Source organism: Muscardinus avellanarius (assembly GCF_963383645.1).
Source record: "Muscardinus avellanarius genome assembly, chromosome: 11".
NCBI classification, from domain to species: domain Eukaryota; kingdom Metazoa; phylum Chordata; class Mammalia; order Rodentia; family Gliridae; genus Muscardinus; species Muscardinus avellanarius.
Window position 1 is genome coordinate 67,422,538 of NC_137797.1, and position 125,258 is coordinate 67,547,795.

At 44.6% G+C, this 125,258-nt stretch overlaps 3 protein-coding genes across 13 annotated transcripts; 2 read left to right on the forward strand and 1 right to left on the reverse strand.

Moving 5' to 3' along the window:
• Positions 1-1,112: 1,112 nt before the first annotated feature.
• On the forward strand, positions 1,113-84,901 carry LOC308270263 (cyclic AMP-dependent transcription factor ATF-7; the record flags this gene model as incomplete). Of its 4 annotated transcripts, none has more annotated exons than XM_080706063.1 (11): positions 1,120-1,167; positions 37,578-37,674; positions 49,743-49,891; positions 57,228-57,365; positions 64,708-64,865; positions 66,874-66,973; positions 67,446-67,559; positions 68,224-68,376; positions 73,170-73,367; positions 76,825-76,933; positions 84,684-84,901. In XM_080706063.1, 11 exons carry the CDS (start codon positions 1,120-1,122, stop codon positions 84,899-84,901), a joined length of 1,482 nt encoding a protein of 493 aa, XP_080562189.1. The 4 variants fall into 4 exon arrangements, with proteins under 4 accessions (XP_080562192.1, XP_080562189.1, XP_080562190.1 ...); XM_080706064.1 differs by having other exon boundaries at positions 49,743-49,861; XM_080706065.1 differs by having other exon boundaries at positions 49,743-49,861; positions 57,228-57,302.
• Positions 84,902-94,631: 9,730 nt separating this feature from the next.
• NPFF (neuropeptide FF-amide peptide precursor) lies at positions 94,632-95,265 on the forward strand (the record flags this gene model as incomplete). The annotated part of the gene is made up of 3 exons (XM_080706067.1): positions 94,632-94,736; positions 94,929-95,050; positions 95,163-95,265. The coding sequence occupies 3 exons, from the start codon at positions 94,632-94,634 to the stop codon at positions 95,263-95,265; spliced, it is 330 nt and encodes a 109-aa protein (XP_080562193.1).
• A 577-nt stretch (positions 95,266-95,842) lies between these two features.
• Positions 95,843-100,874, reverse strand: TARBP2 (TARBP2 subunit of RISC loading complex; the record flags this gene model as incomplete). Of its 8 annotated transcripts, none has more annotated exons than XM_080705427.1 (9): positions 95,843-96,000; positions 96,148-96,349; positions 96,747-96,874; positions 97,159-97,273; positions 97,499-97,571; positions 98,581-98,676; positions 99,238-99,340; positions 100,050-100,219; positions 100,765-100,817. In XM_080705427.1, 9 exons carry the CDS (start codon positions 100,815-100,817, stop codon positions 95,843-95,845), a joined length of 1,098 nt encoding a protein of 365 aa, XP_080561553.1. The 8 variants fall into 8 exon arrangements, with proteins under 8 accessions (XP_080561553.1, XP_080561554.1, XP_080561552.1 ...); XM_080705428.1 differs by having other exon boundaries at positions 96,196-96,349; positions 97,159-97,276; XM_080705426.1 differs by having other exon boundaries at positions 97,159-97,276.
• Positions 100,875-125,258: the final 24,384 nt, after the last annotated feature.

Below are 125,258 nucleotides of genomic sequence, written 5' to 3' on the forward strand. Positions count from 1 at the left end.
ACCCCAGTACCACCAAAAAAAAAATAATAAAAAAAATATTTTAGGAATATTTTTACTATGATTTACATTTCTAATCCTTATCTTCATCTCTTATTTTTATTCCTACTTAGAATATGATAAATTTCTCCAGCATGTTCAGCTTGGAATTGTTCTTTGACAAAGAATTTCGATCAACATTTTGAGAGTTTAGCTTCAGTAATTAAAAAAAAAAAAGTACAAATTCTGTTAAATTCTTCAGAGAAATAGAGGGGATGGATGGTGATGCCTTTTAGTGCCATTTCTTTTATCCCCTGCAGCAGCACACATCTGTTGGCTGCAACAGAGCAGCCTAAGAACTCTGGCCGAGAGCAGCACAAACAGCCGGAACATATTCACCCAGTAAACCCCCAAAGAGTCGACATTTGTTTTATTGCTGCTTTTAAAAACCTAGCCATAAATAGAATCAGAGGGGGAAGGGCACCGATATTTCTCCATTTGCCACAGACGATTGGTGGGGGAGGAAGAGGCTCCCAGTGGGGAGCGAAGATTTTTATTTTTATTTTTTTATTAATGAAAATCATTTCCCATGTAGCCCAATAGGATGGGTGCTTTGTTTTCTTTGGCAATAATCTGGGATAAACGACCCTTGCCAACAGTCTCGTAGTTTATACACCAGGGAGCCAGATTATAGCCCTGTAAAATGGAGCACCCCTCCTATAATCCCTTAATTAATTAAATGACAAATTTTGGTCTTCTCTAGTTCAGAAATATGGTTTCCACATCGAATGTTCAGTGGATTTATTGACATAGGGAACTGCACTGGTTGTAATTCAGCAGACTGAAGAAGTATGTTATAGACTATAGCAGAAAGAAGAAAAATCTAGCAAAGGTTTGGAATTCCTTGACTATTTAAGTCTGAATTTTTCTAATTAAAAGTTTCAGTTACAGCACAGTAGATCACATGCCACCTGTCTAATGGGTCTCTCCAAAGTAGCCTGTGTTTACAGCCTTGATAGATGGCATTCTTGGAACACCTGTTTCTGGGCTTGATATTTTTGAAGCACATTTTTTTGCTCCAGCGTATTTAACATAACTTTTCCCCTACCTCCCCCTCCTCAGCTCCGCTCAGCTATATGAAATATGGGAGACGACAGACCGTTTGTGTGCAATGCCCCGGGCTGTGGACAGGTACGTTTACAATATACTTTATTGTGAATGTCTCGTTGTGAATCAAAGTGGCTGTTTTATCACTGAGGCAAAGAGTTTAAAGCCGGTATTTTACGTGATCACTGGAGGTAATCAGATCAGAGGATTTGCAGTGTGTAAATCCAAGTTATGAGGAAGTGTAGGCACTCTACCGTAATGAAATCTGCCTTGCTCTCTTCCATATTGTTATTCTACCGGTGTTTGTTTTCCTACACACACTGCTGAAGAATACATGTTGCTCTCTCCTCCGTTGTAAACATATCCATCTAAATACAAAGCAAGTTTAGAAATATCTTTGTAAATATAAAAGTCTGCTTAATATATTTGGAGAGGCAGGTGAGAATGTACCCTTCATTGTGAACCCCAATTTGAGGGTCTGGATTTTTTTAAAGAAGAAAAAATATATGGTTTTTTTTTTTTTTTTTTTTTTTTTTTACTGTTATTCCAGAAAAATGTTTAACAGCTAAGGAAGATATTTAGGAAAGAAAAATCCAACATTAGAACCTGAGATCGCACCACACTATATATAAACATCTTCTGTCTCATGCTATGAAATATATTATTCTGTGTATCATCTGCCATGTAATTACTTACATATGTGTACATTATACATCAGATATTTTTCATAATATGCCTTTATGCCTTTTTAATAAAAATAATTTTGTTGAAATTGACTAAAATTTTTTTTTTGGTACCAGGGATAGAACCCGGGGGGCATTCTACCTCCGAGCTATACCTCAAGCCCTACTTTTTCTATTCTTTATTTGAAACAGAGTCTCATAAGTTGCACAAGGCCTCACTAAGTGGATGAGGCTGGCCGTGAACCGCGATCCTCCTATCTCAGCCTCCCAAAAGCTGGAATTACAAGCATGTGTCACCATGCCTGGCTAAAATATATATATATATATATATATATTTGGGTCTAGGGATGGGACCCAAGGGCATTTGACCTCCAAGCCACACCTCCTGCCCTATATTTATTCTTTATTTTGAAACAGGGTTTCACTGAGTTGTGGAGGGCCTCACTAAGTAGCTGAGGCTGTCCGCGAACTGCGAACCTCCGGTTTCCACCTCCCAAATGCTGGGATTACAAGCGTGTGCCACCACGCCCGGCTTTTTGAACCTTCTTAACTCTTTCCTAGACTAAATACCATGCTCCACAAAGAATGAAAAAAGAATTATAAGAAAAGTTTTATCTGATTTTATTAATTAATTTTATAGAACCTGAAGAGTGCCTTTCTGTTCATGTTTATAACTGAACATGACATGTCACTGTCCAGTGACACTTACTGGTGATATGTGAGATTGCAGGCTTGTTTTATTCAACACTAAATATTTGGACAAAAAGGAACTTCGTTCTAGAGATTTTTTTTTTTTTTTTTTTTCAGAACCAGGGATGGAACCCAGGGGCATTCTACCTCCAAGCTACATCTCCAGCCCCATTTTTTATTCTTTATTTTGAAGCAGAGTCTCACTGAGTTGCAAAGGCCTCACTAAGTAGCTGAGGCTGTCTGCGAACCATGATCCTCCGGTCTCAGCCTCCCCAATACTGGGTATCCCTGGTACCAAAAAAAAAAATTTTAGTCAATTTCAACAAAATTATTTTTATTAAAAAGGCATAAAGGAGCCGGGCATGGTGGCGCACGCTTGTAATCCCAGCATTCGGGAGGCTGAGACCTGGAGGATCGTGGTTTACTGATAGCCTCAGCTACTTAGTGAGGCCCTCTGCAACTCATTGAGACCCGGTTTCAAAATAAAGAATAAAAAATAGGGCAGGGGGTGTAACTCGGAGGTAGAATGCCCCTAGGTTCCATCCCCAGACCCGCAAAAAAAAAAAAAAAAAAAGGCATAAAGGCATATAATGAAAAACAAGCGTGCGCCACCACGCCTGGCTTAGAGGTTTTTAAGAATTGGGATTTGAGATGTAAATGAGATGGCAATAGTGGCAAGGAATGGACAGAGAGAAAATTCCAAATTTTGGTAAATGCTGAAAAATTCAGATAAGATATTAACAAAGCTATTGTATGCTGCATTATTCTGCATCCTAGTGTGTATTTCCTTTTCCTTGTCAGGATTTCCACTTTATTGTTGACTGCTTGTTTCCCTGTGTGGTTTATATCTTTTCTTTTGCTTCTTAATGGAAGGTAGTTGGAAAAATTGGGCAAATTTGTTTCATTTTTCAAATAGCTTTACTAAAGTACATAATTAAAAATGATCTCTCCAACTTCTTGTGTGTGATTTTGAAATACTGTTTAATTTGACTCCTATAACTGATAACCTGGTAACCTTTTCATTTTTCTACTTGAAAGTATACATTTTTGGTGAGAGGGTTTATTTTTCTTATACTTATTATTTTTCTTCATTTATTGTTTAAACTACTCATATTCTATGCCCCTCTTATATTTTGTATGCTTAAAATTACCCAGACAATGACTTCTCAAAGAAACAAAAAAAATGCATGATAAAAATAAGGAATATAAGCTGGGCATGGTGGCGCATGCTTGGGGGGGCTGAGATAGGAGGATCACAGTTCGAAACCAGCCTCAGCTACTTAGTGAGGCCCTATGCAACTCATTGAGACCTTGTTTCAAAATAAAGAATAAAAAGTTGGGCTGAAGGTGTAGCTCAGCTGCTTAGTGAGGCCCTTTGCAAATCAGTGAGAACCTGTTTCAAAATAAAGAATAAATAGGGCTGGGGGTGTACCTTGGCAATAGAATGCCCCTGGGTTCCATCCCCAGTACCACAAAAGAAAAGAAAAGAAAACATTTCTTGGTATAAGTAAAAAAATATAAACAGCATCTCTTTAGTCTGTCTTGTCAGAAGAGTAGTATTCACGGAAATTTCACAAATTTGTGAAATGCGTGCCTATTTTCTTGTTTTTCTTGTTTTTGTTTTGTCTTTTTTTTAAAAAAGTGTTTTATGTCATTTGGGGACTATGGGGACTAGAGGGAGGCAAACAGGGGGGACGTGTTTCTTTGGTTCCTCCCTGTATTGCTGGGTTTTGTTTTACCGTAAGCCTTTCCTTTCTCCTACATTTCTTTCTCATTTATGGATTGTCTGTTGATATTTTGGCTACTAGGATTCAGTATTACCTGTGCTTTAGGTGCTGAAAGTTTTTTTTCCCCTCAGTGGGAAAGTGAGTGCAGAATTTAGGAGAATTGATACTTTCTTGAGAATACAAGTTTGCTTGTTTCATAGGAAAAGGGTAGAAAGTTACAGCTTAAGACTATGTGTGTATGTGGGGGCACTGGGGTTTGAACCCAGGGACATTCTACCTCAGAGCTACACCCCTAGCCCTATTTTTTACTTTTTTTTTTTTTTTTTTTTTTTTTTGCAGTACTGGGAATGGAACCCAGAGGCATTCTACCTTTGAGCTACACCCCCAGTCTTATTTTTTATTCTTTATTTTGAAACTAGGTCTCACTAAGTTGCAGAGGGCCTAAGTAGTAGCTCAGGCTGGCCTCAAACCTGAATCCTCCTGTCTCAACTTCCCAAATGCTAGTATTACAAGCAAGCGCTACCATGCCTGGCTTTCTCTTATTTTTGAAACGGTCTCACTAAGTTGTGGAAGGCCTCACGAAGTAGCTGAGGCTGGCTACAAACTTGTGATCCTCCTGTCTCAGCCTCCCAAGAACTGGAATTACAAGCACATGCCACCAGCCCTGGCTTCGGTTTCAGAATTTGAAGGCAGCATGGTTCATCCCTTTCCCTCCTTTTCATATCAAAACTGTGTTCAGATTAAATTATAGTTCTGCACTTTTATTTACTCTCTGTCCAAGTCTCCTCCGATTTCTGATAACAAATAACTCAAGTGGAATCTCTACAAGATATACTGTAATTGCTGTACGTTATATAAAATAGTGAAAATCTGGCAGAGAAGATAAATTTGGTAAAGTTAATTACTTTGACCGGGCGTGGTGGTGCACACTTGTAATCCCAGCATTTGGGAAGCTGAGACAGGAGGATCACAGTTTGTGGACAGCCTCATCTATTTAGTGGGGCCCTTTGCAACTCAATGAGACACTGTTTCAAAATAAAGAATAAAAAATAGGACTGGAGTTGTAGTTCAGAGGTAGAATGCCCCTGGGTCCCATCCCCAGCACTGCAAAAAAAAAAAAAAAAAAAAAAAAAAAAAAAGTTAACTACCATGACCTATTATCCAACTTCCCATGTCCCTTGAGAATGGTTTCATTCTGAAACCAACTTGAGACTTCTGAAACCAACTTGAGACTTCTAAGTTTATATGTATTATACTTGTCATTGGCTCAGTTATTTGTCCTGGAAATGGTAGAATACTAAAAATGTTAAGTCCCAGGAGGGGTAATAATTTTTGGATGGCATGGTTTAGAACCTCGCAGCCTGGGGTGGTGGCACACTGTTGTAATTCCTATCATTTGGAAGGCTGAGACAGGAGGATCACAGTTCGCCGGCAGCCTCAGCTACTTAGTCAGGCTCTTTACAGCTCAGTGAAACCCTGTTTCAAAATAGAGTAAAAAATAGGGTTGGTGGTATAGCTTGAACATAGAAAGCCCTTGGTTCCATCCCCAGTACTGGAAAAAAAAAAAAAAAAAACTTGCCAGGTATGGTGGTGCATGCTTATATATAATTCCAGTACTTGGGAGGCTGAGACAGGAGGATCACAGGCTTGCAACCAGCCTCATCTACTTAGTAAGGCCCTCTGTAACTTAGTGAGACCCTGTTTCAAATAAAGAATAAAATAGGGCTAGGGGTATAGCTTTGAGGTAGAATGCCCTAGAATTCAATGTTCTATCCCCAGTACTACAAAAAAAAAAAAAGTCTCAAAAAGCAGTTTTCTCTGCCAGGCATGGTAGTGCACGACTATAATCCCAGTACTTGAGAGTCTGAGACAAGAGGATCACAGACTTGAGGATAGCCTAAGCAAGACTCTCATAAATCTAGTGAGACCCTGTTTCAAAATAAAAATGAAATAGGGCTGGGGTAAAGTTCAGAGGTAGAATGCCCTAGAGTTCAATTCCCAGAACTAAAAAAACAAAAAAAGGCAGTAGTTTCTACCAGGTAGAGAAAGAAGGAATGAAAGCAAATTATAATTCAGGAAAATGATTCTTAAAAAGAAAGAAGACGCCAGGCGTTGTGATGCACGCTTGTAATCCCAGCGCTTGGGAGGCAGAGACAGGAGGATCGCGCAGGTTCGAAACCAGCCTCAGTTAATGAGTGAGGCTCTCAGCAACTTAGAGAGACCTTGTTTCCAAATAGGTATGAAATAGGTCTGGGAGTATAGCCCAGAGATAGAAAAGCCCCTGGGTTCCACCCCCAGTACCAAAAAAAAAAAAAAAAAAAAGAAGACAAATAAAACTATAGGAGTCTTGCATTATTTCTATATTTGTTCCCTGCCCAGACTTTACCCTTTGTACCCCTAAACTCAGAAATCATCCTACACTTTTATATTATGGGAAGGTGAAAGGAAAATTCGCCTAAAATAGACTGGTGGATTATGTTCTCCACTATATAATCAAAGCCACCATGTTTTCAATAGATACGTAAACATGTTTTGGTTGCTAGGTCCTTAATGACTGTTATTTTTGGATTCTGTTCACGATTCCACTTCCCAACAGTAAGTCTGATGTGACACAGCTGAGTTCTAAATATGCTGCATGTGCTTTTTAAAAAAGGAAGATGGCTGCTGAAGTTGTGTTCTCTGCATTCTTATCTGAAAAGACAGGTGATAGGGTTTTTTTTAGCATTCTTACTCCTTTTCTCCAGGTGAGACTCTGTTTCTCTTAAAGCCTTATTACCATCAGACAAGCAATATTCCTGCTAAAACCCCTCCGTGGAATGTGGTAGCAGGACTTGTTAATATAACGAGCTGCCCCTTGAGAATGAGTTAGTGTTGTTAAGGCAACAGTGCCCCAGATACCCTGTTGGCAGAGAACTGGCTGAATTGAGTTGTATGGTTTTTTTTAAATGTTTATAAGATAGCATCTATTTAAACAACATTGCGACATAGCCGGGCGTGGTGGCGCACACTTGTAATCCCCGCGCTTGGGAGGCGGAGACAGGAGGATCGTGCAGGTTGGAAGCCAGCCGCGCGCGCTGGCTTAGGAGACCCTGTTTCCAAATAAAAAAGTGTAAAATAGGTCTGGGAGCGTAGCCCGGAAGTAGAAGGGTTTCCAGGAACCCCAGTACTACAAAAATAAATAAATAAATAAATAAATAAATAAATAAATAAATAAATATAAAAAAATAAAAGCATTGTGACTATGAAATGGCTTTGCCCCTGTATTATTGCTAAAATAATGGGAATATAGTCTCTCTGTGATTCTAGGAAGTCTTATAAAAGTTAATTCATGGTGTGTGTGTGTGTGTGTGTGTGTGTAAGAGAAAGAGATAAGTAATTGACACTTGCTATGTTGCCCAGGTTGGCCTCGAACTCCTAGTTCAAGTGATCCTCCTTCCTCAGCCCCCAAGTAGCTGGGACCACCACTGCGCCTAGCTTAGTCTTGTAAGTTTGATAATTTTGGGGATACTTTTGCTTAAGCTGGATTATAAAGCTATTTTATTTATTTACTTATTTATTTACTTATTTATTTATTTTTGGTGTTACCAGGAATGGAACCCAGGGACTTTCTACCTCTGGGCTATACTCCCTTACCTATTTTATATTTTATTTGGAAACAGGGTCTCACTAAGTTGCTGAGAGCCTCACTAAGTAGCTGAGGCTGGCTTCGAACCTGTGAAATCCTCCTGTCTCAGCCTCCCAAGTGCTGGGATTACAAGCGTGAGCCTTAATGCCCAGCTTATAAAGCTATTTTATTGTGTGTGGAAGGAGGTATAAATACTATGTCTCTGTCAGTAATCTTGAATTAGAGATAATCTTTCATGTGCATGCAGTTAGATAGCCTTTTGTTTACTTTTTCCTATTTTTTATCACCAGAAGTCAATAAATTTCATACTTATATCCTCCCTCTCAGACATACAGTACTGGTTGCAGTACATTTTATGCATTTTTTTTTTTTTGTAGGACTGGGAATTGAACTCAGGGGCATTCTACCTCTGAGCTACTCCCCATCCCTATTTTATTATTTATGTATTTATATTTATTTTTAATTTTTTGTGGTACTGGGGATAAAACCCAGGGAATTCTACCTCTGAGATACACCCCAGCTCTATTTTGCATTTTTTAATTTGAAACAGGGTCTCACTGAGTTGTGAAGGGCCTAAGTAGCTGAGGATATCCGTGAACCAGGATCTTTCTGTCTCAGCCTCCCAAATGCTAGGATTACAAGAGTGTGCCACCATACCTGGCACTTTATTCTTTTATTTTGAAACAAAGTCTCGCTAAATTGCAGAGGGCCTCACTAAGCAGCTGTCTGCGAACCAGAATTCTCCTGTCTCAGCTTCCCAAATTACTGGGATTACAAGCATGTGCCACCATTCCTGACTTTATTTTTTATTTTGAAATAGGGTTCAATAAATTGCAGAGGCCTCCATCCTCCTGTCTCAGTCTCCCCAATTACTTGGACCACACCCAACTAAACTATGCAAATTTAAGTAGACTTTCTCAGCTGGATATGGCGGTGCAGGCTTGTAATCCTATTAGTTGGGAGGCTAAGAAAGGAGGCTAGCAGGTTTGGGACCAGCCTTAGCAATTTAACAAGACATGTCTCAAAATAAAATGTTAAATTGGGATGGGGATGTAACTCAGAGGTAAACACTCCTGAGTTTAATCCTCAGTACCACAAAAATAAATTGATAGAAAAATGAAGAAACAGATCCAGGCATGGTGGCACATGCTTGTAATCCTAGCATTTGGGAGGCTGAGACAGGAGGATCACAGTTCGTGGACAGCCTCAGATACTTAGTAAGGTCCTCTGCTACTCAGTGAGACCCTGTTTCAAAATAAAGAATAAAAAATAGGACTGGAAGTGCAGCTTAGAGGTAGAATGCCCCCCTGGGTTCAATCTTTAGTACTGAAAAAAAAAAAAAAAGAAAGAAAAGAAAAGGCAAGACAGAAACAAATAGCCTGGGCATGGTGGCACACGCTTGTAATCCCTGCGCTTGGGAGGCTGAGACAAGAGGATCGTGTAGGTTCGAGGCCAGCCTTAGCTGGTTTAAGAGACCCTGTTTCCAAATAAAATATAAAATAGGTCTGGGAGTGTAGCCTAGAGGTAGAAGGCCCCTGGGTTCCATTCTCAGTACCAAAAAAAAAAAAAAAAAGAAAAAAAGAAAAGAAAAAGAAAAAAAAAAGAAAAGAAAGAAAGAGAGACCTTCTGGATACCATCATCAAATCTTTTTGTAGAACTAGTGGTCATATTGGCTTATTACATAAATGACTATTTCCTGAAACACCTTGCCTCTGAGGAAATACTACTCATGGACTATTAATATTGCCCCTTTACCAGCTATTAAGAAATGTTTCTGTCAAAGCAACTTTGTATCAACTCTGTTCTTCTAAGAGGAAATTATTTGATTATTTATCTGTCCAGCATGGCCATGAGGGGCTGATGACGTCTACTCTCAGATCTGATCTTATCCCAGAGGACCTCTAGGTACAGCTTGAAATTCTCTTCATATCCTTCTGAGACAAGAAGCATACAACTAACTCATTCATATCTAAGCTCTCTTCTTTCCAGAGGCCAAGAGTAGTAGTGGAGCCCTGGGCATGGGGGGTTTGAGGGCAGCTTCTTGCGCCTCCTCAACTTGTCACAGTAGGAATAATGTTTATGGTGCTGTGGTCCTGGCTTCACTTGGCATTTAACCAACCTCCAAAGCTGTTTATTGCTTCATATCCTCTGCCTCCATGAACATTATACCTTAAATCTCTATTTCTCTGTAATATATGAGGCAACAAATAGCTTCTAAGATTGGTTAAATGCTGGCATGCTGCAAAGGTGTATGTTTTATTGCCTATATAACACAAATCTATAGAGATTATTCCTATTACCCCACTGTTCCCACAAAAAGGGCCATACTGGTACTGTGGAATTCTGGATCTTTCATTGTATCCCTTTGGCAAGTTTCCCTGTTACCTGGCATGAGCGCACGGCGCGCACACACACACACACACACACACACACACACACACAAAACCCAAGGAAAAATGAGTTGCTGCTGATTACTAATTCTTTATGTTAGGGGAGCATCTTGAATTGGAAAATAATAAGGGAAGAAATGGCTCTGGTAGGTAAATGCCAGTTATAGTGGTATATTCTATGTTATGTTTACATGCTACGACAGGTGAAAGCAATTTCAGGCAAACAAATAAGCCTTTCTTCCTCACCCCCTGCCAAGAGCTTAAAAAATCAAATTTTTATTTAATAATTCATATTTCATTCAATAATTCATCCAGTTCCCATCTGGTAAGAGTGCTTGCATGCTGTCAGGCAGTCGGAAATACACTGCATTATACACAATTAGGCCAAATGCTAACCTTACTTTTTGTAATATGTTGATTTTGCAATGACTTTCAGTGCACTCTGAGTATGTTGCAATTTTATGTAACCCTGTGATGGAAGTGGACCACTGTTAATGCATCATATAGACAAAATTGGAACTGGAAATTGTAAAATGTAGAGGTGTTTAGAACAAGGGATTAAATTCAAGTCTCTTAATATCAGATCTGGCATTCTTGACACTTGCCTTTAGAAACATGTGGCTGGTTATTTCTTAAGTCATATTTATTATGACATTACAGAGAGCAGAGTATATTAAAAGCATCCTTGCTCCAGTCTTCTTCCAAAAGAAAAGCTGTGTGAACCCAATTGGAGTTACACCTAAGAAATTAAGGTGAACATTTCCAGTTAGTCATTCTTGTTTTCCTTGGATACAGCTTAAAATTTAAAGCGAAAGCCCAGAAACTGTTCTAAGAGCACTCCTGGATTGGGAGCAGGAGTGGGTGGGAATCTTACATTTTTGTGTCTCAGTTCCTCCCAAGTCAGGTGTGGGGCTCTTTCTTAGTCCCCTCTTTTCCAAACTGCTGATTTTATAAAATGCTTTCTGGATCTAAGAGCCTGTCCTTCATTTATCCCTCTTTTGCCACCCTTGCAGAATCACATATAGTCAGGTTTTTGACTTACAGAATATTGTCATTATATAGAATTCTTCATTTTTTTCCAGCTAGTACAGCAGATTAAAAAACAGCCAGTGTACTCCGTTTCTCTGCTTAGCGTTATTTCTTTAATGCAGATTGACTTGCTCAGCAATCGCTTTGTGAAGTCCTTGTTAGAGCCTCTCTGTATGTGGATTCATAACACATCTGTGTGTACATCTACAGTGCTGTATAAATAATAATAAGTAATCACCAGATGGCCTATAACTGCTCCTCTGGACCCTGTGGGTCTCTTGAAGCTGTTAGTAAAGTCTTCTGGCGTTTTGCTGGGGAAAACTTGTCATAGATTTATTTCTAAAAAAATTCAAACTCACAACTGGGTGTTTAGGACTAGATATTGCTGTCTGTGTTGTAAATATTTAACAGGCTTTATACAATGACAAGTAAAAGCGTCATTACTAACCACACACAGTGGCTCTGGAGCTCTTCTTCCCTCCTGGCCATTTACAAAGGAAAAGAAATGCTGATAAATTGTGCATTATGAACAAGGTATGAGAGATTCTCTCTGGAAGATCTCTCTGAGCAGAAGAAAAAGAACAACATTTTGCTAAAGGATTATAATTGGGCAAAGTTAAGCTTTTTAACCGTATGCCAATGACTTAAATTACACACAGTGCCCCCTTTAAATTGAACTTTATAATCCTTTAAAAAGAAGAGCTCTTTCAGCTAGTTTGGTCAGATCCAGGTTTTGATCTTAATTGAGTCTTTATAATCAAATGATAAGCTCTGTTGAAAGGGTTACAGTTGTGTTGGTAGACATTTGGCTAAATATTAGGCTTTCAATGATGTCTAAAAATCTGACATGTATTATTTTGTCATTATTTAGAGAAGAAAACAACTTTATTTTTGTCTTTTAATTTTTATGGAAACAGTTATATATTTTATGTAAAGAAAAATATCATATTTCAATTTTTTGTGCTGTGTTTTCTATTAATAATCCCTTTGCCTCAGTACTTATTCCAGAGTACTTGCTCAGTATATAAGGACATTAAAAAAAAAATTTGAAGTAGAACTCCTTACCACTTTAAGTGGGGTTTTCTCCCTTTGTTTGCCATAAGATATAACCAAAATGTTTCAAACAGAAATTGAGTATCTCATCTCTCAAGACTAGATTTTTTTTTCCTGTTGAGTGTTGATTCTGTTTAACCACAGAGGGACTGTTCTTTGAATTGTTGCACATGGCTGTTACTGATGTATAGAAAGCTTTTCTCTTTCAAAATCTCTTCGTGAAGAGATGATGTACAAATGATGGCGAGGAAGAAATGCAATCAACAATTCATTACAGGGAGGTTTTCCTTTTTAAATTTTTTCTCAAAAAATTGTTAAGGATAGGATTTTAAGAAAGAAAGCATCATGGAGAAAAGATGAAAAGTCTGTGGTATGTCTCTTTATAACAGTGTCTTGGCATTTTAATTTATTTCTTTGTACAGTGAAATGTGCTACCTAGGACTGTGCTTGGGTTAGAATCTGGACGATTTGCAATGGTCATGTGACACTACAGAGGGAATGAGAAAGAATTTTGTGAAATTAGCTCGTTCCCATTCTGGCATACCATGTGCTACGTGTGGCTGCTAATTTTGCCAGCAGATTGAAGTGCTGAAGCAACTTCTGCTCCAACAGATAAAATTGCCAGCCATCATTCCAGCTTTTACATCTTGCTGTTCATATCACTGATGCCAGATTTTGGGCAAACATAGTTCTGTCTTTAGATCCCAGGTGGAATTTGCAATTCCCTGAATTGGAAAGAATTCTTTCTTTTTTGTCTTTGAAAAACTTGAGTAATTCTGCAGAGAAAGTCAGCAGAATAAATTTGTAGCCTTGCTTTGTCCTTTGAGTCTTTTTGGAAAGCTGAGTGTTCTGTTTGCAGTCAGCAGATTGGCTGTCAAAGTTGCAGCTCTGCTTATCAAAGACATGGTCTCTGGAAGAGCCATTTATGTTATTCTATAGAGAATCATCCTGTAGCAAAAGAACACCTTCCTTCCAAGGGTCAGATCATATTTTTTTTTCTTTCTTTTTTTGCAGTACTGAAGATAGAACCCAGGAGCATATTACCTCTGAGCTACATTCTTAGCCCAATTTTATTCCTTATTTTAAAAAATTTCTCATGCCAGGCGTGGTGGCGCACCCTGTCATCCCCGTGCTTGGGAGGCAGAGACAGGAGGATTGCGCAGGTTCGAAGCCAGCCTTAGCTGGTTTAAGAGATCCTGTTTCCAAATAAAAAATAAATATATTTTAAAAATTAGGTCTGGGAGTGTAGCCTGGAGGTAGAAGGGCTTCCAGGAACCCCAATACCACCCAAAACAAAACAAAACATTTCTCACTAAGCTGCGAAGGGCCTAAGTAGCTGAGGCTGACTGCGAGCCTGGATCCTCCTGTCTCAGCCTCCCAAGTACTGGAATTACAAGCGTGGGCCACCACACCTGGCTCAGATCATCTTTTGATACTAAGTAATTATCCCTTGATTTTCCTGAAAAATAGCTCAATCTACCATAAATATTGCACCAGAACAGGTTGCAGACTTGGTTCCAATCATAAGCTCTGATTTCTTTAGCCATAGAGAGAAGCATCAGGATGACATAAGTATGCCACAGGTATAATGGTGGTGATCTTTCTGCCAAGAATCCCAATGTCCTTTATAAGCCTCCTGGCTTCTCTTTCTCTGAAGGAAATAAAGTTGTTTTTGTTGTTTGCACACCAGTCACTATAAAATACCATCGTTGCTGGGCATGGTGGTGCATGCCTGTAATCCCAGTACTGGAGAGGCTAAGACAGGAGGATCACAGGTTCAAGGACAGCCTCAGGAAGTAGTGAGAATCTCACCAGCCTAGTGAGACTTTGTTTCCAAATAAGAAATAAAATCAGGCTAAAAGGTAGAATGCCTCTGGGTTCAGTATATATGTACGTGTGTGTGTGTGTGTGTGTGTGTGTGTGTGTGTGTATAATAGAGTATATTTATACTCTATTATGTATATCTAGAGAGTATATATACATATATATAATAGAGTACATATATATATATATATATATATACACACACATACACACACTACATCTCACACACACACACCATAGTTAGAGTTGTCTTTCTGTCCTTCCTTCTCTTCCTCAAGCTTCTTTCCTTGTCTTTGGTTGACTGTCCTTTCCAGATTGAGCTCAAACCCTGCAGTTTAAGTTTTTATTTTTTGCCTTCCTCTTCTACATCTTGTCTTGGTTAGCCCTTGTATCTGATGGGTATTATTAACCAGCATTTCCTCTTTTGTGTGTGTGTGTGGTAGTGGGGATGGAACCCAGGGGCATTCTGCCTCCGAGCCACACTCCCAGCCCTAATTTTTAGTCTTTATTTTCTTGAAACAGGGTCTCACAGTTGCGAAGGGCCTCACTAAGTAGCTGAGGCTGTCTGCGAACCACGATCCTCCAGTGTCAGCCTACCGAATGCTGGGATTACAAGTGTGCACCACCATGCCTGGCTCCTCTGTTTTTAAATAACTAATAGACTTTCTTTTTAGAGCAATTGTACATTTACAGGAAAATTAAGTGAAAGAGAACTCCCCTACATGCTCTCATTCAACCTCACAGTCTCCTCTATTATTATTATCAGTGGCAGTAGTAGTAGTAGTGATAGGGGTATAGGGATTTAATCCAGAATCATTTTGCCACTGAGCTATATATACTCAGCCGTTTAAAATTATTTATTTTAGCCAGGCGTGGTGGCGCACACTTACAATCCCAGCATTAGGGAGACCGAGACAGGAGGATTGCGGTTTGCGGACAGCCTCAGCTACTTAGGCCCTTTGCAACTCAGTGAGACCTTGTTTCAAAATAAAGAATAAGCTGAGCGTGGTGGCGCACATTTGTAATCCCCGCGCTTGGGAGGCTGAGACAGGAGGATCGCGCAGGTTCGAAGCCAGCCTCAGCTACTTAGTGAGCCTCTCAGCAACTTAGTGAGACCCTGTTTCCAAATAAAATATAAAATAGGTCTGGGAGTATAGTCTGGAGGTAGAAAGCCTCTGGGTTCCACCCCTAGTATCACACACACACAAAATAAAGAAGAATAAAAAATATGCCAGGCATGGTGGTGCATGCTTGAATCCCAGCATTTGGGAGGCTGAGATAGGAGGATCATGGTTTGCGGACAGCCTCAGCTACTTAGACCCTTTGCAACCCAGTGAGACCCTGTTTCAAAATAAAGAATTAAAAAATAGGGCTGGGGTTTTAGCTCAGAGGTAGAATGCCCCTGGGTTCTATCCCTAGTACCGCAATAAATAAATAAATAAATAAATAAACAAACAAACAAATATTTTTGTGGTACTGGGAATTGAATCTAGGAGTGTTCTACCTCTAAGCTTTATCCCCAGTCCTATTATTTATTTACTTACTTATTTTTTCCTTTTTATTTTGAGACACAGTGTCTCTAAGCTACCCAAGTAAGCCTTGAACTTGTGATTCTCCTGCCTCAGCCTCCCACATAGCTGATACTGTAGAGCCTCACCGTTGCCCCCAGCTTAAGGCACTCTCTACTCTCTAGATTTGACTACTTTTGAGAATTTTCAGCCTTATCCTCAATACTGATTACCTTACTTGTTAAGTTTAATTAACTCCGGTAAAGCCTTTTTTTTTTTTTTTTTGTATTGAGTATTGAACCCAGGAGAAATTTTCTCCTAGCTATATCCTCAGCCCTTTTTGTTTCCTTATTTATTTATACTTATTTGCAGTACTGGTGATTCAACCCAGGAGCTGTCTACTCCCAAGCTTACCTCCAGCCCTATTTTTTATTCTTCTTTTTTTTTTTTTTTTTTTTTTTTTGAAACAAGGTCTCACTAAGTTGCAGAGGGCCTAAGTAGCTGAAGGTGGCCAAGAACCTGCAATCCTACTATCGCAGCCTCCCAAGTACTGGGATTAGAAGCATGCACCACCACACCTGGCACTTTTTTTTTCTCTTGTGGTACTGGAGATGGAACCCAGGGACATTCTACCTCCAAGCTACACCCCCAGCCTCACTAAGTAGCTGAGGCTGTTTGTGAACCACAATCCTCCTGTCTCAGCCTTCTGAATGCTGAGATTATAAGCATGTGCTACCACGCCTGGCTTTATTTATTTGTTTGTTTGTTTATTTATTTATTTATTTTGCTTTACTGAGGGTGGAACCCAGGGGCATTCTACCTCCAAGCTACACCCCCAACCAGAAATGTAGACATAACTAGAAAACTGGCATCTGAAAGCCATAGATTCCGGACTGTACTTTCAAGGCTTGTTTCTATCGTTAGTGACTATAGAAGTTTCTCTGACCGTGTAGAGTACCTGAAAGTCATGGATTCAGCATCTCCCACTAATAAGCCCAAAGAAGCATTATGGTGTCGTCTTTGTGAATTCTGGATTGTATTACTTCCATATTTATATTCCCTTCTTTCTCATCTTAGATTCAAGCCCATGTGCTTCCAAATAAAAGGATAGCGTATGGGTATCTTCCCTTGTGTAATGCCATATAGAGGCGGGGTTTTTGTTGGAATGGCTGGCATACTGATTATGATTACAGTATGTTTGTTTGTTTTAGTGTGGGGGGTGGGACTGAACCAAGAGCCATTCTACCTCTGAGCTATATATTGTTTTGAAACAGAATATTTATTTATTTATTTATTTATTTATTTGGTCCTGGGCATTGAACCTAGAGGCACTCTACCTCTAAGCTACATCTCCAGCTCTATTTTATGTTTTATTTTGAAACAAAGTGTAAGTTACAAAAGGCCTCACTAAGTAGGGAGGCTAGCCTTGAACCTGCGATCCTCATGTCTCAGCCTCCCAGGTACTGGAATTACAGACATGCACCACCACACCTGGCTTTACTTTTGGTTTTGAACAGGGTCTCATTAAGTTACTGAGAGTCTCACTAAGTTGCTGAGACTGGCCTTGAACCTGCGATCTTTCTATCTCAGCCTCCCAGGTACTGCTATTACAGGCATGTGTCATCATGCTTGGCCAGAAGTATGTTAACAGTATATTATGAGATGTATGATCTCCCCAGAATAACTTGCTTATTCAACGATATTTTTGGCATATGATTACCTGGAGGATCTTACTTATTGGATAATAATCTCTATGTGTATGTGCATGTGCATGTATGTGTGTGAAAGCGACAGAGACAGACTCCCGAGACAGAGAGATATGCCAGGAGTTCCTATAAAACTAAGTGCAATGATAGGCAATTCAGGAAAGCCACTATAGAACAAAGCTACAAGCTTAGCTCTTGATAGGTTATCAGACAGACCATGATTGTTTAATAGAGTCATTGATCCTCTTTCAAAGTAAAAAATAAAAAAGAACTGGGGTGTAGCTGTAGAGATTCCCAGAACCACAAAACAAAACAAAAAAAGTACATCTTTAAAAATTAATTTTGGTGCATTTTAATTATATAGTGAGAGTCATTGTGACATATTTGTACATGCACAAAACAAGAGGAGACTTCATTCTTTCACTGTATGCATCTGAAACTCACCTAGACAAGGCCTTCTGGAGGCTGGTACTTTTTGTTATACATATTTGACTGCCCAGAAGAGAGGAAGCTGCATACAGCATACCCAGGTAGCTCTTGGCAGAGTGGTAGTAAAGGTTTGAACATGCTGTACCTTGTTGGCAGTTCCTTTAGTCCCCAGGGAGGCATTTTGCTCCTCCACAGACAGTAATCGGTTTGTCAGAGTGAAAAGATTTTTGTTTTTTCCTTTATTTAGTAAAATGCAGTGGGCTAAGCCTTTCAGAGAAGCAATTTCTTCCTCCATTGTATGAACAGGTCGTGGAGGCTGTCTCTAAAACAAAGGGGCAGTGGTTATAGGAAAATTAGTGGCTAGGCGATAATTGGATCGGAGCTCTGTCAAGAAGACCACAGTCCATGTTTGGAAACGGGACTTGCTGCCATGCTATGCTTTTTTGCCTTAACATCAAAATAATGAGCAATAGGTGCTCTCCTTCAGACATAATTTTTCAGGCTCTTTTCTGAGCACTCTATAAGAATATATATACAATACGCTATTCATTTTTACTTAGTAGTTTTGATCTTTCATTTCTGTGCTTCCTTTGCTTTTTTAAAATTAATGAGCTATCAGAGCAATTTTAGGTTAACAGCAAAATTAAGTGGGAAAATACATATTTCTCATACATCCCATCCCCACACATATACAATGCCCCCCACTATCAACATACTGAACCAGAGTTGTATTTGTTATACTTGATGAACCTGTACTAATACATTATCACTTAAAGCCCATACTTTACACTAGGGTTCTCTCTTAATACTATTGTACATCCTATGGGTTTTAACAAATGTATAATGGTAAGTATCCACCACTGTAGTATTGTACAATATTTTGTTAGATTTAAACAGTGTGTGTGTGTGTGTGTGTGTGTGCGTGTGTGTGTGTGCGTGTGTGTGTGTTTGCAGTCCTGAGAATCGAGCCCAGGTCATGCATGCTAGGCAAGCTCTTACCACTGAGCTATACCTTTTGACCCTAAATATTTCTTTCTTCAGAGTGCTAATAAATACTGTGTGTGTGTGTGTGTGTGTGTGTGTGTGTGTGTGTCCCTGAGGATGGAACCCAGGGGCATTCTACCTCCGAGCTATAACCCCAGCCCTATTTTATATTCTTTATTTTGAAACAGGGTCTCACTGAGTTGCAAAGGGTCTCACTAAGTAGCTGAGGCTGTCCTCAAACCCTGATCCTCCTGTCTCAGCCTCCCAAATGCTGGGATTACAAGCATGCACCACCATACCTGGCTGCTAATGTGTTTTTAATTTCACTTTCTATTTGTTCATTGCTGGTATGTGGGAAAGCCATTGACTTTTTTATATACTAATCTTGTATCCTGAAACCAGTGTATTACCTCTTCCTAGGTTTTTGTTGTTGAATCTTTGAATTTTCTACATAATCATGTTAATTCTGAACAGAGACAGCTTTACTTCTTTCTTCCCAATATATGTACCTTTTAACTTCTTTTTGTTGCAGTAGCTAGGAATTTTAGGTATGATGTTGAAAAGCAGTGATAAGAGAGGACATCTTGCCTTATTCTTTTTTTTTATTTTTGCGGTACTATACCTTCAACCTATTTCCCTTCTCTCTCTCTCTCTCTCTCTCTCTCTCTCTCTCTCTCTCTCTCTCTCTCTCTCTCTCTCTCATGTTAGTGGAGATGGAACCCAGGGGCATTATACCTCCAAGTTACACCCCCAGCCCTATTTATTCATTTATTTATTTATTTATGAAACAGGGTCTCACTGAGTTGCAAAGGGACTTACTAAGAAGCTAAGGCTGTCCATGAACTGTGATCCTCCTGTCTCAGCCTCTCAAATGCTGCAGTTACAAGTATGTGCTACCACACCCTGGCTAGGTTTATGTTCTTAATCTTTTTGGTTTCTTTGGTTTGTTTGTTTTTTTGTTTGTTTGTTTCTTTTTTTTTTTTTTTGGATAGTTCTGGGAGTGGAACCCAGAGGCTTTCTACCTCCTGGCTATACTCCCAGACCTATTTTATATTTTATTTGGAAACAGGGTTTCACTAAGTTGCTGAGAGCCTCACTAAGTAGCTGAGGCTGGCTAAAAACCTGTGCGTCCTGTCTCAACCTCCCAAGCCCTGGGATTACAAGTATGTGCCACCACACCCAGCTAATCATTTTGGTTTCTGAAACAAAGTAAGAAATATATTTTATGTCAGGTACAGTGGTACATGCCTATAGTCCCACTTATTTGGGAGGCTTAGGCAGGAAGATCAATTTAGCTCACAAGATCAGCCTGAGCAACATAGCAAAACCTGATCTCAAGGGGGGGAAAAATGCCAGGTGTGGTAATGCACACCTGTAATCCCAGTACTGGAGAGGCTGAAACTGAAGGGTGTCATGTTCAGGGCCAGCCTCAGGAACTTAATCAGATCCTGTTTAAAAATTTAAAAAACTGGGCGTGGCGGCTCAGGTTTGTAATCCCAGTACTTGGGGTGCTGAGACAGGAAGATGACAGGTTCAAGTCCTACCTCAGCAATTTAGTGAGGCCCTCCACAATTTCGTGAGACCATGTTTCAAAATAAAAATAGTTCAAGCCGGGCATGGCAGCACGTACTTGTAATCCCAGTACTTGGGAGGCTTGAAACAGGAGGATTGCTGGTTCACAGCCAGCCTCAGCATCTTGTGAGGCCCTCCATAACTTAGTAAGACCCTGTTTCAAGTAAAAGAATAAAAAATAGGGCTGGAGGTGTAGCTCAGAGGTAGAATGCCCCTGAGTTCAATACCTAGTACTGCAAAAATAAAAAATAAATAACAGTTCTTGGGGGGTAGTGTAGCTCAGAGATACAAAATGCCCCTGGGTTCAATTCCCAGTACTACAAAAATAAATTAATTAATTAAATAAAATAAATAGATATAAAGCCAGGCATCAGGGCACACTCTTGCAGTCTCAATGTTTGAGGGGCTGAGACAGGAAGATTGCAGGTTTGAGGCCAGTTTTAGCAACTTAGCGAGACCTGTTCCAAAGTTTAAAAAATGTCACTTAGTGGTAGAATGCCCCTGGGTTCAATCTCTAGTACTGCAAATTAAATAAATATGAAAAATAAAAAGATTTCCTTATTTTGTTAAGAACCAAAGTTTTCTCTTTGGAGACTTTAATGGGACTCAACTAAGTGGAAAGTAGAATACTAAAAAGCCTACTGTTAGACAAAAGCTGTAGAGAAAGCAATTAGCCATGTAACTGACACAGGACCAGGATCAGATGAATTGCTACTGGGATTCCTCTGCTCCGAGGCACTAGTCCTTGAAAGTTTGTTGAGCATTTAATTCATCCACATAAGTAGATATCATCTAAGGAAAGATAATGGATCTGTCCTTGTTAATTTTTATGCATAGTTCCCAAGAGTGAGTACCCTGGAATTTAATAAAGGGCCAAACATTAGATTTTAAGAAAGAGGGACAGCCAAGGATAAGAACAGATGTGTCTCCAAACTAAAACACCACTTTTAGTGAAGAGCAATCTTTAACTGCCCCGGTGTCGAGAACTCTTCCCAATTCACCAAACAGTGCATAGTCATTGTTTCTAAGGAAGCATGGGCAACAGGTATTAATGAGAGAGAGAGTGACTTATTTTGGTATACTATGTGAAAGTGGAAATCGAATTCTCCATTAGTGTGCAATTTATAAATATTTATGAAGACGTAAAATAAGATACTTTATTGCAAATTGCATTTCCAAGTTCTTCAGATAGAAAATGAAGAAAAATCTAGATTCTAAAAATCATACACTGGTTAGGAATGGTTTCAGCCACAAACAGTTACTAGTAGTTTACAACTATGTGAACACTTGTAACATTAAGTCCAGAATTAGGAATATTTTGGCAGCTAAGCAAGTTAAGGCTCTACATTCTTTCAGCCAGTCTGTTGTAACATTTTTAAATAAAATTAAGGGCTGAGGATGTAGCTCAGAGGTAGAATTTACAGTGCCACAAAAAGGGCCTGGGGTGGGGTGTGTGGATGTAGCTTAGTGGTAGAGCCTAGCAGCTTAGCAGTATAAGGAAAACCCTGGGTTCAAGCTCCAATACCTGGGGGGGGGGGGATACACAAACACACAGAATACTGTTAAAAAGAGAAAACTATATTACTATTTTACTATCATACTTGGGAATCACAGAGCAGAAGTCAAGATGACCAGGAATAGCTGGGCATGGTGGTGCATGCCGATAATCCCACTACCTGGGAGGCTTTGACAAGATGATCACAGGTTCAAGTACAGCCGCAGCAGTGAGACTCTTATCAACCTAGTGAGATCCTATTTCAAAATAAAAATAAAAGATAGGACTGGGAGTGTAGCTCAGAGGTAGAATGCCCTTGGGTTCAATCTCTAGTACCACCAAAAAAAAAAAAAAAAAATGACCAGGAATTTGACTGAGTATATTTTTTATTTTCATTTATATTTTGGTGGTACTGGGGATTGAACCCAGAGGCATTCTACCTTTGAGCTATATCCACATCCTGATTTTATTTCTTATTTGGAAAGAGGGTCTCACCGGGTTAATGAGTCATACTATTTGCTGAGGCTTTCTTCCTGTCTTGACCTCGCAAGTACAGGTATTACAAGCATGTGCCACCATGCTCAACTCGGCTGGCTAAGTACGTTTAAATCTGCAAGAATATATTTCTTGTTCATGTTAAGCATGGGGTTGATCCAGTGTGTGTGTGTGTGTGTGTGTGTGTGTGTGTGTGTGTGTGTGTGTACTGGGGATTGAATCCAGAGGATTTCTACCTCCAAGCTACACCCCCAGCCTGATTTTGTTTCCTATTTGGAAACAGGGTCTCACTAGGTTGCTGAGAGCCTTGCTAAATTGCCAAGGCCAGCTATGAACCTATCTTCCTCCTGTCTCAGCCTCCTAACTATTGGGATTATAAGTTTGTGCCACCATGCCTGGTTAATAAAAATTTAAAAAATAAAGACAAGCCGGGTGTGGTGGCGCACACTTGTAATTCCAGTACTTGGGAGGCTGAGACAGGAGGATCGTGCAGGTTCAAAGCCAGCCTCAGCTACTTAGTGAGGCTCTCAGCAGCTTAGTGAGACCATTTCCAAATAAAATATAAAATAGGTCTGGGAGTGTAGCCTGGAGGTAGAAAACCCTTGGGTTCCATCTCTAGTACCACAAAATAAATTAAATAAATAAATAAATGTTCGATCTTTCCTACCTGAAAATATTTAAATGAGTTTTTTTGTTTTGTTTTGTTTTGTTTGCGGGGGTTGGGGGGGTAGGTACTGGAATTGAATTGAGGGGCATTCTAACTTTGTGCTATAGTCCCAGCTGTTTTTAGTTTTTATTTTGAAACTGGTTCTCCCTACATTGCTGAGGCTGTCCTTAAACCTGAGATCGTTCTGTCTCAGCTTCCCAAATACTGGGATTATAGGTGTGCATCATCTCGCCCAGCTAAAGTCTCTTATTATCTGAGGAAAATATGTTTCAAGATCCCTAGTAGATGCCTGAAACTGTGAATAATACCACACACACACACACACACACACACACACACACACACACACACACACACATATACATACATATACACTCTGTTTTTCCTATGCATATATATCTCCTATGATAAAGTTTAACTGATATATTGATCACAGTAAGAGACTGACAATAATTAATGAGAAAGTGAAACAGTTATAACAAAATAAAAGTTATGGAAAGCTGAGCTTGGTGGCACACACCTGTAATCCCAGTACTTGGAGGGCAGAGACTGGCGGATCACAGGTTCAAGGCCAGCTGTAGCAATTTAGTAAGGCCCTCAGCAACTTAGACCTGTTTCAAAGGAAAAAAATAATAATAAGGCTGGGATGTAGCTCAAGGTAGAAAGCCCTTGGATTTAATCCCCAGTACCACAAAAATATAAAAGAATTAAAGTTTTGCAAATGTGGTTTCTATCAAAATGTTTTATTGTACTTTAGAACCTTAACGACCTCAACATACAGTTATATTTCTTTTCCTTAGCTCAAGAACTCTTCTCTTTTTAACTTAAAGGGAGTACTTTACAGCTTCTGATCAGCATACCCAGATTGCCAGTATCACTACCCTGTGCTTTAGGCCATATTAAATAAAATAAGGGTTACTTAGCTGTAATACCAGTACTTGGGAGGGTAAGAGAGGAGGATTGCAGGTTCGAGGTCAGTCTTAGCAATTAGTGAGGTCCTCTGCAACACAGTGAGACCCTGTTTTTTTTTTTTTTTTTTTTTTTTTTTTGGTGGTACTGGAAGCCCTTCTACCTCTGGGCTACACTCCCAGACCTATTTTCTGTATTTTTGAAACAGGGTCTCTTAAGCCAGCACGGCTGGCCTCGATCCTCCTGCCTCTGCCTCTCAAGCGCAGGGATTACAAGCATGCGCCACCACACCCGGCCATGAGACCCTGTTTTGAAATAAAAAGTAAAATAGGGCTGGGGCGTAGTTCAGAGGTGAATGCCTCTGGGTTCAATTCTCAGTACCACCAAAAATAAACATTAACTTGAATAAGAGCATGATGCTGCCTTGAGAGTTGACCTGATAACTGATGATTGAGATAGCTACCGAGTGGCTAACAGTTGGGTAGTATAGATGCTGAACAAACTGGTGATTCACACTCAGGCTGGGACAGAGCAGGACAGCCTGGTACTTCATAACACTATTCAGAATAGTGTGCACTTTAATACTTATGAGGGTTGAGCATGTAGCTTAGTGGTAGAGTGCTTGGCTAACACAAGGCCTTGGGTTTAGTCTCCAGGATTGCCAAATAAGTAAATAAAAATAAGATGGGCATGCTGGTACATATCTGTACTCTCAGTTATTGTGAAGGCCAAGACAGGATGATCTCAAGTTTGAGGCCAGTTTGGGCATCTTAGCGAGATCCTGCCTCAAAATAAAAAAATTAAAAGGGCTGGTAGAACACCCCTGGATTCAGTCCCCAGTACTACAGAAATTAATGAATTAATAAAAATAAAACTTACAAATTGTGAGCCAGGCGTGGTGGCGCACACTTGTAATCCCAGCATTCAGGAGGCTGAGACTGGAGGATCGCGGTTCGCGGACAGCCTCAGCTACTTAGTGAGGCTCTCTGTAACTTAGTGAGACCCTCTTTCAAAATATAGAATAAAAAACAGGGCAGGGGGTGTAGCTCAGAGGTCGAATGCCTCTGGGTTTCATCCCCAGACCCACAAAAAAAACCAAATTTACAAATTGTTTATTTCTGGGATTTTCTACGTAACAGTTATCTTCAGACTGAGTTGACCACTGGTAACTGAGGCTGAGGAAAGTGAAGCCGTGGATAAAGGGAACTTACTCTTGTCACCCTTTTCTTACACTCTTCAGTTCTTAGAGCAGTCGGCTTATATGAACTTCTGAGCTCAGCTTTCTTCCTGCTGTGATTTATTGGCCATCTGCAACTTACTTGGCACAGGATACCATCCAGGAGGCTCATGAATTCTCACATTTGTCATGAACAGGAGGAAACAAGAACCAAAACAGAAAGAAATGAACAATGAGATATAGCCCAGTGCTTACAACTTATGCTACTTAGAGGAATAGTTATACCATTGGCCTATATGACACAGAGTAATGCACTGACATCAATCCCATATCCGAATGATGGAAGACCAACAATTCAATGTTGACCATGGTTTTTAGTATTCTTTTTTTTTTCTTTTTCTTTTTTCCCTTTTTTCTTTTTTGTGAGTTTGGGGATGGAACCCAGGGGCATTCGACCTCCAAGCTACACCCCCTGCCCTATTTTTTAGTCTTTATTTTTTATTTTATTTTATTTTATTTTTGCGGGTCAGGGGATGGAACCCAGGGGCATTTGACCTCTGAGCTACACCCCCTGCCCTATTTTTTTATTTTTCATTTTGAAACAGGGTCTCACTGCGTTGCAGAGGGCCTCACTAAGTAGCTGAGGCTGTCCGTGAACCGCGATCCTCTGGTCTCAGCCTCCCTAATGCTGGGATTACAAGCGTGCGCCACCACGCCTGGCTTTTTAGTATTCTTTTTCTGTTCACTTCTTACTGGTTTGCTGACCTGACTGTAACATACCTTTAGGTACTCCACAGTATGCTTTACTTTTATTATCATTTTTATTTCTGGTATTGGAAGTAGAACCCAGGGGCATTCTACCTCTGAACTATACCTCCAGCCCTATTTTATTTATTTATTTATTTATTTATTTATTTATTTATTATTTATTGCAGTATTGGGGATGGAACCCAGGGGCATTCTACATCCAAGATACACCCCCAGCCCTATATGCCCTATTTTTATTCTTTATCTTGAAACAAGGTCTCACTGAGTTGCAAAGGGCCTCACTAAGTAGTAGCTGAGGCTGTCCTCGAACCGCAATCCTCCTGTCTCAGCCTCCCAAATGCTGGGATTACAAGCATGTGCCACCACGCCTGGCTTTTTTTTTTTTTAAATTTTGAAACTGGGTCTCACTAAGTTATGGAGGGCCTCACTAAGTAGCTGAGGCTGGCTGTGAACCTGCAATCCTCCTGTCTTAGCCTCCCAAGTACTGGGATTACAAGCATGCACCACCACACGCAGTTTATAGTATGTTCTATAAAAGGATGAATCCACCAGGCATGGTAGCACATGTCTGTAATCTCAAGGCCCTATTTCAAAATAAAAAATAAAATGAATAAGTTGGAAGTAAATGCCACTGGGTTCAGTGCCCAGAACAACAATAACAAAAAAGATGAATGAATCCAGTTCTCTTTCGTGTGTATAGCATACAAAAATTCAGTAATATTTGTTGAATTAATACAGAATAGGAGATCCAGGCATGATAGCATGTACCTGTAATCCCAGTACGTGGGAGGCTGAGGCAGGAAGATGACAGGTTTGAGGCCAGCCTCAGCAATTTAGTGAGACTCTGTTTCAAAATAAAAATACAAAAGGCTGAAGTATAGCTTGAAATTAGAATAGCTTTGAGTTCAATCCCCAGTACCCCCGCCCCAATGACCAGTAAAGAACTGAGAAGTTTGGGACACAATGGCGCATGCTATAATGCTAGTTTTTAAGAGGCTGAGAGAGAAGGATCACAAGTTCACAGTCATCCTCAGCTACTTAGTGAGGCTCTTTGCAACTCAGTGAGACCCTGTTTCAAAACAGTTATTAAAATAGGGCCGGGGGTGTCTCTCAGAGGAAGAATGCCCCTGGGTTTTATCCCCAGTACTGAAAAAAAAAAGGAATTAAAAAATAGGGCTGGGGGTGTAGGTCAGAGTTAGATGGCCCCTAGGTCCAGTCCTCAGTACCGAATTTAAAAAAATAAACAAATAAGGAAAGGAAAAGCAAAGCAAAAGAAAGGAAGGAATTAGGAAGTGAAAAAACTTAAGAGGAGAAATCTGGGCCTGGTGCCTCATGCTTTTAGTCCCCGCGCTTGCGAGGCTGAGACAGGAGGATCGCACGGGTTCAAAGCCAGCCTCAGCTACTTAGTGAGCCTCTCGGCAACTTAGTGAGACCCTGTTTCCAAATAAAATATAAAATAGGTCTGGGAGTATAGCCCGGAGGTAGAAAAGACCCTGGGTTCCACCCCCAGTACCACCAAAAAAAAAAAAAAAAAAAAAAAACGCACAAAGGAAAAAAAAATTAGGAGGGATTGTTTTTAAATTGGCATTTTGTTGTGTCTTTTTTTTTTTTTTTTTTTGCAGTACTGGGAAGGGAACTCAGGCATTCTACCTCTGAGCTACACACTCAGACCTATTTTTTATCCTTTATTTTGAAACAGGGCCTCACTGAGTTGCAAAGGGCTTCGCTAAGTAGCTGAGGCTGTCTGTGAACCACCATCTTCCAGTCTCAGCCTCCCGAAGGCTGGGATTACAAGCGTGCGCCACTACACTTAGCTTGTGTCTTTTTTTTTTAATTGACTTTTTTTGCATACGACACTTCAGTTGATAGTTAAATAAAAGTCGGTGATGAAACAGCAGCACCTTGAAGGAGAGAGTAGGAGCTTAGAATTGAAGTAGAAGTGAAAGTAAATTGGTCCACGGAGACTTGGCACCAACGTCCTTTCATTGGAACAGCAGTATAACTCTTGCGTACTGAAATTCTCATAGGTACCTTTCTGTAATAAAGGGAATCTGGTGTCAGATAAAGTAGGAGAGGATGCATTAACACTCACTTGAACAATATTCTCACAAATACAGTAGGGCTGGAAGCCAGGCACTTGGCGGCGTGTATTTGTAATTTCAATGCTTGGGAAGCGGAGACAGGGGGATGGCAGGTTTGAGGGCAGCCTCAGCAGTGTAGGGAGACTTTCAGCCACCCTGTTTCAAAACAAAAAATAAAAAGAGCTGGGAGTATAACCAGAGATAGAATACTCCTAGATTTCATCCCAGTAAAATATATAACCAAATAATGAATGAATGAATGAATAATAAAATTTAAAAAATAAGACTGAGGGTGTAACTCCGAGATAGAAGTCCTCTTGGTTCAATCCCCAGTACCACAAAAAAAAAGAAAGAAAGAAAGAAAGAAAGAAAGAAAGAAAGAAAGAAAAGAAAAGAAACTTATAAGCCTTTCCAAACAGAAAATCCCTCACCCCATAGACAACTAAATTTCAATTTACCTTAGGTACAGTTTGGTGGGGGAAATTTTTCTTCCTGTGGCCTTTTTCATTCCCTGACAACACTTTCTTTTGGAGTATTTTGGGTAGAAGTTTCCCGTTCTTATTTTTCCTCTATAAATTACCTTGCTCACACATGTAGCGTATGAGCTGCTACTGCTGTGGTTGTACTTATTTGCTGAACAATCCTGTACTTTGAAATGATTCATTCAAGAGCCACGAAGCGTTCCAAGCAGGATGTGACTCACTCGGTAAGCAGCAGTATCTTGACGGAGAGAGCAGGAACCTCGGGCTGAGGTAGAAATGAGAGTCATGTTGGCTTCGAGGTGTGTGTGTTCACTCCCTTCCCTTCTTTCTGATCCCTGCTTTCCAAACAAGTGATACCATCCATTGGGAATATAACGGTGTGTTTAGGTTAAGAAGCCTTGTCAAGACTCTTAGAGATCTCGTAGTTTTTTTCTTTCAGAATATGTGATAAATTGAAGTGACTAAATAGTGTTCACAAAAGACCAGCTATGCAAGGCCTGGCGGGACACACCTGTAATCCCAGTACTGGGGAGACAGGAGACCCGCCTCATCAATTAGTAAGACCCTTAGCAACTTGGCCAGGCCTTCCTCCCTCCTTCCCTTCCTCTGTGGTACTGAGGGATTGAACCCATGGGCATTCTACCTCTAAGCTATACCCCAACCCTTTTATTTAGTTTTGAAACAGGGTTAAAAAAATAAAACAGGCCGGGCATGGTGGCACGCGCTTGTAATCCCCACGCTTGGGAGGCTGAGACGGGAGGATCGCACAGGTTCGATGTCAGCCTCAGCTATTTAGTGAGGCTCTCAGCAACTTAGTGAGACCCTGTTTCCAAATAAAATAGAAAATAGGTCTGGGAGTATAGCCCGGAGGTAGAAAGCCTCTGGGTTCCACCCCAGTACCACCAAAAAATAAAATAAATAAAACAGCCACGAGATAATCTTTCTTACTAAGTTCCTGAGGCTGGTCTCAAACCTGGGATCCTTCTGTCTCAGCCTCCCAAGTTACAGTCATGCGCTAAGATGCCTAACTTAGACCCTGTTTCAAAATAAGAAATAAAATAGGGTTGGGGGTGTGAGTTGGAGGTAAAATTCACCTGGGTTCAATCACAAGTACAAAATAAATAAACATCTATGTTCTCTACTACCTGCTCAACACCAATATCACTGTGTTCGGAACTTATTCTCCATAGTTTCTCAGATTTTCTATGGCTCTCTCATTCTCATTTTCTTTTCTTTTCTTTTTTGTACTGGGGATTGAACCCAGAGGCATTCTATGTATGATCTACACCCCCAGTCCTACTTATTTATTTTTAAAACAAAGTCATGCTAAATTACTGAGGGTCTCTGTAATTTCAGAGGCTGGCCTCAAACCTGGAATATTGTTTCAGACTTCTAAGTATTGGCATTATAGGCATAGCCACCATACTCAACTGTGTGTTTATGTGTGTGTGTGTGTGTGTGTGTGTGTGTGTGTGTGTGTGTGTGTGTGTGTGGTACTAGGGATGGAACCCAGGGGCATTCTACTTCTGAGCTACACTCCCAGCCGTATTTTTTATTCTTTATTTTGAAACAGGGTCTCACTGAGTTGGAAAGGGCCTCACTAAGTAGGCGAAGCTTGCTGCAAACTTGCAGTCCTCCTGTCTCAGCCTCCCAAGTACTGGGATTACAAGCGTGTGCTAACATGCCCAGCACTTCTTACTATTTTCTTTCAAAGTATCTCCCAAGCTGAGCATCCAGTATTCGGGAGGTGAGACAGTAGCACTGCAGGTTTGAAGTTCTCAGCAACTTAGTGAGGCTTTCATCAACTTCAAGACCCTGTTTCAAAATAAAAAATAAAATATGGCTGGGGGTGTAGCTTGGAGGTAGAATGCCCCTAAATTCAATCCCCAGTGACACACACACACACACACACACACACACACACACACAGTCCCAAGTGTAGATACTATATTAAAAGAAAGCTGCTCTATTCATTAAATACCACCAAACCCAGAAACTGGAGAAAGGAGTAGTTAGGTTTCAGCATAAATAATTTTTCAGCCTATCACAAAAGTAAATTCTATTTCTTGTATTGTTCCCTGAATTCAGGGCCCTTTTCTTAATAATTAAAGAGTTCTGAATGTCTCTTTCTCCCAGTCTACACTCTGTGTGTGTGTGTGTGTGTGTGTGTGTGTGTGTGTATGTGTGTGTGTATGTGTGTGTGTATGTGTGTGTGTGTATGTTACCGGGGATTGAACCCATGGTCATTCTACCTCCAACCTACACTCACTGCCCTATTCTGTTTTTATTTTGAAAGAGTGCCTTGCCAGGTTGATGAGAGTCTCACTACTTGCTGAGGCTGTCCTGGGACCTGTGATCCTCCTATCTCAGCCTCCCAAGCAATAGGATTACAGGTGTGCACACCTGGCTCCCAATCTACTCCTTTAAAACAAGGAAAGAGACTTAAATTTATCATAGGTCAGCATATAAGAACATTTTAAAATGTGAGGCAAATTCACATAAAAACTCAAGCTGTAGTAGCCAAAAACAACATTTCAGGAATGAATCTGGCTAGGAGTTGATGCATATTGCATAAAAATTTCATTGGTCACAGTGCTTTACCAAGGATTTAGCTCGAAACTATTAGATTGCTAATGCCCATATGCTTGTGCCTGGCTAAGAATCAAAAGGCAAAAATTTAGTTTTAGTTTGGCTTGAGCTCTCATTTGTCCTGAGCCTTCCTTTTAGTTATATTCATTGCTACTGTTTAAAAATACTTACAAAAGAGTAGACTAAATGGAATTAGGAAAATAACTATTTCTAAACACCGACTTATTTAGATTTATTCTAAATAAAATAACATACTGGCAGTTTGGCAAAACATACTTTTTTAGTATATTATCTGTTTACTTTGAAATTTAAAAAAGGGTCAGGCATGGTGGCACACACCTGAAATCCCAGTACATGGGAAGTTGGAGGTTGAAATAGGAGGATCACAGGTTCGAGGACAGCCTCAGCAATTTAGGAAGCTCCTCAGCAAGTTAGCCAAACCCTGTCTCAAAATAAGATAGCTCAGAGGCAGAACCCCCATTGGCTCAATCCCCATTGCCCCCCCAAGAAAAAGAAAAAGTAAGCAAAATTGTTTTGATTGGATTCTTCCATAGTATCTTTGTTACTGACAAGGCAATTCATGAGAATTCCATTTAATCTCTTCTCCCAATTAGAGTGCCTTCTGTCTCTTATCATCCTGGTTTCCCTGAGTATTTGCAGATCTGTAGTACATCAGCCATTTTATAAAATGAGTTTGGGAGTTTTCTTCTGCCTGTGTGTTTTTCCTTCCAAGTTGAGGTCCAAAAGCATGTGTTGGCAGTTTTGCAAGAGAAACTAAAAAATAGCCTTTTTTTTTTTTCTTCCCTATTTCCTTCTTTCTCTGTTACTCTGTAGAAAGATTTCTCAACAGAGACACAACCATCATTTTGAGTTAGATAGTGCTTTGTTTTGGAGGCTGTCCTGTACATTATGTAGTATTTATCAACATCCCAGTCTACCCTCTAGAGGCCAATAGTATCCCCTCCACTTTTTTTTTTTCTTGTGGTACTAGGGATGGAACCCAGCAGCATTCTACCTCCAATCTACTCCCCCCACCACCACCCAGCCCAGTTTTATTCTTTTATTTTAGAACAGGATCTCACTAAGTTGCAGAGGGCCTCACTAAGTTGCTGAGCTGGCCCGAACCTGTGATCCTCCTATCTCATCCTCCCAAGGGATTACAAACCAGCCCAGCTTTATCCCTCCACTTCTGAGGAGCAAGAATGTTTCTAAACATTGCCAAATGTTTCCTGGGAAACAGAGTTGCCCCTGGTTGAGAACCACAGCCATATATTATAAACTGCATTTACAGAAAGTGGATTTGAGGGGAAAGACTCAAGATTGGCATATGATTGTAGTTCCCATTTTCTTTTTGTTTTGGTTTGAGATGAGGGCCTTGCTGAGGTTTTTTAGTTCCAGCTGGCCTTGAATTGTAGATTCAAGTGATCCTCCTAACTAAGCCTCCACAATAGCTGCAACTACGGGCACACTTGCCCAGCTCCCATGGTCTCACTGACCATTGAGCCTTTTTATTTTTGTTTTTATTTTAGGTACTGGAAATTGAATCCAGAGTGCTCTGCCATGGTGCTACATCCCCCACCCTTTTTTATTTTTCATTTTGAGACAGGGTCTTGCTAAATTAAGCCTAGGCTTGAATTTGAGATATTCCTGCCTCAGCCTCCTGAGTTCCTCAAACTACAGGTGTGCCCCACTGTACCCGGCTCTTTAAGTATGTTATCTAGTTAAGAAAAGTCCAAAAGAAATACAGTGCAAGCCACAGTTGGGTGAACCATATATGTAATTTAAAAATTTCTAGAGCTGGGAGAGGTGGTGTACACTTGTAATCCCAGTATTTGGGAGGCTGAGACAGGAGAATTAACAAGTTTGAGGTCACCCTCAGCAATTTAGTGAGATTCTGTCTCAAAAAAATAAAGAATAAGACCGGGCGCGGTTGGGAGGCATGCTTATAATCCCTGGGCTTGGGAGGCTGAGACAGGAGCCTCAGCTACTTAGTGAGGCTCTCAGCAAGTTAGTAAGACCCTATTTCAAATAAAATATAAATAGGTTGGGGGCGTAGCCCGGAGGTAGAGGCCCCTGGGTTCCACCCCAGAACCACAAAAAATTTAAAAAAAATAAAAATAAAAAAAGAAGAAGAAAGGTCTGGGAGTATAGCTTGTAGGAAGAATGCCCCTTGGTTCATTCTCTAGTACTACAAAATAAATACATATGTATGTACATACATACATATATACATACATAGAATAAAAATAAATTTTTGAGCCAGGTGTGGTGGCACACACTTGTAATCCCAGCATTTGGGATCCTGAGACAGGAGGATCGAGGCCTCAGCTACTTAGCGAGGCCCTTTGCAACTCAGTGAGACCCTGTTTTAAAATAAAAAATAGAAAATAGGCCTGGGGATGTAGCTCAGAGGTAGAGGCCCCTGAGTTTCATCCCCAGTACCACAAAAATAAATAAATAAATAAATAAATAAATAAATAAATAAAATTTCTAGTAGCCATATTAGAAAGTAAAAGAAAGCTGGGTGTGGTGGCGTATGCTTGTAATCCCAGCATTTGGGAGGCTGAGACCAGAGGATCGTGGTTCTCAGACAGCCTCAGCTACTTAGTGAGGCCCTTCCCAACTCAGACACTGTTTAAAAAAAAAAAGACTAAAAAGGAAGGCTCGGGGTATAGCTTGGAGGTACAGTGCCTCTGGGTTCCATCTCCAGTACTGCAAAAAATAATAAATAAATAAATAAATAAATAAATAAATAAATAAATGTAAACTGGGCATGGTGGCGCACAGCTGTAATCCCAGTAATTGAGAACTGAGACAGGAGGATCATGGGGTCGAAGCCAGCTTCAGCAATTTAGGCCCAGAGCAGCTTAGTAAGACCTTATCTCAAAATAAAAAATAAAATAGGGCTCACTTGTAGATAGAATGCCCCTGGGTATTTTATTTATTTATTTATTTTTGGTGGTACTGAGGTTCCTGGAAGCCCTTCTACCTCTGGGCTACATTCCCAGACCTATTTTTATATTTTTATTTGTAAACAGGGTCTCTTAAGCCAGCAAGGCTGACTTCAAACCTGCATGATCCTCCTGTCTCTGCCTCCCAAGCGCAGGGATTACAAGTGTGCGCCACCACGCCCGTCCTTTTTATTATTTTTGAAACAGAGTCTCACTGAGTTGCAGGGCCTCGCTAAGTAGCTGAGGCTGTCTGTTAACTATGATCCTCCTCCTGAAATCTGGGATTATAAGTGTGGGCCACCACGCCTGGCTCAGCGTCAGCCTCAGCAATTTAGTGAGACCTTATTTAAAAAAAAAAAAAAAAAAAAGAGCCAGAGCCGGGCATGCTAATGCATGCTTGTAATCCCAGTATTTGGGAAGCCGAGACAGGATGATTGCGCAGGTTCGAAGCCAGCCTCAGCTACTTAGTGAGGCTCTCAGCAACTTAGACCCTGTTTCCAAATAAAATATAAAATAGGTCTGGAAGTGTAGCCCAGAGGTAGAAGGCTCCAGGGCTTCATCACCAGTACCACAAATAAAAAAAAAGTACTGGAGATGTAGCTCAGTGGTAGAGCACCTCTGAGTTCAATCCCCAGTACACCCCCCAGAAATTTTTTTTCTGGTGACTGGGAATTATGGCTCAGTGGTAGAAAGTACATGCTTAGCATGCAAAAAAGCCTTAAGTACAGTTGAAGGGGAGCCATTTTGCCATATCTTGTAAAAACTATAAAGTGATATGAACAAACATGTAATTTCTGTTATGAATTAGGAATGCTAAATTTCAGCTACAGTGTAGTGAAAATAAAGATGCAATTTTTTTCCTGTGTTTATATTTCCTATCTCTATTAACATGTATCAAACCCGAGATGCTGATAGGTAAGAGAGCCTTTCTGTCATCTATAGTTCTCTTCAGACCTGAGCTTTTTGATTTGGAAAAATAAATAACTCATGGGTGGCTTGGAAAGGGATGAAGTAGCGTTAGGCAGCAAGGAAGAACAGAAAGTAAACAAGTCAGGTCTATGCAGAGAGTTGTAGCCAAAGGAGTTGCCCTCCCCCCCCCCCCGCCCCTGCTGCTAGGGATTCAACCCAGGGGCTACCTCTGGAGATACACACCCACCCCAGTTATATTTTATTATTATTATTATTTTTTTTGTTACTGAAAATTGAACCAAGAGTTTTTACCTTCGAGCTACACCCCCAGCCCTATTTTTTATTTTTTGGAAACAGAGTTTTGCTAGGTTGATGAGTCTCACTACTTGCTGAGGCTGTCCTGGAACCTGTGATCTCCTGTCTCACCCTCTAAGTACTAGGATTATAAGTGTGAGCCAGCACGCACAGCTAGGAATTGCCTTTTAAGACAAACATGGAGGTGCAGGCCCATAATCCCAGTACTTGGGAGACTGAGACAGGAGTCAAAGCCAATGCTGTCCTAATTTAGCAAGATCCTGTTTCAAAATAAAAAAGGCTGGGGACCTAGCTCAATAGTAGGGCAGCCTTAGGTTCAATCCCCACTATTATTCTTTTTTTTTTTTTTTTTTTTTTTGTGTGTGTGTGTGGGGGGGTACTGGGGTTCCTGGAAACCCTTCTACCTCCGGGCTACACTCCCAGATCTATTTTTATACTTTTTAAATTTGGAAACAGGGTCTCTTAAGCCAGCGTGGCTGGCTTCGAACCTGCGCGATCCTCCTGTCTCCACCTCCCAAGCGCGGGGATTACAAGCGTGCGCCACCACACCTGGCCCCTTTTTATTTTTTATTTTGTTTGTTTGTTGTTGTTTTGGTCCTGGAGATTGAACCCAGGGTTATTCTACCTCTGAGCTAGACCCCCTCCCTATTTAATTTTTATTTTGATAAAGGGTCTCATCAGGTTGATGAGAGTCTTACTACTTGCTAAGACTAGTCTTGAACCTGTCGTCGTCTTGTCTCATCCTCCACGTACTGAAATTACAAGCATGCACCACCACATTTGGCTAGGATTGCAGATTTGAAGACAGCCTCAGCAATGTAGTGAGATTCTCAGCAACCTAGTAAAAGCCTATTTCAAAACAAAAAAATAAAAAAGGAAGCCATGAATGGTGGCACACACTTGTAATCCCAGTATTTAGGAGGCTGAGACAGGAGGATTGTGGGTGCACAGCCAGCCACAGCTACTTAGTGAGGCTCTTTGCAACTTAACGAGACCCTATTTCAAAATAAAGAATAAAAAATAGAGCTGGGAGCATAGCTCGGAGGTAGAATGTCCCCTGGGTTCAATCCTCAGAATAAATAAATAAAATAAATAAATAAGTAAACAAATAAATAAATAAAGCTGAGGCTGTAGCTTGGAGGTAGAATGTTCTTGGGTTCAGTTCCCCATGTCTCCCCACAAAAAATAAATAAATAGTGAAAACAGGGGACTAAGCAGGCACTAATTTTCGAAACAAAAAGACAAATAGAACTATGTTTCAGAACCTCCCTTGAAGGAACTGCAAAACTGCAGCGTCCAGGCAGTTATGGTATCACAGGCATGTTTAATGAAGGAACACGACCAGCAAGCAGCCTCAAAGGGACTTTTGAGGGCACTATTCTTTTGAATTACTGCGGTTCATCTGTTTCTTTCACCTCTGCCTTTTAAAGGGGCGGGAGTATAAATTATTGCCCAGTAACCCTGTCTTACTTAGTCATAAACTGGGGTAGACTTCACCTCACCTCTTCATTGATCTTTTACCCAAATCTCTAAACAAAATCTCTGTACTATCTCCTTTCCTTCATCCTCCACACAAGCTCCTCCCTACCCTTAAAAAGATTTTTTAGAATTTTGCTTGCATTTTTATTCTGCCATCATCTAGCTAGCAGCATTGTACCAGCCCCTTTATGGCTGATAGAGCCCAGGCAGGCTGCCTGATGAGGGGAGACAGCATTTGGCCGACGGGGCTGGTGTATGCCGTTATTGCTGGCCATTGGGCCTTGGTCCTCTACAGCTCCGTCCTGGCTCATTAAAACCCAGAGCCAAATAGCCTCGAAGGCGCCTGCTGTAGCACTGTGGGGGCCAGGAAGTTAAATGGTTCTCCTAATCTTGCATAATTTATCTCCCTGTTAGCCCCCTCATAAAATAGTCCAATTCAGCCCCACCATGGAGAGCTTCATTTTGAAATCTCTTATTTTTGCGATGACTGAGTGCCTAGCCTTTCTCTTTTTCTCTCTTTATTATTATTATTATTAGTAGTAGTAGTAGTAGTAGTAGTAGTAGTAGTATTAAAACTTGTTTTCCCTTGTTCACTACAAGTTTGCCTTAATGTTTTTCATTTGGAGCCTCCTCCTGGAACCCACTTCACCAACAATCTGTCCATTTCTATTGTTTGGACCTGATCTTACAGAACAGTTGGTGCTACGGTCTTCTCCCTTTCCTCTCCTCCCTACCTTCTAGCGCCCCCCCCCATCTCTTCGTCTTTTGCATCACTTTCAATTTTTTCTCTTTTCCATTCTCTCTTTCCAGGCACAAATGTAACTGCAGCATCTTTGGGAGGATATTTTTACAGGGCACTGAATTGGTGGGGGATTTTGTTGGTGGTGATGGTATTTCTTTTTCTTTCCTTTTTTTTTTTAAATCTTTGTTCACACCTCCATTTCTGTTTCATTTCAGAGATTTACAAACGAGGACCACCTGGCAGTTCATAAACACAAACATGAGATGACATTGAAATTTGGCCCAGCCCGAACTGACTCAGTCATCATTGCAGGTATTTGCTGCCCCCAAAATCATGTGCCTTGCTATCACCAGACAGTTAAGATTAATACCAGGGACCAGATGTACTGGGAGCTGTACTTCCCTTTTCCCATCAAGAGCCCTTATGTGATCTGCATTCAATCAGGAAATAGGAACACTAAAAGCTCCCAAGTTTCTATTGTGCCCTCCACTCTCTGTTTTAATAATGAAATTGTGTTCAGTGGTTTTTGAGGATAGGTGTGTTGAGACTTTGTTTTAGCTTTTTTCAGTCTGTTCCCTGCTTGCTTTCTATTTATTAAGACTTTAGAAGATTTATAGACAAAAAGATGGCATTGACATGTCCCCTTGCCCCACAGTGAAGGGGTGAACAAAAGAAAGCAAAAAGCCAGCCCAGCCTGCTGCTTCTCTTCCACTGGTGTCAGTTTTCCTCCAGCAGGCAGATTATCAGTTCGTAAATTCAGCTTCCCCCGTGAACCCAGACATCATTGAGGGCACATTTCCAAAACTCAAACAAGACATTTAGTCAGTGGGACTTTTCTAAGCCAAATTGGGCGACCTGGAACCTCTCAATAGTTGTTTTAGAGACTATCTCGCTTCCATGCGCCATTCTCAAGGGAGCCTCTTAGCAACTGCTCGTAAACTGTACAGCGGTTCACAGACAAAAGTGGACTTTTTCTTTTGATAATGTAAGAAGTTCAGATTTAACTGAAGCTAAGCAAGCTTAACTTAATATTTACTCAGTAGTGTAGTTGGCAGTTACTACATCAGTTAAGGCACAAGTCCTCTAAATATTCCTAGCTAAAATTCTGAGACATGGAGAAGGAGGGATAGAATCCCTTCTTTATATTAATATATGTGATGAAGAAATTTTTTTTTTTACAAATCTCCTATTCCTATTTATTTAATTTTTTTTCGGGTCTGGGGATGTAACCCAGGGGCATTTTACCTCTGAACTACAGCCCCTGCCCTGTTTTTTATTCTTGATTTTGAAACAGGGTCTCACTAAGTTTCAGAGGGCCTCACTAAGTAGCTGAGGCTGTCCCCAAACTGCAATCCTCTGGTCTCAGCCTCATGAATCCTGGGATTACAAGTGTATGCCACCACTCCAGCCCCCAGCCTTATTTTTACTCTCTCTTTTTTTTTTTTTTTTTTTTTTTTTTTTTTTTTGCAGGTCTGGGGATGGAACCTGGGGCATTTGACCTCTGAGCTACACCCCCTGCCCTATTTTTTATTCTTTATTCTGAAACAGGGTCTCACTAAATTGCAGATGGCCTCACTAAGTAGCTGAGGCTGTCTGAGAACTGCGATCCTCGGGTCTCAGCCTCCCAAATGTTGGGATTACAAGCATGTGCCACCACGCCTGGCTTTACTCTTTATTTTGAAACAGGGTCTCACTAAATTGCCAAGGGCCTCACTAAGTGTCAGGCTAGCCGCAAACCTTCAGTCTTCCTTTCTCAGCCTCCCAAGTACTGCACAAGCATGAGCCACCATGCCCGCCTCCTATTCCTAATTATTTATGTATATATGTATGTATGTGTGTAGTATGTAGTGTGTGTGTGTGTGTGTGTGTGTGTGTGTGTGTGCATGCGCGTGCGTGTGTGATTGAGTCACTGAGGAAACAGGGTCTCACTGAGTTTCAAAGGGCCTCACTAAGTGGCTGAGGCTGGCCGTAAACCGTGATTTTTACAAGTGTGTGCTACCACGCCTGGTTTTTAATCTTTATTTTGAAACAGGGTCTCACTAAGTTACAGAGGGAGGGCCTCACTAAGTAGCTGAGGCTGGCTGTGAACCTGCAATTTTTATTTTTTCTTAGTACCAGGGATTGAACCCAGGTGCATTCAAACTCCAAGCCACACCCCCAGCCCCTTTTTATTTTTATCTTGAAACAAGGTCTCCTTTAACTTGCCAAGAATCTCTCTAAATTGCTGAAACTGGCCTCAAACTATAGTCGCCTTGTCTTAGCCTACCAAGTACTCTGAATACAGGTATGTGCCATGACACCCAGGTCTCTTATTCCTTATTAATTCAACCAATATTTATTGAATATTTGGTGTTGCTCCAGGCTCTTAACCAAGAGCCTGTGGATCTAGACATCCATGGTAAATTAATATGAGTAGGGACAGTGGACAGTATCATCAATATATATATATATATATATATATTTATTTTATTTTATTTTTGGCAGTACTGGGGATGGAACCCAGGGGCCTTCTACCTCCAAGCTACACCCCCAGCCCTATTTTTTATTCTTTATTTTGAAACAGGGTCTCACTGATTTGCAAAGGGCCTCACTAAGTAGTAGCTGAGGCTGTCCTCGAACGACAATCCTCCCATCTCAGCCTCCCAAATGCTGGGATTACAAGCATATGCTACCATGCCCAGCTTCAGTGTCATCAATAATTTTTAAAATCTGGGAGAGATTTTAGGGAAGAGTGAGCAGGGTGTAAGAATGTATGTAGGTAAACCATAACTAAATCAGGACATATATACATGAAAAACTTAGTATTTGTGCTGGTTGTGGTGGTGCATACCTGTAATCCCAGTACTAGCATGCTAAGACATGAGAATTGCAAGTTCAAGGCCAGGTGAGGTAATTTAACAAGACTCTCAGCAACTTAGACCCTGTTTCCAAATAAAATAAATAAAATAGGGCCAGGGGTGTAGGTCAGAAGTACAGTGCCCCTGGGTTCAGTCCCAGTACTACAACAGACACACACACACACACACACACACACACACACACACACACACACACACACTTAGTATTGCAGACAAATGCAGTGTTCCTATACTAGTAATATGAATGCTAAGAATATTAATGGAATTAGAGAAAGTTTGTGGAAGAGGTAAATTTAGGACAATGTTATCAAGTAGGAGGGGTCATCCTAAACGGGTGGAAGGGCAAGTTCAAGTCTGCAGGAATGATGATAGAAGGTACTACAGGACAGTTCCAAAAATAATTGTTTGAGGTTGGGGACATAAACTGCTTGCTTAGCATGGAGGAGGCCCTGGTTTCAATCCCCAGAAAAGTAAGGGGGGCGGCAGGTTGTGTGTGTTTTTACTCTTTTCATTTGACTCTGGAGTGCTCATCCCATTGCACATGACTTTCTATTTGGTCTAGTAATTTTCATAGTTTATATTTCTAATTAAGACATGGTATGTTGAGCCAGGCATGTTGGCGCACATTTGTAATCCCAGCATTCGGGAGGCTGAGACAGGAGGATTGTGGCTCACAGACAGCCTCAGCTACTTAGTGAGGCTCTTTGCAACTCAGTGAGACCCTGTTTCAAAAAAAATAGGGCTAGGAATATAACTTGGAGGTAGAATGCCCCTGGGTCCTATCCCCAGTACCACACACACACACACACACACACACAAAAAAAAAAAAAAAAAAAAAAAAAAAAAAACATAGTATGGCATATGTCATAGCATTTTCATTTTTTCAGCAATCTTCATTATGCTTGAATTCCTGCAAGATGTCTTAGCTGGCCTCAACTAGTGTCCTAATCCACTTCATATAATGAGAAGCCAGTCTTTTTTTTGGAACTGAGGGGCTTTTCTACCTCCAGACTATCCTCCCAGACCTATTTTCTATTTTATTTGGAAACAGGGTCTCACTAAGTTGCTGAGAGCCTCACTAAGTAGCTGAGGCTGGCTTTGAACCTGTGTGATCCTCCTGTCTCAGCCTCCCAAGTGCTGGGATTACAAGCATGCGCCACCACGCCCTGCCAAAAGCCAGTCGTGTGTGTGTGTGTGTGTGTGTGTGTGTGTGTGTGTGTGTGCCACTAGGGATTGAACCCAGGAACATTCTACCTTCCAGTTATACCCCTAGCCCTCCTTTATTTTTATATTGAAACAGAGTTTTGCTAGGTTACTAAGAGTCTCAGTACTAGCCAGGCATGCTGACACATACTTGTAATCCCAGCATTTGGGAGGCTGAGACAGGAGGATCTCGGATTGTGGACAGCCTCAGCTAGTTAGGGAGGCCTTTTGCAACTCAGTGAGACGTTGTTTCAAAATAAAGAATACATAATAGGGTTGGGGGTATAGCTCAGAGGTAGAAAGCCCCTGGGTTCCATCCCCAGTACAGGGGGAAAAGAAAAAAAAGAGTCTCACTACTTGTTGAGACTGTTCTCGAACTTGTGTTCCTCCTGTCTTAGCCTCCCAAGTACGGAGATTACAGGAATGCACCACCATATCCAGCTGAGAAGCCAGTCTTTAGGCTGGGAGCACATTTACAATCCCAGTACTTGAGAAACTGAGGAGGATCTTAGGTTTGAAGTCAGCCTCAGCAACTTAGTGTGGCTCTTAGTAACTTAGTAAGACCCTGATTCCAAATAAAAAATAAAATAAGGCTGAGGGTATAGCCCAGAGATAGAAGTCCCCTGGGTTCCACCCCCAGTAAAACACACACACACACCACCCCCACCTGCATCCCCAAATTTGGAGGATCACAGTTTTGAAGCCAGCTTCAGCAATTTAGTGAGACCCTGTTTCAGAATAAAAATTTTAAAATAGTGAAGGTTTAGGGATATAGCTCAGAGGTAGAATTCTTCTGGGTTCATTCCCAGTACTCAAAAAAAAAAAAAAAAAAAGAAAGAAAGAAAGAAAGAAAGCCAGTCTTTTTTTTTTTTTTTTTTTTTTTTTGCAGTGCTGGGAATGGAACCCAAGGGCATTCTATCTCTGAGCTACACCCCCAGCCCTATTTTTTTTTTTTTTAGTCTTTTTTATTTTATGTTATTTTATTTTTGTGGTACTGGGCATGGAACCAGGGGCTTTCTACCTCCAGGCTAAACCCCCAGCTTTATTTTATATTTTATTTGGAAACAAGGTCTCACTAAGTTGCTGAGAGAGCTTCACTAAGTAGTTGAGGCTGGTTTTGAACCTACATGATCCTCCTGTCTCAGCCTCCTAATTACTGGGATTACAAGTGTGCACCACCACACCCAGCTATTTTTATTTTTTAAATTATTTTTATCTTTTATTTTATTTTTTATTTTTTTGGTGGTACTGGGGTTCCTGGAAACCCTTCTGCCTCGGGTTACACTCCCAGACCTATTTTTTATACTTTTTTATTTGGAAACAGGGTCTCATAAGCCAGTGCGGCTGGCTTCGAACCTGCGCGATCCTCCTGTCTCCGCCTCCCAAGTGCAGGGATTACAAGCGTGCGCCACCATGCCCGGCTCCCAGACCTATTTTTATATTTTTATTTGGAAACAGGGTCTCTTAAGCCAGCAAGGCTGGTTTCGAACCTGCGCAATCCACCTGTCTCCACCTCCCAAGCTCCGGGATTACAAGTGTGCGCCACCATGCCCAGTCTTTCTTTCTTTCTTTCTTTCTTTCTTTCTTTCTTTCTTTCTTTCTTTCTTTCTTTCTTTCTTTCTTTCCAATTTCTTTCTTTCTTTCTTTCTTTCTTTCTTTCTTTCTTTCTTTTTTTCTTTCTTTCTTTCTTTTGTGGTACTGGGAGTGGAACCCAGAGGCTTTCTACCTCTGGGCTATACTCCCAGACCTATTTTGCATTTTATTTGGAAACAGGGTCTCACTAAGTTGCTGAGAGCCTCACTAAGTAGCTGAGGCTGGCTTCGAACCTGCGTGATCCTCCTGTTTCAGCCTCCCAAGCGCAGGGATTACAAGCGTGCACCACCACGCCCGGCTCACTTAATTTATTTTTGAAACAGGGTCTCACTGTGTTGTGAAGTGCCTTGCTAAGTTGAGTTGTGAAAGGCCTCGCTAAGTAGCTGAGGCTGTCTGTGAACCATGATCCTTCTGTCTCTACCTCCTGAATGCTGGGATTACAAGCATGTTCCACCATGCCCAGCTGAAAGCCAGTCTTTAAATTCTACTCTTGTGGTCAAAATCTGTTGTTACCCTACTTTAACCCTTTTTTGTCTCATCCCAAATACCATATTTACATGATGTCTTATTTGTAGTATGGCTTATATATGAAAAAGATAGTGTATTGTTCTATGGTCCTATTATAGGACAATCTGTATTTTTGTTCTTTTTGTGCGGGGGGGGGGGGGCAGGGATTGAACCCAGGGGCATTCTACCTTCAATCTACACCCCCAGCCCTATTTTATTTTCATTTTGAAAAAGAGTCTCACTAGGTTGATGAGAGTCTTACTACTTGCTGAGACTATCCTTGAACATGGTATCCTGTCTCAGCCTCCCAAACACTGAGATTATAGGCATGTGGGGATTGAACCCTGGAGCATTCTATCTCTGAGCTACACCCTCAGCACTATTTTTTATTTATTTTGAAACGGGGTCTCAGTTGCAGAAGACCTCACTAAGTACTGAGGCTGGCTGCAAACCTAGGATCCTCCTGTCGCAGCCTCCTATATACTGGGATGTATTTTGTTCTTACTGGTAATAAATATAAAAATTGGGCATGCTGTCGCACTTCTATTATCCCTGCTACTCTGAAGCAGGACGATTGCAAATTCAAGGCTGGCCTAAGCCATATAGTGAGACCCTATCTCAAAAAATAAAAAGGAGCCGGGCATGGTGGCATACGCTTGTAATCTCACTACTTGGGAAGCTGAGACAGGAGGATCACAGGTTCTCCGCAAACCTCAAGTTATAGTGAGACCCTGTTTCAAAATAAAGAATAAAAAAAATAGGGCTAGGGATGAAACTTGGAGATAGACTGTCCCTGGGTTCAATCCCTAGCACTCCAAAAATAAATTAAATAAATAAATAAATAAAAAGAAGCCAGGTGTGATGGTACACACCTATAATCTTAGTACTTAGGAAGCTGAGTGAGGAGGATTGCAAGTTTAAGGCCAGCTTTAGCAACGTAGTGAGACTCTGTTTCACACTTGTAAGTGGCACACACTTGTAATCCCAGCATTTGGGAGGCTGAGACAGGAGGATTGTGGTTCGAGGATAGCCTCAGCTACTTAGTGAGGCCCTTTGCAACTCAGTGAGACCCTGTTTCAAAATAAAGAATAAAAAATTGGGCTGGGGGGTGTAACTCAAGGGTAGAATGCCCCTGGGTTCTATCCCCAGGACCAAAAATAAATTAAATAAATAAATAAATAAATAAATAAATAAATAATCAGGTTGGGAATATAGCTTGGGAGTAGAATACTCCTGGGTTCAATCCCCAGTACCAAAAATAGTAAATAAATAAATAAGTGAGCCAGGAATGGTGGTGCACACCTGTAATCCCAGTAGTTGGGAGACTGAGACAGGAGGATCACAAGTTTGAGGCCTACAATATAGCCTCACCAACAAAGCAAAAATTTTAGCAATTTAGCCAGATTCTGTGTCAAAGTAAAAATCTAAAATGACTAGGAGTGTAGATCAGAGTTAGAATGCCCCTGGGTTCAATTCCCAGTACCAAGATAAATAAATAAATAATAAAGGGCCACATATGCATTATCAGTGATAGAGCTTGGAGCACATCTATATTCAATCTTGTTACTACATACAAAAAACAAGAAAACGTAAGCTCTAGATTATGGTTTCAAACCTATTTTACTTGTTTACTTATTTTTGGTGGGACTCGGGATTGAATGCAGGGGCTCCAAGTTACATAGCTTGCCCTATTTTATTTTATTTTTATTTATTGTGGTAGTGGGGATTGAACCCACGGGCATCCTACCATTAAGCTACACCTCTAGCTCTATGTTATTTACTTTCTTTTCTTTTTTTTTTTTTTTTTTGTGGTACTGGGGATGGAACCCAGGGGCATTCTACCATTGAACTACATCCTCAGTTCTTTTACTTTTTTATTTTTTATTTTTTATTTTTTATTTTTTTATTTTTTATTTTTTATTTTTTTGGTGGTACTGGGGTTCCTGGAAGCCCTTCTACCTCGGGGCTACACTCCCAGACCTATTTTTACATTTTCATTTTTGAAACAGGGTCTCCTAAGCCAGCGCGCGGCTGGCTTCGAACCTGCGCGATCCTCCTGTCTCCGCCTCCCAAGCGCGGGGATTACAAGCGTGCACCACCACGCCCGGCATTTTTAATTTTTTTAATTAATTAATTTATTTATTTTGAGGATCTGGGGATGGAACCCAGGGGCACTCGACCTCCAGGCTATACCCCCTGACTATTTTTTATTCTTTATTTTTGAAACAGGGTCTCACTAAGTTGCAGAGGGTCTCAGTAAGTAGCTGAAGCTGTCCACGAACCGTGATCCTCTGGTCTCAGTCTCCCAAATGCTGGGATTGCAAGCGTGCACCACCACGCCCAGCTCTTACTTTTTTATTTTGAGAAAGAGTTCATGGCCAGGACTCTGAGCCTCAAATTTGCAGTCTTCTTGCTTCAGCCTCCTGAGTAGCTGGGATTACAGGCACCTGTTACCACCCCCAGAACTATTTCTGTTTGGTAGCTTTAGCAAGGAAACTCAACTGATTTTGTTTCTTTCTCTTCATTAGATTTTTTTTCCAAGGTTGATGCATCCATTTTATTGTTTTGTTTTTCATTTAATTTTTTTTTCAGTACTGTGAATTGAACCCAAGGGGCATTCTACCTCTGAGCTATACTGCAGCACTATTCTCTTTTTTGAAACATGGTCTCACTAAGTTGCAGAGGGCCTTACTGAGTAGTTGAGGTTGGCCATGAGCCTGCGATCCTCCTGTCTCAGACTCCCAAGTACTGGGATTACAAGCGAGCACCACCATGCCCAGGGTGCATTTAAATTTTTATCTTAGGAGGCCGGGCGTGGTGGCGCACGCTTGTAATCCCCGCGCTTGGGAGGCGGAGACAGGAGGATCGTGCAGGTTCGAAGCCAGCCGTGCTGGCGTAAGAGACCCTGTTTCAAAAAAATATATAAAATAGGTCTGGGAGTGTAGCCCGGAGGAAGAAGGGCTTCCAGGAACCCCAGTACCACCAAAAAAAAAAAAAAAAAAAAAAAAAAAAAATTTATCTTAGCAATACAGCATAGTTTATAAATTCAAGTAATACCAAAAGGATTATATACAACAACAAATAGAAATACTGTGGCTCTTTTTACATATGCATTCATTTGTAAAATTTTGCCATTTCTTTTAATATTAAATACTAAAAGATTTACCCTCTATAATTTGCCCTCTATAATATAATTTACCCTCTGTAATACCCTCTGTAGTTCTTGATAATATGTGTATAGTAATAACACACATTGATCCATCATCGTTCTGACCACAAATTACTTTACCAAAAATCTATAAAGCCCGTATTTCACCTACTCAGTCAGTGTCCCAACCCAAATCCTGAGAAAAGAATCAGATTGGCCCAAGTTATGTTTTCTCACCAGATCATGGGCTGTTGGCTCACCTTTGAATGGGCTGCCCCTAAGTCAAGTCTCTACCCTGAATTGTTGTCAGGGCAGGAGCAAGATGGGTAGATACACCATGCTGGCTCATACTTTGGCATCTAGCCAGGCGTGGTGGCACATGCTTTTAATCCCAACATTCGGGAGACTGAAACCAGAGGATCATGGTTCACAGACAGCCTCAGCTATTTAGCGAGCCCCCCTACAACTTAGTGAGACCCTGTTTCAAAATAAAGAATAAAAAATAGGGCAAGGGGTGTAGCTTGGAGGTAGAATGCCCCTGGGTTCCATCCCCAAACCTGCAAAAATAAAATAATTTCGTATCTGATTGTAACAGATTTCACAGATTGACACATTTAATTCAACCACAACTCCCTACAAGCAGGTCCTACTCTTTGAAGCTAGAAACCTGAGCCTCAAACTTTCAGTCTTCCTGCTTCAGCCTCCTAAGTAGCTGGGATTATAGGCATGTGCCACCACCTCCAGCACTATTTCTATTTGGTAGCTTTAGCAAGCAAACTCAACCATCTAATTCTCTGTTTATTTTTTATTTTTTATTTATTTATTTTTTTTTTGGTGGTACTGGAGGTGGAACCCAGGGGCTTTCTAGGCTTTCTACCTCCAGGCTATACTCCCAGACCTATTTTCTATTTTATTTGGAAACAGGGTCTCACTAAGTTGCTGAGAGCCTCACTAAGTAGCTGAGGCTGGCTTCGAACCTGTGCAATCCTCCTGTCTCAGTCTCCCAAGCGCTGGGATTACAAGTGTGCGCCACCACGCCTGGCTTTCAGTTTATTCTCTTCATCAGATTTTTTTTTTTAGTATACCTCCCAGCCCGATTTTATTTTTATTATGAAACAATCTCATTAAGTTGCCAAGAGCCTCATTAAGTTTCTGGAGCTGACCTGAAACCTGTGATCCTCTTTGTCTCAGCCTCCCAGGTACTGGAATTATAGTCATATACCACCACACCTGGCTTTTTCATCGTATTTTAACATCCATCTACTTATACCTACTTGCTTTAGGCCTAACAGGGAAGGCAGGTGTAGTGGTGCAAGCCTATAGTCCCAGCTACTTGGGAGGCCAAGACAAAAAGGATCACTTGTAATCATGAGTTTTAGACCAGAGTGGGCAACATAGTGAGACCCCATTTCAAAAGCAAAACAGACCAGCTGGGCATAGTGGTGCCTGCCTGTAATCCCAGTACTTGGAGGCCGAGACAGGAAGATTGCAGGTTTTCAAGGACAGCCTCAGTTGCATAGGAAAATTCTCAGCAACCTAAACAAAACATAAAAAGGGCTTGGAGGTGTAGCTAGAGTGTAGAATGCCTTTGAGTTTCAATCCCCAGTAAAACACACACACACACACACACACACACACACACACACACACACACTCAGATCTAACAGGGGAGTAAGCTTAAAAAGAAAACATGTGCAGGGCATGGTGGTGTACACTTATAATCCCCAGTACTTGGGAGGCTAGGACAGGAGGATCACGGTTGGTGGACAGTCTCAGCTACTTAGTGAGGCCCTTTGCAACTCAGTGAGACCCTGTTTCAAAATAAAGAATAAAAAATAGGGCTGGGGGTGTCACTTGGAGGTAGAATGCCCCTGGGTCCATTCCCAGTACCACCACACACTGTGTGTGTGTGTGTGTGTGTGTGTGTGTGTGTGTGTGTGAGAGGGGGGGGGAATGAAATAGAGCCGGGGGTGTATCTCAGAGGCATAATGCCCCTGGGGTTCAATCCCTAGTACCATAAAAAATAAATAACATTACTGAGCCAGGCAAGGTTGTTCATACCTTTAATTGCAGTACTTGTGAAGGTGAGACAGGAGGATCATAGGTTTGAAGCCAGCCTCAATAATTTAGTGAGGCTCCTGTCAATTTATTGAGACCCTGCTCCCAAATTAAAAAATAGGCCGGGCATGGTGGAGCATGCGTGTAATCCCAGTATTTGGGAGACTGAGACAGGAGGATTACAGTTCACAGATAGCCTTAGCTACTTAGTGAGGCTCTTTGCAATTCAGTGAGACTCTGTTTCAAAATAAAAAGTAAAAAATAGGGCTGGGAGTGTAGCTTGGAGGTAGAATGCCCCTGGGTTCCATCCCCAGGGCAGAAGGAAGGAAGGAAGGAAGGAAGGAAGGAAGGAAGGAAGGAAGGAAGGAAGGAGGGAGGGAGGGAGGAAGGGAGGGGGCTAGGGGTATAGCCCTTGGGTTCAATTCCCAGTACAAAAAAAAAAAAACAAAACCTGGAGATTTCACAAAACTATTATATAGGTGGTTTTAAATATTTTTTTGTGGTATTGGTAATTGAGCCAAGAAATATTCTACCTCGGAACTGCTGCACCCTGTTTTGTTTTGAAACAGGGTCTTTAATTAGATTGCCAAGAGTCTTGCTATCTTGCTGAGGCTGTCCTTGAACCTGCAGTCCTTCTATCTTAGCCTCTCAAGTACTAGGATTTTAGACATATGCGACCATACCTAGAATGTGTAATTTCATTTTATCTTGTTTTACTTAGGGGTTAGAAGGTGTGGGGGTGGCAAAACAGCACTGTGAGAAAGGTAGGTACATTAACAGTTGACAAAATAAAACATGCCCTGTCTTCCCCCTGTTGGCCTTGAGACAGAACAACACAGACACCCTCTGGTGGCCTAATACCAATCTTCACTTACTAGAGCTCAATAAAAGCAAATTTGTTCTAACACACACCCTCTATCTCCAAATAGAAGAGTAAAAATATATTCTTTGTGTACTCTCAAGTTTTAATTTGGGTCAAAAATAAAAGTTTCCTTTTCTTCTCGTGTCTACAGATCAGACTCCTACTCCGACTAGATTCCTGAAGAATTGTGAGGAAGTGGGGCTCTTCAATGAACTAGCTAGCTCCTTTGAACATGAATTCAAGAAAGCTGCAGATGAGGATGAGAAAAAGGCAAGAGGCGGAACTTTAATAAAACTGATTGTGTTCAGACATAGGCTGCTATCATTGTGCCTTGAGATAATTTGCTTAATTGGTTAAAACACAAAATTATGGGATTGGTTCTGCAGACCCAAATAATGCTCACTAATCCTAATCAGCCATCCAGTTCTCTAGGGTACCAGATAATTTCATCAAAAATCAATCTTCAGCCGCGTGGTGGTGCACGTTTGTAATCCCAGCATTCGGGAGGCTGAGACCAGAGGATCGCGGTTCGGACAGCCTCAGCTACTTAGTGAGGCTCTCTGCAACTCAGTGAGACCCGGTTTCAGAATAAAGAATAAAAATAGAACTGGGAGTATAGTTTGGAGGTAGAATGCCCTTGGGTTTCATCCCTGGTACTGCAAAAATAAAAAAATAAAAAGATAAAAAAATCTGAGTGGTGGTGCAAGCTTGTCATCCCAGTACTTGGGAGGCAGTGTAGGTTCACAGCCAGCCTCAGCTACTAAGTAAGGCCCTTTGCAACTCAGTGAGACCCTATTTCAAAATAAAAAATTTAAAAAAAGTAAGACTGAGGGTGTAGCTCAGAGGTAGAATGCCCCCAGGTCCCATTTCTTGTACCTAAATAAATAAATAAATAAATAGCCGGGCGTGGTGGCGCACGCTCATAATCCCAGCATTCGGGAGGCTGAGACAGGAGGATCGCGGTTTGCGGACAGCCTCAGCTACTTAGTGAGGCCCTCCACAACTCAGCAAGTCCCTGTTTCAAAATAAAGAATAAAAAATAGGGCGGGGGGTGTAACTCAGAGGTCAAATGCCCCTGGGTTCCATTCCCAGACCCACAGAAAAAAATTAAAAATAGGAACCAGGCATGGCAGCACATGCCTGTAATTCCAGTATTTAGGAGGCTTAGGTTCAAAGACGGCTCAGGTTCAAAACAGTGAGACTCTCAGTAACCCAGCAATACCTTGTTTCAAAAACAAAACAAAATATAGGCCTGATGCATGCTATCCAGTACTTGAGAGGCTGAGACAGGAGGATCACAGGTTTGCAGCCAGCCTAAGCTACTTAGTGAGGTCCTCTACAACTCAGTGAAACTCTGTTTCAAAATAAAGAATAAAGCCAGGCATGGTGGCACACGCTTGGGAGGCGGAGAGAGGAGGATCATGCTGGTTCGAAGCCAGCCTCACTGGCTTAAGAGACCCTGTTTCCAAATAAAATATATATATAAAATAGACCTGGGAGTGTAGCCCGGAGGTAGAAGAGTTTCCAGAAACCCCAGTAACACCAAACAAAAAGAAGGAAGGTAGGTAGGTAGGTTAGGGCTGGGGATGTAGTCCTTTTTTTTTTTTTTTTTTTTGCTGGTCTGAGGATGGAATCCAGGGGCATTCGATCACTGAGCTACACCCCCTGCCCTATTTCTTTATTCTTTATTTTGAAACAGGGTCTCACTAAGTTGCAGAGGGCCTCACTAAGTAGCAGAGGCTGTCCACGAACCATGATCCTCTGGTCTCAGCCTCCCAAATGCTGGGATTACAAGCATGTACCACCACACCCGGCTCTATTTTTTATTCATAAAATGTCCCTGGGTTCAATCCCTAATACCTCAAAAAAAAAAACCACTGAACTACATCCATAGCCCTATTTTGTTTTTATTTTGAAACAGGGTCTCATTAGGTTGATGAGAATCTCACTACTTACTGAGGCGGTCCTCAAACCTGCGATCCTTCTACCTTAGCCTCCCGAGTTACTGGGATTGCAAGCGTGCACTACCATATTTCACTTTTCTTATTTATAGCATTCCTACCACACCTCCCCTGCCATTTCTTCTTTTCCAAAACAAAGAAAATAGTTATATTGTTCTACCAGGATATGAAGGATTGTTTGTTTGTTTGTTTATTTATTTATTTATTTATTTATTTATTTATTTTATTATGGTACTGGGGATGGAACCCAGAGGCATTCTGTGTCTGTGCCACACCCCCACCCCTATTTTTTCTTTTATTTTGAAACAGTATTTCACTGAATTGGTAAGGCCTCATAAGTAGCTGAGGCTGTCCTCAAACCAAGATCTTCCTGTCTTAGCCTCCTCAATGCTGGGATTACAAGCATGTGCTGCCACACCCAGCTTTCAAGAAGTATTTTTATGCCAAACTCTTTATAGTCAAATTCCAGAAAAATTGCCATCGTTAGGCTTCAAGTCTTCTCCACCGTGATTTCAGTTCAGTTCACATGAGGGAGGCCAGTTCATGGTTGGCCAGTCTTCCCTAGTATCCCTGGTAGTTTTCCTGCCCATCGAGGCGTGATGAGGAAGCACACCATTGACGTGTGCTTCCATTTGATGAGAAGCACAGACAGTGGAAGGTTGTCTCCAGGAGTGTTTAATGAGCCTTAAACTTTCCTGAACCAGCAGTTTTCCAGGAGGTCTCTGAGGATTTTAAACCCCTGCCCGGTTCTATTTGCTTAGTGTCTGTACTTTCCCATCAATCTCTGATTTCAAAGCTAAATTGGGCTCAATATCTTAGCATTGTAGAAAAAAATGAGCCAAGTGTGGTGGCGCATGTTTGTAATCCCCGCGCTTGGGAGACTGAGACAGGAGGCTTGCGCAGGTTCGAACACAGCCTCAGCTACTTAGGCTCTATAGGCCTGGGAGTGTAGCCCGGAGGTAGAAAAGCCCCTGGGTTCCACCTCTAGTACTACAAAAAACAGAAAAGGAAAAAATGAAGCAGAAACAAAACTATTTTTGCTTTTGCTCACCCTCACCGGGTTGGGAAAAAAGAACCATTACTATCTTCTTTAATGTTAAACAGCAGAGTTATCTTTAGTATACTCAAGTAGCCACCTAGAAGGCTTCTAGGATTAAAGTACAAGGGAAGAGGAAGAAATAAATTCCTCTTTCACCAAGAAGCCTAGGATATGGGATGATAGAACAAAGGATCCCCTTTTTCATGAAAGTGAACTGCAGTGCCAACTTTCTTGTCGTGATGCAGTGTCAGGGCCGTTATCTCAAATGGTTTACGGTTCCCTGCAAAGACGCTTACAGCTCCACAGTTCTGTGAGGTGATCATATCACTGCCAGGAAAGTACTCTCTTTACTTTCTGTTCATCCAGTCCTGCTCCTAAGACCAAGATTTCTTTTTCTTTTTTTCTTTTTTATTCTTTCTTTCTTTCTTTCTTTCTTTCTTTCTTTCTTTTTTTTTTTTTTTTTTGTAGTACTGGGGATTGAACTCAGGGGCATTCTACCTCCAACCAATACCACCAGCCCTATTTTTTTAAACAGGGTCTCAGTGAGTTTCAAGGGGCCTCACTAAGTAGCTGAGGATGGCTCCGAACCTGTGCAATCCTCCTGTCTCAGCCTACCGAATGCTGGGATTACAAGGGTGCACCACCACGCCCAGCTCAATCAAGATTTCTTTCACTGGTTATATGACCAGATTTTCCTTTCTTTGTTATCTCCATACCATATATGCCTGAAATACCTAGCCTTCAACCCCTGAGATCAACATACACCATCAAACATGATGAGTTTCTCGAAAAAGATCTTGCTTTATTTTTTGTGGTACTGGGGATGGAACCCAGGGGCCTTCTACCTCTTGGCTACACTCCCAGACCTATTTTATATTTTATTTGGAAACAGGGTCTCACTAAGCTTCAGAGGGCCTCACTAAGTTGCTGAGGCTGGCTTTGAACCTGCGCGATCCTCCTGTTTTAGCCTCCCAAGTACTGGCATTACAAGCTTGCGCCACCATACCCGGCTTCCTATTTTCATTTTTTATTTTGAACAGGGTCTCACTGAATTGCTTGAGGGTCTTGCTGAGACTGGCCTTGAACCCATAATCCTCCTGTCTCAGCCTCCCAAGTTCAAGTATTACAGGCATGTGCTACTGCACCTGGCTTGTTTGAAGAATTATAAGCAGTTTGTCTTCATTTGCTGTTGATACTTGGGTAATCTGGTCATTCTGGTTGGTAGTGAAAGTACTCACAGCTCTCCAGTGTTAGGTAGAGTTGGTTGAAAATAGGCAGGCACTTGATCCAGGAATCATTTTTTTTTTCTTTCTCTTTTTTTCCTCTTCCTCATCTGTTCTTCTTCCTCCTCCTCCTCCTCCTCCTCCTCCTCCTCCTCCTCCTCCTCCTCCTCCTCTTCCTCCTCCTTTTCTTCCTCCACTACTACTACTACTACTACTTCTTCTTCTTCTTCTTCTTCTTCTTCTTCTTCTTCTTCTTCTTCTTCTTCTTCTTCTTCTTCTTCTCTTCTTCCTTCTCCTTCTTCCTCCTCCTTCTGCTCCTCCTCCTATCTCTCTCTCTCACTCTTGCTCTGTGTGTGTGTGTGTGCATGCGTGTGTGCACACACTGAGAATAGAACACAAGGACATTCTACCTCCAAGATACACCACCAGCCCAATTTTATTTTTTTATTTAGAAACAGGGTCTCATGGTGTATTCATTCGCATCACCCCTCCATGCCAGTCTGGTATGGAGCTGTACCTATCCTCTGTATCTCTATCTTTTAATAAACTTCTTTAAATCTTCAAAAAAAAAAGAAAGAAAGAAAGAAAGAAAGAAAGAAAGAAAGAAAGAAAGAAAGAAAGAAAGAAACAGGGTCTCAGCTGGATATAGTGGCACACACTTGTAATCCCAGCTTTGGGGAGGCTGAGACTGAGGATCGCAGTTTACAGACAGCCTCAGCTACTTAATGAGGTCCTCCGCAACTCAGTGAGACCCTGTTTCAAAATAAAGAATAAGCTGGGTGTGGTGGTGCACTCTTGTAATCCCAGCATTTGGGAGGCTGAGACAGGAGGATCTGAGTTTGCAGACAGCCTCAGGTACTACTTAGGCCACTCAGTAAAACCCTGTTTCAGAATAAAGAATAAAAAATAGGGCTGGGTGTGTAGCTTGGAGGTAGAATACCCCTGAGTTCCATCCCCAGTACTGCAAAAATAAATAAATGAATAAATAAATAAATAAGTAAATAATAGGGCTGGAGATGTAGCTTGGACGTAGAATGCCCCTGGGTTCCATCCCCAGACCCCCCCAAAAAAAAGAAAAAGAAAAAAGAGGTCTCACTAAGTTTTTGAGAGCCTTACTAAATTGAGGCTGGCCTCAAACCAGTGATCTTCATGTCTCAGCCTCCCAAGTTCTAGGATTACAGACATGTGCCACTGTACCCAACTTAATTTTATTTTTTTGATAAAGATTATAATTATAATATTTGCATAAATTCTGTGTGTGTGTATGTGTGTTTCTAGGGATTGAACTCAGGGGTCTTCTACTTCTGGGCTACACTCCCAGCTATGTATTATTATTTTTTGTTTTTTATTTTTTATTTTGGCAGTAACGGGATGGAACCAAGAGGCATTCTATCTCCGAACTACAGCCCCAGTCCTATTTTTTATTCTTTATTTTGAAACAGGGTCTCACTGAGTTGTGAAGGATCTTGCAAAGTAGCTGACCCATGATCCTCTGGTTTACCTCCCAAATGCTGGGATTACAAGCATGCCACTACTGCTGGCTTTTATTCTTATTTTGAAATAAAGTCTCACTAGGTTAATGAGAGTCTTACTACTTGCTGAAGCTGTCCTCAAACCTTCGATCCCCCTGTCTCAGCCTCCCAAGTTTTTTTTTTTTTTTTTTTTTTTTTTTTTGGTACCTGGGATGGAACCCAGGGGCATTCTACCTCTGAGCTTCCTCCCTCCCCCACCCTATTTTTTATTCTTTATTTTGAAACAGGGTCTCACTGAGTTGCAGAGGACCTCATTATGTACCTGAGGCTGTCCACGAACCTTGATCCTCCTGTCTCAGACTCCCAAATGCTGGGATTACAAGCATTTGCCACCACACCCGGCTGCATGAATGGAATGGGGATGGAACCCAGGGACATTCTACCTCTGAGCTACACCCCATTTTTATTCTTTATTTTGAAACAAGGTCTCACTGAGTTGCAAAGGCCCTCACTAAGTTGCTAAGGCTGTCCACGAACCTCCTGTCTCAGGCAGCTGTATGATTTTTTTTTTTTTTTTTTTTTTTTTTGGTGGTACTGGGGGTGGAACCCAGGAGCTTTCTACCTCCGGGCTATACTCCCAGACCTTTTTTTTTTCCCCTGTGTTTTTGTTTTGTTTATTTTATTTTATTTTCCAGACCTATTTTATATTTTATTTGGAAACAGGGTTTCACTAAGTTGCTGAGAGCCACACTAAGTTGAACCTGCGTGGTCCTCCTGTCTCAGCCTCCCAAGTGCAGGGATTACAAGCGTGTGCCACCACGGCAAGCTAGCTGTATGATTTTATTTATTTATTTATGTATTTATTTATGTATTTATTTATTTTGTGTGGGTCTGGGGATGGAACCCAGGGGCATTCAACCTCCGAGCTATACCCCCTGCCCTATTTTTTATTCTTTATTTTGAAACCAGGTCTCACTGAGTTGCAGAGTATCTCACTAAGTAGCTGAGGCTTTCCTCGAACCGCGATCCTCTGGTCTCAGCCTCCTGAATGCTGGGCTTGCAAGCATGAGCCACCATGCCCGGCTTAGCTGTATGATTTTAATTTTTAATTTTTTAATTTTATTATTTTTTTGTGTGTGTACTGGGGTTGGAACCCAACCCCAGTACTGGGGCTTTCTAGGCTTTCTACCTCCGGGCTATACTCCCAGCCCTATTTTATATTTTATTTTGAAACAGGGTCTCATTAAGTTGCTGAGAGCCTCACTAAGTAGCTGAGGCTGGCTTCGAACCTGAGTGATCCTCCTGTCTCAGCCTTACAAACTCAGGGATTACAAGCATGCTCCACTATGCCCGGCTAGCTGTATGATTTTAAATGGCATCTTTTTGTTTGTTTTCAGATCTTTATAAGTATTTACTTAATCACTGGTGTTATTTTCATTTTATAGTTAGGGAAACAGAATTCTTAAAAAAAGAAAATTATTTGGCCAGGATTATACAGAAAGCTTAAGACCCACATTTCTATGACTTACAATTCTGTGCTTTAACAGAGGCCTGAACTTTTTTTTTTTTCTTTTTTGGCACTACTAGGGATGGAACCCAGGGGCATTCTACCTCCAAGCTACACCCCTAGCCCAATTTTTTATTCTTTATTTTGAAACAGGGTCTCACTGGGTTGTAAAGGGCTCACTAAGTAGCTGAGGCTGTTCTTGAGCCACAATCCTCCTGTCTCAGCCTCCCAAATGTGCCACCACACCCAGATCCTAGCCCTATTTGTTATTCTTTATTTTGAAACAGGGTCTCACTGAGTTGCAAAGGTTCTTGCAAAGTAGCTGAGGCTGTCTATGACCCATGATCCTCTGCTCTCCGCCTCCCAAATGCTGGGATTACAAGCTTGCGCCACAACGCCCGGCTTACCATTCTTTTATTCTCTTTCATAAACAGGGTGCAGCTGGGCCCCTTGACATGTCTCTGCCTTCCACACCAGACATCAAAATAAAAGAAGAAGAGCCAGTGGAGGTTGACTCATCTCCACCTGACAGTCCTGCCTCTAGCCCCTGCTCTCCACCACTGAAAGAGAAGGTAAAATTTTTTGTCAGAATTTTTTATCCCAAAATATTTTTTGTGTGTGTGTGTGGTACTGGGGTTCCTGGAAGCCCTTCTACCTTCGGGCTACTCTCCCAGACCTATTTTTTTTTTAATATGCTTTTTGTTTGGAAACAGGGTCTCTTAAGCCAGCAGGGCTGGCTTCGAACCTGCACGATCCTCCTGCCTCTGCCTCCCAATCGTGGGGATTACAAGTGTGCGCCACCACGCCAGCCCCAAATCTTAATCAATGAAGTAAGCTTTAATTTTTAAATAGTATAAGGTATAGATGGATTTGCTATATTTAAAGGATTGGCGTGGGCTTGGTGGTGCACACCTGTAATCCTAGTACTTGAGAGTCCAAGGCCAGCTCCACCAAGTTAGGGAGGTCCCTCAGCAACTCAGCAAGACTCTGTTTCTAAATAAAAATAAAATATAGCTGGGAATAAGGCTCAGAGGTAGAATGCCTCTGGGTTTAACCACCTGTACCAAAAAGAAAAGAAAAAAAACAACCAAAAAAAAGAATGAACTGGGCCGGAGTATTTACATGAGGTTCAAGAAGAGGCAAAATTATTTGATGAGCTGGGTGAGGTGACACGCACCTGTAATCTCAATACTTGGAAGGATGAATCAGAAAGATCCCAGGTTTGAGGCCAGCCTTAGCAGCCTTAACAGGGAGACCCTGTTGCAAAGCAAAAAATAAAAGGGGGCTATAGGTATAGCTCAGAGGTAGAATGCCTTTGGGATCAATCCCCAGGACCCCCAAAATTTTTTTTAATTTTTTTTTTTTTTTTTTGGTGGTACTGGGGTTCCTGGAAGCCCTTCTACCTCCGGGCTACACTCCCAGACCTATTTTTTATTTTTGGAAACAGGGTCTCTTAAGCCAGCGTGGCTGACTTTGAACCTGCGCGATCCTCCTGTCTCCGCCTCCCAAGCGCGGGAATTACAAGCGTGCGCCACCACGCCCGGCTTTTTTAATATTTTTGATGATAGAACCCAGAATAGTACATACTAAGGCAGGCATGGGGATACACACCTATAATACTTGGAATGCTGAGGTAGGAGGATCACTAGAGACCAGGAGTTTGAGAGCAGCGTGGGAAACAGAACAAGACCCCGTTTCATGAAAACAAAAATAAAATAGTGTGCCGGGCCTGGTGGCGCACGCTTGTAATCCCCGCGCTTGGGAAGCTGAGACAGGAGGATCGCACAGGTTCAAAGCCAGCCTCAGCTACTTAGAGAGGCTCTCAGCAACTTAGTGAGACCCTGTTTCCAAATAAATGAGAAAATAGGTCTGGGGATATAGCCTGAAGGTAGAAAGCCTCTGGGTTCCACCCCCAGTACCACACACACACACACACACACACACACACACACACACACACACACAAATAGAATAGAATAGTATGTACCCCTCATAAAAGAAGTACGTGGATTAGGAAGAATCACAAGAGAACCCTCTAAGGTGCTAGACATGGTCTCTGTCCTTATTTACACATATAAAAAGCTATTGTATTATAATCATGTTAGCTTAATGCACTTTATGCTTTATATATCATACTTTGATAAATAAGCAAAAAGAAAAAAATGATATAATTCATAAATTAGGCATGAAATAATTTAGAAAAAATGCTTCCCAAGGGGAAGTAACTCAAAGGGAGTATTCACTAAAGTAGCTACCAGGACTGAGTTCATGCTTTCTCCTTTAAAAATAAATAAATAGCTGGGCATGGTGGTGCATGCTTGTAACCCCAGTACTTGGGAGGCCGAGACAGGAGGATCACATATTCAAATCCAGCCTCAGCAATGTAATGAGGCTCTTCGAGACCCAGGAAGACACTGTTTTCAAATAAGAAATAAAATTTAAAAATTGGACTGGGGGTATAGCTAACAGGTAGAATGCCTCTAGGTACGATCTCCAGTAACAAAACAAAACAAAACAAAAATTAAATAAATAATCCAGGTGTGGTGGCATATGCTTGTAATCCCAGTACTTGGGATGCTGAGACAGAGGATCATAGGTTCAAAGTTAGTCTGAACAAATTAGACCCTCTGCAATTTAGTGAGATCCTGTTACAAAATATGAAATAAAAAATCAGGTTGGGACCAGGTGTGGTGATGCACACTTGTAATCCCAGTACTTGGGAGGCTGAGACAAGAGGATCACAGGTTCCTGGCCAGCCTCAGCTGCTCAGTGAGGCCCTCTGAAACTTAGTGAGACCCTTTCAAAATAAAGAATAAAAAATAGGGCTGAGGGTATAGCTAGAGGTAGAATGTCCCAGTACTGCAAAAAACAAAACAAAACAAAAAAACATCCAGTGCCTCTGGGTTCAATCCCCAGTATCTAAATAAATAAATATGATTTTTTTCTTTGTTGTTATTGGGTTTTTTAAAGGAGGGGTGTGTGTGTGTGTGTGTGTGTGTGTGTGTGTGTGTGTGTGTGAATCAAACCAGGAGCATTCTACATCACAGCCCTTTTTTTTTTTTTTTTTTTTTTTTTGCGGGTCTGGGGATGGAACCCAGGGGCATTCAACCTCCGAGCTACACCCCCTACCCTATTTTTCTTTCTTTCTTTCTTTCTTTCTTTCTTTCTTTCTTTCTTTCTTTCTTTCTTTCTTTCTTTCTTTCTTATTTATTTATTTATTGGTGGTACTGGGGTTCCTGGAAGCCCTTCTACCTCTGGGCTACACTCCCAGACCTATTTTTACATTTTTATTTGGAAACGGTCTTCTAAGCCAGCGCACGCGGCTGGCTTCGAATCTGCGTGATCCTCCTGTCTCTGCCTCCTAAGCGCGGGGATTACAAGCGTGCGCCACCACGCCCGGCTTTATTTTTTATTCTTTATTTGAAACAGGGTCTCACTGAGTTGCAAAGGGCCTCACTAAATAGCTGAGGCTGTCCACGAACCACGATCCTCCAGTCTCAGCCTCCTGAATGCTGGGATTACAAGTGTGCGCCACCACGCCTGGCTTTTTAAAAAAATTTTATCTTTTTATTTTTGTGTGTGGTTCTAGGGGTTAAGCCCAGGGGTATTCTACCGCTAAGCGACACTTCAGCCCTGTTTTATTTTGAAACAGGGTCTCACTAGTTTGATGAGAATCTCACTACTTGCTGAGGCTGTCCTCAAACTTGTAATACTTTTGTCTCAGCCTCTCAAATACTGGGATTACAAGTGTGTGCCACTATGCCCAGCTCTAGTCTTTTACTTACTTTTTTTTTTTTTGGTACTGGGGATTGAACCCCAGAAGCATTTTACCTCCAATATATTACCTCCACCTTGCTGGATTTTCTTTCTTTCTTTATCTCTTTCTTTCTTTCTTTCTTTCTTTTTTTAGTGGTACTAGAGATGGAACCTAGGGGCATTCTACCTCCGAGCTACACCCCCAGTCCTTTTTTGTGTGTGTGGTACTGGGGACGGAACCAAGGGGCATTCTCCCTCCAAGCTATACCTGCAACCCTATTTTTTATTCCTTATTTTGAAACAGGGTCTCACTGAGTTGCAAAGGGCCTCACTAAGTAGCTGAGACTGTCCTCGAACCACAATCCTCCTGTCTCAGCCTCCCAAATGCTGGGATTACAAGCATGCGCCACCACGCCTGGCTCCAATTTAAAATCTTATTTGGAAATAGGATCTCATTGTGTTGCTGTGAGTCTCGCAAAGTTGCCAAGGCTGGCTTTGAACCTGCAGTCCTCCTGTCCCAGCCTCCCAAGTATCTATTCTTTTATTTTGAAACAGGGTCACTAAGTTGCGGAAGGCCTCACCAAGTTGCTGAGGCTGCCCTTGAACCTGGAATCCTCCTGTTTCAGCCTCCCAAGTACTAGGATTATAGGTATGTACCACCATGCCTAGCTATGTACTTTTTTGTAGGTATACTATACTTTAAAAAATTAATAAGGCCGGGCGTGGTTGCACACGCTTGTAATCCCTGCGCTTGGGAGGCGGAGACAGGAGGATCACGCAGATTCAAAGCCAGCCTCTCTGGCTTAAGAGACCCTGTTTCCAAATAAAAAAATATAAAATAGGTCTGGGAGTGTAGAAGGGTTTCCAGGAACTCCAGTACCACCAAAAAAAAAAAAATAATAATAATAATAATACTCTATATAAGTATTCTTTAAAAATAATAATAGAGCCAGGCATGGTGGTGTACTTTTGTAATCCCTGCACTTGGGAGGCTGAGACAGGAGGATCGCACAGGATTCGAAGCCAGCCTCAGCTACTTAATGAGGCTCTCAGCAACTTAGTGAGACTCTGTTTCCAAATAAAATATAAAATAGGTCTTGGAGTATAGCCCGGAGGTAGAAAGCCTCTGGGTTCCACTCCCAGTACAATAAATAAATAAATAAATAAATAAATAAATAAATAAATAAATAAATAATAGAGCTGCACATGGTGCGTGGTGGCGCACGCTTGTAATCACAGCATTTGGGAGGCTGAGACAGGAGGATCATGGTTCGCAGACAGCCTCAGCTACTTAATAAGGCCCCTTGCAACTCAGTGAGACCCTTTTTCAAAATAGAGAATAAAAAATAAGGCTGGGAGTGTAGCTCAGAGGTAGAATGCCACTGGGTTCTATCCCCAGTACCGCAATAAGTAAATAAATAAATATAACAATAGAAGCCGGGCATGGTGGCGCTTGTAATCTCAGCATTTTGGAGGCTTGGGACAAGAGGATTGCGGTTCACAGACAGCCTCAGCTACTATTTAGACCCTTTGCAAGTCAGTGAGACCCTGTTTCCAAATAAAGCATAAAAAAATAGGGCTGGGGGTATAGTTCAGAGGTAGAATGCCCCTGGGTTCCATCCCCAGGATTACAAAAAAATTTTATATTGAAACAGGGTCACCAGGCATGGTGGTGCACGCTTATAATTCCAGCATTTGGGAAACTGAGACAAGAGAATGAATCATGGTCCAAGGATAGCCTCAGCTACTTAATGAAGTCCTTTGCAACTCAGTGAGACCCTGTTTCAAAATAAAGAATAAACAAAAAAATAGGGCTGGGAGTGTAGCTCAGAAGTAGAATACCCTTGGATTCCATTCCTAGTACCACAAAAAGAAAAAAGAAACAGGGTCTTACTAAGTTGATGAAAGTCTTACTATTTGCTGAGGCTGTCTTCCAACCTGCAATCCTCCTGTCTCAGCCTCCCAAATACTAGAAATATAAGCATGTACTGCCATGTCCTGCTTAGTAGATAATTTTTAAAATGGACTCGGGGAGCTGGGCATGGTGGCGCACGCTTGTAATCCCAGTACTTGGGAGGCTGAGACTAGAGGATCGCAGGCTCGCAGCCAGCCTCAGCTACTTAGTGAGGCCTTCTGCAACTTAGTGAGACCCTGTTTCAAAATAAAGAGTAAAAATTAGAGATAAGGGTGTAGCTCAGAGGTAGAATGTCCCTCCTGGGCTCAATCCCCAGGACTGCAAATGATGATGATGATGATGATGATGATGATAACAACAACTTTCTCCATAAACATTACAACCATCTCGCCCCTATCTTTTTCACCAGCAACCAAGTCCTAGAAACTGTCTAGAGATGCTTTAGAGGCCAATATGATGATCACCAGCATTCCAAGATCCTAATAAGTATTTACTTATTTAGGTACTGGGGATTGAGGCCAGGGACATTCTACCTCTGAACTATACCCTCAGTCCTACTTTTTATTCTTTATTTTTAAACAGGGTCTCCCTAAATTGCAGAGGGCTTCATAAGTTGCTGAGGCTGGCTGCAAATTTATGCTCTTCCTTTCTCAGCCTCCCAAGTGCTAGGATTACGAGCCTGGACCACCACACCCAGCCTAGACCCTATTATAAAATAAAAAATAAGCCGGGCGTGGTGGCACACACTTGTAATCCCAGCACTTGGGAGACTGAGACAGGAGGATCACACAGGTTCGAAGCCAGCCTCAGCTACTTAGTGAGGCTTTCAGCAACTTAGTGAGACCCTGTTTCCAAATAAAGATAAATAGGTCTGGGAGTATAGCCCAGAGGTAGAAAGCCTCTGGGTTCCACCCCCAGTACCACAAAAATAAACAAATAAATAAATAAAATGGAGCTGGGTGGGGTGGCACACGCCTGTAATCGCAGCATTTGGGAGGCTGAGACAGGAGGATCCCGGTTCGCGGACAGCCTCAGCTACTCAGCGTGGCCCTCCGCAATTTAGTGAGACTCTGTTTCAAAATAAAGAATAAATAATAGGGCCGGGGTATAGCTCAGAGGTCAAATGTCCCTGGGTTCCATCTCTAAACCCGCAAAAATAATTAATTAATTAGTTAATTAATTAAAATAAAATAAATGGGACTGGAGGTATATCTCAGAGGTAGAATGCCCCTGGGTTCAATCTCAAAGTTAGTTCCAAACCAGCCTGGGCAATTTAGTAAGATTATATCTCAAAATAAACTGCAAAAAAGAAGGGCTGGAGAGGTAGCTCAGTGGTAGAGTACCCTTATTTTCCATCTCCAGTATTGCAAAAAAAAAAAGTGTGAAACAATTTTTCTTTTATCGCAATATGATCATTGTTCAAGCTTCCATAGTCCTTTGGTTGTTTTGGGGTTTTTGTTTTTTGTTTTTTGTTTTTTTTAGAATGTGTATGTGATACTGGGGATTGAACCCAAGGAACATTCTACCTGTGGGCTACACCCCCAGCTGTTTGTATTTTTGTTTTGAAAGAGGGTCTTGCTATGTTAGCGACTGTCCTAGAACCTATGCTCCTCCTGTCTCAGCCTCCCAAGTACTGGGAGGTTCATAGGGATATGCCACTGTGCCCAGCCCATTGCCCCCACGCCCCTTTTTGGTACTGGGGATTGAATCCAGGGGCACTGTACCTACATTGCTGAAAGTCTCACCAAGTTGCTCAGACTGGCCTCAAATTTGCAATCCTCCTGTCTCAGTCTCCCAAGTACTGGTATTAGAGGCATGTACCACCACACCTGGCCCACTGACCTTTTGTTAAGGGTTTTATAGGAAATACTGGGTTGCTTTATCACTGGTATACCTGCCTTTCCCCTTTGGAGATCAAAGGACCCTTGATTGATAATATATAGATTATCAAAAATTAGAACAGTTTTTTCAATTTATGGTACAGTTTTGCATCTCCAGAGATTTCAAGTGACTTTCCAATTGTCATCTCATTTAGTCATCATCCCTGAAAAAGAGAGAGCTAAAAGATCTTAACTCAGTATTCCTACCAAATGAGTTAGTGAAATAGAGGTCTGTGATCATGATAGCATCAGATCACGATTTACTTAAGTGTCTAATGTTCATTCCAGTAAATTTGTACTACATTGTACTAGGTATGTATTTCCCTGTAAGCATTTTGTTCTTTGTTGGTCTCTTCTCCCCAGGAAGTTGCCCCAAAGCCTGTTGTGATCTCTGCTCCCACGCCCACCATCGTGCGCCCTGGCTCCCTGCCTCTGCACTTGGGCTATGACCCACTCCATCCAACCCTTCCCTCCCCGACCTCAGTCATCACCCAGGCTCCACCTTCCAACAGACAAATGGGGTAAGTAGAGAGCAGGAAGAAATCATGAAGCTGGATCTCTTTCTGCCCTGTGAAATAATTTGATAAAGCAGGAACTGTTATTGAATACAAAAGGAAAAACAGTCACTAAGGTGGTTTCTCAAAATAAATTTTTAGCATTGGGACATAGCTCATTGGTAGAGTACTTGCCTACCATGTGTGATGCACTCCAAACTAAATTTGGAGGAAAAATGAAGTATAGATGTTCTATCCAGAGTGAATTTTAAAAATTAACCACTGGCTACAATAGGACTTTTTTGTGTGTGTGGTGCTGGGGATTAAACCCAGGGGTATTCTACCTCCGAGCTATACCGCTAGCCTGATTTTATTCTGTATTTTGAAACAGGGTCTCAGTAAGTTGAGGAGGGCCTCACAAGTTACTGAGGCTGGCCACAAACCTGTGATCCTCCGGTCTCAGCCTCCCAAGTACTGAGATTACAAGCGTGTGCCACCACACCCAACTTTACAATAGAATTTTTAACTTTGATAACCTACACTGTAAAAAAATAAATTCAAAAAGTTTTAAGTAACATGGGCATGGTGGCACATGCTTGTAATCCCAGTACTTGGGAGTCTGAGACAAAGGGATCAAGGGGGTTTGAAGCCCGCCTCAGCTACTTAGTGAAGCTCTCAGCAACTTAGACCCTGTTTTCAAATAAAATATAAAATAGGTCTGAGAGTATAATCCAGAGGTAGAAGGGCACTGGGTTCCATTCCCAGCACCACAAAAAAAAAGTTTTAAATAAGGCTTTCCCCCACAAGCAGAATCTTCCTTTACCTTTTTTTTTTTTTTTAACTAGATAAGCAAATATTTAGTTGGGGATAATGCATCCATAATTTGGGGGTTTAATAATTCTTTAACATAGAAGAATGAAGCCAACCATGGTGGCTCATGCTTGTAATCCTAGTACTTGGGAGGCTGAGACAGGAAAATTGCAGGTTTGAGGACAGCCTCAGCAAGTAGGGAGTCTCTCATCAACCTAAAGAGACCCTGGGGCTGTAGCTCAAAGATAAAATGCCTCTGGGTTCAATCTTTCGTAACACACACACACACACACACACACACACACACACACACACACACACAAGGTATCACAAGCCATGATAGCGCATGCCTATAATCCAGTACTTGGGAGACATGGGCTATGAACATAGGTTCACAGCCAGCCTCAGCCACTTAGTGAGACCCTGTTTCAAAATAAAGAATAAAAAATAGGGCTGGGGGTATACCTTGGAGGTAGAATGCTCCTGGGCTCAATCCTCAGTATTATAAAAGAAAGAGAAGGAGAGGAAGGAAAGAAGGAAGATAAAATCATGCTAAGTTGAGCCATTAAGTGAGGGAGTAGGTTTTTAGGTATTAATATCTGAAGAAATGACTATGAGTGCCTTGTAACACTGTGGGAAAGCCCCTCATTATGTTCCCTGACTTCATTTTCTCTTTGTAACTCTTGTGGAAGTGATAAATGAGAATAAAGACCTAGGACTGAGGGTACAACTTGGAGGTAGAATGTCTGTGGGTTCAGTCGCCAGTACAAAAAAAAAATTTAAATTAAAAAATAAAATAGAGCCGGGCGTGGTGGCACACACTTGTAATCCCAGCATTGGGAGGTTGAGACTGGAGGATCGTGGTTTGAGGACAGCCTCAGCTACTTAGTGAGGCCCTCTGCAACTTAGTAAGACTGTTTCAAAATAAAGCATAAAAAATAGGGTTGGGGGTGCCACTCAGAGGTAGAATGCCCCTGGGTTCAATCTCTAGTACCACCAAAAAAAAAAAAAAAAAGAAGAAGAAGAAGAAAAAAAGATAGGACGAGAGGTTTTAGCTCAGAAATAGAATGCCCCTGGGGTCAATCACCAATAACCACAGAAAAAATTAAAAACAAGAAGGTGTCAGCAGTCCCCAGTGCTGCTCTGTACCTTCTCTAACAGGAAGAACTGGAAAGCTCTGCTCTCATAGGCAGGTCATAAGCATTTCACTTCGTGCCTCCTGCAGGTCTCCCACTGGTTCCCTCCCTCTCGTCATGCACCTTGCTAATGGACAGACCATGCCTGTGATGCCAGGGCCTCCAGTACAGATGCCATCTGTTATATCGGTGAGCTCTGTAGTTGGGGTCGCCAGCCCTACCAACACACTAATCCCTCCCTTCCACCTGAATGCTCATAATCACAGATAGGCCCCAGGGAAATGCAGGCTCCAGTCTGTATTATTCGAGCATGGCAGCCTACCCAAACTCTTCACTAACCTCTGCCAGTCCAGCGCTCATCTGGATAACTGGCTCCTGGTCTTAGGACTTGATCTTGCCAGCCCACTGATTGGTTTAAAATCACCCACTTTCTTCAAGGTACAGCCCCAGCCTTTGCCCCAGAAATTGTCCCAGCACTGAAGGATTAGATTCTCTAACTTGTGGTGCTCCATGGGGAAGGTATTTTCCAAACTGTTCCTGCATTCCCATGGGCAGGTAGCACAGAATAGGCCCTCACATGCCAACCTCAAAAGCACTTCATTTTGGGGGAAACCAGTTATTATATCTCCTTCTGGTTTTCCTTGTTCTTGTCTTGATCCAGCTGGCCAGACCTGTGTCCATGGTGCCCAACATTCCTGGTATCCCTGGCCCACCAGTTAATAGCAGTGGTTCCATTTCTCCCTCTGGCCACCCTATACCATCAGAAGCCAAGATGGTGAGTACATCCTAGCCTGGGGTAATGTTGGTCATTCTGAAAAGAGTGGTATCAGCCTAGATTTTTTTTATTAATTTTTTTTTTTATTGGTGCACTGTATTCATACAGCCTAGATTTTTTAAGCGAGCTGAGCAAAGGAACCTTCTGGGGCTTGCAAAGCTAAGGACACCCTGCTGTGGGGTTTGGAAAAGAAAAGACCCTGATTCATGACTCTCATCTCCTCTCACCACCTTTAGAGCCTGGTACATAGACCATGGCAGTGAAGAGAAGCAGCACAGATTGTTTGGAATGGAACACTTGCCGCTTCAGTTCCAGGGTGACAGATGGAGGGCGGGTGATGGGCAGGGGAGCTGGCCAAGAGGTGAATAGCTGCATCACCAGCATCTGGCAGGCTTCCAGGAGAGCGCTTTCATCTGGACTCTACTGCTTCAGCAGCCCCAGCCCCAACTGTGCCCAGGATGACAGCCAGAAACAGAGTAGGCATTTTAGGGATCCAGGTGCACATTTCTCTCCCTGTCATTTTCTTTTAATTCCTCTGTTAAAGGGAAAGTTGGAGTGGGGATTTTAACTCTGTAAAGTCAGTGATAAAGTCTAAGCCCGTCCTTCTCATCTTTCACAGAATCTCACCCTTGATAAGCAATCTTTTTCTTATCTTTTCCCACAGAGACTAAAAGCCACCCTAACCCACCAAGTCTCCTCAATCAATGGTGGTTGTGGAATGGTGGTGGGTACTGCCAGCACCATGGTGACGGCCCGTCCAGAGCAGAGCCAGATCCTCATTCAGCACCCTGACGCCCCATCCCCTGCCCAGCCACAGGTCAGCTGGGCCTTGGAAGGGGGGAAACCAGCTGTATCACCCTTATTCTTTATGTCAAGGAGTAGAAAATCAGAAGAGAATGAATTTCAGCTTTTTTTTTTTTTTTTTTTTTTTGCAGCTTTTTATGGCAGTAGGGGTTGAACCCTGGGGCATTCTACCTTCAAGCTTCACCCCCAGCCGTAGTTTTTATTCTTTTTTTCGGAACAGGGTCTCACTAAGTTGTGGAGGCCTCACTAAGAAGCTGTGGCTGGCCTCGACCTGCAATCCTCCTATTTCAGCTTCCCAAGTGCTGATATTATAAGCGTGCGCCACCCTGCCCAGCTCCCTCAGCTTTTTTATTATAAGACAGGGCCTCACTAAATTGCCCAGACTAGCCTCAAACTTGCAATCCTCCTGCTTCAGGCTCATGAGTTACTGAGACTACAGCTATGAGCCACCATACCTGGCAAAACACATCATTCTATATCCACCCTTGTATTAAATGCACATGCAAACAGACTGAATAACGTAGAGCTATTGCAAAGGCACAGGTTCGAAGCCAGCCTCAGCTACTTAGTGAGGCTCTCAGCAACTTAGTGAGACGCTGTTTCCAAAATAAAATATAAAATAGGGCTGGGAGTATAGCCCAGAGGTAGAAAAGCCCCTGGGTTCCACCCTCAGTACCACAAAAAAAAAAAAAATAAAAAAATAAATGCAAGCTCCCAGATGGGTGTGTTGGTACACACCTGTAATCCCAGTACAGGGGAGGCCAAGACAGGAGGATTGCGAGTTTGTGGCCAGCCACAGCAACTTGTTGAGGCCCTCCACAACTTAGTTAGACACTGTTTCAAAATAAAGAATAAAATCAGGCCGGGGGTATAGCTTGGAGGTAGAATGCCCCTGGGTTCCATCCCCAGCACCAAAAAATAAAAAATAAAAAAGAAGCTGCCCAGTCTGTTTCTTATATATTAGGTCCTACCAAAAAGCTATTAAATTACCTGATTAGGTTTTATAACAAACATATATTAATATAATGTGATATTATAGTATTAAAATGGCCAAGTAAAAAAATAAAACACAAAACCAAGCATAGTGGCGTACACTTATAATCCCAGCATTCCGAGGCTGGAACAGAGGATCGCGGTTCGTGGACAGCCTCAGCTACTTAGTGAGGCTCTTTGCAACTCAGTGAGACCCTCTTTTGAATAAAGCCGGGCGCGGTGGTGCACGCTTGTAATCCCAGTATTTGGGAGGCTGAGACAGGAGGATCGCAGGTTCACAGCCAGCCTCAGCTACTTAGTGAGTCCCTTTGCAGCTCAGTGAGACCCTGTTTCAAAAGAAAGAATAAAAAAATAGGACTGGGGGTATAGCTCAGAGGTAGAATGCCCCTGGGTTCCATCCCCAGTACCACAAAAAAAAAAAACTAAAAAAAAAAACACAAAAGATACTTCCTCATTACCAAGTCAATCTTTTTTGTTTTTTAATCAAAGAGAAATAAAAAAATTTTAAATAGCCAGAGGGGTCCTATTTAGCTGCCTGATTCTCTTCTCAAGGAGGTCTCAGTTTTAATAAGATTCTTTAGAAAACAAATAGTGCTCAGCTTTCATACTTATCTGCAGTGGACAGGTGACAATGACCTGAGATTGGTTTCTAGAGTTCCATTCTTTGCCTAATCCCTCTTTTCCTGATGTCACCACCTGCTTCATCAGCTACCACCACATGTCCAGACATTTCATGGCCATATGTTGCCTTAAAGCTTGGCCAACACGACAAGCTTTCATTTGAGTTTTCTTGTTGGAAGCCCACCCTCCTGCACCCCTCTGGCCCCAAAGCCAGCCGGTCCTGGAGGTGACAGAGCAGGAGCACCCTGCCCAGACAGCCCTGCTTTCCAGAAACTCTGGGGAAAAGGACAGAGCTTCCTTCTTAGTAAACACTGATTACTTTCTTCTCACTTTTATTTTATTGTTTTTAATACTGGGAATTGAACCCAGTGGCATTCTACCTCTGATCTATACAGAATACACCCACAGCCCTTTTTGTTTGTTATTTTATTTTTTTTAATTTATTTATTTTTTTTTTTTTTTGGTGGTACTGGGGTTCCTGGAAGCCCTTCTACCTCCAGGCTACACTCCCAGACCTATTTTTACATTTTCATTTTTGGAAACAGGGTCTCCTAAGCCAGCGCACGCGGCTGGCTTCGAACCTGAGCGATCCTCCTGTCTCCGCCTCCCAAGCGCGGGGATTACAAGCGTGCGCCACCACGCCCGGCTTTGTTTGTTATTTTAAAACAGGGTCTCTGTAAGTTGCTGAAGGTCTTGCTAAGTTGCTGAGGCTGTTCTCAAACCTGTGGTCCTTCTCTCCCAAGTGCTGAGATTACAAGCTTGTGCCACCACGCCTGGCTGCCTGGCCTTTTTTATGTGCCCTAATGAACTTCGGGCAAAGAGTTGAAATTCTCTGATTTTTTTTGTGTTAATTTCTTTTTTCTTTCTTTCTTTCTTCTCCTCCCCCATCCTCCTTTTTGGTACTAGATTGCACTCAGGTATATTCTGCCTCTAAGCTGCATTCTAGCTTCATTTTATTTTTGTGTGTGTTTATGTGTGGTATGTATATGTGTGTGTGCGTGCACATTTGTGTTTGTGTATATGAAGCACTGGGGATTGAACCCAGGGCATTCTACCTCCCAGCTACACCCCCATCCCTATTTTATTCTTTATTTCAAAACAGGGTCTCACTAAGTTGCAGAGTGCCTCACTAAGTAGCTGAGGCTGGCCAAAAACCTGCAATCCTTCTCTCTCAGCCTCCCAAGTACTGGGATTACAACCATGCACCACTATGCCTGGCTCCAGTTTTATTTCTTATATGAAAACAGGGTCTTGCTAGGTTGTTGAGAACCTCATTAAGTTGCTGAAGCTGGCTTTGAACCTGCAATCCTTCTGTCTCAGCTTCCTAAGTACCACCATGCCCAGAATTTTTTTTATTTTTTGTGTGGTACTGGGGACTGGGGTGAGGACTTAACGAGACCCTGTTTCAAAATAAAAGAATAAAACAGGGCTGGAGGCATAGCTCAGAGGTAGAGTGTCCCCAGGTTCCATCTCCAGTACCACACACACACACACACACACACACACACAAAGTCAGGCATGGTCGTGTGCACTTGTAATCCCAGCATTTGGGAGGCTGAGATGAGGATCACAGATTCATGGCCCACCTCAGCTATTTATTTATTTATTATTATATATATATATTTTTTTTTGGTGGTACTGGGGTTCCTGGAAGCCCTTCTACCTCCGGGCTACACTCCCAGACCTATATTTACATTTTTATTTGGAAACAGGGTCTCCTAAGCCAGCGCACGTGGCTGGATTCGAACCTGCGCGATCCTCCTGTCTCTGCCTCCCAAGCGCGGGGATTACAAGCGTGTGCCACCACGCCTGGCAGATCCTCCGCCGCAGCTATTTAGTGAGGTCCTTTGCAACTCAGTTAGACCCTGTTTCAAAATAAAGAGTTAAAAAAAAAAAAAAGGGCTGGGGGTGTAACTCAAAGGTAGAATTCTCTTGGGTTCAATCCTGAGTTCCACAAAAAATTTTTTAAAAAGGATGAAAGGAAGGAGAAAAATAATATACCGAATCATATCCCCTCCCAATATCCCTTATCTCACTGGTAATGAGATGAATAAAAACATTTATTTTTCTCCTATTCTGAAACCAATTAGAGCATGCGATTGTTTGTACATATTGATTGTCCAAATCAATAATACTCAAACTTTACTTTGTAGTCTCCTTAAAAGTTTCCCTGACACCTTCTCTGCCTACAGTATATCCTATTTATTTTTTCTGGGCCCAGTAGCCCACACCTGTGATTCCAGCTACACAGGAGGCTGAGGCAGGAAGATTACAAGTTTAAGGCCAGCCTACACAATTTAGTGAGACCTTGTCAAAACATAAAATTTACAAAAGGGATGGGGATGTAGGTCATTGGGCATGAGGCCCTGGGCACAACCCACAATACCACCAAAAATTAATCAATAATAAATAAATACCCAGCCAGGCGTGGAGGCGCATGCTTGTAATCCCAGCATTCGGGAGGCTGAGACCAAGGATCGCGGTTCGCAGACAGCCTCAGCTACTTAGTGAGGCCCTCTGCAACTCAGTGAGACCTGGTTTCAAAATAAAGAATAAAAAATAGGACAGGGGGTGTAGCTCAGAGGTCAAATGCCCCTGGATTCTATCCCCACACCTGCAAAAAATAAATACATACATACATACATACATACATACATACATACATACATACATACTGTATTGTTAAGAAACAGAAAGTGATTCTAGTTTCTTTTTTTTTCTTTTTTTTTTTTTTTGTGGTACTGAGGGTGGAACCCAGGGGCTTTTTACCTCCGGGCTATATTCCCAGACCTATTTTATACTTTATTTGGAAACAGGGTCTTATTAAGTTGCTGAGAGCCTCACTAAGCAGCTGAGGCTGGCTTCGAACCCGTGCGATCCTCCTGTCTCAGCCTCCCAAGCGTGGGGATTACAAGCGTGCGCCACCACGCCCGGCTGAACAGTCAGTTTTTGAACTGGTTGTTTGTCTCAGTATGGTACTGAGAGGCTGGAAGGAATGGGCGACAGAATGAGGAGCAACTGACTACAAAGAGAAGCCAAGGGACGGTGATGAGACTTGCTGTGGTTGTCAGACTGATGCATCCCTCTCCCAGGTCTTCACCAGACTTTGCTGTCTACATAACCTCATGTCAGGTTGGTTTGGAAAGGATGGCTCTTCCCATTCAATAATGCCTCTTCCTTCTTGGACTTCAGGTTTCTCCAGCCCAGCCCACCCCTAGTACCGGGGGACGTAGGAGGCGCACAGTGGATGAGGATCCAGATGAGCGGCGGCAGCGCTTTCTGGAGCGCAACCGGGCCGCAGCCTCCCGCTGCCGCCAAAAACGCAAGCTATGGGTGTCCTCCCTGGAGAAGAAAGCGGAGGAGCTCACGTCTCAGAACATTCAGCTGAGTGTGAGTGGGTGGGATTGTCAAATCTGGAAAATGGGACTGAGTCAGAAAAAAATTGGGACAATATAATAGAAGATGGTAAATTTTTTAAAATTAAGGCAGAGCCAGAGGCTGTGCCAGGAAGAATGAATCCCTTAACAATCAGAATTGAGATTTCTTCTCTAGCAATTTGGAAAGACTCTGTCTACTACCAGATACTAGAACCAATAGTTCACAGACCCCTGGAGTGGAGGAAATTAGATTACGCACTCCAGGGTGCGCATGTCAGTACTCTCCATTAGTAGAATGTGACTGGGGTCACTGAATTTCCACCGGGAAATGTTTTTGCCCCAGATAATGCAGCTTAATAAAAGAAAGAGAGATTCACAAGCTCAAATGGAACAATTTTAACCCATTCTCAAAAAATATATCTATATATAAGTATATATATATCCCATTTTCTTACCTATTATTTTCCCTTATTCTGATTATTATAATATTTAATTACAAAGGTAACATATGAATTCCCTTCTGTTATAACATATACACAGAGAAATAGAAACTGAAAACAAGGTTACCAGGCATGGTGGCACTTGCTTATAATCCTAGTACTTTGGAGGCTTGAGACAGGAGGATCATGGGTTCAAGGACAGCCTCAGAAATTAGTAAGACACTCATCAGCCTAGCAAAACCCTGTTTCAAAATAAAAATAAAGTAGGGCTCGGGGTGTACCTTGGAAATAGAATGCCCCTGAGTTTTATCAGTACCAAAAAACAAAAAAAGGAAAAAAGCCAGGCACGGTGGGGCACACTTGTAATCCCAGTACTTAGGAGGCTGAGACTGGAGGATCACAGATTCGAGGCCAGCCTCAGGTACTTAATGAGGCCCTTCACAACTTAGTGAGACCCTGTTTCAAATTATTTTTTATTTTTGGTGGTACTGGGGATAGAACCCAGAAGCTTTCTACCTCCAGGCTACACTCCCAGGCCTATTGTATACCTTATTTGGAAACAGAGTCTCACTAAGTAGCTGAGAGCCTCACTAAGTAGTTGAGGCTGGCTTCGAACCTGTGCAATCCTCCTGTCTCAGCCTCCCAAGCGCAGGGATTACAAGTGTGCGCCACCACACCCCGCTTGACCCTGTTTCAAATTAAAGAAAAAAGCCGGGCATGGTGGCACACACTTGTAATCCCAGCATTCAGGAGGCTAAGCCTGGAGTATCACGATTTGCGGACAGCCTCAGCTATTTTGTGAGGCCCTTTTCAACTCAGCGAGATCCTGTTCCAAAAATAAGGCTGGGGGTGTAGCTCAGAGGTACATACAATGCCCCTGGGTTCTATCCCCAGTACTGCAAAATAAATAAATAAATAAATAAATAAATAAATAAATAAATAAATAAATAAATAAATAAATAAGAATTTAAAAATAGCCAGGTGTGGTGGTGCACACTTGTAATCCCAGCATTTGGGAGGCAGGGACCAGAAGATCGCAGTTCACGGACAGCCTCAGCTACTTAGCAAGACCCTTCGCAACTCAGTGAGACCCTGTTTCAAGTAAAATGACTAAAAAATAGGACTGAGGGGTGTAGCTCAGATGTAGAATGCCCCTGGGTTCCATCCCTGGTAACACATACACACACACACACACACACACACACACACACACACACACACCAAAAAAAAAAAAAAAAAGAATAAAATAGGGCTGTGGGTGTAGCTCAGAGATAGCTCTTGGGTTTAATTCCCAGTACTGCAATTAATAAAATAAAAAATGAAGGAAGGAATGAAAGAAGAAAAAGCAAGGCCCTTTTTATTAGTTTACCTTTCCCAGTCTCATTCATGATTCTTTTTTTGGTGCAGGAGGTTGAACCCAGGGGCATTCTAACATTGAGCTGCACCCCCAGCCCTATTCTACTTCTTATTTGGAAACAGGGTCCCACGAAGTTGTAAAGGGCCTCACTAAGTAGTTGAGGCTGGCCATGAACCTGCAATCCTCCTGTCTCAGCCTCCCAAGTACTAGGATTGCAAGAGTTCACCATCACACCCAGCTAAATATTTTTTCATTTGTAGTTTTTCTGTGAGAGTTGGAGAGATTGTGAGTTGGTTCATAACATAAATGAGTTAACAGTATTTCGTGGAGACCTAGCCATCAATATGGAGGATCTATTTCATTCTTTTAAATAGTACTGCCTGTATTATGATTATATTATAGGGTATGGATATTGTTATTGTTCCAATTGTGTGTGTATGTGTGTGTAAATGTGCACTACTCAGAGCTACACCCCCAGACCTATTTCTTTTTCTTTTTTGTGTGTGTGTGTACACAAGCGTGCGCTTGCACACTGCTTCTAGAGATTAAACCCAGTAGCATTTTACCACTGAGCTACACCTCCAGCTCTGTTTTTTATTTTGAAACAGGGTCTCTTTAGGTTGATGAGAGTTTCACAGTTTGCTAAGGCTGCCCTCAAATCTCCCAAGTCCTGAGATCACAAGCATGCGCCATCATGCCCAGCTAGCCCTATTTAATTTTGAAACAGGGTCTCACTACCCTAGCACACACTGACCTCCAACCTGGGATACTCCTTTCTCAGCTTTCAAGTACTGGGGATTACAGGCATACTCTGCCTGCCACACCTGGCTTCGTTTTTTGTTTTTGTTTTTGTTTTTGTTTTATGAGAAAATAATCCTGAAGCTGGGTATGTAATCTCAGTACTTAGTATGCTGAAACAGGAGGCTCACACAGGTTCAAAGCCAGCCTCAGCTACTTAGTGAGGGTCTCAGCAACTTAGTGAGACTCTGTTTTCAAATAAAATAGAAAAAGCCGGGCGTGGTGGCGCACGCTTGTAATCCCCGCGCTCGGGAGGCTGAGACAGGAGGATCACGCAGGTTCGAAGCCAGCCTCAGCTACTTACTTAGTGAGGCTCTCAGCAACTTAGTGAGATCCTGTTTCCAAATAAAATAGAAAATAGGTCTGGGGTATATAGCCCGGAGGTAGAAAGCCTCTGGGTTCCACCCCCAGTACCACACACACACACACACACACACACACACACACACACAAATAAATAAAAAATAAATAAATAAAATAGAAAATAGATCTGGGAGTGTAGCCCGAAGGTAGAAGGTCCCTGGGTTTCATCCCCGGTACCACAAAAAAAAAAAAAAAAGAGGTAGAATGCCCCTGGCTTCAATCTCTAGTACCCAAAAAAAAAAAAAAAAAAAAAAGGAAAGAAAGGAAGGAAGTCATATTTACCTCAAGTAGTAGTTACTGTGTTGACTCCCCACTTTTTACTGTAAGCAACTCCAGTCATGAATTCATGACTAGTCTAGCCATGGGTTATCTGAAGTCTTGCTAGATCAGGATTTGTGTCCAATTTGGGGAGAAAATTCCAGGCGGCATTCTGCCCTTGCTTCAGGAACAGTCACTGGGAGTCTCCGTGCAGGGTGAATTTTCTTGATACTCTTTTCTTCCCTCCCCCTCAGAATGAAGTCACGTTACTACGCAATGAGGTGGCTCAGTTGAAACAGCTCCTGTTAGCTCATAAAGACTGCCCGGTCACTGCACTCCAGAAAAAGACCCAAGGCTACCTAGGTGAGTGCATCACAACCCAAGCAAAATCAGCGGGGAAAAAGCATCAACTGAGTGTCCCAACTGTTTACACCCCCATCCTGAATGTGCTAGCAGTTCTTCAGAGTGATGAGTGAGGAGCCCTTGTGGAGCAACCAGTCCTACAAAAAGTTTTGACAACTTACCCTAATTATCTAAAATAGGGATAAAGGTAGCAATATTTATCGGATGTCTTTTGTGTGTGTGTGTGTGGTACCAGCAATGGAACTCAGGGGCCTTCTACCTCCAGGCTACACCCGCAGGCCTATTTTTTTTTTTTTAATTTGGAAACAAGGTTCCATCCCCAGTACCAAAACAAAACAAACAAACAAACAAAAAACCCAGGGTCTCACTAAGTTGTGGAGGGCCTCACTAAGTAGCTGCAGCTAGCCATCAACCTGCGCTCCTTCTGTCTCAGCCTCTCACATGTTGGAATCACAAGGGTGCGGCAGCACACTCGGCTCTTGACTCGTTATTTTGAGGTACTGGGGATTAAGCCCAGGGACAGCCTACCTGCAAGCTACATCACTAGTCCTGTTTTATTTTTAATTTGAAACAGGGTCTTGCTAGGTTGATGAGAGTCTCACTACTTTCTGAGGCTGTCCTCAAACCTGCAATCTTCCTGTCTCAGTCTCCCAAGGGCCGGCGGTTACAGGCTTGCGCCACCACGCCTGGGTATTTATTTTGTTGTTTTCTTTTTTTCCTCTCCCAGAGCCTGAATTGCTCAGGCTGACCTTGAACTTTCAATCCTCCTGCCTTAGGCCTCCCAGATAGCTGGGACTACAGGCGCTACTCCTATGCCCTGCTGGGTGCCTGTTTTGTTTAGGCAATCTACCATCTTCCAAGTTTTCTCATGAAACAGATATTACCTCCATTTGTAGATAAAATGACTTCACTAAAATAAGAAAACTACCAGAGGTTACACAGCTAGTCAAGTGGTGGAACCAAGATATACATCCCGGTGTTTCTTATTCCAAAGACATTGCCTTGGCCTAGAGAAGAGATCAATATTAACGATACATTGGGACTTGTGGTTGTTTTTCTTTTGTTTTTTTATGGTGCTAGAAATGGAACCCAGGAGCATTCTATCTCCGAGCTACACCCCCAGCCCTATTTTTTTTTTTAATTCTTTATTTTGAAACAGGGTCTCAGTGAGTTGTAAAGGGCCTCACCAAGCAGCTGAGGCTGTCCTCAAACTGCAATCCTTCTGTCTCAACCTCCTAAATTCTGGGATTACAAGAGTGCGCCACCACGCCCGGCTGTATTTTATTTTTCTAATTATAGGCCAATTTGGTTTCCATTTATGAACTATGAACACAAGGGCTGAGGCTATAGCTCAGTGGTGGAGCAGTTGCCTAACATTCATGAGACCATGAATGCACTGCAAAAGTTTTGTTGTTGTTTTGCGGTACTGAGGATAGAGCCCAGAGGCATTCTACCTCTTAGCTATACCCTCGCCAGCCCTATTTTTTATCCTTTATTTTTGTTTTTTTGTTTTTGGTGGTACTCGGGGTGGAACCCAGAGGCTTTCTACCTCTGGGCTATACTCCCAGACCTATTTTATATTTTATTTGGAAACAGGGTCTCACTAAGTTACTGAGAGCCTCACTAAGCAGCTGAGGCTGACTTCGAACCTGTGTGATCCTCCTGTCTCAGCCTCCCAAGCACAGGGATTACAAGCGTGCGCCACCATGCCCGGCTCCTATTCTTTATTTTTGAAACAGGGTCTCACTCAGTTATGGAGGGCCTCACTAAGTAGCTGAGGCTGTCCACAAACCGCTATCCTCCTGTCTCTGCCTCCTGAATGCTGGGATTATAAGCGTGCGCCACCATGCCCAGTCAGACTGCAAAAATTAAATAAAATTTATCTTTTTGTGTGTGTGTGTGTGGTACTGGAGTTCCTGGAAGCCCTTCTACCTCTGAGCTACACTCCTAGACCTTTTTTTTTTTTTTTTTTTTTTTTTTAATTTGGAAACAGGGTCTCCTAAGCCAGCGCGGCTGGGCTGGCTTCAAACCTGCGCGATCCTCCTGTCTCCGCCTCCCAAGCGAGGAGATTACAAGCGTGTGCCACCATGCCCGGCTATCTTTTTTTCTTGTGGTACTAAGTTCTGAGGTCCTTGCTAAATTGCTGAGGCCGCCTGAGAACCTGCAGTTCTTCCCTCTCAGCTTCCCCAAAAGCTGGGATTATAAGCATGTACCACCACACCCAACCAAAATTTATTGTCTATGAGCGCAAATAAAATAGTGCTAGAAAAAGATGGCCACAGAGTTCTGCTCAGCATAAACATAATTCTGAAGTTGATATTATTGTGAATAATTTGTTTATAGATAGTAAAAGCTAATAAATGCCAGTTTTATTACAAATTAAATTCATAAAAATATTGGCTCTTCCATTTTGATATATTGAATTATTTTTCCACTACCCACATTTATCATTTCAGAGATGTGTTCCCATAGAAAAAGAGTAACCACATCACCAATTTTAAACATCTCTATTTAAATTTTAATAAGTACTTCAGGGTATATTCATTTATTAAGCAAATATTGATTGAGCACCTATTCTGTGCCAGGCACTATTTTATATGCTGGGGATATAATAGAGAACCAAATACATTAGATTAAATCCCTGCCCTTGAGGAGCTTATATTTAGTAGGAGAGACAGGTAATAAATAAGATAAATAGGTAACTTGGTAACATATATGGTATATTAGATAATAGTAAGTGCTAGGGAAAAATGATACCGGAAGAGTAATATGAAATATTGGCAGCAGGATTGAAATTTTATTTTATTTTTTTAATTATTTTTATCTTTATTTTTTATTGGTACGTTGTAGTCATATGTCTTTTTTTTTTTTTTTTTTTTTTTTTTTTGGTGGTGGTGGTACTGGGGTTCCTGGAAACCCTTCTACCTCCAGGCTACACTCCCAGACACCTATTTTTTTTAATTTTTATTTGGAAACAGGGTCTCTTAAGCCAGCTGAGGCTGACTTTGAGTCTGCACGATCTTCCTGTCTCCGCCTCCCAAGCACTGTGATTACAAGCGTCCACCACACCCGGCAGGATTGAATTTTAAAAGAGGTGCTTTTATTCTGAATAAAGACCTAAAGGAAATGAGGGAGCTGGCCATGTGTTTATATGGAAGAGAAGTACTTCAGGTAGGGTGGTCAGCAATTGTACAGACCCAAGGACAGGTGGCATGCCTGGTATATTCCAGGCACATAAAGGAGGCTAGCCTGGAGAGGATGGGGGGAGACCTGTTGGAGATGAGGGAGGGGAGGTCTTCGGAGCATTTCACAGAGGGTCTTGTCAAAGCAAAGGTCTTGACTACCAAGGATCGAACCCAGAGGTATTCTACTGCTGAGCTACACCCAAACCAAACTATTTTACATTATTTTTGTGGTGCTAGTACTTGGGAGGCTGAGACAGGAGGATCACAGGTTCCAGGAGAACCTCTGCAAGTAGTGAGACTCTCATCAACCTAGAGAGACCCTGTTTCCAAATAAAAATAAAATGGGGCTGGGGGTATAGCTCAGAGGTAGAATGCTACTGGGCTCAATCCCCAGTACCAAAAAAAAAAAAAAAATAGGGTTGGGTGTGTTTGGTTCAATTCCCAGGACTGCAGAAAAATTTTAAAAATAAATAAAAATAAAAGCTCACCAGCAATCCCATCTCAGCCTCCTAAGTACTGGAATTATAGGCATGTGCCATCACACCTGGCTTTATTTTTTATTTTGAAACAGGTCTTGCCGGGCGTGGTGGCGCATGCTTGTAATCCTTGCACTTGGGAGGCTGAGACAGGAGGATTGCACAGGTTCAAAGCCAGCCTCAGCTACTTAGTGAGGCTCTCAACAACTTAGTGAGATCCTGTTTCCAAATAAAATAGAAAATAGGTCTGGGAGGATAGTCTGGAGGTAGAAAGCCTCTGGGTTCCACCCCTAGTACCACCAAAAAAAAAAAAAAAAAAATGAAACAGGTCTTGCTAAGTTACCAGGCACTGGCCCCATTCTGCAATCCTCCTGTCTCAGCTTCCCGAGTACTGGCATTATGGGCATGACTACCACACCCCGCTTGGCTGTACTCTACTCTGGGGCCATTGAAGGGTTTCCAGCAGAGGAGCAAGGTGACTGGCATGACTTCTATTTGGACACAACTGCTGTTACAAACCCCAGGGTACTTGGGCAGAAGCAGGCCATTGGGGAAATAGGAGCAGGAGATAATGGAGTCCTGACCAGGATGTTAGCAGTAACACTGGAGAGAAGGGGTTAAATTCAGGATACATTTTTGCAGCTAAAGCGACAGAGTTTGATGACAGGCCAGGTGGGGTAGTAGATATATAACACAGAAGAGTCAAAAACTGTTCCAATAAGCTGGGTGTGGTGGTACACGCTTGTAATCCCAGTACTTGCAAGACAGGAGGATCATGGGTTCATGGCCAGCCTCAGCAGCTTAGTGAGGCCTCTGGGACTTAGTGAGACCTTATTTCAAATAAAAAAATAAAAAATAGGGCTGGTGATATAGCTCAGAGGTAGAATGTCCCTGGGTTCAATCCCCAGTTTAAAAAAAAAAAAAATTGTATCAAGGTTTTTGTCCTGAGCAACTGCAGGAATAAAGTTGTCATTAATTAAGATAGAGAAAAGCCTCCCTGGCTTTTCTCTATAAAAATAAACTTGGGATGCTGAGACAGGAGTATCACAGATTGATAGCCAGCCTTGATAACTTAGTGAGACCCTCCACAACTTACTGAGACTCTGTTTCAAAATAAAAATAAAATATGGCTGAGAGTATGGCACAGAGGTAGTATATCTCTCAGTTCCACACCCAGTACCACCAAAAAAAAAGAAAAATTAAGATAGAGGAAAGTCTAGAAGAAAGCCATTTGGGAGGTGATCAGGAGCTGTTTTAGACAAGCTGAGATAAAGCCTATTAGACTTACAGATAGAGATGTCAAACAGGCAGTCACATGGATCCGCATTTCAGAGCAAAGGCCAAAGATACCAGTCTAGGAGTCAGCATCATCTCAGTTTTGAAAGCCATGAGACTGGATGAAGTCCCCAAGGAAAAGAACATAACTATAAAAAGAACTAAGCCTGGCACGCTTGTAATCCCAGTACTTGGGAGGCTGAAACAAGAGGATCGGGCTTCGCGGACAGCCTCAGCTACTTAGTGAGGCCCCCTGCAACTTAGTGAAACCCTGTTTCAAAATAAAGAATAAAAAAAAAGTCGGGCATGGTGGTGCACATTTGTAATCCCAGCATTTGGGAGGCTGAGACAGAAGGATCACAGTTCCTGTACAGCCTCAGCTACTACCTAGTGAGACACTGTTTCAAAATAAATAATAAAAAATAGGGCTAGGGGTGGAATGCCCCAGGGTTCCATCCCCAGTACCACCAAAAAATGGTAACTAAAATTAAGAATAAAAAAATAGGCCTGGCAGTGTTGCTCAGAGGAGAATGTCCCTGGGTTTAATCCCCAGTACCACACACACACACACAAAAAAAAAACCTGAGCCCGGGTACCTCAGCATCCAAAGGTTAAAGAGTTAAGAAGGAGCCCACACGACACTGAGAAGACGCAGCCTGGAAATGGGAGGACAACCAGCCAAGTAACTAAATATGTTGCTTTGTAAATCAAGATAAGAAAGCTGAGCCCAGTGGCGCACGCTTGTAATCCCCGCGCTTGGGAGGCTAAGACAGGAGGATCGCACAGGTTCGAAGCCAGCTTCAGCAACGTAGTGAGACCCTGTTTCCAAATAAAATATAAAATAGGTCTGGGAGTATAGCCCGAGGGTAGAAAGCCTCTGGGTTCCATCCTCAGTACCACAAAAAAAAAGAAAAAAAAATGTTTAGTGATTGACCATTTCAAATCCTGTTGCTGAGCTTAAGGAGACAAGGACTGCGTATTTTTCAGAATGTGTCTATGTACATTAAGTTTTCTACTCGTTCTCTGAAAGAACTCGGACAGGTAATCAGTCCATTAAACTACATTTTTGTTACAGCAGGGATGTTTAGTTCTTGCTGTGTGGTATTGACATTATGGTGGGTACTTGGCACAAGAGACTCACGGGATCATTGCATCCTGTGAATGAGGTAAAGACAGGTGCCTCAGTCAAGGAGCTCCTACACTAGGAGCTTCCTCAGGATGGGATTCTCACTTTATTCTCTGTATATTGCAGGGCCCTGGCACATGAACAATGCTCAGTAAATGTTTGGTGAATAAATAAATATAAGCTTACCCCAATATGATGTAAAATTATAATGTACCAGATCTTAAAAAATGAATGTAAGCTCTGAAAACATAAAACATGAAACACTTAATTTTCTGAGGGTTAACAAAGAAGGCTTCACGAGGCTATTTGAACCCTAAAAGATGACTCCAGCCGGGCATGGTAGCACATGCTTATAATCTTAGTACTTTGGAGGCTGAGATAGGAGGATCACAGGTTCGAGGACAACCTCAACAACCTAAGTGAGACCCTGTTTCAAAATAAAAATAAAAAGGGTATAGCTTGGAGGTAGAATGCCCCTGGGTTCAATCCCTAGTAACACACACACACACACACACACACACACACACACACACACACACACACACACAGACTGCAGAGGTCAAGAGGTCACAAATATAACCACCTATTAGAAGTTTGCCCTAATTCTGCACATCTCTGTCTAAGCAGTTATAGGATCGCGATTCGCGGACAGCCTCAGCTACTTAGTGAGGCCCTCTGCAATTCAGTGAGACCCTGTTTCAAAATAAAGAATAAAAAATTGGGCAGGGGGTGTAGCTCGGAGGTCAAATACCTCTGGGTTTCATCTCCAGACCCGCAAAAAATAATAATAATAAATAAGTAAATATAATATAATATAATATAGGGCTGGGGGTGTACTCAAAGGTAGAATACCCCTGGGTTCAAATCCCCAGTACTGCAAAAATAAATAAATCTTTAATGCCTAGTTAATTGATAGTCAGAAAGATATAATAGACTTCTTTGTAGTTCTACATGTCAGTTGAACTTTAGCCAAGGACTAGCCATTCATAATATCATTTGAATATAACTGATATTTATCAGACTTAATTGTACAAACTCCCTGCTAAAGGAACATAAAAACAATGGAATGATTCAGTTCCTTTGGGAATTAATCAGAGAGGATAGCTAAAAAGAGATCTATTTTAAATCACCTTTAATGATAGGAATAAGAGGAAGAGTGTTCCAAAATAGGGTAACGAACTACAGTGTCATTTACATGTTAGGGATTCACTTTATTGGGATAGACAGGTTAATTTTGGCCTGGTTCTTGTTTTCCTTCTCACAGCTCCACATTATTCCTAACCCATTTATGACTTTGAAGCCAGAATTCTGGGGAATTTTTTCCCCTGAAAAAAAGATAAACTTTAGCTGGGTGTGGCGGCGCACGCTTGTAATCCCAGCATTCCGGAAGCTGAAGGCTGTGACTGGAGGATCACAGTTCACGGACAGCCTCCGCTACTTAGTGAGGCCCTCCACAACTTAGTGAGACCCTGTCTCAAAATAAAAGAATAAAAAATAGGGCAGGAGGTGTAGCTCAGAGGTCGAATGCCCCTGGGTTCCATCCCTAGACCCACAAAAAAAAAAAAAAAAAAAAAAAAATGAACTTCATTTTCCTTTAGACTCCTCTGGAATTATGGCAAAAGGTAGACCTGCCTATTTGTCTATTTTCTAACCACTTGTTCTCTGCTCTTTGCCCTTCTTCCTGGCAGAAAGCCCCAAGGAAAGCTCAGAGCCAACGGGTTCTCCAGCCCCTGTGATTCAGCACAGCTCAGCAACAGCCCCTAGCAATGGCCTCAGCGTTCGCTCTGCTGCTGAAGCTGTGGCCACTTCGGTCCTCACTCAGATGGCCAGCCAAAGGACAGAACTGAGCATGCCGATACAGTCGCATGTGATCATGACCCCACAGTCCCAGTCGGCGGGCAGATGATGCCTCCCCTGGTGGAGAGGTCCCCAGCCAGAGCTCGCCCGCCCAAGAGCCAAGAGAGACGTCATCTTATCCTCTCCCGTCTGCCTTGGATGTGGCAACATGGGGTGGGGGATTGTGTGTTGTGAGTACGGACAGACATGAGGCTTTTCTCTTTAGCCCCATGGTCATGTACATTTAACACCTGTACTAGAGGCTTGTTAGCCCTAGAGCCACATAGATCACCCCAAGGGTGGGGTTTCTGATGAACCCATAGCCAAAGGCCTTTCCAAATGGTCCGAGCAAGCACCCCAGCTCCATGCATGTGTCCCTGTCTCTTTGAACACTAACCCTTGCACTTCTAGGTTTGGGTTTTCTCGGTTTCCTCTCTACCCACTAAGCTGTGGCTGTTACCTTCTTGTTCTTACCAGCATGCCACTTTCTGCTAGATAGAGGGAGACTAGATTTGATGGCATACCCCCTCCTGTCCCATCCCCAGCCACACCATGGACTCAGGACTTTGTCTCCCAGTAGCTGCTTATCTACCCTTCCCCCTTCCAAAATTCTAGTTAAAACATTCACTTACAGCAAATGTAGGGTTCCCTTTGACATACGAGGTAGCAGTATTTTCCAGCTCTTCTGTAAGCTGTATTCCTTTTCCCTATCTGCCACCAAAAAAAGAAAAAAGAAAGAAAAAAGAAACAGGCAAAGCTCTAAGAATTCTGGTCCTTTTTCATCTTTTCCAGAGCTGTTTGGGTACCTCATTTGGTCTCTTGACTTTTCCTAGATAGTGATGAGGTCTTTCCCACTGTTCGCAATAAGCCCTGGCAAACTCATCTTGTGGCTTTGACTGTTAGATATGCTTGGCAGTGAAAAGGGAGAGAGCCCGCATCTGACTGGCGATTCCCTCTCATCCTCCATCCTCCTGCAGTTCTAATCAGGGTAGACAGGAACAATGTAATTTACAGCTTGTTCCATCAGGTTACTGGATTCACTGATTCTTGTGTTTTACAAGTTTACTGGCCAAACTATGCATATCGTCCTTTGGCCATCTTTATGCCCCTGCGTCTCTTTGTTCCTCTGTCCACATTACTGCTGCTGTCCCTCTGCTATAACCAGTCCAGGTTAGCCCTCCTGGAGTCTGTCATGTAGGAAACTCTTGTGTTCCCTTGCCCTTCCTCCAGCGCAGCCTCACAGATCTTCTCCAAGCTGTCTTGTATCCTCCAGTGCCCATTACACTCTGGTCTACCTTCTCTCTCCTGCCAGTTTCCCCCCCAGCCACTAGGTCTCCATGGTACAAGTTCCAGGGCTCCGAGGCGCCATGGCGAATGCCCTAAGTGGCTTTTCTAGAGTATAAAACGGGGGAGAAAGAGGGAAGGAGGGAAGATACAGTAGTAGTCTCAGCAGAGGGGCCCAGGCTGGGCCTGCCTAGGAAATTGATGGTTGTGGCTCTCAGCCATGCTTACTTTGAAGAGTTGGGTTTTACAAGGAAATAAATTCACCCCAACCCTTTTTTTTCTTTACCTTTTCTTTTTCTTTTTTACGGTACTGGGGATTAACCCCAGGGGTACTCTACACACTGAACTACATTGCCCAGCCTTTTTAATATTTTATTTTAAAACAGAATCTTGCTAAGTTGCCATGGTTGGCCTCAAACCTGCAATCCTCCTGTCTCGACCTTCCAAGTACTAGGATTATAGGTGTGTGCCACTTTGCTGGGTGAGAAATTCATCCCTCTTGATCTTTTTTTGTGTGTGTGATGTTGGATGTTGTGGATGGAACCCAGGGGCATCCTACCTTCAGACTACACCCCCAGCCCTATCTTTTTTTTTTTGGAAACAGGGTCTTACAAAATTGCTGAGAGCCTCACCAAATTGCCTAGCTAGCTTCAAGCCTGTGATCCATCTATCTCAGCCTCCCAAGTACTGGGGTTACAGTGGTGAGTTACCACACCCGAACCTCTTGGTCCTCTTTCTTCCCAGTTAGGACTTCTCATCTCCCTTGGCTCTTGAACAATGCACATTTTACCAGGGCCATAGGAAGTAGACCAGAGCCAGAGGCCTGCTGCTAGATAGGTCAGCTTTAATAGCCTTGCAGTAGGAAACCCTTCCAGTTGTCCCAGAGCCATATTCTGCCATCTGCCAAAGCCAAGAATGTCCTTCTCTCCATCTCTCCTGCTTCCATCTTAAACATACATACAAAAGAACTGCCAATTTCCTTTCTTATTTTGTCTTCCAAACTTGGCTGCCAGGGGAGAAAGAGGGAGAGAGAAAGAGACAGACAGACAGATAATGTTCTAAACTACAAGGTTCCCATTTCCTCAGAGTGTTATACTGGTGGACCAGTCAGGTGATTTGTTCTGCTGCATTTGCTTTAAATTTCCCCTCCTGCTTTTCAAAGTCAGTGCTCAACAAGCCATACTTGGTGAAGACAAAGGAGAGAAAACATGGTTTTCTCATTTTCTCCCACCAGGGACCCAACAGGAACAGCCCTGAGGTGATCAGACTAGCAAATGTCATGGCAGATGGTCAGGATGCAGGTTACCACCTCCAGGGACTTCGCCTGCCTTTAAAGATTCACAGCCATAACTTGTGCTCAGGACTTCTCCTTTAGACGGCTGCTCCCTGGGAGTTTTTTCCTGCTTTCGGGTCTTGTTTCATTTTTATTGCCTTGATTTCCCACTAGCAGCCTTCCCTAAAGTGTGACTAAGTTTATGGCTCCTAAGGAGCCTTCAGATGACCCTATTTTTCTTCCCCCTTCATTCAAGTGTTTTTAAAGTTAAGAATCAGTTTGTCACTGCATATATGCCTTGCTAGTCTGTCCCTGTGCCGGAGGGCCTTTTACAGAGAGGGTCTTTTTAAATCTCTTCTCCCCCATTTGCTCAAGTCTTTATTTCATTTTCATCAGCAAGCGGTTAGTATTGGGGACCTGAATAAGGGGCATTATCGGAACTGTAATCGTGAAGCAGAACTGAAATGAGGAAGGAGCAGCACAGAACCCAGGGAGCAGCTCAGTCGTCCCCAGACTCACTGTGAAGGCAGAGCTCCTGCCTACCTGAAGCTTCTCTGTAGTCGAGGGGAGACCACTACCTTGTTATTGCTCCAGCCATATGCTCACTCTCCCCTAATCTTTGCCTTCCGGACTTATTTGGACCAGAACCAGATGTCAGAGAGGATGTCACTTAGCCCTTCTGAAGGAGTGTGGCCTTCTCTGGTCTAAGGGAAAACCCTTTCAGTAAAGAGCCGAGAGTGTGGATGTCTTAGGACTTTTGCAAGTGAACTCAGGCCACCCCCCCTTACTCCAGGCCAGGGTGGGGGCAGGAGCAGGCCTTCTGTTCCACACTCTGCTGCCCTCCCCCTTCAAAGTGGGCATGCTTAAGGAAAGTCTCCCACATGGCTGGGAAGGATTGGAAAGCTTCTCTCTCCTTTATTAATTCCTTTCTGCTGGCTAGACACCCCAAATCTGGTTTTCTTCTGCCTTTTCTCCTCCTTGGTCTTAAGCGCTACTCCGTATGCCATACGAGATAGCTGAAGAGGAGCTGGGCCACCTGATCCTCACCTTGCTGCCTTCTTTCCCACCCTGTTCTGTAGCTCTTGGCTCCTTTCTTGATTCGCCTCAAGGACCTGCTCTCCAGCACCACCATCCTGGAGGATGGAGTGCTTCACCGTAACTGTACCATCTACAGCCGGAACCACCAAGCACACACCACAAAGTCCCTCCTCTCTGCACTCTGGCTTCTGAGGCTCCCCTGCTCCACACCAAGAGGCTCCTTAAAGGTGCTAGCCCCCGAGAGAGTCGTCCCCACCAAAACATCCCCCTTTCATAGCTTCCTTCCCATCCCCACATCACTTTTACCATTAATACTGTACATTGTATACACAGGAAAGAAATGTTTTTTCTTTTTTTAAATTTCATAACCAGCCTGTTTAGATTCCAGTCCTCTAAGCTATATCACATATTCCTTTGCTCAAATGCTTTCTCCTTACATTTATGTTTGATGAGAGTGGAAGGTATGGAGGTACAGGACAGGAGAGGATGCTAAGGCAGGTTTGAGTACCGCCACTGCCGCCTCCCTGGTCCTCTCTCATGGCTTAGAGCTGAAGTCTCTGTTTCTGTTTGCACATGATGTGTATACAGACATTAATTCCCGCCTGCCTGCCTGCCTGGGGTGGCAGCCCAGCTGGGACAAGCATAGGTGGCTGCTGGCCAGCGTTCCCACGCTCCACACAAGATGAATTGCTTTTCTTTGGGGTAAAATCCTACCCCAGAATGAGAAGAAGCTGGGGAGAGTAGGGTAAGTTAAGGCAGCTTTTGTTCTTTTTAGATGCAGGTTTGCACTGTAGCTACTAGGTTTTTGTTTGTTTTTAATAAGGGCTAGTAGCACAGAAATATCTCAGCTACTAGTAAGTGATGCTTTAGCTGTACGGGGCTGTGAGCACTAGTTTGCTGACTTTGCCTTGGGGCAGTGGTTCTCAGAATATGGTCCAGGACCAGCGGCAGCATCCCCACCACCTGGAGCTCCTTAGAAACGCACGTTCTCAGCTCAACCCAGACCTACTGAATCAGAAACATTGGGGTGGGTTCTAATATGCACCCCAAGTGCTTCTCATGCACACTAATGTTTGAGAACCATTGCATTAGGGGCAAGCTGGGAACTTATTACAGGGCGTTGAGGATTATTTTAAATACTGTCCTCTGCCTTAGCACTAACCCATTTTTTCTATTTCTTCCAGTCCCTTCCTCTACTTCCATTAAAATCACCACCACCACATCACCCATCTCAAATTCTAGGTTTGGTTCCTTCCTCTCTTATCTTTAAAACCTGTCCCTGCATCAGTCTGGACAGGAGTTTTCCATGTTCCCTCGCAGACTGGTCACTCCACGTTCCTGGTTACATTTAGGACCAGCTGGAGCTTTAGGTGCCGTTCCTCCCACACATACACACCTTGCGGGCAGGGAGGAGCGGAGCCTCTGGTTCCAACTGCAGGGGCTGCTGCATCCTGGTATGTGTGTGTATATATATATAATATATATATATATGTATGTATATATATATATATACATACATATATATATATATATATATATATATACACACACACACACACACCAGGAGAAGAAAGCAGTGTGTATTTATGATTATATCTCTATTCATCTATATAGTTTTGACATGTAGCAACACCTCTCCATCTCATCAAGGAACTCAACTTGGTCTGGGTCTCCCCAGTCTCCAGTGGTGGGCCCTGACAGGTGAGAGGGTGCAGTGCTACAGGCTATTTTGTTACAAAACCATCTTTCCCCTTCCCTCCACCCAAGTCAGCATGACCCTGTGAGCAGGCTCTCACACTCCCGGGTAGGGCTGAGGCAGGGCTTCGCGCTCTCCTCCCTAACGGCCCTTCTTCCCCCTCGCCACTTAGCAGTTATTCCCCCAGCCATGCCTTCTTCCTCCCTCCCTCCCTGACATATATTGTGCCTTATTTATGCTGCAAATATAACATTAAACTATAAGAGAACCACTGGCTTGTCTGATGCCTCACTACTCTGACCCACACGTCCCACTGGCCTCTCTCCTGGGCACTCACTGGGCTTTCATACCTGAGCCTCCTCGCTCACCACCACATCACCCTTCTCAAATTCTAGTTTAGTTCCTTCCACTCTTTTCTCTAAAACCTGTCCCTGCATCAGTCTTCTTAGGACAGAAAGCAGGAATTTTTGTGTTTTGTTTTTGTGGCACTGGGATTGAATCCAGGGGTATTCTACCTGCTAGCAAAACCCTCAGCCCTATTTTATTTCACTAGGTTAATGAGAGTCTCACTACTTGCTAAGGCAGTCCTTGAACCTGCAATTCTGTCCCAGCCTCCCAAATACTGGTATTATAGGTGTGTGCCACCATGCCCAGCTAAGAACAGAACGTGTGTGTGTGTGTGTGTGTGTGTGTGTGTGTGTGTGTGTTTTGACAGGGATTTAACCCAGGGGCATGCTATACCCCCAACCCTTTTTTTCTTTTCTTTTTTTTTTTTTTGTAGCTGAGGCTGTCTGCAAACTGCAATCCTCCTGTCTCAGCCTCTTGAATGCTGGGATTACAAGCGTGCGCCACCACACCTGGCTCCAGCTTTTCTTTCTTTCTTTCTTTCTTTCTTTTTTTTTTTTTTTTTTTTTTTTGAGTCTGGGAATGGAACCCAGGGGCATTCGACCTCCGAGCTACACCCCCCCCGCCCTATTTTGTATTCTTTATTTTGAACCAGGGTCTCACTGAGTTGCAGAGGGCCTCACTAAGTAGCTGAGGCTGTCCTCGAACCGTGATCCTCTGGTCTCAGCCTCCCGAATGCTGGGATTACAAGTGTGCGCCACCACGCCTGGCTCCAGCTTTTCTTTTTTTTTTCTCTCTCTCTCTTTCTTTCTTTATTTCTTTCCTTCTCTCTTTATTTTTTTGTGGTAGTAGAGATTAAACCCAAGGACATTTTACCTCCAGACTACACCCAATTTCTATTTTATTTTCATCTTGAAACAAGGTCTTACTAGGTTGCTGAGAGTCTCACTACTTGCTGAGGCTGTTCTCGAACCTGTGATCCTTTGAAACAAGACTTTGCTAGGTTGTAGAGGACCTCAGTAAACTGCTGAGACTGGCCATGAACCTGCGCTCCTCCTGTCTCAGCCTCCCAAGCACTGGGATTACAGGTATCTAGCCACCACATCTATTTTATTTTTTATTTTGTAATTGTCTGGCTAGATTACTGAGAGTCCTGCTAAATTCCTTGAGCCTGGAACCCTCCTGTCCTAGCTCTCAAACAAAATGAGATCATTCACTTCCATTCTAGACACAGGAAGCCACCAGCCCAGCGTGCTCTGAATGCATCCTGAGCTCAGACCCACATGTGGCTTTCAGGAACCCGGCGTGGTGAGGGTGAGTGCCGGCTCTGTGCTGGGTGGAGTGCTAACATACTCTGCATTCAGTCTTAACCATTCGCAACAGCCTCGTCCTAATAGGAGTTACTCCAGAGTAGTGGTGATGAGCTGAGGTTCAGGTAAGTCACACAGTCAAGTGGAAGAGCAAAGATAAGAACTGAGTTCCCTCTGGCCCAGACCCACTTTGCCCTGAATGCCCCACCCTCACAGCCCAGCTCCTCTGGACCTCCGTCACGGGGACAGAGCAGGACCAGAGCAGGGTGCAAGCCCCACAGACTCGGCCCTCCCTTTTAAGAAATGAGCTACATGCCAGGTGTGGTGGCACACTTGTAATCCAAATACTTGGGAGGCCGAGACAGGAGGCTCACAGTTTCAGCCACTTAGGCCCTCCACAGGTGAAACCATGTTTCAAAATAAAGAGTAAAAAATAGGGCTGGGTGTAGTTCAGAGGTAGAATGTCCCTGGGCTCCACACCTAGTACTGCAAGCAAACAAACAAATAAATAAAATTGTGCCATAGATGTAGCTTAGAGGTAGAATGCCTCTGGGTTCAAAGAAAAGAAATTAACTACAAGATAAAATGATGATAAATGTGAGTCTGTTTGGGACCAACCATGAGACAAAGCATATAAAAAGATTTCCCTGAGCTTAGGCTACATTAATAGAAACATCGTATCCAGAGCATCCAGGTCACTGGGTGTGGTGGCACACGCTTGTAATCCAGTATTTGGAGACTGAGGCAGGAGGATGTGGTTCAAGGACAGCCTCAGCTACTTGCAACTTGGTGAGATGCTGTTTCAAAATAAAGAATAAGCTGGGTGTGGTGGCGCACGCTTGTAATCCCAGCATTTGGGAGGCTGAGACAGGAGGATCAAGGTTCACAGACGGCCTCAATTACTTAGGCCATTTGCAACCTCTTGGAGATCCTGTTTCAAAAATAAAGGATAAGCCAGGCATGGTGGCACACACTTGTAATCCTAGCATATGGGAGACTGAGACAGGAAGATTGCAGTTTGCAGACAGCCTCAGCTACTTAGTGAGGCCCTTTGCAACTCAGTGAGACCCTGTTTCAAAATAAAGAATAAAAAATAGGGCTGGGGGTCTAACTTGGAGGTAAAATGCCCCTGGATTCCATCCCCAATACTGCAATAAATAAATAATATTATGGCTGGGGGTGTAGCTCAGGTAGAATGCCTCTGGGTTCCATCCCCAGCACTGCAAAATAAAAAAATAAATAGGGGAGCACTTCCTCTTGAGCAAAAACGACTACAGAGGGACAAAGTGTCTTCAAACATGTGATGGGCTTTTATAAGAGACATGAGAGATATTCTGTGAGACCTACTGGAGTCCTCTGAGACCAAAGCCAGCCCCATACAAGGATCTGTCTAGACTGTCTGGGAGGGTGGTAAATCTCCCAGGGTGTGAAGGTAATCACAGCTAACTTCTGAAGATCCTTGTTCTATGCCAGCTCCTGTACTGAGTAGATTGCACAAAGTACATCAAATAATGCCCATCCTAGGAGAGAGGCATCACATGCCATCACAGAGGCAGATAGTAGGACCAACGCTGAGTCAGAGGCCTTATTGCCACAGTTCCCGTCCGGCATAGCCAGTGCCCATTTTGGCACTCTGCTCAGGGAAGGGACTGTAGATTTAGCAGGAAACTACAGATGACAAAGGCCCCTTCCTAAGAAATAGTAATTCTGATTTTCCCCAAGACAGGCTCCTTGTCCCCTGCCCCAGTGTGTCAGAACCAGGCGGAGGCTGTGCTGGCCACAGGGAAATGGGACAAGGTGGCAGTCTAGCCCCACAGTATCCTGCTGCCGCCTTTAGAGCCAGGGCCTCAGAGCCTCGCCCTCCCGGCTTCATCCTTAAAAGAGCTCTATCCTAGAAGAAAATATGGCCGGGCCTGGCAGTGAGCAGTAGTGTCCACAGGGTGGCAGCAGAGCTCCAGCTGCAGAGGCCAGCTCTCAGGGAGGGTGGAGAGCAGCGTTCTCTAGTGAAGATGGGTTCCCCCACAAGGCGCGAAGCCACCGCCACTGTGGGCTCCAGAATCATTCGGTCTTCTTCTGTAGCTCACTCTTCTGTCCACAGGAAAATCTGAGATAGTGATTCCATGTGTAACCTTCCATGAGGGAGGTCAGCAGGGGCATGAATCAGCTGTGTGAGCCTGACTTCAGGCCCAGGGAAGAGAGGGACCGGCAGCCCCCACCCTGGCCCAGCTCTGGCCCTTCCCTTGCTCCCTCCACCCAGGACATAACGCTGAGCCCTTCTGACAGTTTCTTTTTTGGGGGGTGGTACTGAGGATCGAATTCAGGGGCATTCTATCTCAAAGTATACTTTCAGCGCCATTGACTTATATTGATACAGGCTTGCTAGGTGGCTGAGGCTGTTCTTGAACCTGCAGTCCTCCCGTCTTAGCCTCCCGTGTACTAGAATTACAGGCATGTACCACCATGCCTGGCTGACAAGTTTCTCTGTTTGAGTCTACAAGTAAGCAAAGTGAGGTGATCAATTGAAGCTCTCCAACTTGTTGAGGGATTGAGGGTTCGTCTAAGACCCCCCCAGGGCCTGGCTCTGACAAAGCATCTGCAATTAATGATGTGTCTTGAGCTCTGGAGACAGGATTTATGCATCTAATAAAGTCTATAACTCCAGGCTTCGGGATGGGGGCGGGAGGCTGCGAGCAAGAAGTCTCAAGGGAGTCATGGGAGAGGATCCCAGGTGGCTCTTAATGGAGCCGTGTATTTCCATTGCCCGTCTAGCTTCCCCTCAGGCTGTTGCCGGGGTGGGGGGCAGGGGACAGCAGGTATAAGAGGCTGGCGTGGCTGAAGGCAGGCGGGTGGCAGCATGGATTCCAGGCGGGCGGCCGCGCTGCTGGTGCTGCTACTGTTAATGGACTGGAGTCGTGCTGAAGGACAAAGGGGCCAGGATGAAGCCGACCAGGACTTGGTGGTGAGTGAGCGCCCGCCCACGTCACTTTCCCTCTACTTCAGCGGGGATTTAGGCTCTAGACTCAGATGTTCCCTGGCACTATGGCCTTTACCAGGTCTCCCAGCTGAGGAAAATGGCCCCTTCCAGGACCCCCTCCCTTCCCCTTGTGCCTTTAGTGTCCAGAGCCTCTGCCCACTTCCCTCCTTGCCACAGGACGATGACAACGGACCCCACCCACCGCAGCATGCCCAGACCCCCGGGTCCCTCCTGCGCTCCCTGCTCCAGGCCATGGAGAGACCTGGCCGGAACCCAGCCTTCCTGTTTCAGCCCCAGAGGTGAGTCCGAAAGGGTCACAGGCATGGCAGGGTGGGAAGGGCGAGGAGGAGGAAAGGGAAGGGGACTCAAGAGAAACCAGAGGGAGCTACATCTGCACGGAACCCTCCTCAGGTTTGGCAGAAACACCTGGGAGTCCTGGAGCAGTGAGCGGCTGAGTCCCCGCACTGGAGAGTTCTGGAGCCTGGCTGCTCCTCAGCGTTTTGGGAAGAAGTAACAATGTCAGCCCTTGATGTGTCTGCATGCAAGACCCACACCCTGAAGTGCCACATGTCCCCAAATAAAGCACCCCGGCTTCTGAATCTATGTGTGTCTGGATGAGACGAAGGGCTGGGCTGAGCTCCAGGGCAAGAACTGCTGCCCACTCCGCCTCTGCCAGACCAAACCCCAGCCAGGTGGCTAGTGAGGCTCTGGAGGCCATGCACCCGTCTCCAGCAGGGCATGAGGTGGGCGGGAGGGCAGGGTGCCAAGGAGGGCACAGCAGAGGGAGGAACATGGTGCTGACCTCTGCCGTCCACACCACTCAGAGCCACAGAAGAGCGGGGTGTAAGAAACCGAGGAGAAGCGTGTTTATTCTGGACTCCTCACACTCATCACAGCATGAGGATGGATCCTGGCCAGCGACGGCCCTGAAGTCCCTGGCTCTTGCCCAGTGCCTTCCTCAGCCGCAAGGCAGGCAGTCCGTCAGAGGTAGAGATGGCACCTCCAGAGGGTACCAGAGCTGGGCAGATGCATGGGCCCAGAGGCAGGAGGGCAGGGAGCATAGGTGCACATCCATGAGTCCGGCTGGGGCTCTACTTGCTGCCGGCCATGATCTTGAGGTACTGCAGGGCGCGGCGAGCGGCCTCGCCTCGGGCTGCCTCCCTGGTGGTGGCAGAGCCATGACACACGGTGGCCGGCTGGGTCGAGAGTTCCACGAGGCACTGGCAGAGCCCACTCAGGCTCAGTTCCTCTGTGGACCAAAAGAAAGGAGGGAGGCCGTGTTGGGTGGGGAGGCGGCACCGGGCTGGGGAGTGTCCACATCATTGCCACCCTGCCTGACCCCTTACACTTGCTCTGGTCCAGTCCCCACATCCCCTGGCTCCCCAACTAGCCATACCAATATCCAGGTAGCTGACATGGAAGGCCTGCTCCTCAGAGAGCTCACTGAGGACGCTGCAGCAGGCAGAGCCCAGAGCGCCCAGGGAGCCCAGGGAGCAACTGCGAAGGGACAGGATCTTCTCTCCCATGGAATTTCGCAGAGAATCCCAGGTGCAGCCTGGGCCCCTGTTCCGAAGTCCATCCAGCCGGGAGCTCATAGCCTGATGGGATGAGAGAGAGAAAGGGGCAGTCAGGGATGTGGACGCTGACATTTACAATATGCAATGTCCCAGAAGAGAAAAGCCCAAAGAATGTGTCTTCCAGCTGTCTTCCCCCAGCCAGGCCCTGCATGGCCCCCCTTGAGCTCTAGATGCGGGACCGGATGGCCAGGCAGCCTTCCTCATCCCCAGAGCAGAAGCCTGGAGGGCCACGCTAGGCCACTCCCCTCAGCCCTCACTGGTGGCCTATAGTTGAGGCTGAAGGGACACCTGGGTGTGGCGAGACAACTGGACGGAAGCATACCCAGGACCAAGCGAGGCGCATTCCTGAGTCAGACCCAATCCCCAGTACCCTGCCATGTCACGGAGGACAGAAGACGTGCCCACACAAGTCACTCACAATGGAGAAGTGATCGTCATCCGGCTCCACCTCGTTGCCCTCCCGCGCATCCAGAGGGACTGTGTGCACCCGAAGCAGCATTTTAGCTGCTGCGTTACGTTTGGCCAGCTTTTTGGAAGTGCCACTGCCTGTGTGGAGGAATGGGCTGCTGGATCCTGGTCCCCAGCAGACCACCCCTTTCCACCCATGTCACACATGGGCTGAGGGTCCCACTAAGGGGGTCAACGTGAAAGGGGAGCTCAGGACCTGCCATGCATCTGAGACACTAGTAGGACAGAAGATGGGGAAAGATAGGAATGTAGGCGGAAGGACCTGAGCCAGAGTGTCGAAGAACAAGGCCAGGAACCACCTGTGCCAGGCCTGGAGGGTTGTGGGGACAGGAACTGCAAGAACCCCACTTCTGTTCAGTTACCAATCTCAATGAAACGCTCCACTCGGCAGGTCATGGTGAACTCTTTGCGGTGGGCTGGCCCGGACTCCTGGGTCACCGTGTACTCCGGCAACCGCCAGCCTTTCTGCACCACCAGCTCCTTAGAAGACAGACACGGAGCACAGGCTGAGTGAAGAGATTCCTCATCCCCACCCTGGCACCCACCCAGGAACCTCGGGCTCCACATGAGAGGGAGGATGGAGGAGCGTGTGAGGGTTTCGACTCAGGGTAACTGCCCAACTCAAAAACACACAACTATCCCTTGTAGCCCTTGGTTCAAGGAAAGGCAGGGGTGCACGGGAAATAAGGACAGGGAGCTCACCTGCAGAGCACCAACAGGGTTGCACTCAGACTGCTGAGGAGAGACAGGGGGTTGCATCTCCATGGGGGTGCTCCTGAGGGAGAAAAGGCCCAAGCCAAAGCTGAAGAGAATAGTTCCTTCTGGGGATGGGCCCTGAGCACAAGTGCCAACCGCTGCTTGGATCCCCACTGGCCTCTTCCCAATCCCAGCCAGGCAGGCAGCCGTCCATCCAGCATCCAGCCTTGTGCCCTTCTGCTCTGGCCAGCTTCCTCCCCTCCCTTCTCAAGTAAGGCTTCCTCTAGGTTCCAGGTGCATTTTGATTTTTGTTTTTTCTGTGTAAAACAGTAAAAACAGGGATTGGTACTAGGGATTGAACCCAGAGTCATTCTACCTCCAAGATACACTCCCAGCTCTATTTTTTTTTTTTTTTTTTTTTTTTTTGCAGTACTGAGGATAGAACCCAGGAGCATTCTACCTCCAAGATACACCCCTAGCCCTCGTTTTTTAGTCTTTGTATTTTTGAAACAGTGTCTCAGTTAGTTGCAAAGAGTCTCACTAAGTAACTGAGGCTGAAAAGCTGGGATTACAAGTGTGCACCACCATACCCAGCTCTTTATTCTTTAAGCTGCGAGGGCTTTACTGAGGCTGGCCGCAAACCTGTGATCCTCCTGTCTCAGCCTCCCAAGTACTGGGATTACAAGCATATGCCACCATGCCCCATTCCCAGGTGCATTTTGATTCTGAACACTTGGGTTATCATCTCTCCAGGATGGTGGGAGAGGGGTTATATCGCCAGTCCTGGAAGTGCCTGATGGGTCTCACACAGAACTATCATGCAGTCAATCTGGAAGACAATGGTGCTCGCAGACCCTTAAACATGGCCAGACATCATCCACATGGCTATTTAAGAGTCATAGATTACCTCCTGTCCCCAAAGCTTACCAGCTGGTGAAAATTCTTCAAACTGTGGTCCCCAACTACTCCATCCATTCTCTGCTCACTCTCTGGCTTCCTCATGCCTAACCAGCCTGGGTCCAAGGATGGGGTGTTAGGTGCCAGGGCCCCTCCTCCCCCACTCGGAGCAGTCAGGGAACACAAGATACCTGATTAGGACAGCAGATGGAACAGGAGCCGGCACTGCAGCCACAGTAAAAACAGGAACGTTCTCAGGCAGTGAAGAGTCTGGGGGAGAAAAAGAACTTCCCGAGGGGAAGGGGGCCTTGGATTCACACCCATATGCAGGGGAACACAGGGGCGGGGACCTGCTTACCCCCTAAGAGATCTCCTTCCCCCGAGCCAGACTGAGACTCATCAACTGCTCTTCCTCCTGGGATCCTCTGCTGCCCAGCACTGGCTCAAAAAGACTAAGACAAGGGAACCCCAGGAAAGACGGTCTCTTCCTAACCAAGAACTGTGGGAACAACAAACTCCAACCTGAGTGTGGGAGAAGGAAGGGCATCTTGCTAGACAGAGGAGGTATACTGGGGAGAAACTTCTGTCAGCCTTGGCCTCTTCCCCCTCCCTCCCAAACCAGGGCCCCAGTTACAACCACAACCCCACGAGGGGGCTGGCTACTCCCCTCAGAATTCTTCACAGCAACAGAAGCCCTGCAAATGCTCCGTTAGGGTCCAGAGCAGCCTCTCAGGAGGGGCTAGTTCTGGGTGGCCAAGTGTCACCAGCCAGGCCACGGGCAGTGGGGATGGTGCAGGAGCCTGGGTTCCTGCAGGGCTTCTAGGGTGCCTTGGCTGCTCCTCCCTCACCTGCTGTCCTCCAGGGCCGGCTCCAGCATGCTCCCCCCTTTGAGGTGTTTGAGGGCCACCTCAGCTGCCTTGTGCTTGGCTGCCTTCTTGCTGGGGCCCTGACCTGAGAGAGGGGATGTGGGCAATACTGGAGGTCACTGGGAGGATGGAAGTGAAGCCAGCACCCCCACAGCCTCATTCCTCACAGTCACCTGGAGTAAACCAAGCTCCCTCTGACCATCCTCCCCCTACCCAAGACTGCACAGGTTCCACTAATAGCTGGAAGGGCCTTTATCTTTCTACTAGCTCCCAAAATTAGGCCAGGCCAAGCAGGACTTCTGGGCTCAAACACATTAGTGGAGATTCTTTGTCTCACCTTCCTCTGCAAGGCACTCTTCCTTCAATAAACTGCTGGAACAAGAGGGTTGGCTCTGCAGTCAGGCCCACCTCTGCCGCTTACAAGACGTGTGACCGTGCACCAGCCATTTAATCTCCCTGGCAATCAGTTTCCTCGTGATCAATGTGGGATACAGGGTCCACCGGTGGGTGAGTGCTCACTCCCCCAAATAGCCACTGATAATCCAGTATCTCCACTCCTTTTCCTCTGGGGCCATGAGGACCTGCCTCACCTTGGCGGTGCCATTCACTTCTCTAACTCTCCCAAGTCTACCCACCTTCTCACCCAGGTTCTGCCAGACTAGTCAGTGGCTTTCCCCTCAAATCTTTCCTGCCCTCACTGGCCTTGGAAAAGAGGATGTGGATGGAGACTCCCAGATACAAAGCCATGGGCCCTTGAATGCACACCCCAGCCAAGCTGCCCAAGCCTTCCTCACCAGTGCAGCTGGTGTCGCCAACGGTGACCCGGAAGGTGAAATTAGGCTGGTGGGCTTGGCCCTCGGCTTTGAGAAGGTCGTACACGGGCGTCTTCCCTATTCTGGTCCCATACTCCTGCAGAAGGCTGATCGGGGTCTTGCCCGGGTTGGCGGCCAGCATTTGCTCTATACTGGGGGAGGGGCACAGACCCACATCACACCTTGCCTCTCTGCACACACATGGCCAAGCACTGCTACAAAGGACCTAGGCACATTATGGGGGACACAGGGTCCAGGGGACCCCAGGCAGTAGAGCATCCATTGACTGGGTTCAAAGTGGGGGTGCAGCTGGGAAAGCAGGGTCCACTACCCCAAGGCAAGTGGGTAATGCACTGTTCCTGTCTCATTTAAGGCGACGGATCCTGTGCTCCAGTGCTCCTTGGAAGTGCATGCCCCCTGACACGGTGCAGGCCAGGGACCCAGTACCCACCAAACGCACTGAACGTAGGGGCATAAAGCCCAATGCTCCAGTGCAGCCTGGGAACCGGGCCAACCCCAAACTATTTAGAGCTGGAGGCGGTGGCCACTGCCCCGGTGCATGCTGGGACCCTCTGCCCACTACCCCAGTGCTTGCCGGGAACAACCCTCAGGCCAGGTGCATGCTGGGGCCGCACTGCCATCCCTCCGCACCGCCCCACACTTTTCGCCCTACAGGGATCCAGACGAGGCGGCTCACCTGGGCAGCCCGCAGCCCGTGGTAGTGCCGGAGCCCTGCTCCTCTTCACTCATTCCCTCCTCCGTCCCCGCGGGCGCCACCGTGACTACAGCCTCCGCGCGCCCCAGTACACCGCCGACGAGCTAGGGCCGGGGCCAAGCCCGGAGTCGCGGCCGGTAGGGCCCGCCGCGGGGCATGCTGGGATATGGAGTCCCCCGCCCACCCTTCTTCATGCGCCTCCATCAGGAGGGGAGCTACCCGCCCCACAAGCCTCCGCGTGGCTCGCCCCGCAGGCTGCACCGCCTTCGGGGAGGGGCGGGCGCCGCCGACGCCTCCCGAGCTGCGGCTGGGGCGCGCCCCCTCTCCCCCAGCGGGGGCTCCGAGCATGCGTAGTAGCGGAGGCGAGGCGGCTGAGGGCGGGGCAGTAAGGGCTAACCGGAGTTCGGTTCCTTTTCAACCCGGAGAAAACTACAAAACCCAGAAGCTGGCTTAACATCTTTGTCGCGGCTGGGGAGCGGTGTCAAGCACGCAAGCGTCTACCCGGCGTCACTGGCTATTCCGATTACGTTTACGCCGCCAGGCGCCTTGAGATTGGTACTTCGCTCAGGGAGGTGGGGACCGCGGTAGAGGCAGCACCCTTGCCACGCCCCTTCTCGAGGGGCGGTGGTGATTGGCCGGGGAGGCTGGGGGCGGATCCCGGCCCTTCCGAGTCTGGGAGGTTGGGCCTTACCTGGACGCCCGAGGGGGTTGTTCTTCGTCCCCACCTTGACGGCGCTGGGGATGTTGTAGGTCCAAGTTTATCTCATTTATCCCTCAGACACCCAGCCGAAGTCCCTCAAGCCTCCGCATTGCAGAACCTGCTTTTCTTTTCTAGGTTGTCCATCACCACCCTTCCCCCTAATTCACGCAGCCTATCGGGTTATGCTCCTAAGACCTTTTCAGATCCACCCTAATGAACCTCTTTAACTGGCCAGGAATCTGAGAATCAGGCTGTAGGATGACGGTAAAACTAGAAGGACTGTGGCCTGCTATCATTCCCTCTGCTGTGAGTTTTTAGTCTTTAGCTGAAGGGCAAGCGATTAATCCACAGGCCGATCTGGGTGTAGAGCAAAACATTTATTTTTGGGTCCCAAGTCCCCATTTCTTTCCCCAAAAATCTCACAACCACTGGGCTGAAAGATATAGAGGGGTCTTATGACCTTGGAGGAAGAGATATCACGAAAAATGTTTGAGAATGGGTCTGGAAAGATGCCTTGCTTTGAGGGTAGGAAGGGGAACAGAGGTCCAGGGAAATCTTGGAATGATAATGAGAGGTCACCCAGGAACCAACCGTAAGGGGAATGAGGCCTACAGCGGAGTGGATTCCAATTGGTGAAACTGGAAAACTGGAGTGGCGACAGTCAGGGCAAGCAGAGCTGGCAAGCTCAGAGTGACAAGGAGCAATGTCAGAGCGCCGAGGTTACCTTCCGAGGGGAACAGGAGGGAGGCTGTAAGGCCAGAGCGGGTGCCTACGGAATCAGCATAAGGCCCAAAGTGAGGCTGCTGTAGGACACCACCGGTAAGGAGGCGCGGGGCCCCAGCGGGCCAGGGACGAGCGTGGAGCCCCTCGAATGGCAGCGGCGGGCTCCTTTAAGAGGCCGGCGGCTCCGCGCAGCATCCCCCGCTCAGGGCGTGTCCGTCCCGGGGGACCAGGGGCGGGGGGCCTTGGAGGGAGCGGGAGTTCAAGCCGAGCGGGGACGGGGCTAGGGGTCGTAGGTGGAGGCTGGAAGCCGAGGCTGGCTCCGGCGCACCGGGACCTTGCACGAGCATCGCCGGTGACAGCGCCCTGGGTCCGGTGGAGGGCAGCGGGGGGAGGAGGGGAGGAGGAGGAGAAGGAGGAGGAGGAGGCGGGAGCCGCATCCGGAGCGGAGCTGCAGCAGCGCCGCCTTTTGTGCTGCGGCCGCGGAGCCCCCGAGGTGAGAGCCTGGCCGAGTTGTGGGGGTTGGGGGGCAGGGATGGGTCCGAGTCCCGAGACCCGGGCGTGGAGGGAGGGCAGGGATGCAGATGCGGCGTGGGGGAGAGGTGACGCGGGGATGCTGAGGCTGTGGGGATGGAGGACCTGGGGACCTGGACCCGACGCCTATGGGGATGGGAAGGAGGGAACAGAGCTGAGGGAAGCCGCGGCCCAGCTCGGAGATGAAGGGCCTCCGGAACTGTGAAGGGTGTGTGTGTTTTGATGTGGGGGAGGCAGACCTAAGGACAACGGGCAAGAGAACATCCTCTTCTCTCACTCATCCTCAAGACAGGAGAGGGAAGGAGGAGGGAGAATTGGGGCTCCCTCCATAGAAGGGAAGGAAGGGCAAGGCCGGTGTAGCCACCATCTCCCTCCCCCCCACACCTAGTGGGCTCCACCTGAAGATTACAGGCACCTGTTTCTAGATGCCCGGGAGGGGGTCTCTCTCCCCTTCCATCTGTGACGCCCCTAATCCCCCCCAGCTGTGACATTCCCCTCCAGCTGTTGCATCCTCCCCTCCCCCATTCATATGTGGCTTTCTCCCTCCCCTCCCCACTGCTCCCCTCTGGCTCCCAACCTGTTTCCCCAGGTCGGGCCCTTTGAGAACCTCCTCCTTTCCCCCCCACACTCCTCAAACTCTTGGGCTTAAAAATGAGCCCCCTGCTGCTAAGTATGGCCTTGCCTGAGGCCAGCGCAGAGAAGGTGCTCCAAGACCCCATAGGCTGTGGGAGGAAATAGGTGTCCTCAGCGTTAAGGGAGCAGTCCCACCCTCTAGCGCCCAGCTCTGCTAGGCTCTGGCCTTCACCTAGGGGGTGTGCAGTGAGAGCCCCAAGCCAGCCACCTCCCTCTGACCACACTTTCCCTTCCAGCCCTCAAGGCAGCCTCCATTGCTCTGGGGTGTCCAAAGGCAGCAGAAGAGATTCAGAAGGAAAGGCCCCAAGTGCCCCCTGAGCCTTCCTGTCCAGACACTGGAGTTTGTCTGAGCTGAGGGGCCCTGCTCCCTCCCGTCTCACACTTAAGGTGAAGAGGTGGCTGCCTTCCCAAGCCTGCCACATGCAGCCCGCACTGTTGACTGAGGTGATCCTGGAAGCCCTCAGCTCCTAGCACACTTGGAAACACACAGCCAAACAGCCAGCCCTGCGTGAAACCCAGTTGTAGGCGGAGGAGACAAGATGTTTAAGGAGGTGGCTCTGGGCTTCCTAGGCTTCATTACAACCGAGGGTGGTAGAATCCTCTACAAACTCATTGCTGCTCCCAGCCCTTTCCCTGGTGGTGGTGAGGTGGTGGAGTCTGGCACTGCCAGGAAGAAGACCCTAAGTTCTAGTGGCCACAGGCCCACTTCTCCCCTGCCCTGTATCTGGGTAGGAGAAAATGGGTTAGGGAACCAGTCCCTTTGGCAGTCTCTGATGGGACAGGAGGAGACAGTGCCGAAATGACCCAGGAGAGGACATCTGGGCTTCAGGAGGGGTTGGGCACAGAGACTGGTCTGTCTGGATCGTCCACTCCCGGAAGGTCCGGGGTCTTGTGTGTTGGGGACTCTGTGACACTATTCCAGAAGAGAATAAGGACGGTTCCAGGAGCGAACCCTTGCCCTCTGGTTCTTCTCCGTTTGCTTTCCCTTTTATCATCTCATTTCTCCATCTATACCCTCTCTACTGACTCTTGTTTTGAGGAAGAAAAAGGGAAAAGGAGAGCACATTGATTTAATTTACAGCTTTGGGTTTGACACCGTCCACGTGGCCGTTGTTTGTAGAGAGCGTCCAGTGTGCTCAGAACTGGGCAAGAACTTCATGTTGATTATTTTAGTAGTTTTGGTAACCATATTAAGTCAGATAGTGTTATCTCTGCTTTGTGATTAGGTTATTTATTCAAAGTCAAAAAGTTAAACCAGGTGTGGCAGTGCACACCTGTAATCGCAGTACTTGGGAGGCTGAGACAGGAGGATCACAGTTTCGCAGCCAGCCTCAACTACTTGTGAAGCTCTCTGCAACTTAGTGAGACCCGGTTTCAATATAAAGAATAAAAAATAGAGCTGGAGCTGGGCGTGGTGTCACACGCTTGTAATCCCAGCATTTGGGAGGCTGAGACAGGAGGATCGCGGTTCGTGGACAGCCTCAGCTACTTAGTGAGACCCTGTTTCAAAATAAAGAATAAAAAATAGGGTGGGGGTACAGCTCGAGGTTGAATGCCTCTGGGTTCAAGCCTAAGTACCCTTACACACAAATATGTGGCAAGAGCTAGGATCTGAACCTCAGTCTGTGTGACCCCGAAGCCTGTATCTTACCCATGACATTATCTCCAGTATTACCACCATGTGACATATGTATCACTGTCCCCGACTAGAAATGAAGAAACAAGGTCAATGGTGGTGCACACCTGTAAGCCCAGTAGTTGGGGGGCTGACACAGGAGGATCGCAGGTTCCCAGCCAGCCTCAGCAATTTGGTGACACCCTTCGCAACATAGTGAGACTCTGTTTCAAAATTAAAAAATAAAAAAGGGCTGGGGGTTTCACTTAGAGGCACAAGGCCCCTGGATAAAGCCAGAAAGAAAAAAAAAGAAAGTCTCATACCACTGGGTGTGGTGGCACACACCTGTAATCCCTATACTTGAGAGGCTGAGGTAGGAGGATCACTGGTTCCGGGACAGCCTCAGCAATGTAGTGAGATTTCTCAAAAACCTAGCAAGACCTTGTTTCAGAACAAAAAATAAAGGGGTGTAGCCTAGAGGTAGAATGCCCTTGGGGATTGAACCCAGGGCCTTGCACAGGCTAGGCAAGTGCTCTTTTTTTTTTTTTTTTTTTTTTTTTTTTTTTTTTTTTTTTTGAGGATCTGGGGATGGAACCCAGAGGCATTTGACCTCCAAGCTATAACCCCAGCCCTATTTTTTATTCTTTATCTTGAAACAGGGTCTCACCAAGTTGCGGAGGGCCTCACTAAGTAGCTGAGGCTGTATGCGAACGACGATCCTGTCTCAGCCTCCCAAATGCTGGGATTACAAGCGTGCGCCCCCACGCCTGGCTTCTCATTCCTTTTTGTTTTTTATTCTGAGCCAGGGTCTCACTAATTGCCCAAGCTAGCCTCTTCCCCCACCCTTTTTTGTGGTACAGGGAATTGAGCCAGGGTCATTCTACCTTCAAGGCATACCCCTAGTCTTTTTTAGGTTTTGCTTTGCATTAGGGTCTTGCTAGGTTGCTGAGGCTGTCCTCCAGCATGAAGCACTCCAGCCTCCCAAGTGCTGGGGCCCCAGGCTAGCCCTGAACCACCCTTCTGCCTGGCCTCCTAAATGCCTGGGATTACAGATCAGCAAAACCACACCCAGCAGGCCCCCTCCTTTCTGACACCTGTCTCTGCCACACCATCCACCCTCCCTCCACAGTACGGCTGTACTAAGCAAGGAGACAAGAAAATTAATTTTATTTTTCCATCTTGAAATAAAAAAAAAAAAACTTGTGTGAGCCAGACAAGGTATTACATGCTTGTAATCCCAGTACTTGGGAGGCTGAGACAGGAGGATCCCAGGTTTGCAGCCAGTCTCAGCAATATAGTAGGGTCCTCTGCTTCAAAAATAAAAACTAGCCAGGCTTGGTGGCGCGGGCTTGTAATCCCAGCATTTGGGAGGCTAAGACAGAAGGATCATGGTTGGCGGTTCCAGTTCCCAGACAGCCTCAGCTATCTTTTTTTTTTTTTTTTTTTTTTTTTTTTTTTGTGGTACTGGGGTTCCTGGAAGCCCTTCTACCTCTGGGCTACACTCCCAGACCTATTTTTACATTTTTTTTTAATTTGGAAACAGGGTCTCCTAAACCAGCGTGCGCGGCTGGCTTCGAACCTGCGCGATCCTCCTGTCTCTGCCTCCCAAGCGCGGGGATTACAAGCGTGTGCCACCACACCCGGCAAGCCTCAGCTATCTTAGTAAGGCCTTCTGCAACTAAGTGAGACCTTGTTTCAAAATAAAGAATAAAAATTAAATTAAAAAGCCAGGCACATGCTTGTAATCCCAGCATTCAGGAGACTGAGATAGGAGGATCTAGGTTCACGGATCACCTCAGCTACTTAATGAGGCCCTTTGCAAATCAGTAAGACCCTGTTTCAAAATAAAGAATAATAAAAAAAAAATAGGACTGGGGGTATAGCATGGAGGTAGAATGACCCTGGGTTCCATCCCCAGTACTGCAAATACATAAACAATCAAACAAATCAGGTGTGGTAGTGCACACTTGTAATCCCAGCGTTCAAGAGGCTGAGACAGGAGGATTGCAGGTTCATGGCCAGCCTCAGCAATTTAGTGAGGCTCTCCACAATTTAGTGAGACCCTGTTTCAAAATAATGAATAAAATATAGGGCTGAGGCCGTAGCTCAGAGATAGAATGCCCCTGGGTTGATCCTCAGTACCAAAAAAAAAAAAAAAAAAAAAAAATTGAGCTTGTGTGTTGGCACACACTTGTAATCCCAGTATTTAGGAGGCTGAGACAGGAGGATCACAGGTTCAAGGACAGCCTCAGCAAGTAGTAAGGCTCTCAGCAACCTAGTGAGACCCTGTTTGGAGGTAGAATGCTCGAGTTCAATCCCCAGTACCACAAAAATTAAAAATTAAAAAAATAAAATAGGTCTGGGGGTGTAGCTAGAGGTGGAATGCCCCTAGGTTAAATCCCCAGTAACACACACGCACACAAAAGAAAAAAGAAAAGAAACTCATGTGTTTGGTACTGGACATTGAACCCAGGGGTGTTCTATCTCTGGGCTACACTGCCAGTCCCATTTTATTTTATTTTTTTTTTTGAAGCAAGGTTTAAATTTTGTTTTTTGTGGTAATGGGAATTGAACCCAGGGGTATTCTACCTCCAAGTTATTTTTTATTCTATCCCAGCCCTATTGAGGGGGGTGGGTATTGGGGATGGAACCCAGGAGGATTCTACCTCTGAGATACACCCCTAGCCCTATTTTTTGTTCTTTATTTTGAAACAGGGTCTCACTGAGTTGCAAAGGGCCTCACTAAGTGCTGAGGTTGGCCACGAACCTGCAACCCTCCTGTCTCAGCCTCCCTAATGCTGGGATTACAAGCATGTGCCACCACACCTGGCTCACAGCCCAATTTTTTATATATATATATATATATATATATATATATATATATATATATATATATTCAGTACTGAAGATGGAACCCAGGGGCATTCTACCTCCGAGCTACACACACAGTCCTATTTTTTAGTCTTTATTTGAAACAGGGTCTCACTGAGTTGCAAAGGGCCTAAGTAGCTGAGGCTGTCCATGACCTGCAATACTGCTGTCTCAGCCTCCCGAATGCTGCACTTACAAGTGTATGCTACCATGCACGGCTTTATTCTTTATTTTGAAAGAGTCTCACTACACTGTTGAGGGGTTCATTAAGTAGCCGACCCCTGGTTGCAAACCTGTGATCCTCCTGTCTCAGCCTCGCCCAAGTACTGGAATTACAAGTGTGAGCCAACACACTGGCTTCTCAGTTTTTAAAGGCCTCTCTAAATTTCTGAGGCTGGCCTCAAACCTGAGACTCTAAGATTGCAGCCAGCCTCAGCAGTTTAGCCCCTTCACAACTTACTGAGACCCTGTTTCAACATTAAAAAAATAAGCCAGGTGTGGCGGCACACACTTGTAATCCCAGTACTTGGGAAGCTGAGACAGGAGGATCACAGGTTCGGGGCCAGCCTCAGCTACTTAGTGAGGCCCTCCACAATTTAGTGAGACCCTGTTTCAAAATAAAGAATAAAGCTGGGCATGGTGGTGCACGCTTGTAATCCCAGCATTCGGGAGGCTGAAGGATCGCGGTTCACAGACAGCCTCAGCTACTTAGTGAGGCCCTTCGCAATTTACTGAGACCCTGTCTCAAAATAAAGAATAAAAAACAGGGCAGGGGTTATAGCTTGGAGGTAGAATGCCCCTGGGTTCCATCCCCAGACCCACAATAAATAAAAAGATAGAAAGAAAGATAGAAAGAAAGGAAGGAAGGAAGAAAGAAAGAAAGAAAGAGAGAGAGAGAGAGAGAGAGAGAAGAAAGAAAGAAAGAAAGAAAGAAAGAAAGAAAGAAAGAAAGAAAGGGGCTGGGCATGGTGGCACACGCTTGTAATCCCAGCATTTGGGAGGCTGAGACAGGTTTGCGGTTCACAGACAGCCTCAGCTACTTAGGCCCTCTGCAACTCAGTGAGACCCTGTTTCAAAATAAAGAATTATAAATAGGGCTGAGAGTGTAGCTCCAAGGTAGAATTCCCCTGGGTTCCATCCTCAGTCATGAAAAAAAAAAAAAAAAAAAAATAGGGTGTAGCTTAGAGGTAGATGCCCTTGGGTTCAATCCCCAGTACTGCAAAAATAAATAAATAAGCAAATGAATAAATAAATAGAGTAGGGCTGGGAGTATAGCTTGGAGGTAGGATGGCCCCAGATTCAATCCCCCGTAGCAACCTGTGGTCCTCCTGTTTTAGCCTCCCAAATACTGGAATTACAGGCACATGCCACCGAACCTGGCCTGTCTTATTTTATGAGCAATTCAAAATTATTCCTAAAATACTAGAAAGTGTAGATAAGCTAAAATAAGAAAATAAGCCTGGCACCGGAGCACACAATCTGTAATCCAAACTGCTAAGGAGACTGAGTGAGGACAATCACAAGTTTGTGGCCAGCCTGGACAACTTAGGAAAAGCTTGTCGTGAGGGCTGGTTCCCGTGACTGGGGAGGTAAGGAGGACGACAGGTGTGAGGCTAAGCTCAGCGAATCAGGGAGACCCTGCCTCCAAATAAAGGAGGACTGAGGATGTAGCTGAACGGTAGAGCACCCCTGGGTTCTATCTCCAGTACTAAAAAGTATAAATTAGAAAATTAAAGTGTGCATAATTTCACCCACCTTATAATTTTTACTGTTTTGTATCCATTCTTTCTTTTTGTTTGTATGGTGCTGGAGATCAAACCCAGAAGCTCTGTACACAGATAGTAGGCGAGCGCTCCACATCGGAGCTCTGCCCCCCGCACAGGATATGATCTACTTTTGGGGTGCGGAGGGGGGGTCACTCAGGGGCGCCCTACAACTGAGTCACACCCCAGCCCTTTTTATTTTTATTTATTTATTCTTGTGGTACTGGGGATTGAACCCAGGGGCATTCTACCTCTGAGGTGTACCCCAGCCCTATTTTATTATTTTGGTTTTATGGGGGTTTTTTTTATTGTTTTGTTTTGTTGTACTGGGGATTGAACCTAGGGGCATTCTACCCCAGGGCCACACCCCCAGCCTTTTTTTTTTTTTTTTTTTGGTGGTACTGGGGTTCATAGAAACCCTTCTCCCTCTGGGCTACACTCCCAGACCTATTTCATACTTTTTTTGTTTTTTGGAAACAGGGTCTCTTAAGCCAGCGTGACTGGCTTTGAACCTGCGCGATCCTCATATCTCTGCTTCCCAAGCGCCGGGATTACAAGCGTGCACCACCACGCCCAGCGTCCTTTTTTATTTTATTTTATTTTATTTTTGGTGGTACTGGGGATGAAACCCAGGGGCTTTCTACCTCTGGACTATACTCCCAGACCTCTTTTATATTTTATTTGGAAACAGGGTCTCACTAAGTTGCTGAGAGCCTCTCTCAGTAGCTGAGGCTGGCTTCAAACCTGTGCGATCCTCCTGTCTCAGCCTCCCAAGTGCGGGGATTACAAGCATGCGCCACCATGCCTGGCATCCAGTTTTATTTCTTATTTGGAAACAGGGTCTCACTATATTGCTGAGAGCCTCTCTAAATTGCCAAGACTGGCTTTGAACACGTGATCCTCCTGTCTCAGCCTCCCAAGACCTGGGATTACAGGCATGTGCCTCCTCTGACGTTTTTTTTTTTTTTTTCCCCCAGTACTGGGGATGAGACACAGGGGCATTCTACCTCTGAGCTACACACCTGCCCTGTTTTTTTATTCTTCTGCTTTTTTCTTTCCTTTTATATTTTTCAGTACTGGGGATAAGACCCAGGGGCATTCTACCTCTGAGCTATACCCCCTGCCCTATTTTTTATTCTTTATTTTGAAGCAGGGTCTCACTGAGTTGAAAAAGGCCTCACTAAGTAGCTGCGGCTGTCCGCAAACCGTGATCCTTCTGTCTCAGCCTCCCAAATGCTGGGATTACAAGTGTGCATCACCACGCCTGGCAAACTGAGGCTGGTTTTGGTGTGCCCAAGCTTCTGTTTTTAAACGTGGCTTCTAGCAAGGTGTGGTGGTGCACATTTGTATTCCACTACTTGGGAGGCTGAGTCAGGAAAATTACAGGCTTGTGGCCCACCTCAGATACTTAGAGAGGCCCTCCGTAACTTAGTGAGACACTTTTTCAAAATAAAGAATAAAAAATAGGGCTGGGGGAGCCAGGCGTGTGGTACAGGCTTGTAATCTGAGCATCTGGGAGGCTGAGACAGGAGGATCATGGTTCGAGAAACAGCCTCAGCTTACTTAGTAAAGCCCTTTGCAACTCAGTGAGACCCTGTTTCAAAATAAAGAATAAAAAATAGGGCATGGGGTGTAAGTTGGAAGTAGAATGCCCCTGAGTTCCATCCCCAGTACCTAAAAAAAAAAAAAAAAAAAAAGAATAAAAATAAGACTGAGTGTGTAGCTAAAAGATAGAATGCCCCTGGGTTCAAACCCCAGTACCAAAACAGAAGTGTGGCTTTCTAGCAGGATGTGGTGACACACGCTTGTAATACCTATACTTGAGTGGCTGAGATGGGAAGATCACAAGTTCATGGCCAGGCTCAGCAGCACAGTGAAGTCGTCCACAAGGCAGAACCCCGGGTCCTATCCCCAGTACCATTACCCCAGAAAACAAAACACTTCAGGCCAAGGAAGTAGTTCAGTGATAGACTGCTTGCCCAGCAAGTTTGAGGTCCCAGTTCCATCCTCAGCACTACAAAACGTAAAAATAAAATAATAATAAAAAGCCAAGTGTGGTGGCGCACGCTTGTCATCCCCGCGCTTGGGAGGCGGAAACAGGAGGATCGCGCAGGTTCAAAGCCAGCCGCGCTGGCTTAAGAAACCCTGTTTCCAAATAAAATATAAAATAGGTCTGTGAGTGTAGCCCAGAGGTAGAAGAGTTCCATCCCCAGTACCACCAAAAAATAAATAAATGATAAATAAAAAATAAAGCCGGGCACGGTGGCGCACGCTTGTAATCCCAGCATTCGGAAGACTGAGACAGAAGGATCGCGGTTTGTGGACAGCCTCAGCTACTTAGGCCCTTTGAACTCAGTGAGACCCTGTTTCAAAATAAACAATAAAAAATAGGGCTAGGGGTATAGCTCAGAGTTAGAATGCCCCTGGGTTCCATCCCCAGTACCACAAAAAAATAAAAAAATAAAAAAATAAAAGCCAGGCATGGTGGCACAAGCTTGTAATCCCAGCATTTGGGAGGCTAAAACAGAAGGATCGCAGTTCACGAACAGCCTCAGCTACTTAGTGAGGCCCTTTGCAACTCGGTGAGACCTGGTTTCAAAATAAAGAATTAAAAAAAAAAATAAAGCTGAGCATGTAGCTCAGAGGTGGAATGCCCCTGGGTTCCATCCCCAGTACTGCAAAAATAAATAAATAAATAAATAAATAAAGCCAGGCATGGTGGTGCACACTTTAATCCTAGTACTTGAGAGGCTAAGATAGGAGTATCACAGGTTCGAAGCCAGCCTCAACAATTTAGTGAGGCTCTCAGCAACCTAGTAAGACCCTGTTTCCAAATAAGAAATAAAATCAGTCTTTGGGGTATAGCTCAGAAGCAGAATGCCTCTGAGTTCAATTCCCAGTAAAATACACACACATACACACACACATGCAGACACACAATAAATAAATAATAAAACCGCCGGGCATGGTGGTGCACGCTTGTAATCCCAGCATTTGGGAGGCTGAAACCAGAGGATCGCCTCAGCTACTTAGTGAGGCCCAGTTTCAAAATAAAGAATAAAAAATAGGGCAGGCGGTATAACTCGGAAGTCGAATGCCCCTGGGTTCCAGACCTGCAAAAAAAAAAAAAAGAAAGAAAAAGAAAAACCCCAAAAACAAAAAAAAAAACATGCCATTGAGAAAAAAAGACTTTTTTATATGTAAAGGTAAATCTAGTCACACAAGATAGTATATGCCTATAATCCTAGCCATGTGGGAGCCTGAGGCAGGAGTATTGTAAATTATTCAAGGCCAGCCTGGGCAATTTAGGGAGACCCTTTCTCAAAATAAAAAAATTAAAAAAGGGCTGAGAAGCTGGGTGTCATGGTGCATGCCCGTAATCCCATACTTGGGAAGCTGAGACAGGAGGATAACAGGTTCAAGAACACCCTCAGGAAGTGGTGAAACTCTCATCAACCTAGTAAGACCCTGTTTCAAAATAAAGAATAAAACCCGGAAGTGGTGGCGCACGCTTGTAATCCCCGCGCTTGGGAGGCTGAGACAGGAGGATCGCACAGGTTCGAAGCCAACCTCAGCTACTTAGTGAGGCTCTCAGCAACTTAGTGAGACCCTGTTTCCAAATAAAATATAAAAAAGGTCTGGGAGTATAGCCCGGAAGTAGAAAGCCTCTGGGTTCCACCCCCAGTACCACACACACACACACAAAAAAAGAGTAAAAGCCAGGCGTGGTGGCGTAAACTTGTAATCCTCCCGCTTGGGAGGCAGAGACAGGAGGATCTTCCAGGTTTTAAGCGCTGGCTTAAGAGACCCTGCTTCCAAACAAAAAGTATATAAAAAATAAAAATAGGTCTGGGAGTGTAGCCCGGAGGTAGAAGGGCTTCCAGGAATGCCGGTACCACCTAAATAAGTGAATAAATAAGCCGGGCGTGGTAGCACAGACTTGTAATCCAGTACTTGGCAGGCTGAGACAGGAGGATCGAACAGATTCAAAGCCAGCCTCAGCTACTTAGTGAGGCTCTCAGCAACTTAGACACTGTTTCCAAATAAATTATAAAATAGGGCTGGAGGTGCAGCTCAGAGGTAGAATTCCCCTGGGTTCCATCCATAGTGCCAGAAAAAAAAAATAGGGCTGGGGGTATGGCCCAGAGGTAGATGCCCCTGGGTTCTACCCCCCAGTACCACACACACACACACACACACACACACACACACACACACACACACACACAGAGTAAATAAATAATAGATTAGATAGATAGGCCTAGGGGTATAGCTCAAAGGTAGAATTCCACTGGGCTCAATCCCTAGTACCACCAAAAATAAATTAAAATAAAAATAAAATAAAAATAAAAGCTAGGCATGGTGGCACATGCCTGTAATCCCTGTACTTGGCAGGCTGAGACAGGAGAATTGCAGGTTTGAGGACAGCCTCAGCAAGTAGTGAGACTCTCATCAGCACAGCAAGACCCTGTTTCCAAATAAATAAAATTGGGCTGGGGGCTGGGGGTATAGCTCGAAGTAGAATGCCTCTGGGTTCAATACCCAGTACCACAAAATAAATAAATAAAAATTAAAAGTAAAATAAAAAGAGGGCTGGTGGTATAAAAGAGGTAGAATGCTCCTGGGCTTAATCTCCCGTATTAAAAAAAAAAAAAAGTAGATGGGCTGGGAATGTAGTTCAGTGTTCCCTAACAAAAATAAAATAATTGTTGGGCATGGAGGTGCATGCTTATAATCCCAGTACTTGGGAGTCTAAGACAGGAGGATAGCAGGTTCACAGCCAACCTCAGCTATTTAAGTGAGGCCCTCGGCAACTTAGTGAGACCCTGTTTCAAAATAAAAGATAAAAAAAATAGCTGGGCGTGGTGGCATGCGCTTGTAATCCCCACGCTTAGGAGGCTGAGACAAGAGGATTGCACAGGTTCGAAGCCAGCCTCAGCTACTTAGTGAGGCTCTCAGAAACTTAGACTCTCAGAAACTTAGTGAGACCCTGTTTTCAAATAAAATATAAAATAGTTCTGGGAGTATAGCCCAGAGGTAGAAAGCCCCTGGGTTCCACCCCAGGACTACCAAAAAAAAAAGGGCTGGGGGTATAGCTCAGAGGTAGATGCCCCTGGGTTCAATCCTTAGCACCACAAATAGTAGTAGTAGTAGTAGTAATAATAATAATAATAATAATAATAATAATAATATTAAGATACAACACACTGTCTTCTAGGTCTACGTGAGGTCCTGCAGGAGGAACCCTGTGTCCTGCCTCACTCTGCTCTCAGCCCCTCCCTTCATGCCTTAGTGGGTAAGGCCAGGGCTTATCCCGAGACCCTGCCCCACCGTCAAGAGGAGGGAGGATGTTATTTGTGTTGCTGCTTGGGAGAGCAGATCCTGAAGGGAGCTGGCCAGAGCGAGGGTGTGTGCCAGGTGCCAGGTCTCCTCACCCTGAGAGAGGGTGTGTCCTGGGAGGGCAGAGGGCCTGGCACAGCCACTGTCCTGTGACTTGATTCCCCTGGAACCTGATTGTACTTGGTCTGGGAAATAGAAGGTCAGAGACCAAGTCTTCCTTTTTCTTTTTCTTTTATTTTCTTTATCTTTTTTTATTTTTGAGGTACTGGGGATGGAACCCAGGGGCTTTCTACCTCCAAGCACACCCCCAGCCCTAGTATTTTTTATTTATTTATTTATTTTTTTTATTGCGCGTCTGGGGATGGAACCCAGGGGCATTCTACCTCCAAGCTACAGCCCCAACCCTATTTTTATTCTTTATTTTGAAACCGGGTCTCACTGAGTTGCTGAGGGCCTCACTAAGTAGCTGAGGCTGTGAACCACAATCCTCCAGTCTCAGCCTCCCAAATGCTGGGATTACAAGTGTGCGTCATCACGCCCAGCTTCCCTTTTTCTCATCAGACAGAAGAGATCGCCTCTCCAGGAGCCACAGAGAAAAACCTGGTGTCCAGCCAGCCAGGAAGACAGAGTCAAGAGGCAGCATCCACTCACTGTGTCCCTGCTCCATCCCATTTCACCCTCTCCACCCCTCAGCTGGGGTAGAAGTCTCAGAGAGACCCACAAGTCCTGCCCTCCCTCAGCCCCGCAGCCTGACTGAAAGATGCAGGAACAGAGGGTTTCGGGGCTGCCTGAGGAGGCCCAGGCCTGGATTTAGGGCTGTAAGCTCTGTGTGTGGTACTGGGGATGGAACCCAGGGGCATTCTACCCCCAGCCCTGTTTTTTAATTTTTTCCCCCCATATTAGAGAGTATCTCCGAGCTACACTCCCCAGCCTGATTTTTTATTATTTATTTATTTATATTTTGTGGTACTAGGGGTGGAACCCAGGGGCTTTTCTACCTCTGGGCTATACTCCCAGACCTATTTTATACTTTATTTGAAAACAGGGTCTCACTAAGTTGCTGAGAGCCTCACTAAGTAGCTGAGGCTGGCTTCAAACCTGTGTGATCCTCCTGTCTCAGCCTCCCAAGCGCGGGGATTACAAGCCTGCCACGCGGGGTGTGCCCTTTCTTTTTCCAGCAGGGTCTCACCAGGAAGCTCCCCAGGTTGGCCTCCCACATGTGACCCTCCTGTGGCCCCGGGACCACAGGTGTGCGCCTCCCCACTCAACTATCTCCCTCCTTTTCCTGATTGAAAAGGTCTGGGACAAGCAGTGCTGTGCTGAGCAGTGCTGTTAGAACATGAGGGAAATCATTCCAAGGGCTCACTTGCCTCGGCCTCCCTCATCACAGAGGACCTAGAAGTTGGGGGAGACTTCCTGACCCACCTCTACCCTGTGGCCTTTTATGGGGCCCTCGGGCATCCACTTGTAAAACAGATCTCCCAGCTGAAACTGCCTGGGTGCCCCTAGAACCTCCTCCCTGGCAGATGTATGGCTCAAAGACCCCTCTGTCCCCTTACTCAGACACACTTGGTAAACATGGCTGACAGCATGACAGAGATAGCAACCCTCCCATCACCACTGCCCTGCCCCCAAGCTCTGCATAATTGATGGCCTGGAGCAGCTCCCCTCCTCCAGGGTGACTGAATGTCTAGGCAGGGGCTCCTAGCCCTACCCCCAAAGCCCTGGCGCCAGCCCGGCTGGGGGCAGTGGGACACAGCTGGCAGGTCAGGCCAAAAGGAAACACAAAGGGTGCCCTGGGCCTCAGCCTTCCCCCTCCTTCCCTAGGTCATCTGGAAGATGCCCTTAGCCTAGGAACAGGGTGTGTGGGTGAGCCTAGCTAAATTCCCTACCCTTCCCTTGGTCCCATCTCTTTCAACTACTCCCACTGCCCTGTAAGGATAAACAGCTGAAATGGCTGCTCTCCTCCTCCCTGGATAGCAGAGAGGCCTCAAGGGGAAGGAGTGGAAGCGTGTTTGTCACCCACTCTGTGCTTACCCTGGATGCCAAATGGCCAGACACAGCTGAAAACTTCCTTTAAAAGCCAAGTGTCAGCCAGGCATGGTGGCACATGCTCCCAGCATTCGGGAAGCTGAGACAGGACGATCGTGGTTGGCAGACGGCCTCAGCTACTTAGGCCCTTTGCAACTCAGTGAGACCCTGTTTCAAAAGAAAGAATTTATTTTTTTGGTGGTACTGGGGGTGGAACCCAGAAGCTTTCTACCTCTGGGCTATACTCCCAGACCTTTTTTTATATTTTATTTGGAAACAGGGTCTTGCTAAATTGCTGAAAGCCTCACTTAGTAGCTGAGGCTGGCTTCGAACCTGTGCAATCCTCCTGTCTCAGCCTCCCAAGCACAGGGATTACAAGCGTGCGCCACCATGCCCAGCAAAAGAAAGAATTTAAAAAATAGGTCTGCAGGTGTAGCTCGGAGATAAATGCCTTGGGTTCTGTCCCAGTAGCACACGCACGCACACACACACACACACACACACACACACACACACACACACACACCCAGGTGTTGCCTGGTGTATTGGAGCACGGTTGTAATCCCAGTATTTGGGAAACTGAGACAGGAGGATCACAGATTCGCAACCAGCCTCAATATGTTTAGATCTAATTTCAAGATTAAGAATAAACTGGGCGTGGTGGCGTACACTTGTAATCCCAGCACTTGGAAACCTGAGACACTAGAATTGCACAAGTTTGAAGCCAGCCTCAGCTACTTAGGCTCCCAGCAACTTAGACCCTGTTTCCAAATAAAGTATAAAATAGGTATGGAAGTATAGCCCGGAGGTACAAAAGCCCCTGAGTGCCACCCAGTACCACCAAAAAAAATAAATAAAGTGAGATTAAGGATAAAACATAGGGCCGGGCGTGGTGGCGCATGCTTGTAATCCCTGTGCTTGGGAGGGGGTGGAGACAGGAGGATGGCACAGGCTTGAAGCCAGCCTCTCTGGCTTAAGCAACGCTATTTCCAAATAAAAAATATATATATAAAATAGGTCTGGGAGTGTAGACTGGAGGTAGAAGGGTTCCATCCCCAGTACCACCCCAAAAATTTAATAAATAAAAATAAAAAATAAATTAAAAAATAGGGCTGGGAGTATAGCTTGGAAGTAGAATGCCCTGAGTTCCATACCCAGTACCAAAGGGGTGGGGGAGCCCAGGTGTTGGGCCACTGAGAGTTCAGCTTCTAGATAGAAAACTAATTGGGGAGGGATGGGTGATCTCCCCGTGCACATACCCTTCCACTTCCATTTTCTCAGGATCCTCCCCTTTTAGTTTTTCTTTTTTTCTTCAGTACTGGGGATAGAACCCAGGGGCATTCTACCTCTGAACTACACCCCCAGCCCTATTTTTTATTCTTTATTTTAAAATACGGTCTCATTAAATTGCAGAGGGCCTAAGTAGCTGAGGCTGGCCGAGAACCAGGATCCTCTGGTCTCAGCCTCCCAAGTATTGGGATTACAAGCGTGTGCCACCATGCTCAGCTCTCCCCTGCTTTTATTTATTTTATTTTATTTTGGTGGTACTGGGGTTCCTGGAAGCCCTTCTACCTCAGGGCTACACTCCCAGACCTATTTTTACATTTTTATTTGGAAACAGGGTCTCCTAAACCAGCGTGCCTCCCAAGGGGATTACAAGCACCACGCCTGGCTCTCCCCTGCTTTTAAAAGCCAGTTTGGCATAATCCCAGCATTTGCGAGACTGCAACAGTTGGACTGGGGTTCTCGGCCAGCCTAAACTACTTGGTGAGGCCCTTTGCAACTCAGTGAGACAGACAGACCCTGTTTCAAAATAAATAAAAAATAAACCGGGCGTGGTGGCTCATGTTTGTAATCCCAGCACCTGGGAGGCTGAGACAGGATTCCTTAGCTACTTAGTGAGGCTCAGCAACTTAGTGAGACCCTGTTTCCAAATAAAATATAAAATAGGTCGGGGGTTGTAGCCCGGAGGTAGAGGCCCCTGTTTTCCACCTCCAGTAACACACACACACACACACACACACACACACACACACACACACACACAAATAGGGCTGGGGAGTACCTTGGAGATTAAATGCCCCTGGCTTCCATCCACAGTACATTTAAAAAAAAAAAAAAAAAAAAAAAAAAAAGCTTTGCCCTGGGTTTACAGGCTTGTAATCCCAGCTACTCCAGAGGTTGAGGTAGGAGGATCGCAAATTCGAGGCCAGTTTGGGCAAATTAGAGATCCTCTCAAAAAGGACAGGAGATGCAGCTCGATGGTGGAGTGCTTGCCTAGCATGGGCTCAAACCCCAGTGTCAGAAAAAGAGAGAACACCCCACCATTTCAGCCCATTCTTGAGGTCTGGCTACCCTGAGCTTCAGGCTACGTTGTCTCTCGGCTGGTGACTCCCCTTGCTGTGCCTCCGGTCCCGTGGCATCGCTCCATCTCCCGCTGTCCTCCCCCGGAGCACCGCATCCCCAGCGCCGCCCGCACGGGCCACCTCCCTACCACCACCTTCACTCCACCCGGCCGTGCGTCTGCGGGCTGGGCCCAGAAAGGTTCCAGGAGGGGGCGGGGCGCGCGGACCGCCACACCTGCGCGCCCTCCCCTCCAGGGCTCGGCGCGGCCCCGCCCCGCCCACGTGACCCTGGGCTAATCTGGTCCTGGTGACTTCACGAGCCGCCGGCGGCCCAGTCGTCATGGCTACGCCGCAGCTCCCAGCGCCCCTCCCGCCTCACCTGAACCCCCTCCTCCTGCGGCCGTAGCCCCTTCCTCTCTGCCCCTGGTTTAGGCTTAGGGATTCGGTACCGGTGGCCTAGCGGTCCAGTGGTTAGGCCCTGCACCTCCCCAGACCTCAGTCCCGCCCGCCCCGGAACTACGGCTCTGGTTCAGGGTGGTCCAAAAGGGAAGCCCAATATTGGGTCAGGGTCGGGGAGGTGGTCGAAATTCTCTGGTGTATTGGCAGTTGCTGGGCCTGTTTATAATTTGCATTACAATCGAAGTCTTCGCTCTGGATCCCTGATCCGGTTATCTCCTGGGATGTGTTGGCGGTACCGAAGCTGAACTTGACCGTGATTTCTACTTTCTGGGCCTCAGTTTTCTCAAGAACATAAGAGGTCTGATACCTCCTTTGCTGTGCTGTTCTGAAAATTACAGGAGCAGATCTATGTAGAGTGCGTGCGTGTGGATGCGCAGGGCGATGCCCGGTGGGTACAGCAGTGGTTCCTCCTTACTCAGCCCTCCCTTCGCCAGGTCCCATGGGAAGCACCGGGACGCATGCAAAGTCGCTGCTCTTAAGCAGTCGAGGTTCTCAAAGGAACCAGAGGCCCAACCACACTGTGCTCCACAGGGAAGAGACGGAGGAGGAGGAAGCACAGGAGTCTGTGCAAGACCAGAAGAGGCATTAATTTAGAGAACAGGAAGGAGGACTTCCAGGATGGAGTCACTCTCCCTCTTCCAGGATGGAGTCCTCCCGGAAGTCTAAAGAAGTGAGAACGGGTCCTGTAGGCAAAGTATGCCTGAAGGTGCGGTTTGAGCAAGTTACTTAATAGCTCTAGGCTTTAGTCTCTAAAATGGGGCCCAAAATGCCCACCTTACAGTTCTGAGAATTTAAGGTGCTAATGCACTTAACCAGGGCCTAGCATGCATAGAAAACGTGGGGGTGGGGGGATGGGGATTGAGCCCAGAGGCATCATTCTACCTGATTTTATTATTGGGAAACAGGGTCTCAAATTGCAGAGGGCTTTGCTAAGTTGTGAGGCTGGCTTCCTCCTGTCTTAGCCTCCTAAGTACTGGGATTACCAGCATGCGCCACCACGCCCAGCTCATAGTAAACCTTTCATAGAGTTAACTATGGTCAGTGCTTGCCCCAGCTCTGTGGTTTGATGTAACTTGGTGTCAGGTTAAGTTGTGTGCCCTTGGAGTAACAGCGGTGGAGATGAATGGGAAGGTGGGGCAAATGCATGGAGCTGAGGCTGCTGGACCAAGCACAGTAGGTCACCAAAGGGGCCGAAGCAGAGGATGCTGGCCAGTATCTCAGCCTCCTGAAGGCAGGGTGGAGAGTGAGGGAGAACTTGGAGCAGATTTAAGCATTTGGCTGGGCCAGGTGATGGCAGCTAACAAAGCTTGAACAAAGGCAGTACAAGTGGGACTTCCAGAAGAATCAAGAATGACACTGGGGCAGCTCTACAAATGTACCAGTCCTAAAAAGAATCACCTGTGGTGCTTAAGAATGCAAGCACCAAGCTGGGTGTGGTGGCACACGCTTGTAATCCCAGGATTTGGGAGACTAAGAAAGGAGGATCGTGGTTCGTGGCCAGCCTCAGCTACTACTTAATGAGGCCCTCTGCCATTCAGTTCTGTTTCAAAATAAAAAATAAGAACCGGGCGTGGTGGCGCACGCTTGTAATCCCAGCATTCGGGAGGCTGAGACCAGAGGATCGCAGTTCGCGGACAGCCTCAGCTAAATAGTGAGGCCCTCTGCAACTCAGTGAGACCCAGTTTCAAAATAAAGAATAAAAAATAGGGCAGGGAGTGTAGCTCGGAGGTCATATGCCCCTGGGTTCCATCCCAGACCCGCAAAATAAATAAATAAATAAAAATAAAGAATAAAATATAGGACTAGTACCAAAATATAAGACCAGTACTTATTTCCAGTACCAAAAAAAAAAAAAGAAAAAAAAAAAAAGCTCTCCAACACCTCCCCCATGTTTGCATGGCCATGCAGTGAGGCCTTCCTTGTGCATGTGTACATCCCTCCCGATTCACCGTGTTTGGCGTCCATTCCCATACTAACCTCTGGGGACGGCTAAGGGCTGCATGAACAGTTAAGAGGCTCTCTTGCCCTCAGGAGCCTCAGCATTTGTAACTGACTAGATGTGGTGGATACTTCCCGTGTCAAGTTGTGAACAAGTTTGGTATAGGTTTGAGACTTTACTCTGTCTGAATGATAGTCATTTCATCATTTTGTGTACATCAAGAAATGTAAGTCCAACTATCATTGCCTGAAATCACACCAGCATTAAGTGGCAGAGGCAAGTTGGAGATTTTTTGGTGGTGGGCATTCTATCTTCCAGCTGAAACTCCTGTCCTCTATTATTTTACTTTATTTTTGCAGGTATGGGGATGGAACCCAGGGGCATTTGACCTCTGAGCTACACTCCCTGCCCTTTTTTTTTTTTTTTTTTTGGGTCTGGGGATGGAACCCAGGGGCATTCGACTTCTGAGCTCTACCTCCTGCCCTGTTTTTTATTCTTTATTTCGAAACAGGGTCTCAATAAGTTGCAGGGAGCCTAAGTAGCTGAGGCTGTCCACGAACCACGATCCTCTGGTCTCAGCCTCCCAAATGCTGGGATTACAAGCATGCGCCACCACATCCGGCCCTCTCTATATTTTAATCTGCAAATAGGGTCTCACTAAAATGCTGAGGCTGTCCTTGAACCTGCGACCCTCCTGTCTCAGCAAACCAAATTCTGGAATTACAGACCTGTACTGCTTTTTGTTTATTTTTGTTTTTCTATGGTACTTGGGATTGAACCCAGTGGTATTCTACCTATGAGCTATACCCCCAGCCTGTTTTTTTTTTTTAAAAAACAGAGCCTATGTTGCAGATAGCCTCACAAATTGCTGAGGCTGGTCATGAACCTGCAATTCTGTCTTAGCCTCCCAAGTACTGGGGTTACCAGCATGCACCACCATGTCTGGCTAGTGGTTGTTTTTTTTTTTTAAATTGAAGGCCAAGCCGGGCGTGGTGGCGAACACTTGTAATCCCAGCATTTGGGAAGCTGAGACTGACTGGAGGATCACCATTTGTGGACAGCCTCAGCTACTTAGTGAGGCCCTTTGCAACTCATTAAGACCCGGTTTCAAAATAAAGAATAGCTGGGCGTGGTGGCGCACGCTTGTAATCCCCCGCTTGGGAGGCAGAGACAGGAGGATCGCGCAGGTTCGAAGCCAGCCGCAAGCGCTGACTTAGGAGACCCTGTTTCCAAATTAAAAATGTAAAAATAGGTCTGGGAGTGTAGCCCGGAGGTAGAAGGGCTTCCAGGGACCTCAGTACCACCAAAAAAAAAAAAAAAAAAAAAAGAATAAAAATAGGGCAGGGTGTGTAGCTCGGAGGTCAAATGCCCCTGGGTTCCATCCCCAGACCTACACACACACACACACACACACACAAAAGCAAGCCAGCTATGAATTGTGATAAACCTCCACTGCCTAGAAAGCTGGATCTTGGTTTTCGAGGGGCTAGAGATGGAGCAGTAGGGAAGAAACAGGGCCTCCTTTGGCCTCTAGAGAGCAGCGGGTGCTGGGAAGGCTCAAAAGGAGGTCAGTTTGTTCTAACATAGCGTCTCCATCATTACTGGATGGTTCTGCTTCTTTGCCAACCATGTTGGGGCGGGGACAGTGGAGCTGTCTGAACCTTACTTTGGAGAGGCCTGGGTGTCTCGTGTGAGCACCTGAGAGGAGGGCCTAAGAGGAGAGCTGTGAGTCCCTACTGTGTCTTTTTGTGTGTATGTGGTACTGGAGATTGAACCCAGAGAAATTTTACCTTTGAGCTATACCTCCAGCCCAATTTTATTTATTTGGAAACAGTGCCTTGCTAGGTCAGTGAACCCAGAGGCATTCTACTTCCAAGATATACCTTCGGCCATATGTTATTTTATTTTTATTTGTTATTTTAGATACTAGGGCTTGAACCCAGAGACATTCTAACTCTGAGCCATACCCCAGCACTATTTCATTTTTTATTGTGAAACAAGGTGTCACTAGGTCACTGAGAGCCTCCCTACATGCTGAGGCTGTCCTCACGCCTGCGGCCCTCCTGTCAGCCTCCCACTCGCTGGGATCACAGGTGTGCCTGCCACGCCCACTTCCTCCAATCATCATCTTCTTCCTTTTTTTTAATTCATTCTTCCTCTTTTTTCCTTTTCTTTCTTTTTTTTATATTGGGGATGAAATTCAAGGGCATTCTACCTCCAAGCTATAACTCCAGTCTTTTTAAATTAATTAAAAAATATTTTTTTGCAGTACTGGGGATGGAACCCAGGTCATTCTACCTCCAAACTACACCCCCAGCCCTATTTTTTATTCTTTATTTTGAAACCCGTCTCACTGAGTTGCAAAGGGCCTCACTGTGAATCTCCCTACTTGCTGAGGCTGTCCTTGAACCTGTGATCCTCCTGTCTCAGCCTCTAGGTGTGTCACCACGCGTGGCTCCTGAGTATGTCTTAGGCTAAGGCCTTCACCTGTGTAAGTGACCCTGAGCGGGCCTCTGGCAGCATGTGTGCTCCCTCATTGTGAAGCCCAGGAGCATCGTCTGAGGACCCAGCGGGGTCGGCAGCATCATGTGCACTTGAGCAGGAAGGGCTCTAGTTGTGTACCACGCTATGCCTGAGGTTCAGACCCAAGGTAAACATGTCTGAAAGACCCTCATGTGACATTTGATGAAAGAAATAGGTACTGCAGGAGTGAATTTCAATAATCATACAAGGAGAGCGCAACTAGGTTTTCACCAATATTACTTGAAGGGTTTTGTTTTCATTTTTTGCAGTCAAGATGAACACAACCTTGTGCACACTAGGCAAGGGCTCTACTAGCGACACCCCAAGCCCTATACTTGAGTTTCAGGCATACTTTACTAGCACCCGGGTGATATCTTAACATGACTTTAAGTTGTGAAGCCAGGTCTGGTGGTGTGCACCTGTAATCTCAGTATTTGAGACAGGAGAATCTTGGTTCAAGGACAGCCTCAGCAACACAGTGAGACCGACTCTCAGCAACATTGAGATTGTTTCAAAACAAAAGAAAAATAAAATAGGACTGGGCTAATTCTATCTCCAAGCTACACCCCCAGCCCATTTTTTTTTTTTTTTTTTTTGGTACTGGGGGTGGAACCCAGAAGCTTTCTACCACCAGGCTATACTCCCAGACCCATTTTATATTTTATTTGGAAACAGGGTCTCACTAAGTTGCTGAGAGCCTCACTAAGTAGCTGAGGCTGGCTTCGAACCTGCGCTGTCCTCCTGTCTCAGCCTCCCAAGCTCAGGGATTACAAGCGTGCGCCACCACGCCTGGCTCCAATTTTTTATTCTTTATTTTGAAACAGGGTATCACTAAGTTGCTGAAGGCCTCACTAAGTAGCTGAGACTGGCCCAACCTGGATCCTCCTGTCTCACCCTCCCAAGTACTGGGATTACAAATGGGCCCCACCACACCCAGCCAAAAAAAAACTTTTAAAAAGGATACTCAAGTAGGTTACTAGTAGATCAGAGTATCAGTTGTGTT